The sequence below is a fragment of the Symphalangus syndactylus genome, chromosome 7 (genome assembly GCF_028878055.3).
Source record: "Symphalangus syndactylus isolate Jambi chromosome 7, NHGRI_mSymSyn1-v2.1_pri, whole genome shotgun sequence".
In the NCBI taxonomy this organism is placed as follows: domain Eukaryota; kingdom Metazoa; phylum Chordata; class Mammalia; order Primates; family Hylobatidae; genus Symphalangus; species Symphalangus syndactylus.
The window spans coordinates 4720945-4865123 of NC_072429.2; positions in this window are offsets into that span (position 1 = coordinate 4720945).

The window sequence follows — 144179 nt, forward strand, 5'->3', positions numbered from 1 at the left end:
ACTATTACCCACTTAGCGCTACGAATGTCCAGTTGCATTTTCTACAGACAGAGTGTTTCAAAACTGCTCAATCAAAAGTATGGTTTAACTCTGTTAGCTGAATGCTCAGATCAGAAAGAAGTTTCACAGAATGCTTCTGTGTAGTTTATATTTGAATATATTCCTTTTTCCACTACTATGCTCTTAGCGCTCCAAATGTCCAGTTGCATTTTCTACAGAAAGAGTGTTCAGATCTGCTCAATCAAAAGTATGGTTTAACTCTGTTAGCTGAATGCACAGATCAGAAAGAAGTTTCACCGAATGATTCTATGTAGTTTATATTTGAAGACATTCCTTTTTCCAATATTACCCTCTTAGCGCTCAGAATCTCCACTTGCATTTTCTACAAAAAGAGTGTTTCATAACTGCTCAATCAAAAATATGTTTTATCTCTGTTAACTGAATTTACAGATCAGAAATAAGTTTCACAGAATGCATATGTGTAGTTTTTATTTGAAGATATTCTTTTTCCCAATGTAGGCCTCTTAGCGCTTAGCATGTCCAATTGCAGTTTCTACAGAAAGAGTGTTTCAGAACGGCTCAATCAAAAGTAAGGTTCAACTCTGTTAGTTGAATGCACAGAACAGAAAGAATTTTCACAGAATGCTACTGTGTAGTTTATATTTGAATATATTCCTTTCTCCACTATTACCCTCTTAGCGCTCCGAATGTCCACTTGCATTTTCTACAGAAAGAGTGCTCAGAACTGCGCAATCAAAAGTATGGTTTAACTCTGTTAGCTTAATGAACATATCAGAAATAAGTTTCACACAATGCTTCTGTGTAGTTTTTATTTGAAGATATTATTTTTCCCAATATAGGCCTTTTAGCGCTCAGAATGTCCAATTGCAGTTTCTACAGAAAGAGTGTTTCAGAAAGGCTCAATCAAAAGTAAGGTTCAACTCTGTTAGTTGAATGCGCAGAACAGAAAGAAATTTCATACAATGCTTCTGTGTAGTTTATATTTGAACATATTCTTTTTTCCACTATTACCCACTTGGCGCTACGAATGTCCAGTTGCATTTTCTACAGACAGAGTGTTTCAACACTGCTCAATCAAAAGTATGTTTTAACTCTGTTAGCTGAATGCTCAGATCAGAAAGAAGTTTCACAGAATGCTTCTGTGTAGTTTATATTTGAATATATTCCTTTTTCCACTACTACTCTCTTAGCGCTCCAAATGTCCAGTTGCATTTTCTACAGAAAGAGTGTTCAGATCTGCTCAATCAAAAGTATGGTTTAACTCTGTTAGCTGAATGCACAGATCAGAAAGAAGTTTCACAGAATGATTCTGTGTAGTTTATATTTGGAGACATTCCTTTTTCCATTATTACCCTCTTAACGCTCCGAATCTCCACTTGCATTTTCTACAGAAAGAGTGTTTCAGAACGGCTCAATCAAAACTAAGGTTCAAGTCTTTTAGTTGAACAAACAGAACAGAAAGAAGTTTCACACAATTCTTCTGTGTAGTTTTTATTTGTAGACATTCTTTTTCCCAATATAGGCCTCTTAGCGCTAAGAATGTCCAATTGCAGTTTCTACAGAAAGAGTGTTTCAGAACGGCTCAATCAAAAGAATGGTTCAACTCTGTTAGTTGAATGCACAGAACAGAAAGAAGTTTCATACAATGCTTCTGTGTAGTTTATATTTGAACATATTCTTTTTTCCACTATTACCCCCGTAGCGCTACGAATGTCCAGTTGCATTTTCTACAGACAGAGTGTTTCAAAACTGCTCAATCAAAAGTATGGTTTAACTCTGTTAGCTGAATGCTCAGATCAGAAAGAAGTTTCACAGAATGCTTCTGTGTAGTTTATATTTGAATATATTCCTTTTTCCACTACTACGCTCTTAGCGCTCCAAATGTCCAGTTGCATTTTCTACAGAAAGAGTGTTCAGATCTGCTCAATCAAAAGTATGGTTTAACTCTGTTAGCTGAATGCACAGATCAGAAAGAAGTTTCACCGAATGATTCTGTGTAGTTTATATTTGAAGACATTCCTTTTTCCACTATTACCCTCTTAGCGCTCGGAATCTCCACTTGCATTTTCTACAAAAAGAGTGTTTCATAACTGCTCAATCAAAAATATGTTTTATCTCTGTTAACTGAATTTACAGATCAGAAATAAGTTTCACAGAATGCATCTGTGTAGTTTTTATTTGAAGATATTCTTTTTCCCAATGTAGGCCTCTTAGCGCTTAGCATGTCCAATTGCAGTTTCTACAGAAAGAGTGTTTCAGAACGGCTCAATCAAATGCAAGGTTCAACTCTGTTAGTTGAATGCACAGAACAGAAAGAATTTTCACAGAATGCTACTGTGTAGTTTATATTTGAATATATTCCTTTTTCCACTATTACCCTCTTAGCGCTCCGAATGTCCACTTCAATTTTCTACAGAAAGAGTGTTCAGAACTGCGCAATCAAAAGTATGGTTTAACTCTGTTAGCTTAATGAACATATCAGAAATAAGTTTCACACAATGCTTCTGTGTAGTTTTTATTTGAAGATATTATTTTTCCCAATATAGGCCTCTTCGCGCTCAGAATGTCCAATTGCAGTTTCTACAGAAAGAGTGTTTCAGAAAGGCTCAATCAAAAGTAAGGTTCAACTCTGTTAGTTGAATGCACAGAACAGAAAGAAGTTTCATAAAATGCTTCTGTGTAGTTTATATTTGAACATATTCTTTTTTCCACTATTACCCACTTAGCCCTACGAATGTCCAGTTGCATTTTCTACAGACAGAGTGTTTCAAAACTGCTCAATCAAAAGTATGGTTTACCTCTGTTAGCTGAATGCTCAGATCAGAAAGAAGTTTCACAGAATGCTTCTGTGTAGTTTATATTTGAATATATTCCTTTTTTCACTACTACTCTCTTAGCGCTCCAAATGTCCAGTTGAATTTTCTACAGAAAGAGTGTTCAGATCTGCTCAATCAAAAGTATTGTTTAACTCTGTTAGCTGAATGCACAGATCAGAAAGAAGTTTCACAGAATGATTCTGTGTAGTTTATATTTGGAGACATTCCTTTTTCCACTATTACCCTCTTAGCGCTCCGAATCTCCACTTGCATTTTTTACAGAAAGAGTGTTTCAGAACGGCTCAATCAAAACTAAGGTTCAACTCTTTTAGTTGAACAAACAGAACAGAAAGAAGTTTCACACAATTCTTCTGTGTACTTTTTACTTGTAGACATTCTTTTTCCCAATGTAGGCCTCTTAGCGCTCAGAATGTCCAATTGCAGTTTCTACAGAAAGAGTGTTTCAGAACGGCTCAATCAAAAGTAAGGTTCAACTCTGTTAGTTGAATGCACAGAACAGAAAGAAGTTTCATACAATGCTTCTGTGTAGTTCATATTTGAACATATTATTTTTTCCACTATTACCCACTTAGCGCTACGAATGTCCAGTTGCATTTTCTACAGACAGAGTGTTTCAAAACTGCTCAATCAAAAGTATGGTTTAACTCAGTTAGCTGAATGCTCAGATCAGGAAGAAGTTTCACAGAATGCTTCTGTTTAGTTTTTATTTGAAGATATTATTTTTCCCAATAGAGGCCTCTTAGCGCTTAGCATGTCCAATTGCAGTTTCTACAGAAAGAGTGTTTCAGAACGGCTCAATCAAAAGTAAGGTTCAACTCTGTTAGTTGAATGCACAGAACAGAAAGAATTTTCACAGAATGCTACTGTGTAGTTTATATTTCAATATATTCCTTTTTCCACTATTACCCTCTTAGCGCTCCGAATGTCCACTTGCATTTTCTACAGAAAGAGTGTTCAGAACTGCGCAATAAAAAGTATGGTTTAACTCTGTTAGCTTAATGAACATATCAGAAATAAGTTTCACACAATGCTTCTGTGTAGTTTTTATTTGAAGATATTATTTTTCCCAATAGAGGCCTCTTAGCGCTCAGAATGTCCAATTGCAGTTTTTACAGAAAGACTGTTTCAGAAAGGCTCAATCAAATGTAAGGTTCAACTCTGTTAGTTGAATGCACAGAACAGAAAGAAGTTTCATACAATGCTTCTGTGTAGTTTATATTTGAACATATTCTTTTTTCCACTATTACCCACTTAGCGCTACGAATGTCCAGTTGCATTTTCTACAGACAGAGTGTTTCAAAACTGCTCAATCAAAAGTATGGTTTAACTCTGTTAGCTGAATGCTCAGATCAGAAAGAAGTTTCACAGAATGCTTCTGTGTAGTTTATATTTGAATATATTCCTTTTTCCACTACTACTCTCTTAGCGCTCCAAATGTCCAGTTGCATTTTCTACAGAAAGAGTGTTCAGATCTGCTCAATCAAAAGTATGGTTTAACTCTGTTAGCTGAATGCACAGATCGGAAACAAGTTTCACAGAATGATTCTGTGTAGTTTATATTTGGAGACATTCCTTTTTCCACTATTACCCTCTTAACGCTCCGAATCTCCACTTGCATTTTCTACAGAAAGAGTGTTTCAGAACGGCTCAATCAAAACTAAGGTTCAACTCTTTTAGTTGAACAAACAGAACAGAAAGAAGTTTCACACAATTCTTCTGTGTAGTTTTTATTTGTAGACATTCTTTTTCCCAATATAGGCCTCTTAGCACTCAGAATGTCCAATTGCAGTTTCTACAGAAAGAGTGTTTCAGAACGGCTCAATCAAAAGTAAGGTTCAACTCTGTTAGTTGAATGCACAGAACAGAAAGAAGTTTCATACAATGCTTCTGTGTAGTTTATATTTGAACATATTCTTTTTTCCACTATTACCCACTTAGTGCTACGAATGTCCAGTTGCATTTTCTACAGACAGAGTGTTTCAAAACTGCTCAATCAAAAGTATGGTTTAACTCTGTTAGCTGAATGCTCAGATCAGAAAGAAGTTTCACAGAATGCTTCTGTGTAGTTTATATTTGAATATATTCCTTTTTCCACTACTACGCTCTTAGCGCTCCAAATGTCCAGTTGCATTTTCTACAGAAAGAGTGTTCAGATCTGCTCAATCAAAAGTATGGTTTAACTCTGTTAGCTGAATGCACAGATCAGAAAGAAGTTTCACTGAATGATTCTGTGTAGTTTATATTTGAAGACATTCCTTTTTCCACTATTACCCTCTTAGCTCTCCGAATCTCCACTTGTATTTTCTACAAAAAGAGTGTTTCATAACTGCTCAATCAAAAATATGTTTTATCTCTGTTAACTGAATTTACAGATCAGAAAAAGTTTCACAGAATGCATCTGTGTAGTTTTTACTTGAAGATATTCTTTTTCCCAAAGTAGGCCTCTTAGCGCTTAGCATGTCCAATTGCAGTTTCTACAGAAAGAGTGTTTCAGAACGGCTCAATCAAAAGTAAGGTTCAACTCTGTTAGTTGAATGCACAGAACAGAAAGAATTTTCACAGAATGCTACTGTGTAGTTTATATTTGAATATAGTCCTTTTTCCACTATTACCCTCTTAGCGCTCCGAATGTCCACTTGCATTTTCTACAGAAAGAGGGTTCAGCACTGCGCAATCAAAAGTATGGTTTAACTCTGTTAGCTTAATGAACATATCAGAAATAAGTTTCACACAATGCTTCTGTGTAGTTTTTATTTGAAGATATTATTTTTCCCAATAGAGGCCTCTTAGCGCTCAGAATGTCCAATTGCAGTTTCTACAGAAAGAGTGTTTCAGAAAGGCTCAATCAAAAGTAAGGTTCAACTGTGTTAGTTGAATGCACAGAACAGAAAGAAGTTTCATACAATGCTTCTGTGTAGTTTATATTTGAACATATTCTTTTTTCCACTATTACCCACTTAGCGCTACGAATGTCCAGTTGCATTTTCTACAGACAGAGTGTTTCAAAACTGCTCAATCAAAAGTATGGTTTAACTCTGATAGCTGAATGCTCAGATCAGAAAGAAGTTTCACAGAATGCTTCTGTGTAGTTTATATTTGAATATATTCCTTTTTCCACTAATACTCTCTTAGCGCTCCAAATGTCCAGTTGCATTTTCTACAGAAAGAGTGTTCAGATCTGCTCAATCAAAAGTATGGTTTAACTCTGTTAGCTGAATGCACAGATCAGAAAGAAGTTTCACAGAATGATTCTGTTTAGTTTATATTTGGAGACATTCCTTTTTCCACTATTACCCTCTTAGCGCTCCGAATCTCCACTTGCATTTTCTACAGAAAGAGTGTTTCAGAACGGCTCAATCAAAACTAAGGTTCAAATCTTTTAGTTGAACAAACAGAACAGAAAGAAGTTTCACACAATTCTTCTGTGTAGTTTTTATTTGTAGACATTCTTTTTCCCAATATAGGCCTCTTAGCGCTCAGAATGTCCAATTGCAGTTTCTACAGAAAGAGTGTTTCAGAACGGCTCAATCAAAAGTAAGGTTGAACTCTGTTAGTTGAATGCACAGAACAGAAAGAAGTTTCATACAATGCTTCTGTGTAGTTTATATTTGAACATATTCTTTTTTCCACTATTACCCACTTAGCGCTACGAATGTCCAGTTGCATTTTCTACAGACAGAGTGTTTCAAAACTGCTCAATCAAAAGTATGGTTTAACTCTGTTAGCTGAATGCTCAGATCAGAAAGAAGTTTCACAGAATGCTTCTGTGTAGTTTATATTTGAATATATTCCTTTTTCCACTACTACGCTCTTAGCGCTCCAAATGTCCAGTTGCATTTTCTACAGAAAGAGTGTTCAGATCTGCTCAATCAAAAGTATGGTTTAACTCTGTTAGCTGAATGCACAGATCAGAAAGAAGTTTCACCGAATGATTCTGTGTAGTTTATATTTGAAGACATTCCTTTTTCCACTATTAACCTCTTAGCGCACAGAATCTCCACTTGTATTTTCTACAAAAAGAGTGTTTCATAAATGCTCAATCAAAAATATGTTTTATCTCTGTTAACTGAATTTACAGATCAGAAATAATTTTCACAGAATGCATCTGTGTAGTTTTTATTTGAAGATATTCTTTTTCCCAAAGTAGGCCTCTTAGCGCTTAGCATGTCCAATTGCAGTTTCTACAGAAAGAGTGTTTCAGAACGGCTCAATCAAAAGTAAGGTTCAACTCTGTTAGTTGAATGCACAGAAGAGAAAGAATTTTCACAGAATGCTACTGTGTAGTTTATATTTGAATATAGTCCTTTTTCCACTATTACCCTCTTAGCGCTCCGAATGTCCACTTGCATTTTCTACAGAAAGAGGGTTCAGCACTGCGCAATCAAAAGTATGGTTTAACTCTGTTAGCTTAATGAACATATCAGAAATAAGTTTCACACAATGCTTCTGTGTAGTTTTTATTTGAAGATATTATTTTTCCCAATAGAGGCCTCTTTGCGCTCAGAATGTCCAATTGCAGTTTCTCCAGAAAGAGTGTTTCAGAAAGGCTCAATCAAAAGTAAGGTTCAACTCTGTTAGTTGAATGCACAGAACAGAAAGAAGTTTCATACAATGCTTCTGTGTAGTTTATATTTGAACATATTCTTTTTTCCACTATTACCCACTTAGCGCTACGAATGTCCAGTTGCATTTTCTACAGACAGAGTGTTTCAAAACTGCTCAATCAAAAGTATGGTTTAACTCTGTTAGCTGAATGCTCAGATCGGAAAGAAGTTTCACAGAATGCTTCTGGGTAGTTTATATTTGAATATATTCCTTTTTCCACTACTAATCTCTTAGCGCTCCAAATGTCCAGTTGCATTTTCTACAGAAAGAGTGTTCAGATCTGCTCAATCAAAAGTATGGTTTAACACTGTTAGCTGAATGCACAGATCAGAAAGAAGTTTCACAGTATGATTCTGTGTAGTTTATATTTGGAGACATTCCTTTTTCCACTATTACCCTCTTAGCGCTCCGAATCTCCACTTGCATTTTCTACAGAAAGAGTGTTTCAGAACGGCTCAATCAAAACTAAGGTTCAACTCTTTTAGTTGAACAAACAGAACAGAAAGAAGTTTCACACAATTCTTCTGTGTAGTTTTTATTTGTAGACATTCTTTTTCCCAATATAGGCCTCTTAGCGCTCAGAATGTCCAATTGCAGGTTCTACAGAAAGAGTGTTTCAGAACGGCTCAATCAAAAGTAAGGTTGAACTCTGTTAGTTGAATGCACAGAACAGAAAGAAGTTTCATACAATGCTTCTGTGTAGTTTATATTTGAACATATTCTTTTTTCCACTATTACCCATTTATCGCTACGAATGTCCAGTTGCATTTTCTACAGACAGAGTGTTTCAAAACTGCTCAATCAAATGTATGGTTTAACTCTGTTAGCTGAATGCTCAGATCAGAAAGAAGTTTCACAGAATGCTTCTGTGTAGTTTATATTTGAATATATTCCTTTTTCCACTAATACGCTCTTAGCGCTCCAAATGTCCAGTTGCATTTTCTACAGAAAGAGTGTTCAGATCTGCTCAATCAAAAGTATGGTTTAACTCTGTTAGCTGAATGCACAGATCAGAAAGAAGTTTCACCGAATGATTCTGTGTAGTTTATATTTGAAGACATTCCTTTTTCCACTATTACACTCTTAGCGCTCCGAATCTCCACTTGCATTTTCTACAAAAAGAGTGTTTCATAACTGCTCAATCAAAAATATGTTTTATCTCTGTTAACTGAATTTACAGATCAGAAATAAGTTTCACAGAATGCATCTGTGTAGTTTTTATTTGAAGATATTCTTTTTCGAATGTAGGCCTCTTAGCGCTTAGCATGTCCAATTGCAGTTTCTACAGAAAGAGTGTTTCAGAACGGCTCAATCAAAAGTAAGGTTCAACTCTGTTAGTTGAATGCACAGAACAGAAAGAATTTTCACAGAATGCTACTGTGTAGTTTATATTTGAATATATTCCTTTTTCCACTATTACCCTCTTAGCGCTCCGAATGTCCACTTGCATTTTCTACAGAAAGAGTGTTCAGAACTGCGCAATCAAAAGTATGGTTTAACTCTGTTAGCTTAATGAACATATCAGAAATAAGTTTCACACAATGCTTCTGTGTAGTTTTTATTTGAAGACATTATTTTTCCCAATAGAGGCCTCTTAGCGCTCAGAATGTCCAATTGCAGTTTCTACAGAAAGGGTGTTTCAGAAAGGCTCAATCAAAAGTAAGGTTCAACTCTGTTAGTTGAATGCAGAGAACAGAAAGAAGTTTCATACAATGCTTCTGTGTAGTTTATATTTGAACATATTTTTTTTCCACTATTACCCACTTAGCGCTACGAATGTCCAGTTGCATTTTCTACAGACAGAGTGTTTCAAAACTGCTCAATCAAAAGTATGGTTTAACTCTGTTAGCTGAATGCTCAGATCAGAAAGAAGTTTCACAGAATGCTTCTGTGTAGTTTATATTTGAATATATTCCTTTATCCACTACTACGCTCTTAGCGCTCCAAATGTCCAGTTGCATTTTCTACAGAAAGAGTGTTCAGATCTGCTCAATCAAAAGTATGGTTTAACTCTGTTAGCTGAATGCACAGATCAGAAAGAAGTTTCACCGAATGATTCTGTGTAGTTTATATTTGAAGACATTCCTTTTTCCACTATTACCCTCTTAGCGCTCGGAATCTCCACTTGCCTTTTCTACAAAAAGAGAGTTTCATAACTGCTCAATCAAAAATATGTTTTATCTCTGTTAACTGAATTTACAGATCAGAGATAAGTTTCACAGAATGCATCTGTGTAGTTTTTATTTGAAGAGATTCTTTTTCCCAATGTAGGCCTCTTAGCGCTTAGCATGTCCAATTGCAGTTTCTACAGAAAGAGTGTTTCAGAACGGCTAAATCAAAAGTAAGGTTCAACTGTGTTAGTTGAATGCACAGAACAGAAAGAATTTTCACAGAATGCTACTGTGTAGTTTATATTTGAATATATTCCTTTTTCCACTATTACCCTCTTAGCGCTCCGAATGTCCACTTGCATTTTCTACAGAAAGAGGTTTCAGCACTGCGCGATCAAAAGTATGGTTTAACTCTGTTAGATTAATGAACATATCAGAAATAAGTTTCACACAATGCTTCTTTGTAGTTTTTATTTGAAGATATTTTTTTTCCCTATAGAGGCCTCTTAGCGCTCAGAATGTCCAATTGCAGTTTCTACAGAAAGAGTGTTTCAGAAAGGCTCAATCAAAAGTAAGGTTCAACTCTGTTAGTTGAATGCACAGAACAGAAAGAAGTTTCATACAATGCTTCTGTGTAGTTTATATTTGAACATATTCTTTTTTCCACTATTACCCACTTAGCCCTACGAATGTCCAGTTGCATATTCTACAGACAGAGTGTTTCAAAACTGCTCAATCAAAAGTATGGTTTAACTCTGTTAGCTCAATGTTCAGATCAGAAAGAAGTTTCACAGAATGCTTCTGTGTAGTTTATATTTGAATATATTCCTTTTTCCACCACTACGCTCTTAGCGCTCCAAATGTCCAGTTGCATTTTCTACAGAAAGAATGTTCAGATCTGCTCAATCAAAAGTATGGTTTAACTCTGTTAGCTGAATGCACAGATCAGAAAGAAGTTTCACCGAATGATTCTGTGTAGTTTATATTTGAAGACATTCCTTTTTCCACTATTACCCTCTTAGCGCTCCGAATCTCCACTTGCATTTTCTACAAAAAGAGTGTTTCATAACTGCTCAATCAAAAATATGTTTTATCTCTGTTAACTGAATTTACAGATCAGAAATAAGTTTCACAGAATGCATCTGTGTAGTTTTTATTTGAAGATATTCTTTTTCCCAATGTAGGCCTCTTAGCGCTTAGCATGTCCAATTGCAGTTTCTACAGAAAGAGTGTTTCAGAACGGCTCAATCAAAAGTAAGGTTCAACTCTGTTAGTTGAATGCACAGAACAGAAAGAATTTTCACAGAATGCTACTGTGTAGTTTATATTTGAATATATTGATTTTTCCACTATTACCCTCTTAGCGCTCCGAATGTCCACTTGCATTTTCTACAGAAAGAGTGTTCAGAACTGCGCAATCAAAAGTATGGTTTAACTCTGTTAGCTTAATGAACATATCAGAAATAAGTTTCACACAATGCTTCTGTGTAGTTTTTATTTGAAGATATTATTTTTCCCAATAGAGGCCTCTTAGCACTCAGAATGTCCAATTGCAGTTTCTACAGAAAGAGTGTTTCAGAAAGGCTCAATCAAAAGTAAGCTTCAACTCTGTTAGTTGAATGCACAGAACAGAATGAAGTTTCATACAATGCTTCTGTGTAGTTTATATTTGAACATATTCTTTTTTCCAATATTACCCACTTAGCGCTACGAATGTCCAGTTGCATTTTCTACAGACAGAGTGTTTCAAAACTGCTCAATCAAAAGTATGGTTTAACTCTGTTAGCTGAATGCTCAGATCAGAAAGAAGTTTCACAGAATGCTTCTGTGTAGTTTATATTTGAATATATTCCTTTTTCCACTACTACGCTCTTAGCGCTCCAAATGTCCAGTTGCATTTTCTACAGAAAGGGTGTTCAGATCTGCTCAATCAAAAGTATGGTTTAACTCTGTTAGCTGAATGCACAGATCAGAAAGAAGTTTCACCGAATGATTCTGTGTAGTTTATATTTGAAGACATTCCTTTTTCCACTATTACCCTCTTAGCGCTCCGAATCTCCACTTGCATTTTCTACAAAAAGAGTGTTTCATAACTGCTCAATCAAAAATATGTTTTATCTCTGTTAACTGAATTTACAGATCAGAAATAAGTTTCACAGAATGCATCAGTGTAGTTTTTATTTGAAGATATTCTTTTTCCCAATGTAGGCCTCTTAGCGCTTAGCATGTCCAATTGCAGATTCTACAGAAAGAGTGTTTCAGAACGGCTCAATCAAAAGTAAGGTTCAATTCTGTTAGTTGAATGCACAGAACAGAAAGAATTTTCACAGAATGCTACTGTGTAGTTTATATTTGAATATATTCCTTTTTCCACTATTACCCTCTTAGCGCTCCGAATGTCCACTTGCATTTTCTACAGAAAGTGTGTTCAGAACTGCGCAATCAAAAGTATGGTTTAACTCTGTTAGCTTAATGAACATATCAGAAATAAGTTTCACACAATGCTTCTGTGTAGTTTTTATTTGAAGATATTATTTTTCCCAATATAGGCCTCTTAGCACTCAGAATGTCCAATTGCAGTTTCTACAGAAAGAGTGTTTCAGAAAGGCTCAATCAAAAGTAAGGTTCAACTCTGTTAATTGAATGCACAGAACAGAAAGAAGTTTCATACAATGCTTCTGTGTAGTTTATATTTGAACATATTCTTTTTTCCACTATTACCCACTTAGCGCTACGAATGTCCAGTTGCATTTTCTACAGACAGAGTGTTTCAAAACTGCTCAATCAAAAGTATGGTTTAACTCTGTTAGCTGAATGCTCAGATCAGAAAGTAGTTTCACAGAATGCTTCTTTGTAGTTTATATTTGAATATATTCCTTTTTCCACTACTACTCTCTTAGCGCTCCAAATGTCCAGTTGCATTTTCTACAGAAAGAGTGTTCAGATCTGCTCAATCAAAAGTATGGTTTTACTCTGTTAGCTGAATGCACAGATCAGAAAGAAGTTTCACAGAATGATTCTGTGTAGTTTATATTTGGAGACATTCCTTTTTCCACCATTACCCTCTTAGCGCTCCGAATCTCCACTTGCATTTTCTACAGAAAGAGTGTTTCAGAACGGCTCAATCAAAACTAAGGTTCAACTCTTTTAGTTGAACAAACAGAACAGAAAGAAGTTTCACACAATTCTTCTGTGTAGTTTTTATTTGTAGACATTCTTTTTCCCAATATAGGCCTCTTAGCGCTCAGAATGTCCAATTGCAGTTTCTACAGAAAGAGTGTTTCAGAACGGCTCAATCAAAAGTAAGGTTCAACTCTGTTAGTTGAATGCACAGAACAGAAAGAAGTTTCATACAATGCTTCTGTGTAGTTTATATTTGAACATATTCTTTTTTCCACTATTACCCACTTAGCTCTACGAATGTCCAGTTGCATTTTCTACAGACAGAGTGTTTCAAAACTGCTCAATCAAAAGTATGGTTTAACTGTGTTAGCTGAATGCTCAGATCAGAAAAAAGTTTCACAGAATGCTTCTGTGTAGTTTATATTTGAATATATTCCTTTTTCCACTACTACGCTCTTAGCGCTCCAAATGTCCAGTTGCATTTTCTACAGAAAGAGTGTTCAGATCTGCTCAATCAAAAGTATGGTTTAACTCTGTTAGCTGAATGCACAGATCAGAAAGAAGTTTCACAGAATGATTCTGTGTAGTTTATATTTGGAGACATTCCTTTTTCCACTATTACCCTCTTAGCGCTCCGAATCTCCACTTGCATTTTCTACAAAAAGAGTGTTTCATAACTGCTCAATCAAAAATATGTTTTATCTCTGTTAACTGAATTTACAGATCAGAAATAAGTTTCACAGAATGCATCTGTGTAGTTTTTATTTGAAGATATTCTTTTTCCCAATGTAGGCCTCTTAGCGCTTAGCATGTCCAATTGCAGTTTCTACAGAAAGAGTGTTTCAGAACGGCTCAATCAAAAGTAAGGTCCAACTCTGTTAGTTGAATGCACAGAACAGAAAGAATTTTCACAGAATGCTACTGTGTAGTTTATATCTGGATATATTCCTTTTTCCACTATTACCATCTTAGCGCTCCGAATGTCCACTTGCATTTTCTGCAGAAAGAGTGTTCAGAACTGCGCAATCAAAAGTATGGTTTAACTCTGTTAGCTTAATGAACATATCAGAAATAAGTTTCACACAATGCTTCTGTGTAGTTTTTATTTGAAGATATTGTTTTTCCCAATATAGGCCTCTTAGCGCTCAGAATGTCCAATTGCAGTTTCTACAGAAAGAGTGTTTCAGAAAGGCTCAATCAAAAGTAAGGTTCAACTCTGTTAATTGAATGCACAGAACAGAAAGAAGTTTCATACAATGCTTCTGTGTAGTTTATATTTGAACATATTCTTTTTTCCACTATTACCCACTTAGCGCTACGAATGTCCAGTTGCATTTTCTACAGAGAGAGTGTTTCAAAACTGCTCAATCAAAAGTATGGTTTAACTCTGTTAGCTGAATGCTCAGATCAGAAAGAAGTTTCACAGAATGCTTCTGTGTAGTTTATATTTGAATATATTCCTTTTTCCACTACTACTCTCTTAGCGCTCCAAATGTACAGTTGCATTTTCTACAGAAAGAGTGTTCAGATCTGCTCAATAAAAGTATGGTTTAACTCTGTTAGCTGAATGCACAGATCAGAAAGAAGTTTCACAGAATGATTCTGTGTAGTTTATATTTGGAGACATTCCTTTTTCCACTATTACCCTCTTAGCGCTCCGAATCTCCACTTGCATTTTCTACAGAAAGAGTGTTTCAGAACGGCTCAATCAAAACTAAGGTTCAACACTTTTAGTTGAACAAACAGAACAGAAAGAAGTTTCACACAATTCTTCTGTGTAGTTTTTATTTGTAGACATTCTTTTTCCCAATATAGGCCTCTTAGCGCTCAGAATGTCCAATTGCAGTTTCTACAGAAAGAGTGTTTCAGAACGGCTCAATCAAAAGTAAGGTTCAACTCTGTTAGTTGAATGCACAGAACAGAAAGAAATTTCATACAATGCTTCTGTGTAGTTTATATTTGAACATATTCTTTTTTCCACTATTACCCACTTAGCGCTACGAATGTCCAGTTGCATTTTCTTCAGACAGAGTGTTTCAAAACTGCTCAATCAAAAGTATGGTTTAACTCTGTTAGCTGAATGCTCAGATCAGAAAGAAGTTTCACAGAATGCTTTTGTGTAGTTTATATTTGAATATATTCCTTTTTCCACTACTACGCTCTTAGCGCTCCAAATGTCCAGTTGCATTTTCTACAGAAAGAGTGTTCAGATCTGCTCAATCAAAAGTATGGTTTAACACTGTTAGCTGAATGCACAGATCAGAAAGAAGTTTCACCGAATGATTCTGTGTAGTTTATATTTGAAGACATTCCTTTTTCCACTATTACCCTCTTAGCGCTCCGAATCTCCACTTGCATTTTCTACAAAAAGAGTGTTTCATAATTGCTCAATCAAAAATATGTTTTATCTCTGTTAACAGAATTTACAGATCAGAAATAAGTTTCACAGAATGCATCTGTGTAGTTTTTATTTGAAGATATTCTTTTTCCCAATGTAGGCCTTGTAGCGCTTAGCATGTCCAATTGCAGTTTCTACAGAAAGAGTGTTTCAGAACGGCTCAATCAAAAGTAAGGTTCAACTCTGTTAGTTGAATGCACAGAACAGAAAGAATTTTCACAGAATGCTACTGTGTAGTTTATATTTGTATATATTCCTTTTTCCACTATTACCCTCTTAGCGCTCCGAATGTCCACTTGCATTTTCTACAGAAAGAGGGTTCAGAACTGCGCAATCAAAAGTATGGTTTAACTCTGTTAGCTTAATGAACATATCAGAAATAAGTTTCACACAATGCTTCTGTGTAGTTTTTATTTGAAGATGTTATTTTTCCCAATATAGGCCTCTTAGCGCTCTGAATGTCCAATTGCAGTTTCTACAGAAAGAGTGTTTCAGAACGGCTCAATCAAAAGTAAGGTTCAACTCTGTTAGTTGAATGCACAGAACAGAAAGAAGTTTCATACAATGCTTCTGTGTAGTTTATATTTGAACATATTTTTTTTTCCACTATTACCCACTTAGCGCTACGAATGTCCAGTTGCATTTTCTACAGACAGTGTGTTTCAAAACTGCTCAATCAAAAGTATGGTTTAACTCTGTTAGCTGAATGCTCAGATCAGAAAGAAGTTTCACAGAATGCTTCTGTGTAGTTTATATTTGAATATATTCCTTTTTCCACTACTACTCTCTTAGCGCTCCAAAAGTCCAGTTGCATTTTCTACAGAAAGAGTGTTCAGATCTGCTCAATCAAAAGTATGGTTTAACTCTGTTAGCTGAATGCACAGATCAGAAAGAAGTTTCACAGAATGATTCTGTGTAGTTTATATTTGGAGACATTCCTTTTTCCACTATTACCCTCTTAGCGCTCCGAATCTCCACTTGCATTTTCTACAGAAAGAGTGTTTCAGAACGGCTCAATCAATACTAAGGTGCAACACTTTTAGTTGAACAAACAGAACAGAAAGAAGTTTCACACAATTCTTCTGTGTAGTTTTTATTTGTAGACATTCTTTTTCCCAATATAGGCCTCTTAGCGCTCAGAATGTCCAATTGCAGTTTCTACAGAAAGAGTGTTTCAGAACGGCTCAATCAAAAGTAAGGTTCAACTCTGTTAGTTGAATGCACAGAACAGAAAGGAATTTCATACAATGCTTCTGTGTAGTTTATATTTGAACATATTCTTTTTTCCACTATTACCCACTTAGAGCTACGAATGTCCAGTTGCATTTTCTACAGACAGAGTGTTTCAAAACTGCTCAATCAAAAGTATGGTTTAACTCTGTTAGCTGAATGCTCAGATCAGAAAGAAGTTTCACAGAATGCTTCTGTGTAGTTTATATTTGAATATATTCCTTTTTCCACTACTACGCTCTTAGCGCTCCAAATGTCCAGTTGCATTTTCTACAGAAAGAGTGTTCAGATCTGCTCAATCAAAAGTATGGTTTAACTCTGTTAGCTGAATGCACAGATCAGAAAGAAGTTTCACCGAATGATTCTGTGTAGTTTATATTTGAAGACATTCCTTTTTCCACTATTACCCTCTTAGCGCTCCGAATCTCCACTTGCATTTTCTACAAAAAGAGTGTTTCATAACTGCTCAATCAAAAATATGTTTTATCTCTGTTAACTGAATTTACAGATCAGAAATAAGTTTCACAGAATGCATCTGTGTAGTTTTTATTTGAAGATATTCTTTTTCCCAATGTAGGCCTCTTAGCGCTTAGCATGTCCAATTGCAGTTTCTACAGAAAGAGTGTTTCAGAACGGCTCAATCAAAAGTAAGTTTCAAATCTGTTACTTGAATGCACAGAACAGAAAGAATTTTCACAGAATGCTACTGTGTAGTTTATATTTGAATATATTCCTTTTTCCACTATTACCCTCTTAGCGCTCAGAATGTCCACTTGCATTTTCTACAGAAAGAGTGTTCAGAACTGCGCAATCAAAAGTATGGTTTAACTCTGTTAGCTTAATGAACATATCAGAAATAAGTTTCACACAATGCTTCTGTGTAGTTTTTATTTGAAGATATTATTTTTCCCAATAGAGGCCTCTTAGCGCTCTGAATGTCCAATTGCAGTTTCTACAGAAAGAGTGTTTCAGAAAGGCTCAATCAAAAGTAAGTTTCAACTCTGTTAGTTGAATGCACAGAACAGAAAGAAGTTTCATACAATGCTTCTGTGTAGTTTATATTTGAACATATTCTTTTTTCCACTATTACCCACTTAGCGCTACGAATGTCCAGTTGCATTTTCTACAGACAGAGTGTTTCAAAACTGCTCAGTCAAAATATGGTTTAACTCTGTTAGCTGAATGCTCAGATCAGAAAGAAGTTTCACAGAATGCTTCTGTGTAGTTTATATTTGAATATATTCCTTTTTCCACTATTACGCTCTTAGCGCTCAAAATGTCCAGTTGCATTTTCTACAGAAAGAGTGTTCAGATCTGCTCAATCAAAAGTATGGTTTAACTCTGTTAGCTGAATGCACAGATCAGAAAGAAGTTTCACCGAATGATTCTGTGTAGTTTATATTTGAAGAAATTCCTTTTTCCACTATTATCCTCTTAGCGCTCCGAATCTCCACTTGCATTTTCCACAAAAAGAGTGTTTCATAACTGCTCAATCAAAAATATGTTTTATCTCTGTTAACTGAATTTACAGATCAGAAATAAGTTTCACAGAATGCATCTGTGTAGTTTTTATTTGAAGATATTCTTTTTCCCAATGTAGGCCTCTTAGCGCTTAGCATGTCCAATTGCAGTTTCTACAGAAAGAGTGTTTCAGAACGGCTCAATCAAAAGTAAGGTTCAACTCTGTTAGTTGAATGCACAGAACAGAAAGAATTTTCACAGAATGCTACTGTGTAATTTATATTTGAATATATTCCTTTTTCCACTATTACCCTCTTAGCGCTCCTAATGTCCACTTGCATTTTCTACAGAAAGAGTGTTCAGAACTGCGCAATCAAAAGTATGGTTTAACTCTGTTAGCTTAATGAATATATCAGAAATAAGTTTCACACAATGCTTCTGTGTAGTTTTTATTTGAAGATATTATTTTTCCCAATAGAGGCCTCTTAGCGCTCAGAATGTCCAATTGCAGTTTCTACAGAAAGAGTGTTTCAGAAAGGCTCAATCAAAAGTAAGGTTCAACTCTGTTAGTTGAATGCACAGAACAGAAAGAAGTTTCATACAATGCTTCTGTGTAGTTTATATATGAACATATTCTTTTTTCCACTATTACCCACTTAGCGCTACGAATGTCCAGTTGCATTTTCTACAGACAGAGTGTTTCAAAACTGCTCAATCAAAAGTATGGTTTAACTCTGTTAGCTGAATGCTCAGATCAGAAAGAAGTTTCACAGAATGCTTCTGTGTAGTTAATATTTGAATATATTCCTTTTTCCACTACTACCCTCTTAGCGCTCCAAATGTCCAGTTGCATTTTCTACAGAAAGAGTGTTCAGATCTGCTCAATCAAAAGTATAGTTTAACTCTGTTAGCTGAATGCACAGATCAGAAAGAAGTTTCACAGAATGATTGTGTGTAGTTTATATTTGGAGACATTCCTTTTTCCACTATTACCTTCTTAGCGCTCCGAATCTCCACTTGCATTTTCTGCAGAAAGAGTGTTTCAGAACGGATCAATCAAAACTAAGGTTCAACTCTTTTAGTTGAACAAACAGAACAGAAAGAAGTTTCACACATTTCTTCTGTGTAGTTTTTATTTGTAGACATTCTTTTTCCCAATATATGCCTCTTAGCGCTCAGAATGTCCAATTGCATTTTCTACAGAAAGAGTGTTTCAGAACGGCTCAATCAAAAGTAAGGTTCAACTCTGTTAGTTGAATGCACAGAACAGAAAGAAGTTTCATACAATGCTTCTGTGTAGTTCATATTTGAACATATTCTTTTTTCCACTATTACCCACTTAGCGCTACGAATGTCCAGTTGCATTTTCTACAGACAGAGTGTTTCAAAACTGCTTAATCAAAAGTATGGTTTAAATCTGTTAGCTGAATGCTCAGATCAGAAAGAAGTTTCACAGAATGCTTCTGTGTCGTTTATATCTGAATATATTCCTTTTTCCACTACTACGCTCTTAGCGCTCCAAATGTCCAGTTGCATTTTCTACAGAAAGAGTGTTCAGATCTGCTCAATCAAAAGTATGGTTTAACTCTCTTAGCTGAATGCACAGATCAGAAAGAAGTTTCACCGAATGATTCTGTGTAGTTTATATTTGAAGACAATCCTTTTTCCACTATTACCCTCTTAGCGCTCCGAATCTCCACTTGCATTTTCAACAAAAAGAGTGTTTCATAACTGCTCAATCAAAAATATGTTTTATCTCTGTTAACTGAATTTACAGATCAGAAATAAGTTTCACAGAATGCATCTGTGTAGTTTTTATTTGAAGATATTCTTTTTCCCAATGTAGGCCTCTTAGCCCTTAGCATGTCCAATTGCAGTATCTACAGAAAGAGTGTTTCAGAACGGCTCAATCAAAATAAGGTTCAACTCTGTTAGTTGAATGCACAGAACAGAAAGAATTTTCACAGAATGCTACTGTGTAGTTTATATTTGAATATATTCCTTTTTCCACTATTACCCTCTTAGCGCTCCGAATGTCCACTTGCATTTTCTACAGAAAGAGTGTTCAGAACTGCGCAATCAAAAGTATGGTTTAACTCTGTTAGCTTAATGAACATATCAGAAATAAGTTTCACACAATGCTTCTGTTTAGTTTTTATTTGAAGATATTATTTTTCCCAATAGAGGCCTCTTAGCGCTCAGAATGTCCAATTGCAGTTTCTACAGAAAGAGTGTTTCAGAAAGGCTCAATCAAAAGTAAGGTTCAACTCTGTTAGTTGAATGCACAGAACAGAAAGAAGTTTCATACAATGCTTCTGTGTAGTTTATATTTGAACTTATTCTTATTTCCACTATTAGCCACTTAGCGCTACGAATGTCCAGTTGCATTTTCTACAGACAGAGTGTTTCAAAACTGCTCAATCAAAAGTATGGTTTAACTCTGTTAGCTGAATGCTCAGATCAGAAAGAAGTTTCACAGAATGCTTCTGTGTAGTTTATATTTGAATATATTCCTTTTTCCACTACTACTCTCTTAGCGCTCCAAATGTCCAGTTGCATTTTCTACAGAAAGAGGGTTCAGATCTGCTCAATCAAAAGTATGGTTTAACTCTGTTAGCTGAATGCACAGATCAGAAAGAAGTTTCACAGAATGATTCTGTGTAGTTTATATTTGGAGACATTCCTTTTTCCACTATTACCCTCTTAGCGCTCCGAATCTCCACTTGCATTTTCTGCAGAAAGAGTGTTTCAGAACGGATCAATCAAAACTAAGGTTCAACTCTTTTAGTTGAACAAACAGAACAGAAAGAAGTTTCACACATTTCTTCTGTGTAGTTTTTATTTGTAGACATTCTTTTTCCCAATAGAGGCCTCTTAGCGCTCAGAATGTCCAATTGCAGTTTCTACAGAAAGAGTGTTTCAGAACGGCTCAATCAAAAGTAAGGTTCAACTCTGTTAGTTGAATGCACAGAACAGAAAGAAGTTTCATACAATGCTTCTGTGTAGTTTATATTTGAACATATTCTTTTTTCCACTATTACCCACTTAGCACTACGAATGTCCAGTTGCATTTTCTACGGACAGAGTGTTTCAAAACTGCTCAATCAAAAGTATGGTTTAAATCTGTTAGCTGAATGCTCAGATCAGAAAGAAGTTTCACAGAATGCTTCTGTGTCGTTTATATCTGAATATATTCCTTTTTCCACTACTACGCTCTTAGCGCTCCAAATGTCCAGTTGCATTTTCTACAGAAAGAGTGTTCAGATCTGCTCAATCAAAAGTATGGTTTAACTCTGTTAGCTGAATGCACAGATCAGAAAGAAGTTTCACCGAATGATTCTGTGTAGTTTATATTTGAAGACATTCCTTTTTCCACTATTACCCACTTAGCGCTCCGAATCTCCACTTGCATTTTCTACAAAAAGAGTGTTTCATAACTGCTCAATCAAAAATATGTTTTATCTCTGTTAACTGAATTTACAGATCAGAAATAAGTTTCACAGAATGCATCTGTGTAGTTTTTATTTGAAGATATACTTTTTCCCAATGTAGGCCTCTTAGCGCTTAGCATGTCCAATTGCAGTTTCTACAGAAAGAGTGTTTCAGAACGGCTCAATCAAAAGTAAGGTTCAACTCTGTTAGTTGAATGCACAGAACAGAAAGAAGTTTCACAGAATGCTACTGTGTAGTTTATATTTGAATATATTCCTTTTTCCACTATTACCCTCTTAGCGCTCCGAATGTCCACTTGCATTTTCTACAGAAAGAGTGTTCAGAACTGCGCAATCAAAAGTATGGTTTAACTCTGTTAGCTTAATGAACATATCAGAAATAAGTTTCACACAAAGCTTCTGTGTAGTTTTTATTTGAAGATATTATTTTTCCCAATATAGGCCTCTTAGCGCTCAGAATGTCCAATTGCAGTTTCTACAGAAAGAGTGTTTCAGAAAGGCTCAATCAAAAGTAAGGTTCAACTCTGTTAGTTGAATGCACAGAACAGAAAGAAGTTTCATACAATGCTTCTGTGTAGTTTATATTTGAACATATTCTTTTTTCCACTATTAGCCACTTAGCGCTACGAATGTCCAGTTGCATTTTCTACAGACAGAGTGTTTCAAAACTGCTCAATCAAAAGTATGGTTTAACTCTGTTAGCTGAATGCTCAGATCAGAAAGAAGTTTCACAGAATGCATCTGTGTAGTTTATATTTGAATATATTCCTTTTTCCACTACTACTCTCTTAGTGCTCCAAATGTCCAGTTGCATTTTCTACAGAAAGAGTGTTCAGATCTGCTCAATCAAAAGTATGGTTTAACTCTGTTAGCTGAATGCACAGATCAGAAAGAAGTTTCACAGAATGATTCTGTGTAGTTTATATTTGAAGACATTTCTTTTTCCACTCTTACCCTCTTAGCGCTCCGAATCTCCACTTGCATTTTCTACAAAAAGAGTGTTTCATAACTGCTCAATCAAAAATATGTTTTATCTCTGTTAACTGAATTTACAGATCAGAAATATGTTTCACAGAATGCATCTGTGTAGTTTTTATTTGAAGATATTCTTTTTCCCAATGTAGGCCTCTTAGCACTTAGCATGTCCAATTGCAGTTTCTACAGAAAGAGTGTTTCAGAACGGCTCAATCAAAATAAGGTTCAACTCTGTTAGTTGAATGCACAGAACAGAAAGAATTTTCACGGAATGCTACTGTGTAGTTTATATTTGAATATATTCCTTTTTCCACTATTACCCTCTTAGCGCTCCGAATGTCCACTTGCATTTTCTACAGAAAGAGTGTTCAGAACTGCGCAATCAAAAGTATGGTTTACCTCTGTTAGCTTAATGAACATATCAGAAGTATGTTTCACACAATGCTTCTGTGTAGTTTTTATTTGAAGATATTATTTTTCCCAATATAAGCCTCTTAGCGCTCAGAATGTCCAATTGCAGTTTCTACAGAAAGAGTGTTTCAGAAAGGCTCAATCAAAAGTAAGGTTCAACTCTGTTAGTTGAATGCACAGAACAGAAAGGAGTTTCATACAATGCTTCTGTGTAGTTTATATTTGAACATATTCTTTTTTCCACTATTACCCACTTAGCGCTACGAATGTCCAGTTGCATTTTCTACAGACAGAGTGTTTCAAAACTGCTCAATCAAAAGTATGGTTTAACTCTGTTAGCTGAATGCTCAGATCAGAAAGAAGTTTCACAGAATGCTTCTGTGTAGTTTATATTTGAATATATTCCTTTTTCCACTACTACTCTCTTAGCGCTCCAAATGTCCAGTTGCATTTTCTACAGAAAGAGTGTTCAGATCTGCTCAACAAAAAGTATGGTTTAACTCTGTTAGCTGAATGCACAGATGAGAAAGAAGTTTCACAGAATGATTCTGTGTAGTTTATATTTGGAGACATCCCTTTTTCCACTATTACCCTCTTAGCGCTCCGAATCTCCACTTCCATTTTCTGCAGAAAGAGTGTTTAAGAACGGCTCAATCAAAACTAAGGTTCAACTCTTTTAGTTGAACAAACAGAACAGAAAGAAGTTTCACACAATTCTTCTGTGTAGTTTTTATTTGTAGACATTCTTTTTCCCAATATAGGCCTCTTAGCGCTCAGAATGTCCAATTGCACTTTGTACAGAAAGAGTGTTTCAGAACGGCTCAATCAAAAGTAAGATTCAACTCTGTTATTTGAATGCACAGAACAGAAAGAAGTTTCATACAATGCTTCTGTGTAGTTTATATTTGAACATATTCTTTTTTCCACTATTACCCACTTAGCGCTACGAATGTCCATTTGCATTTTCTACAGACAGAGTGTTTCAAAACTGCTCAAAGTATGGTTTAACTCTGTTAGCTGAATGCTCAGATCAGAAAGAAGTTTCACAGAATGCTTCTGTGTAGTTTATATTTGAATATATTCCTTTTTCCACTACTACGCTCTTAGCGCTCCAAATGTCCAGTTGCATTTTCTACAGAAAGAGTGTTCAGATCTGCTCAATCAAAAGTATGGTTTAACTCTGTTAGCTGAATGCACAGATCAGAAAGAAGTTTCACCGAATGATTCTGTGTAGTTTATATTTGAAGACATTCCTTTTTCCACTATTACCCTCTTAGCGCTCCGAATCTCCACTTGCATTTTCTACAAAAAGAGTGTTTCATAACTGCTCAATCAAAAATATGTTTTATCTCTGTTAACTGAATTTACAGATCAGAAATATGTTTCACAGAATGCATCTGTGTAGTTTTTATTTGAAGATATTCTTTTTCCCAATGTAGGCCTCTTAGCGCTTAGCATGTCCAATTGCAGTTTCTACAGAAAGAGTGTTTCAGAACGGCTCAATCAAAAGTAAGGTTCAACTCTGTTAGTTGAATGCACAGAACAGAAAGAATTTTCACGGAATGCTACTGTGTAGTTTATATTTGAATATATTCCTTTTTCCACTATTACCCTCTTAGCGCTCCGAATGTCCACTTGCATTTTCTACAGAAAGACTGTTCAGAACTGCGCAATCAAAAGTATGGTTTAACTCTGTTAGCTTAATGAACATATCAGAAATAAGTTTCACACAATGCTTCTGTGTAGTTTTTATTTGAAGATATTATTTTTCCCAATATAGGCCTCTTAGCGCTCAGAATGTCCAATTGCAGTTTCTACAGAAAGAGTGTTTCAGAAAGGCTCAATCAAAAGTAAGGTTCAACTCTGTTAGTTGAATGCACAGAACAGAAAGATGTTTCATACAATGCTTCTGTGTAGTTTATATTTGAACATATTCTTTTTTCCACTATTACCCACTTAGCGCTACGAATGTCCAGCTGCATTTTCTACAGACAGAGTGTTTCAAAACTGCTCAATCAAAAGTATGGTTTAACTCTGTTAGCTGAATGCTCAGATCAGAAAGAAGTTTCACAGAATGCTTCTGTGTAGTTTATATTTGAATATATTCCTTTTTCCACTACTACTCCCTTAGCGCTCCAAATGTCCAGTTGCATTTTCTACAGAAAGAGTGTTCAGATCTGCTCAATCAAGAGTATGCTTTAAATCTGTTAGCTGAATGCACAGATCAGAAAGAAGTTTCACAGAATGATTCTGTGTAGTTTATATTTGGAGACATTCCTTTTTCCACTATTACCCTCTTAGCGCTCCGAATCTCCACTTGAATTTTCTACAGAAAGAGTGTTTCAGAACGGCTCAATCAAAACTAAGTTTCAACTCTTTTAGTTGAACAAACAGAACAGAAAGAAGTTTCACACAATTCTTCTGTGTAGTTTTTATTTGTAGACATTCCTTTTCCCAATAGAGGCCTCTTAGCGCTCAGAATGTCCAATTGCAGTTTCTACAGAAAGAGTGTTTCAGAACGGCTCAATCAAAAGTAAGGTTCAACTCTGTTAGTTGAATGCACAGAACAGAAAGAAGTTTCATACAATGCTTCTGTGTAGTTTATATTTGAACATATTCTTTTTTCCACTATTACCCACTTAGCGCTACGAATGTCCAGTTGCATTTTCTACAGACAGAGTGTTTCAAAACTGCTCAATCAAAAGTATGCTTTAACTCTGTTAGCTGAATGCTCAGATCAGAAAGAAGTTTCACAGAATGCTTCTGTGTAGTTTATATTTGAGTATATTCCTTTTTCCACTACAACTCTCTTAGCCCTCCAATTGTCCAGTTGCATTTTCTACAGAAAGAGTGTTCAGATCTGCTCAATCAAAAGTATGGTTTAACTCTGTTAGCTGAATGCACAGATCAGAAAGAAGTTTCACAGAATGATTCTGTGTAGTTTATATTTGGAGACATTCCTTTTTCCACTATTACCCTCTTAGCGCTCCGAATCTCCACTTGCATTTTCTGCAGAAAGAGTGTTTCAGAACGGCTCAATCAAAACTAAGGTTGAAGTCTTTTAGTTGAACAAACAGAACAGAAAGAAGTTTCACACAATTCTTCTGTGTAGTTTTTATTTGTAGACATTCTTTTTCCCAATATATGCCTCTTAGCGCTCAGAATGTCCAATTGCAGTTTCTACAGAAAGAGTGTTTCAGAACGGCTCAATCAAAAGTAAGGTTCAACTCTGTTAGTTGAATGCACAGAACAGAAAGTAGTTTCATACAATGCTTCTGTGTAGTTTATATTTGAACATATTCTTTTTTCCACTATTACCAACTTAGCGCTACGAATGTCCAGTTGCATTTTCTACAGACAGAGTGTTTCAAAACTGCTCAATCAAAAGTATGTTTTAATTCTGTTAGCTGAATGCTCAGATCAGGAAGAAGTTTCACAGAATGCTTCTGTGTAGTTTATATTTGAGTATATTCCTTTTTCCACTACAACTCTCTTAGCCCTTCAAATGTCCAGTTGCATTTTCTACAGAAAGAGTGTTCAGATCTGCTCAATCAAAAGTATGGTTTAACTCTGTTAGCTGAATGCACAGAGCAGAAAGAAGTTTCACAGAATGATTCTGTGTAGTTTATATTTGGGACATTCCTTTTTCCACTATTACCCTCTTAGCGCTCCGAATCTCCACTTGCATTTTCTGCAGAAAGAGTGTTTCAGAACGGCTCAATCAAAACTAAGGTTGAACTCTTTTAGTTGAACAAACAGAACAGAAAGAAGTTTCACACAATTCTTCTGTGTAGTTTTTATTTGTAGACATTCTTTTTCCCAATATAGGCCTCTTAGCGCTCAGAATGTCCAATTGCAGTTTCTACAGAAAGAGTGTTTCAGAACGGCTCAATCAAAAGTAAGGTTCAACTCTGTTAGTTGAATGCACAGAACAGAAAGTAGTTTCATACAATGCTTCTGTGTAGTTTATATTTGAATATATTCTATTTTCCAATATTACCCACTTAGCGCTACGAATGTCCAGTTGCATTTTCTACAGACAGAGTATTTCAAAACTGCTCAATCAAACGTATGGTTTAACTCTGTTAGCTGAATGCTCAGATCAGAAAGAAGTTTCACAGAATGCTTCTGTGTAGTTTATATCTGAATATATTCCTTTTTCCACTACTACGCTCTTAGCGCTCCAAATGTCCAGTTGCATTTTCTACAGAAAGAGTGTTCAGATCTGCTCAATCAAAAGTATGGTTTAACTCTCTTAGCTGAATGCACAGATCAGAAAGAAGTTTCACCGAATGATTCTGTGTAGTTTATATTTGAAGACATTCCTTTTTCCACTATTACACTCTTAGCGCTCCGAATCTCCACTTGCATTTTCTACAAAAAGAGTGTTTCATAACTGCTCAATCAAAAATATGTTTTATCTCTGTTAACAGAATTTACAGATCAGAAATAAGTTTCACAGAATGCATCTGTGTATTTTTCATTTGAAGATATTCTTTTTCCCAATGTAGGCCTCTTAGCGCTTAGCATGTCCAATTGCAGTTTCTACAGAAAGAGTGTTTCAGAACGGCTCAATCAAAAGTAAGGTTCAACTCTGTTAGTTGAATGCACAGAACAGAAAGAATTTTCACAGAGTGCTACTGTGTAGTTTATATTTGAATATATTCCTTTTTCCACTATTACCCTCTTAGCGCTCCGAATGTCCACTTGCATTTTCTACAGAAAGAGTGTTCAGAACTGCGCTATCAAAAGTATGGTTTAACTCTGTTAGCTTAATGAACATATCAGAAATAAGTTTCACACAATGCTTCTGTGTAGTTTTTATTTGAAGATATTATTTTTCCCAATATAGGCCTCTTAGCGCTCAGAATGTCCAATTGCAGTTTCTACAGAAAGAGTTTTTCAGAAAGGCTCAATCAAAAGTAAGGTTCAACTCTGTTATTTGAATGCATAGAACAGAAAGAAGTTTCACACAATGCTTCTGTGTAGTTTATATTTGAAAATATTCTTTTTTCCACTATTACCCACTTAGCGCTACGAATGTCCAGCTGCATTTTCTACAGACAGAGTGTTTCAAAACTGCTCAATCAAAAGTATGGTTTAACTCTGTTAGCTGAATGCTCAGATCAGAAAGAAGTTTCACAGAATGCTTCTGTGTAGTTTATATTTGAATATATTCCTTTTTCCACTACTACTCTCTTAGCGCTCCAAATGTCCAGTTGCATTTTCTACAGAAAGTGTGTTCAGATCTGCTCAATCAAAAGTATGGTTTAACTCTGTTAGCTGAATGCACAGATCAGAAAGAAGTTTCACAGAATGATTCTGTGTAGTTTATATTTGGAGACATTCCTTTTTCCACTATTACCCTCTAAGCGCTCGGAATCTCCACTTTATTTTCTACAGAAAGAGTGTTTCAGAACGGCTCAATTAAAACTAAGGTTCAACTCTTTTAGTTGAACAAACAGAACAGAAAGAAGTTTCACACAATTCTTCTGTGTAGTTTTTATTTGTAGACATTCTTTTTCCCAATATAGGCCTCCTAGCGCTCAGAATGTCCAATTGCAGTTTCTACAGAAAGAGTGTTTCAGAACGGCTCAATCAAAATTAAGGTTCAACTCTGTTAGTTGAATGCACAGAACAGAAAGAAGTTTCATACAATGCTTCTGTGTAGTTTCTATTTGAACATATTCTTTTTTCCACTATTACCCACTTAGCGCTACGAATGTCCAGTTGCATTTTCTACAGACAGAGTGTTTCAAAACTGCTCAATCAAAAGTATGGTTTAACTCTGTTAGCTGAATGCTCAGATCAGAAAGAAGTTTCACAGAATGCTTCTGTGTAGTTTATATTTGAATATATTCCTTTTTCCACTACTACTCTCTTAGCGCTCCAAATGTCCAGTTGCATTTTCTACAGAAAGAGGGTTCAGATCTGCTCAATCAAAAGTATGGTTTAACTCTGTTAGCTGAATGCACAGATCAGAAAGAAGTTTCACAGAATGATTCTGTGTAGTTTATATTTGGAGACATTCCTTTTTCCACTATTACCCTCTTAGCGCTCCGAATCTCCACTTGCATTTTCTGCAGAAAGAGTGTTTCAGAACGGATCAATCAAAACTAAGGTTCAACTCTTTTAGTTGAACAAACAGAACAGAAAGAAGTTTCACACATTTCTTCTGTGTAGTTTTTATTTGTAGACATTCTTTTTCCCAATAGAGGCCTCTTAGCGCTCAGAATGTCCAATTGCAGTTTCTACAGAAAGAGTGTTTCAGAACGGCTCAATCAAAAGTAAGGTTCAACTCTGTTAGTTGAATGCACAGAACAGAAAGAAGTTTCATACAATGCTTCTGTGTAGTTTATATTTGAACATATTCTTTTTTCCACTATTACCCACTTAGCACTACGAATGTCCAGTTGCATTTTCTACGGACAGAGTGTTTCAAAACTGCTCAATCAAAAGTATGGTTTAAATCTGTTAGCTGAATGCTCAGATCAGAAAGAAGTTTCACAGAATGCTTCTGTGTCGTTTATATCTGAATATATTCCTTTTTCCACTACTACGCTCTTAGCGCTCCAAATGTCCAGTTGCATTTTCTACAGAAAGAGTGTTCAGATCTGCTCAATCAAAAGTATGGTTTAACTCTGTTAGCTGAATGCACAGATCAGAAAGAAGTTTCACCGAATGATTCTGTGTAGTTTATATTTGAAGACATTCCTTTTTCCACTATTACCCACTTAGCGCTCCGAATCTCCACTTGCATTTTCTACAAAAAGAGTGTTTCATAACTGCTCAATCAAAAATATGTTTTATCTCTGTTAACTGAATTTACAGATCAGAAATAAGTTTCACAGAATGCATCTGTGTAGTTTTTATTTGAAGATATACTTTTTCCCAATGTAGGCCTCTTAGCGCTTAGCATGTCCAATTGCAGTTTCTACAGAAAGAGTGTTTCAGAACGGCTCAATCAAAAGTAAGGTTCAACTCTGTTAGTTGAATGCACAGAACAGAAAGAAGTTTCACAGAATGCTACTGTGTAGTTTATATTTGAATATATTCCTTTTTCCACTATTACCCTCTTAGCGCTCCGAATGTCCACTTGCATTTTCTACAGAAAGAGTGTTCAGAACTGCGCAATCAAAAGTATGGTTTAACTCTGTTAGCTTAATGAACATATCAGAAATAAGTTTCACACAAAGCTTCTGTGTAGTTTTTATTTGAAGATATTATTTTTCCCAATATAGGCCTCTTAGCGCTCAGAATGTCCAATTGCAGTTTCTACAGAAAGAGTGTTTCAGAAAGGCTCAATCAAAAGTAAGGTTCAACTCTGTTAGTTGAATGCACAGAACAGAAAGAAGTTTCATACAATGCTTCTGTGTAGTTTATATTTGAACATATTCTTTTTTCCACTATTAGCCACTTAGCGCTACGAATGTCCAGTTGCATTTTCTACAGACAGAGTGTTTCAAAACTGCTCAATCAAAAGTATGGTTTAACTCTGTTAGCTGAATGCTCAGATCAGAAAGAAGTTTCACAGAATGCATCTGTGTAGTTTATATTTGAATATATTCCTTTTTCCACTACTACTCTCTTAGTGCTCCAAATGTCCAGTTGCATTTTCTACAGAAAGAGTGTTCAGATCTGCTCAATCAAAAGTATGGTTTAACTCTGTTAGCTGAATGCACAGATCAGAAAGAAGTTTCACAGAATGATTCTGTGTAGTTTATATTTGAAGACATTTCTTTTTCCACTCTTACCCTCTTAGCGCTCCGAATCTCCACTTGCATTTTCTACAAAAAGAGTGTTTCATAACTGCTCAATCAAAAATATGTTTTATCTCTGTTAACTGAATTTACAGATCAGAAATATGTTTCACAGAATGCATCTGTGTAGTTTTTATTTGAAGATATTCTTTTCCCAATGTAGGCCTCTTAGCACTTAGCATGTCCAATTGCAGTTTCTACAGAAAGAGTGTTTCAGAACGGCTCAATCAAAATAAGGTTCAACTCTGTTAGTTGAATGCACAGAACAGAAAGAATTTTCACGGAATGCTACTGTGTAGTTTATATTTGAATATATTCCTTTTTCCACTATTACCCTCTTAGCGCTCCGAATGTCCACTTGCATTTTCTACAGAAAGAGTGTTCAGAACTGCGCAATCAAAAGTATGGTTTACCTCTGTTAGCTTAATGAACATATCAGAAGTATGTTTCACACAATGCTTCTGTGTAGTTTTTATTTGAAGATATTATTTTTCCCAATATAAGCCTCTTAGCGCTCAGAATGTCCAATTGCAGTTTCTACAGAAAGAGTGTTTCAGAAAGGCTCAATCAAAAGTAAGGTTCAACTCTGTTAGTTGAATGCACAGAACAGAAAGGAGTTTCATACAATGCTTCTGTGTAGTTTATATTTGAACATATTCTTTTTTCCACTATTACCCACTTAGCGCTACGAATGTCCAGTTGCATTTTCTACAGACAGAGTGTTTCAAAACTGCTCAATCAAAAGTATGGTTTAACTCTGTTAGCTGAATGCTCAGATCAGAAAGAAGTTTCACAGAATGCTTCTGTGTAGTTTATATTTGAATATATTCCTTTTTCCACTACTACTCTCTTAGCGCTCAAAATGTCCAGTTGCATTTTCTACAGAAAGAGTGTTCAGATCTGCTCAACCAAAAGTATGGTTTAACTCTGTTAGCTGAATGCACAGATGAGAAAGAAGTTTCACAGAATGATTCTGTGTAGTTTATATTTGGAGACATCCCTTTTTCCACTATTACCCTCTTAGCGCTCCGAATCTCCACTTCCATTTTCTGCAGAAAGAGTGTTTAAGAACGGCTCAATCAAAACTAAGGTTCAACTCTTTTAGTTGAACAAACAGAACAGAAAGAAGTTTCACACAATTCTTCTGTGTAGTTTTTATTTGTAGACATTCTTTTTCCCAATATAGGCCTCTTAGCGCTCAGAATGTCCAATTGCACTTTGTACAGAAAGAGTGTTTCAGAACGGCTCAATCAAAAGTAAGATTCAACTCTGTTATTTGAATGCACAGAACAGAAAGAAGTTTCATACAATGCTTCTGTGTAGTTTATATTTGAACATATTCTTTTTTCCACTATTACCCACTTAGCGCTACGAATGTCCATTTGCATTTTCTACAGACAGAGTGTTTCAAAACTGCTCAAAGTATGGTTTAACTCTGTTAGCTGAATGCTCAGATCAGAAAGAAGTTTCACAGAATGCTTCTGTGTAGTTTATATTTGAATATATTCCTTTTTCCACTACTACGCTCTTAGCGCTCCAAATGTCCAGTTGCATTTTCTACAGAAAGAGTGTTCAGATCTGCTCAATCAAAAGTATGGTTTAACTCTGTTAGCTGAATGCACAGATCAGAAAGAAGTTTCACCGAATGATTCTGTGTAGTTTATATTTGAAGACATTCCTTTTTCCACTATTACCCTCTTAGCGCTCCGAATCTCCACTTGCATTTTCTACAAAAAGAGTGTTTCATAACTGCTCAATCAAAAATATGTTTTATCTCTGTTAACTGAATTTACAGATCAGAAATATGTTTCACAGAATGCATCTGTGTAGTTTTTATTTGAAGATATTCTTTTTCCCAATGTAGGCCTCTTAGCGCTTAGCATGTCCAATTGCAGTTTCTACAGAAAGAGTGTTTCAGAACGGCTCAATCAAAAGTAAGGTTCAACTCTGTTAGTTGAATGCACAGAACAGAAAGAATTTTCACGGAATGCTACTGTGTAGTTTATATTTGAATATATTCCTTTTTCCACTATTACCCTCTTAGCGCTCCGAATGTCCACTTGCATTTTCTACAGAAAGACTGTTCAGAACTGCGCAATCAAAAGTATGGTTTAACTCTGTTAGCTTAATGAACATATCAGAAATAAGTTTCACACAATGCTTCTGTGTAGTTTTTATTTGAAGATATTATTTTTCCCAATATAGGCCTCTTAGCGCTCAGAATGTCCAATTGCAGTTTCTACAGAAAGAGTGTTTCAGAAAGGCTCAATCAAAAGTAAGGTTCAACTCTGTTAGTTGAATGCACAGAACAGAAAGATGTTTCATACAATGCTTCTGTGTAGTTTATATTTGAACATATTCTTTTTTCCACTATTACCCACTTAGCGCTACGAATGTCCAGCTGCATTTTCTACAGACAGAGTGTTTCAAAACTGCTCAATCAAAAGTATGGTTTAACTCTGTTAGCTGAATGCTCAGATCAGAAAGAAGTTTCACAGAATGCTTCTGTGTAGTTTATATTTGAATATATTCCTTTTTCCACTACTACTCCCTTAGCGCTCCAAATGTCCAGTTGCATTTTCTACAGAAAGAGTGTTCAGATCTGCTCAATCAAGAGTATGCTTTAAATCTGTTAGCTGAATGCACAGATCAGAAAGAAGTTTCACAGAATGATTCTGTGTAGTTTATATTTGGAGACATTCCTTTTTCCACTATTACCCTCTTAGCGCTCCGAATCTCCACTTGAATTTTCTACAGAAAGAGTGTTTCAGAACGGCTCAATCAAAACTAAGTTTCAACTCTTTTAGTTGAACAAACAGAACAGAAAGAAGTTTCACACAATTCTTCTGTGTAGTTTTTATTTGTAGACATTCCTTTTCCCAATAGAGGCCTCTTAGCGCTCAGAATGTCCAATTGCAGTTTCTACAGAAAGAGTGTTTCAGAACGGCTCAATCAAAAGTAAGGTTCAACTCTGTTAGTTGAATGCACAGAACAGAAAGAAGTTTCATACAATGCTTCTGTGTAGTTTATATTTGAACATATTCTTTTTTCCACTATTACCCACTTAGCGCTACGAATGTCCAGTTGCATTTTCTACAGACAGAGTGTTTCAAAACTGCTCAATCAAAAGTATGCTTTAACTCTGTTAGCTGAATGCTCAGATCAGAAAGAAGTTTCACAGAATGCTTCTGTGTAGTTTATATTTGAGTATATTCCTTTTTCCACTACAACTCTCTTAGCCCTCCAATTGTCCAGTTGCATTTTCTACAGAAAGAGTGTTCAGATCTGCTCAATCAAAAGTATGGTTTAACTCTCTTAGCTGAATGCACAGATCAGAAAGAAGTTTCACAGAATGATTCTGTGTAGTTTATATTTGGAGACATTCCTTTTTCCACTATTACCCTCTTAGCGCTCCGAATCTCCACTTGCATTTTCTGCAGAAAGAGTGTTTCAGAACGGCTCAATCAAAACTAAGGTTGAAGTCTTTTAGTTGAACAAACAGAACAGAAAGAAGTTTCACACAATTCTTCTGTGTAGTTTTTATTTGTAGACATTCTTTTTCCCAATATATGCCTCTTAGCGCTCAGAATGTCCAATTGCAGTTTCTACAGAAAGAGTGTTTCAGAACGGCTCAATCAAAAGTAAGGTTCAACTCTGTTAGTTGAATGCACAGAACAGAAAGTAGTTTCATACAATGCTTCTGTGTAGTTTATATTTGAACATATTCTTTTTTCCACTATTACCAACTTAGCGCTACGAATGTCCAGTTGCATTTTCTACAGACAGAGTGTTTCAAAACTGCTCAATCAAAAGTATGTTTTAATTCTGTTAGCTGAATGCTCAGATCAGGAAGAAGTTTCACAGAATGCTTCTGTGTAGTTTATATTTGAGTATATTCCTTTTTCCACTACAACTCTCTTAGCCCTTCAAATGTCCAGTTGCATTTTCTACAGAAAGAGTGTTCAGATCTGCTCAATCAAAAGTATGGTTTAACTCTGTTAGCTGAATGCACAGAGCAGAAAGAAGTTTCACAGAATGATTCTGTGTAGTTTATATTTGGGACATTCCTTTTTCCACTATTACCCTCTTAGCGCTCCGAATCTCCACTTGCATTTTCTGCAGAAAGAGTGTTTCAGAACGGCTCAATCAAAACTAAGGTTGAACTCTTTTAGTTGAACAAACAGAACAGAAAGAAGTTTCACACAATTCTTCTGTGTAGTTTTTATTTGTAGACATTCTTTTTCCCAATATAGGCCTCTTAGCGCTCAGAATGTCCAATTGCAGTTTCTACAGAAAGAGTGTTTCAGAACGGCTCAATCAAAAGTAAGGTTCAACTCTGTTAGTTGAATGCACAGAACAGAAAGTAGTTTCATACAATGCTTCTGTGTAGTTTATATTTGAATATATTCTATTTTCCAATATTACCCACTTAGCGCTACGAATGTCCAGTTGCATTTTCTACAGACAGAGTATTTCAAAACTGCTCAATCAAACGTATGGTTTAACTCTGTTAGCTGAATGCTCAGATCAGAAAGAAGTTTCACAGAATGCTTCTGTGTAGTTTATATCTGAATATATTCCTTTTTCCACTACTACGCTCTTAGCGCTCCAAATGTCCAGTTGCATTTTCTACAGAAAGAGTGTTCAGATCTGCTCAATCAAAAGTATGGTTTAACTCTCTTAGCTGAATGCACAGATCAGAAAGAAGTTTCACCGAATGATTCTGTGTAGTTTATATTTGAAGACATTCCTTTTTCCACTATTACACTCTTAGCGCTCCGAATCTCCACTTGCATTTTCTACAAAAAGAGTGTTTCATAACTGCTCAATCAAAAATATGTTTTATCTCTGTTAACAGAATTTACAGATCAGAAATAAGTTTCACAGAATGCATCTGTGTATTTTTCATTTGAAGATATTCTTTTTCCCAATGTAGGCCTCTTAGCGCTTAGCATGTCCAATTGCAGTTTCTACAGAAAGAGTGTTTCAGAACGGCTCAATCAAAAGTAAGGTTCAACTCTGTTAGTTGAATGCACAGAACAGAAAGAATTTTCACAGAGTGCTACTGTGTAGTTTATATTTGAATATATTCCTTTTTCCACTATTACCCTCTTAGCGCTCCGAATGTCCACTTGCATTTTCTACAGAAAGAGTGTTCAGAACTGCGCTATCAAAAGTATGGTTTAACTCTGTTAGCTTAATGAACATATCAGAAATAAGTTTCACACAATGCTTCTGTGTAGTTTTTATTTGAAGATATTATTTTTCCCAATATAGGCCTCTTAGCGCTCAGAATGTCCAATTGCAGTTTCTACAGAAAGAGTTTTTCAGAAAGGCTCAATCAAAAGTAAGGTTCAACTCTGTTATTTGAATGCATAGAACAGAAAGAAGTTTCACACAATGCTTCTGTGTAGTTTATATTTGAAAATATTCTTTTTTCCACTATTACCCACTTAGCGCTACGAATGTCCAGCTGCATTTTCTACAGACAGAGTGTTTCAAAACTGCTCAATCAAAAGTATGGTTTAACTCTGTTAGCTGAATGCTCAGATCAGAAAGAAGTTTCACAGAATGCTTCTGTGTAGTTTATATTTGAATATATTCCTTTTTCCACTACTACTCTCTTAGCGCTCCAAATGTCCAGTTGCATTTTCTACAGAAAGTGTGTTCAGATCTGCTCAATCAAAAGTATGGTTTAACTCTGTTAGCTGAATGCACAGATCAGAAAGAAGTTTCACAGAATGATTCTGTGTAGTTTATATTTGGAGACATTCCTTTTTCCACTATTACCCTCTAAGCGCTCGGAATCTCCACTTTATTTTCTACAGAAAGAGTGTTTCAGAACGGCTCAATTAAAACTAAGGTTCAACTCTTTTAGTTGAACAAACAGAACAGAAAGAAGTTTCACACAATTCTTCTGTGTAGTTTTTATTTGTAGACATTCTTTTTCCCAATATAGGCCTCCTAGCGCTCAGAATGTCCAATTGCAGTTTCTACAGAAAGAGTGTTTCAGAACGGCTCAATCAAAAGTAAGGTTCAACTCTGTTAGTTGAATGCACAGAACAGAAAGAAGTTTCATACAATGCTTCTGTGTAGTTTCTATTTGAACATATTCTTTTTTCCACTATTACCCACTTAGCGCTACGAATGTCCAGTTGCATTTTCTACAGACAGAGTGTTTCAAAACTGCTCAATCAAAAGTATGGTTTAACTCTGTTAGCTGAATGCTCAGATCAGAAAAAAGTTTCACAGAATGCTTCTGTGTAGTTTATATTTGAATATATTCCTTTTTCCACTACTACGCTCTTAGCGCTCCAAATGTCCAGTTGCATTTTCTACAGAAAGAGTGTTCAGATCTGCTCAATCAAAAGTTTGGTTTAACTCTGTTAGCTGAATGCACAGATCAGAAAGAAGTTTCACCGAATGATTCTGTGTAGTTTATATTTGAAGACAGTCCTTTTTCCACTATTACCCTCTTAGCGCTCCGAATCTCCACTTGCATTTTCTACAAAAAGAGTGTTTCATAACTGCCCAATCAAAAATATGTTTTATCTCTGTTAACTGAATTTACAGATCAGAAATAAGTTTCACAGAATGCATCTGTGTAGTTTTTATTTGAAGATATTCTTTTTCCCAATGTAGGCCTCTTAGCGCTTAGCATGTCCAATTGCAGTTTCTACAGAAAGAGTGTTTCAGAACGGCTCAATCAAAAGTAAGGTTCAACTCTGTTAGTTGAATGCACAGAACAGAAAGAATTTTCACAGAATGCTACTGTGTAGTTTATATTTGAATATATTCCTTTTTCCACTATTACCCTCTTAGCGCTCCGAATGTCCACTTGCATTTTCTACAGAAAGAGTGTTCAGAACTGCTCAATCAAAAGTATGGTTTAACTCTGTTAGCTTAATGAACATATCAGAAATAAGTTTCACACAATGCTTCTGTGTAGTTTTTATTTGAAGATATTATTTTTCCCAATAGAGGCCTCTTAGCGCTCAGAATGTCCAATTGCAGTTTCTACAGAAAGAGTGTTTCAGAAAGGCTCAATCAAAAGTAAGGTTCAACTCTGTTAGTTGAATGCACAGAACAGAAAGATGTTTCATACAATGCTTCTGTGTAGTTTATATTTGAACATATTCTTTTTTCCACTATTACCCACTTAGCGCTACGAATGTCCAGCTGCATTTTCTACAGACAGAGTGTTTCAAAACTGCTCAATCAAAAGTATGGTTTAACTCTGTTAGCTGAATGCTCAGATCAGAAAGAATTTTCACAGAATGCTTCTGTGTAGTTTATATTTGAATATATTCCTTTTTCCACTACTACTCTCTTAGCGCTCCAAATATCCAGTTGCATTTTCTACAGAAAGAGTGTTCAGATCTGCTCAATCAAAAGTATGGTTTAACTCTGTTAGCTGAATGCACAGATCAGAAAGAAGTTTCACAGAATGATTCTGTGTAGTTTATATTTGGAGACATTCCTTTTTCCACTATTACCCTCTAAGCGCTCGGAATCTCCACTTGCATTTTCTACAGAAAGAGTGTTTCAGAACGGCTCAATCAAAACTAAGGTTCAACTCTTTTAGTTGAACAAACAGAACAGAAAGAAGTTTCACACAATTCTTCTGTGTAGTTTTTATTTGTAGACATTCTTTTTCCCAATATAGGCCTCCTTGCGCTCAGAATGTCCAATTGCAGTTTCTACAGAAAGAGTGTTTCAGACCGGCTCAATCAAAAGTAAGGTTCAACTCTGTTAGTTGAATGCACAGAACAGAAAGAAATTTCATACAATGCTTCTGTGTAGTTTATATTTGAACATATTCTTTTTTCCACTATTACCCACTTAGCGCTACGAATGTCCAGTTGCATTTTCTACAGACAGAGTGTTTCAAAACTGCTCAATCAAAAGTATGTTTTAACTCTGTTAGCTGAATGCTCAGATCAGGAAGAAGTTTCACAGAATGCTTCTGTGTAGTTTATATTTGAATATATTCCTTTTTCCACTACTACGCTCTTAGCGCTCCAAATGTCCAGTTGCATTTTCTACAGAAAGAGTGTTCAGATCTGCTCAATCAAAAGTATGGTTTAACTCTGTTAGCTGAATGCACAGATCAGAAAGACGTTTCACCGAATGATTCTGTGTAGTTTATATTTGAAGACATTCCTTTTTCCACTATTACCCGCTTAGCGCTCCGAATCTCCACTTGCATTTTCTACAAAAAGAGTGTTTCATAACTGCTCAATCAAAAATATGTTTTATCTCTGTTAACTGAATTTACAGATCAGAAATAAGTTTCACAGAATGCATCTGTGTAGTTTTAATTGAAGATATTCTTTTTCCCAATGTAGGCCTCTTAGCGCTTAGCATGTCCAATTGCAGTTTCTACAGAAAGAGTTTTTCAGAACGGCTCAATCAAAAGTAAGGTTCAACTCTGTTAGTTGAATGCACAGAACAGAAAGAATTTTCACAGAATGCTACTGTGTAGTTTATATTTGAATATATTCCTTTTTCCACTATTACCCTCTTAGCGCTCCGAATGACCACTTGCATTTTCTACAGAAAGAGTGTTCAGAACTGCGCAATCAAAAGTATGGTTTAACTCTGTTAGCTTAATGAACATATCAGAAATAAGTTTCACACAATGCTTCTGTGTAGTTTTTATTTGAAGATATTATTTTTCCCAATATAGGCCTCTTAGCGCTCAGAATGTCCAATTGCAGTTTCTACAGAAAGAGTGTTTCAGAAGGGCTCAATCAAAAGTAAGGTTCAACTCTGTTAGTTGAATGCACAGAACAGAAAGAAGTTTCATACAATGCTTCTGTGTAGTTTATATTTGAACATATTCTTATTTCCACTATTACCCACTTAGCGCTACGAATGTCCAGTTGCATTTTCTACAGACAGAGTGTTTCAAAACTGCTCAATCAAAAGTATGGTTTAACTCTGTTAGCTGAATGCTCAGATCAGAAAGAAGTTTCACAGAATGCTTCTGTGTAGTTTATATTTGAATATATTCCTTTTTCCACTACTAATCTCTTAGCGCTCCAAATGTCCAGTTGCATTTTCTACAGAAAGAGTGTTCAGATCTGCTCAATCAAGAGTATGCTTTAAATCTGTTAGCTGAATGCACAGATCAGAAAGAAGATTCACAGAATGATTCTGTGTAGTTTATATTTGGAGACATTCCTTTTTCCACTATTACCCTCTTAGCGCTCCGAATCTCCACTTGAATTTTCTACAGAAAGAGTGTTTCAGAACGGCTCAATCAAAACTAAGGTTCAACTCTTTTAGTTGAACAAACAGAACAGAAAGAAGTTTCACACAATTCTTCTGTGTAGTTTTTATTTGTAGACATTCCTTTTCCCAATATAGGCCTCTTAGCCTTCAGAATTTCCAATTGAAGTTTCTACAGAAAGAGTGTTTCAGAACGGCTCAATCAAAAGTAAGGTCCAACTCTGTTAGTTGAATGCACAGAACAGAAAGAAGTTTCATACAATGCTTCTGTGTAGTTTCTATTTGAACATATTCTTTTTTCCACTATTACCCACTTAGCGCTACGAATGTCCAGTTGCATTTTCTACAGACAGAGTGTTTCAAAACTGCTCAATCAAAAGTATGGTTTAACTCTGTTAGCTGAATGCTCAGATCAGAAAGAAGTTTCACAGAATGCTTCTGTGTAGTTTATATTTGGATATATTCCTTTTTCCACTACAACTCTCTTAGGGCTCCAAATGTCCAGTTGCATTTTCTACAGAAAGAGTGTTCAGATCTGCTCAATCAAAAGTATGGTTTAACTCTGTTAGCTGAATGCACAGATCAGAAAGAAGTTTCACCGAATGATTCTATGTAGTTTATATTTGAAGACATTCCTTTTTCCACTATTACCCTCTTAGCCCTCCGAATCTCCACTTGCATTTTCTACAAAAAGAGTGTTTCATAACTGCTCAATCAAAAATATGTTTTATCTCTGTTAACTGAATTTACAGATCAGAAATAAGTTTCACAGAATGCATCTGTGTAGTTTTTATTTGAAGATATTCTTTTTCCCAATGTAGGCCTCTTAGCGCTTAGCATGTCCAATTGCAGTTTCTACAGAAAGAGTGTTTCAGAACGGCTCAATCAAAAGTAAGGTTCAACTCTGTTAGTTGAATTCACAGAACAGAAAGAATTTTAACAGAATGCTACTGTGTAGTTTATATTTGAATATATTCCTTTTTCCACTATTACCCTCTTAGCGCTCCGAATGTCCACTTGCATTTTCTACAGAAAGGGTGTTCCGAACTGCGCAATCAAAAGTATGGTTTAACTCTGTTTGCTTAATGAACATATCAGAAATAAGTTTCACACAATGCTTCTGTGTAGTTTTTATTTGAAGATATTATTTTCCAATATAGTCCTCTTAGCGCTCAGAATGTCCAATTGCAGTTTCTACAGAAAGAGTGTTTCAGAAAGGCTCAATCAAAAGTAAGGTTCAACTCTGTTAGTTGAATGCACAGAACAGAAAGAAGTTTCATATAATGCTTCTGTGTAGTTTATATTTGAACATATTCTTTTTTCCACTATTACCCTCTTAGCGCTACGAATGTCCAGTTGCATTTTCTACAGACAGAGTGTTTCAAAACTGCTCAATCAAAGTATGGTTTAACTCTGTTAGCTGAATGCTCAGATCAGAAAGAAGTTTCACAGAATGCTTCTGTGTAGTTTATATTTGAATATATTCCTTTTTCCACTACTACTCTCTTAGCGCTCCAAATGTCCAGTTGCATTTTCTACACAAAGAGTGTTCAGATCTGCTCAATCAAAAGTATGGTTTAACTCTGTTAGCTGAATGCACAGATCAGAAAGAAGTTTCACAGAATGATTCTGTGTAGTTTATATTTGGAGACATTCCTTTTTCCACTATTACCCTCTTAGCGCTCCGAATCTCCACTTGCATTTTCTACAGAAAGAGTGTTTCAGAACGGCTCAATCAAAACTAAGGTTCAAATCTTTTAGTTGAACAAACAGAACAGAAAGAAGTTTCACACAATTCTTCTGTGTAGTTTTTATTTGTAGACATTCTTTTTCCCAATGTAGGCCTCTTAGCGCTCAGAATGTCCATTTGCAGTTTCTACAGAAAGAGTGTTTCAGAATGGCTCAATCAAAAGTAAGGTTCAACTCTGTTAGTTGAATGCACAGAACAGAAAGTAGTTTCATACAATGCTTCTGTGTAGTTTATATTTGAACATATTATTTTTTCCACTATTACCCACTTAGCGCTACGAATGTCCAGTTGCATTTTCTACAGACAGAGTGTTTCAAACTGCTCAATCAAATGTATGGTTTAACTCTGTTAGCTGAATGCTCAGATGAGAAAGAAGTTTCACAGAATGCTTCTGTGTAGTTTATATTTGAATATATTCCTTTTTCCACTAATACGCTCTTAGCGCTCCATATGTCCAGTTGCATTTTCTACAGAAAGAGTGTTCAGATCTGCTCAATCAAAAGTATGGTTTAACTCTGTTAGCTGAATGCACAGATCAGAAAGAAGTTTCACCGAATGATTCTGTGTAGTTTATATTTGAAGACATTCCTTTTTCCACTATTACCCACTTAGCGCTCCGAATCTCCACTTGCATTTTCTACAAAAAGAGTGTTTCATAACTGCTCAATGAAAAATATGTTTTATCTCTGTTAACTGAAATTACAGATCAGAAATATGTTTCACAGAATGCATCTGTGTAGTTTTTATTTGAAGATATTCTTTTTCCCAATGTAGGCCTCTTAGCGCTTAGCATGTCCAATTGCAGTTTCTACAGAAAGAGTGTTTCAGAACGGCTCAATCAAAAGTAAGGTTCAACTCTGTTAGTTGAATGCACAGAACAGGAAGTAGTTTCATACAATGCTTCTGTGTAGTTTATATTTAACATATTCTTTTTTCCAGTATTACGCACTTAGCGCTACGAATGTCCAGTTGCATTTTCTACAGACAGAGTGTTTCAAAACTGCTCAATCAAAAGTATGGTTTAACTCTGTTAGCTGAATGCTCAGATCAGAAAGAAGTTTCACAGAATGCTTCTGTGTAGTTTATATTTGATTATATTCCTTTTTCCACTACTACTCTCTTAGCGCTCCAAATGTCCAGTTGCATTTTCTACAGAAAGAGTGTTCAGATCTGCTCAATCAAAAGTATGGTTTAACTCTGTTAGCTGAATGCACAGATCAGAAAGAAGTTTCACAGAATGATTCTGTGTAGTTTATATTTGGAGACATTCCTTTTTCCACTATTACCCTCTTAGCGCTCCGAATCTCCACTTGCATTTTCTACAGAAAGAGTGTTTCAGAACGGCTCAATCAAAACTAAGGTTCAACTCTTTTAGTTTAAGAAACAGAACAGAAAGAAGTTTCACACAATTCTTCTGTGTAGTTTTTATTTGTAGACATTCTTTTTCCCAATATAGGCCTCTTAGCGCTCAGAATGTCCAATTGCAGTTTCTACAGAAAGAGTGTTTCAGAACGGCTCAATCAAAAGTAAGGTTCAACTCTGTTAGTGGAATGCACAGAACAGAAAGAAGTTTCATACAATGCTTCTGTGTAGTTTATATTTGAACATATTCTTTTTTCCACTATTACCCACTTAGCGCTACGAATGTCCAGTTGCATTTTCTACAGACAGAGTGTTTCAAAACTGCTCAATCAAAAGTATGGTTTAACTCTGTTAGCTGAATGCTCAGAGCAGAAAGAAGTTCCACAGAATGCTTCTGTGTAGTTTATATTTGAATATATTCCTTTTTCCACTACTACGCTCTTAGCGCTCCAAATGTCCAGTTACATTTTCTACAGAAAGAGTGTTCAGATCTGCTCAATCAAAAGTATGGTTTAACTCTGTTAGCCGAATGCACAGATCAGAAAAAGTTGCACCGAATGATTCTGTGTAGTTTATATTTGAAGACAATCCTTTTTCCACTATTACCCACTTAGCGCTCCGAATCTCCACTTGCATTTTCTACAAAAAGAGTGTTTCATAACTGCTCAAGCAAAAATATGTTTTATCTGTGTTAACTGAATTTACAGATCAGAAATAAGTTTCACAGAATGCATCTGTGTAGTTTTTATTTGAAGATATTCTTTTTCCCAATGTAGGCCTCTTAGCGCTTAGCATGTCCAATTGCAGTTTCTACAGAAAGAGTGTTTCAGAACGGCTCAATCAAAATAAGGTTCAACTCTGTTAGTTGAATGCACAGAACAGAAAGAATTTTCACAGAATGCTACTGTGTAGTTTATATTTGAATATATTCCTTTTTCCACTATTACCCTCTTAGCGCTCCGAATGTCCACTTGCATTTTCTACAGAAAGAGTGTTCAGAACTGCGCAATCAAAAGTATGGTTTAACTCTGTTAGCTTAATGAACATATCAGAAATAAGTTTCACACAATGCTTCTGTGTAGTTTTTATTTGAAGATATTATTTTTCCCAATAGAGGCCTCTTAGCGCTCAGAATGTCCAATTGCAGTTTCTACAGAAAGAGTGTTTCAGAAAGGCTCAATCAAAAGTAAGGTTCAAATCCGTTAGTTGAATGCACAGAACAGAAAGAAGTTTCATACAATGCTTCTGTGTAATTTATATTTGAACATATTCTTTTTTCCACTATTACCCACTTAGCGCTACGAATGTCCAGTTGCATTTTCTACAGACAGAGTGTTTCAAAACTGCTCAATCAATAGTATGGTTTAACTCTGTTAGCTGAATGCTCAGATCAGAAAGAAGTTTCACAGAATGCTTCTGTGTAGTTTATATTTGAATATATTCCTTTTTCCACTACTACTCTCTTAGCGCTCCAAATGTCCAGTTGCATTTTCTACAGAAAGAGTGTTCAGATCTGCTCAATCAAAAGTATGGTTTAACTCTGTTAGCTGAATGCACAGATCAGAAAGAAGTTTCACAGAATGATTCTGTGTAGTTTATATTTGGAGACATTCCTTTTTCCACTATTACCCTCTTAGCGCTCCGAAACTCCACTTGCATTTTCTACAGAAAGAGTGTTTCAGAACGGCTCAATCAAAACTAAGGTTGAAATCTTTTAGTTGAACAAACAGAACAGAAAGAAGTTTCACACAATTCTTCTGTGTAGTTTTTATTTGTAGACATTATTTTCCCAATATAGGCCTCTTAGCGCTAAGAATGTCCAATTGCAGTTTCTACAGAAAGAGTGTTTCAGAACGGCTCAATCAAAAGTAAGGTTCAACTCTGTTAGTTGAATGCACAGAACAGAAAGAAGTTTCATACAATGCTTCTGTGTAGTTTATATTTGAACATATTCTTTTTTCCACTATTACCCACTTAGCGCTACGAATGTCCAGTTGCATATTCTACAGACAGAGTGTTTCAAAACTGCTCAATCAAAAGTATGGTTTAACTCTGTTAGCTGAATGCTCAGATCAGAAAGAAGTATCGCAGAATGCTTCTGTGTAGTTTATATTTAATATATTCCTTTTTCCACTACTACGCTCTTAGCGCTCCAAATATCCAGTTGCATTTTCTACAGAAAGAGTGTTCAGATCTGCTCAATCAAAAGTATGGTTTAACTCTGTTAGCTGAATGCACAGATCAGAAAGAAGTTGCACCGAATGATTCTGTGTAGTTTATATTTGAAGACATTCCTTTTTCCACTATTACCCTCTTAGCACTCCGAATCTCCACTTGCATTTTCTACAAAAAGAGTGTTTCATAACTGCTCAAACAAAAATATGTTTTATCTCTGTTAACTGAATTTACAGATCAGAAATATGTTTCACAGAATGCATCTGTGTAGTTTTTATTTGAAGATATTCTTTTTCCCAATGTAGGCCTCTTAGCGCTTAGCATGTCCAATTGCAGTTTCTACAGAAAGAGTGTTTCAGAACAGCTCAATCAAAAGTAAGGTTCAACTCTGTTAGTTGAATGCACAGAACAGAAAGAATTTTCACAGAATGCTACTGTGTAGTTTATATTTGAATATATTCCTTTTTCCACTATTACCCTATTATCGCTCCGAATGTCCACTTGCATTTTCTACAGAAAGGGTGTTCAGAACTGCGCAATCAAAAGTATGGTTTAACTCTGTTTGCTTAATGAACATATCAGAAATAAGTTTCACACAATGCTTCTGTGTAGTTTTTATTTGAAGATATTATTTTTCCCAATATAGGCCTCTTAGCGCTCAGAATGTCCAATTGCAGTTTCTACAGAAAGAGTGTTTCAGAAAGGCTCAATCAAAATAAGGTTCAACTCTGTTAGTTGAATGCACAGAACAGAAAAAGTTTCATACAATGCTTCTGTGTAGTTTATATTTGAACATATTCTTTTTTCCACTATTACCCTCTTAGCGCTACGAATGTCCAGTTGCATTTTCTACAGACAGAGTGTTTCAAAACTGCTCAATCAAAAGTATGGTTTAACTCTGTTAGCTGAATGCTCAGATCAGAAAGTAGTTTCACAGAATGCTTCTGTGTAGTTTATATTTGAATATATTCCTTTTTCCACCACTACTCTCTTAGCGCTCCAAATGTCCAGTTGCATTTTCTACACAAAGAGTGTTCAGATCTGCTCAATCAAAAGTATGGTTTAACTCTGTTAGCTGAATGCACAGATCAGAAAGAAGTTTCACAGAATGATTCTGTGTAGTTTATATTTGGAGACATTCCTTTTTCCACTATTACCCTCTTAGCGCTCCGAATCTCCACTTGCATTTTCTACAGAAAGAGTGTTTCAGAACGGCTCAATCAAAACTAAGGTTCAACTCTTTTAGTTGAAGAAACAGAACAGAAAGAAGTTTCACAAAATTCTTCTGTGTAGTTTTTATTTGTAGACATCCTTTTTCCCAATATAGGCCTCTTAAAGCTCAGAATGTCCAATTGCAGTTTCTACAGAAAGAGTGTTTCAGAACGGCTCAATCAAAAGTAAGGTTGAACTCTGTTAGTTGAATGCACAGAACAGAAAGAAGTTTCATACAATGCTTCTGTGTAGTTTATATTTGAACATATTCTTTTTTCCACTATTACCCAGTTAGCGCTACGAATGTCCAGTTGCATTTTCTACAGACAGAGTGTTTCAAAACTGCTCAATCAAAAGTATGGTTTAACTCTGTTAGCTGAATGCTCAGAGCAGAAAGAAGTTCCACAGAATGCTTCTGTGTAGTTTATATTTGAATATATTCCTTTTTCCACTACTACGCTCTTAGCGCTCCAAATGTCCAGTTGCATTTTCTACAGAAAGAGTGTTCAGATCTGCTCAATCAAAAGTATGGTTTAATTCTGTTAGCTGAATGCACAGATCAGAAAGAAGTTGCACCGAATGATTCTGTGTAGTTTATATTTGAAGACAATCCTTTTTCCACTATTACCCAGTTAGCGCTCCGAATCTCCACTTGCATTTTCTACAAAAAGAGTGTTTCATAACTGCTCAAGCAAAAATATGTTTTATCTGTGTTAACTGAATTTACAGATCAGAAATAAGTTTCACAGAATGCATCTGTGTAGTTTTTATTTGAGGATATTCTTTTTCCCAATGTAGGCCTCTTAGCGCTTAGCATGTCCAATTGCAGTTTCTACAGAAAGAGTGTTTCAGAACGGCTCAATCAAAATAAGGTTCAACTCTGTTAGTTGAATGCACAGAACAGAAAGAATTTTCACAGAATGCTACTGTGTAGTTTATATTTGAATATATTCCTTTTTCCACTATTACCCTCTTAGCGCTCCGAATGTCCACTTGCATTTTCTACAGAAAGAGTGTTCAGAACTGCGCAATCAAAAGTATGGTTTAATTCTGTTAGCTTAATGAACATATCAGAAATAAGTTTCACACAATGCTTCTGTGTAGTTTTTATTTGAAGATATTATTTTTCCCAATAGAGGCCTCTTAGCGCTCAGAATGTCCAATTGCAGTTTCTACAGAAAGAGTGTTTCAGAAAGGCTCAATCAAAAGTAAGGTTCAAATCTGTTAGTTGAATGCACAGAACAGAAAGAAGTTTCATAGAGTGCTTCTTTGTAGTTTATATTTGAACATATTCTTTTTTCCACTATTACCCACTTAGCGCTATGAATGTCCAGTTGCATTTTCTACAGACAGAGTGTTTCAAAACTGCTCAATCAATAGTATGGTTTAACTCTGTTAGCTGAATGCTCAGATCAGAAAGATGTTTCACAGAATGCTTCTGTGTAGTTTATATTTGAATATATTCCTTTTTCCACTACTACTCTCTTAGCGCTCCAAATGTCCAGTTGCATTTTCTACAGAAAGAGTGTTCAGATCTGCTCAATCAAAAGTATGGTTTAACTCTGTTAGCTGAATGCACAGATCAGAAAGAAGTTTCACAGAATGATTCTGTGTAGTTTATATTTGGAGATATTCCTTTTTCCACTATTACCCTCTTAGCGCTCCGAAACTCCACTTGCATTTTCTACAGAAAGAGTGTTTCAGAACGGCTCAATCAAAACTAAGGTTGAAATCTTTTAGTTGAACAAACAGAACAGAAAGAAGTTTCACACAATTCTTCTGTGTAGTTTTTATTTGTAGACATCCTTTTTCCCAATATAGGCCTCTTAGAGCTAAGAATGTCCAATTGCAGTTTCTACAGAAAGAGTGTTTCAGAACGGCTCAATCAAAAGTAAGGTTCAACTCTGTTAGTTGAATGCACAGAACAGAAAGAAGTTTCATACAATGCTTCTGTGTAGTTTATATTTGAAAATATTCTTTTTTCCACTATTACCCACTTAGCGCTACGAATGTCCAGTTGCATTTTCTACAGACAGAGTGTTTCAAAACTGCTCAATCAAAAGTATGGTTTAACTCTGTTAGCTGAATGCTCAGATCAGAAAGAAGTTTCACAGAATGCTTCTGTGTAGTTTATATTTGAATATATTCCTTTTTCCACTACTACGCTCTTAGCGCTCCAAATATCCAGTTGCATTTTCTACAGAAAGAGTGTTCAGATCTGCTCAATCAAAAGTATGGTTTAACTCTGTTAGCTGAATGCACAGATCAGAAAGAAGTTGCACCGAATGATTCTGTGTAGTTTATATTTGAAGACATTCCTTTTTCCACTATTACCCTCTTAGCACTCAGAATCTCCACTTCCATTTTCTACAAAAAGAGTGTTTCATAACTGCTCAACCAAAAATATGTTTTATCTCTGTTAACTGAATTTACAGATCAGAAATATGTTTCACAGAATGCATCTGTGTAGTTTTTATTTGAAGATATTCTTTTTCCCAGTGTAGGCCTCTTAGCGCTTAGCATGTCCAATTGCAGTTTCTACAGAAAGAGTGTTTCAGAACGGCTCAATCAAAAGTAAGGTTCAACTCTGTTAGTTGAATGCACAGAACAGAAAGAATTTTCACAGAATGCTACTGTGTAGTTTATATTTGAATATATTCCTTTTTCCACTATTACCCTATTAGCGCTCCGAATGTCCACTTGAATTTTCTACAGAAAGGGTGTTCAGAACTGCGCAATCAAAAGTATGGTTTAACTCTGTTTGCTTAATGAACATATCAGAAATAAGTTTCACACAATGCTTCTGTGTAGTTTTTATTTGAAGATATTATTTTTCCCAATATAAGCCTCTTAGCGCTCAGAATGTCCAATTGCAGTTTCTACAGAAAGAGTGTTTCAGAAAGGCTCAATCAAAAGTAAGGTTCAACTCTGTTAGTTGAATGCACAGAACAGAAAGAAGTTTCATACAATGCTTCTGTGTAGTTTATATTTGAACATATTCTTTTTTCCACTATTACCCTCTTAGCGCTACGAATGTCCAGTTGCATTTTCTACAGACAGAGTGTTTCAAAACTGCTCAATCAAAAGTATGGTTTAACTCTGTTAGCTGAATGCTCAGATCAGAAACAAGTTTCACAGAATGCTTCTGTGTAGTTTATATTTGAATATATTCCTTTTTCCACTACTATTCTCTTAGCGCTCCAAATGTCCAGTTGCATTTTCTACACAAAGAGTGTTCAGATCTGCTCAATCAAAAGTATGGTTTAACTCTGTTAGCTGAGTGCACAGATCAGAAAGAAGTTTCACAGAATGATTCTGTGTAGTTTATATTTGGAGACATTCCTTTTTCCACTATTACCCTCTTAGCGCTCCGAATCTCCACTTGCATTTACTACAGAAAGAGTGTTTCAGAACGGCTCAATCAAAACTAAGGTTCAAATCTTTTAGTTGAACAAACAGAACAGAAAGAAGTTTCACACAATTCTTCTGTGTAGTTTTTATTTGTAGACATTCTTTTTCCCAATGTAGGCCTCTTAGCGCTCAGAATGTCCAATTGCAGTTTCTACAGAAAGAGTGTTTCAGAACGGCTCAATCAAAAGTAAGGTTCAACTCTGTTAGTTGAATGCACAGAACAGAAAGAAGTTTCATACAATGCTTCTGTGTAGTTTATATTTGAACATATTCTTTTTTCCACTATTACCCACTTAGCGCTACGAATGTCCAGTTGCATTTTCTACAGACAGAGTGTTTCAAAACTGCTCAATCAAAAGTATGGTTTAACTCTGTTAGCTGAATGCTCAGATCAGAAAGTAGTTTCACAGAATGCTTCTGTGTAGTTTATATTTGAGTATATTCCTTTTTCCACTACAACTCTCTTAGCCCTCCAAATGTCCAGTTGCATTTTCTACAGAAAGAGTGTTCAGATCTGCTCAATCAAAAGTATGGTTTAACTCTGTTAGCTGAATGCACAGATCAGAAAGAAGTTTCACAGAATGATTCTGTGTAGTTTATATTTGGAGACATTCCTTTTTCCACTATTACCCTCTTAGCGCTCCGAATCTCCACTTGCATTTTCTGCAGAAAGAGTGTTTCAGAACGGCTCAATCAAAACTAAGGTTGAACTCTTTTAGTTGAACAAACAGAACAGAAAGAAGTTTAACACAATTCTTCTGTGTAGTTTTTATTTGTAGACATTCTTTTTCCCAATATATGCCTCTTAGCGCTCAGAATGTCCAATTGCAGTTTCTACAGAAAGAGTGTTTCAGAACGGCTCAATCAAAAGTAAGGTTCAAATCTGTTAGTTGAATGCACAGAACAGAAAGAAGTTTCATACAATGCTTCTGTGTAGTTTATATTTGAATATATTCTATTTTCCAATATTACCCACTTAGCGCTACGAATGTCCAGTTGCATTTTCTACAGACAGAGTATTTCAAAACTGCTCAATCAAACGTATGGTTTAACTCTGTTAGCTGAATGCTCAGATCAGAAAGAAGTTTCACAGAATGCTTCTGTGTAGTTTATATCTGAATATATTCCTTTTTCCACTACTACGCTCTTAGCGCTCCAAATGTCCAGTTGCATTTTCTACAGAAAGAGTGTTCAGATCTGCTCAATCAAAAGTATGGTTTAACTCTGTTAGCTGAATGCACAGATCAGAAAGAAGTTTCACCGAATGATTCTGTGTAGTTTATATTTGGAGACATTCCTTTTTCCACTATTACCCTCTAAGCGCTCGGAATCTCCACTTGCATTTTCTACAGAAAGAGTGTTTCAGAACGGCTCAATTAAAACCAAGGTTCAACTCTTTTAGTTGAACAAACAGAACAGAAAGAAGTTTCACACAATTCTTCTGTGTAGTTTTTATTTGAAGATATTCTTTTTCCCAATGTAGGCCTCTTAGCGCTTAGCATGTCCAATTGCAGTTTCTACAGAAAGAGTGTTTCAGAACGGCTCAATCAAAAGTAAGGTTCAACTCTGTTAGTTGAATGCACAGAACAGAAAGAATTTTCACAGAATGCTACTGTGTAGTTTATATTTGAATATATTCCTTTCTCCACTATTACCCTCTTAGCGCTCCGAATGTCCACTTGCATTTTCTACAGAAAGAGTGTTCAGAACTGCGCAATCAAAAGTATGGTTTAACTCTGTTAGCTTAATGAACATATCAGAAATAAGTTTCACACAATGCTTCTGTGTAGTTTTTATTTGAAGATATTTTTTTTCCCAATAGAGGCCTCTTAGCGCTCAGAATGTCCAATTGCAGTTTCTACAGAAAGAGTGTTTCAGAAAGGCTCAATCAAAGTAAGGTTCAACTCTGTTAGTTGAATGCACAGAACAGAAAGATGTTTCATACAATGCTTCTGTGTAGTTTATATTTGAACATATTCTTTTTTCCACTATTACCCACTTAGCGCTACGAATGTCCAGCTGCATTTTCTACAGACAGAGTGTTTCAAAACTGCTCAATCAAAATATGGTTTAACTCTGTTAGCTGAATGCTCAGATCAGAAAGAAGTTTCACAGAATGCTTCTGTGTAGTTTATATTTGAATATATTCCTTTTTCCACTACTACTCTCTTAGCGCTCCAAATATCCAGTTGCATTTTCTACAGAAAGAGTGTTCAGATCTGCTCAATCAAAAGTATGGTTTAACTCTGTTAGCTGAATGCACAGATCAGAAAGAAGTTTCACAGAATGATTCTGTGTAGTTTATATTTGGAGACATTCCTTTTTCCACTATTACCCTCTAAGCGCTCGGAATCTCCACGTGCATTTTCTACAGAAAGAGTGTTTCAGAACGGCTCAATCAAAACTAAGGTTCAACTCTTTTAGTTGAACAAACAGAACAGAAAGAAGTTTCACACAATTCTTCTGTGTAGTTTTTATTTGTAGACATTCTTTTTCCCAATATAGGCCTCCTTGCGCTCAGAATGTCCAATTGCAGTTTCTACAGAAAGAGTGTTTCAGAACGGCTCAATCAAAAGTAAGGTTCAACTCTGTTAGTTGAATGCACAGAACAGAAAGAAGTTTCATACAATGCTTCTGTGTAGTTTATATTTGAACATATTCTTTTTTCCACTATTACCCACTTAGCGCTACGAATGTCCAGTTGCATTTTCTACAGACAGAGTGTTTCAAAACTGCTCAATCAAAAGTATGGTTTAACTCTGTTAGCTGAATGCTCAGATCAGAAAGAAGTTTCACAGAATGCTTCTGTGTAGTTTATATTTGAATATATTCCTTTTTCCACTAATACGCTCTTAGCGCTCCATATGTCCAGTTGCATTTTCTACAGAAAGAGTGTTCAGATCTGCTCAATCAAAAGTATGGTTTAACTCTGTTAGCTGAATGCACAGATCAGAAAGAAGTTTCACCGAATGATTCTGTGTAGTTTATATTTGAAGACATTCCTTTTTCCACTATTACCCACTTAGCGCTCCGAATCTCCACTTGCATTTTCTACAAAAAGAGTGTTTCATAACTGCTCAATGAAAAATATGTTTTATCTCTGTTAACTGAAATTACAGATCAGAAATAAGTTTCACAGAATGCATCTGTGTAGTTTTTATTTGAAGATATTCTTTTTCCCAATGTAGGCCTCTTAGCGCTTAGCATGTCCAATTGCAGTTTCTACATAAAGAGTGTTTCAGAACGGCTCAATCAAAAGTAAGGTTCAACTCTGTTAGTTGAATGCACAGAACAGGAAGTAGTTTCATACAATGCTTCTGTGTAGTTTATATTTAACATATTCTTTTTTCCAGTATTACGCACTTAGCGCTACGAATGTCCAGTTGCATTTTCTACAGACAGAGTGTTTCAAAACTGCTCAATCAAAAGTATGGTTTAACTCTGTTAGCTGAATGCTCAGATCAGAAAGAAGTTTCACAGAATGCTTCTGTGTAGTTTATATTTGATTATATTCCTTTTTCCACTACTACTCTCTTAGCGCTCCAAATGTCCAGTTGCATTTTCTACAGAAAGAGTGTTCAGATCTGCTCAATCAAAAGTATGGTTTAACTCTGTTAGCTGAATGCACAGATCAGAAAGAAGTTTCACAGAATGATTCTGTGTAGTTTATATTTGGAGACATTCCTTTTTCCACTATTACCCTCTTAGCGCTCCGAATCTCCACTTGCATTTTCTACAGAAAGAGTGTTTCAGAACGGCTCAATCAAAACTAAGGTTCAACTCTTTTAGTTTAAGAAACAGAACAGAAAGAAGTTTCACACAATTCTTCTGTGTAGTTTTTATTTGTAGACATTCTTTTTCCCAATATAGGCCTCTTAGCGCTCAGAATGTCCAATTGCAGTTTCTACAGAAAGAGTGTTTCAGAACGGCTCAATCAAAAGTAAGGTTCAACTCTGTTAGTTGAATGCACAGAACAGAAAGAAGTTTCATACAATGCTTCTGTGTAGTTTATATTTGAACATATTCTTTTTTCCACTATTACCCACTTAGCGCTACGAATGTCCAGTTGCATTTTCTACAGACAGAGTGTTTCAAAACTGCTCAATCAAAAGTATGGTTTAACTCTGTTAGCTGAATGCTCAGAGCAGAAAGAAGTTCCACAGAATGCTTCTGTGTAGTTTATATTTGAATATATTCCTTTTTCCACTACTACGCTCTTAGCGCTCCAAATGTCCAGTTGCATTTTCTACAGAAAGAGTGTTCAGATCTGCTCAATCAAAAGTATGGTTTAACTCTGTTAGCCGAATGCACAGATCAGAAAGAAGTTGCACCGAATGATTCTGTGTAGTTTATATTTGGAGACAATCCTTTTTCCACTATTACCCACTTAGCGCTCCGAATCTCCACTTGCATTTTCTACAAAAAGAGTGTTTCATAACTGCTCAAGCAAAAATATGTTTTATCTGTGTTAACTGAATTTACAGATCAGAAATAAGTTTCACAGAATGCATCTGTGTAGTTTTTATTTGAAGATATTCTTTTTCCCAATGTAGGCCTCTTAGCGCTTAGCATGTCCAATTGCAGTTTCTACAGAAAGAGTGTTTCAGAACGGCTCAATCAAAATAAGGTTCAACTCTGTTAGTTGAATGCACAGAACAGAAAGAATTTTCACAGAATGCTACTGTGTAGTTTATATTTGAATATATTCCTTTTTCCACTATTACCCTCTTAGCGCTCCGAATGTCCACTTGCATTTTCTACAGAAAGAGTGTTCAGAACTGCGCAATCAAAAGTATGGTTTAACTCTGTTAGCTTAATGAACATATCAGAAATAAGTTTCACACAATGCTTCTGTGTAGTTTTTATTTGAAGATATTATTTTTCCCAATAGAGGCCTCTTAGCGCTCAGAATGTCCAATTGCAGTTTCTACAGAAAGAGTGTTTCAGAAAGGCTCAATCAAAAGTAAGGTTCAAATCCGTTAGTTGAATGCACAGAACAGAAAGAAGTTTCATACAATGCTTCTGTGTAGTTTATATTTGAACATATTCTTTTTTCCACTATTACCCACTTAGCGCTACGAATGTCCAGTTGCATTTTCTACAGACAGAGTGTTTCAAAACTGCTCAATCAATAGTATGGTTTAACTCTGTTAGCTGAATGCTCAGATCAGAAAGAAGTTTCACAGAATGCTTCTGTGTAGTTTATATTTGAATATATTCCTTTTTCCACTACTACTCTCTTAGCGCTCCAAATGTCCAGTTGCATTTTCTACAGAAAGAGTGTTCAGATCTGCTCAATCAAAAGTATGGTTTAACTCTGTTAGCTGAATGCACAGATCAGAAAGAAGTTTCACAGAATGATTCTGTGTAGTTTATATTTGGAGACATTCCTTTTTCCACTATTACCCTCTTAGCGCTCCGAAACTCCACTTGCATTTTCTACAGAAAGAGTGTTTCAGAACGGCTCAATCAAAACTAAGGTTGAAATCTTTTAGTTGAACAAACAGAACAGAAAGAAGTTTCACACAATTCTTCTGTGTAGTTTTTATTTGTAGACATTCTTTTTCCCAATATAGGCCTCTTAGCGCTAAGAATGTCCAATTGCAGTTTCTACAGAAAGAGTGTTTCAGAACGGCTCAATCAAAAGTAAGGTTCAACTCTGTTAGTTGAATGCACAGAACAGAAAGAAGTTTCATACAATGCTTCTGTGTAGTTTATATTTGAACATATTCTTTTTTCCACTATTACCCACTTAGCGCTACGAATGTCCAGTTGCATTTTCTACAGACAGAGTGTTTCAAAACTGCTCAATCAAAAGTATGGTTTAACTCTGTTAGCTGAATGCTCAGATCAGAAAGAAGTATCACAGAATGCTTCTGTGTAGTTTATATTTAATATATTCCTTTTTCCACTACTACGCTCTTAGCGCTCCAAATATCCAGTTGCATTTTCTACAGAAAGAGTGTTCAGATCTGCTCAATCAAAAGTATGGTTTAACTCTGTTAGCTGAATGCACAGATCAGAAAGAAGTTGCACCGAATGATTCTGTGTAGTTTATATTTGAAGACATTCCTTTTTCCACTATTACCCTCTTAGCACTCCGAATCTCCACTTGCATTTTCTACAAAAAGAGTGTTTCATAACTGCTCAACCAAAAATATGTTTTATCTCTGTTAACTGAATTTACAGATCAGAAATATGTTTCACAGAATGCATCTGTGTAGTTTTTATTTGAACATATTCTTTTTCCCAATGTAGGCCTCTTAGCGCTTAGCATGTCCAATTGCAGTTTCTACAGAAAGAGTGTTTCGGAACGGCTCAATCAAAAGTAAGGTTCAACTCTGTTAGTTGAATGCACAGAACAGAAAGAATTTTCACAGAATGCTACTGTGTAGTTTATATTTGAATATATTCCTTTTTCCACTATTACCCTATTATCGCTCCGAATGTCCACTTGCATTTTCTACAGAAAGGGTGTTCAGAACTGCGCAATCAAAAGTATGGTTTAACTCTGTTTGCTTAATGAACATATCAGAAATAAGTTTCACACAATGCTTCTGTGTAGTTTTTATTTGAAGATATTATTTTTCCCAATATAGGCCTCTTAGCGCTCAGAATGTCCAATTGCAGTTTCTACAGAAAGAGTGTTTCAGAAAGGCTCAATCAAAATAAGGTTCAACTCTGTTAGTTGAATGCACAGAACTTAAAGAAATTTCATACAATGCTTCTGTGTAGTTTATATTTGAACATATTCTTTTTTCCACTATTACCCTCTTAGCGCTACGAATGTCCAGTTGCATTTTCTACAGACAGAGTGTTTCAAAACTGCTCAATCAAAAGTATGGTTTAATTCTGTTAGCTGAATGCTCAGATCAGAAAGTAGTTTCACAGAATGCTTCTGTGTAGTTTATATTTGAATATATTCCTTTTTCCACTACTACTCTCTTAGCGCTCCAAATGTCCAGTTGCATTTTCTACACAAAGAGTGTTCAGATCTGCTCAATCAAAAGTATGGTTTAACTCTGTTAGCTGAATGCACAGATCAGAAAGAAGTTTCACAGAATGATTCTGTGTAGTTTATATTTGGTGACATTCCTTTTTCCACTATTACCCTCTTAGCGCTCCGAATCTCCACTTGCATTTTCTACAGAAAGAGTGTTTCAGAACGGCTCAATCAAAACTAAGGTTCAACTCTTTTAGTTGAAGAAACAGAACAGAAAGAAGTTTCACACAATTCTTCTGTGTAGTTTTTATTTGTAGACATCCTTTTTCCCAATATAGGCCTCTTAGCGCTCAGAATGTCCAATTGCAGTATCTACAGAAAGAGTGTTTCAGAACGGCTCAATCAAAAGTAAGGTTCAACTCTGTTAATTGAATGCACAGAACAGAAAGAAGTTTCATACAATGCTTCTGTGTAGTTTCTATTTGAACATATTCTTTTTTCCACTATTTCCCACTTAGCGCTACAAATGTCCAGTTGCATTTTCTACAGACAGAGTGTTTCAAAACTGCTCAATCAAAAGTATGTTTTAACTCTGTTAGCTGAATGCTCAGATCAGGAAGAAGTTTCACAGAATGCTTCTGTGTAGTTTATATTTGAATATATTCCTTTTTACACTACTACGCTCTTAGCGCTCAAAATGTCCAGTTGCATTTTCTACAGAAAGAGTGTTCAGATCTGCTCAATCAAAAGTATGGTTTAACTCTGTTAGCTGAATGCACAGATCAGAAAGACGTTTCACCGAATGATTCTGTGTAGTTTATATTTGAAGACATTCCTTTTTCCACTATTACCCTCTTAGCGCTCCGAATCTCCACTTGCATTTTCTACAAAAAGAGTGTTTCATAACTGCTCAATCAAAAATATGTTTTATCTCTGTTAACTGAATTTACAGATCAGAAATAAGTTTCACAGAATGCATCTGTGTAGTTTTAATTGAAGATATTCTTTTTCCCAATGTAGGCCTCTTAGCGCTTAGCCTGTCCAATTGCAGTTTCTACAGAAAGAGTGTTTCAGAACGGCTCAATCAAAAGTAAGGTTCAACTCTGTTAGTTGAATGCACAGAACAGAAAGAATTTTCACAGAATGCTACTGTGTAGTTTATATTTGAATATATTCCTTTTTCCACTATTACCCTCTTAGCGCTCCGAATGACCACTTGCATTTTCTACAGAAAGAGTGTTCAGAACTGCGCAATCAAAAGTATGGTTTAACTCTGTTATCTTAATGAACATATCAGAAATAAGTTTCACACAATGCTTCTGTGTAGTTTTTATTTGAAGATATTATTTTTCCCAATATAGGCCTCTTAGCGCTCAGAATGTCCAATTGCAGTTTCTACAGAAAGAGTGTTTCAGAAGGGCTCAATCAAAAGTAAGGTTCAACTCTGTTAGTTGAATGCACAGAACAGAAAGAAGTTTCATACAATGCTTCTGTGTAGTTTATATTTGAACATATTCTTATTTCCACTATTACCCACTTAGCGCTACGAATGTCCAGTTGCATTTTCTACAGACAGAGTGTTTCAAAACTCCTCAATCAAAAGTATGGTTTAACTCTGTTAGCTGAATGCTCAGATCAGAAAGAAGTTTCACAGAATGCTTCTGTGTAGTTTATATTTGAATATATTCCTTTTTCCACTACTACTCTCTTAGCGCTCCAAATGTCCAGTTGCATTTTCTACAGAAAGAGTGTTCAGATCTGCTCAATCAAGAGTATGCTTTAAATCTGTTAGCTGAATGCACAGATCAGAAAGAAGTTTCACAGAATGAGTCTGTGTAGTTTATATTTGGAGACATTCCTTTTTCCACTATTACCCTCTTAGCGCTCCGAATCTCCACTTGCATTTTCTGCAGAAAGAGTGTTTCAGAACGGCTCAATCAAAACTAATGTTGAACTCTTTTAGTTGAACAAACAGAACAGAAAGAAGTTTCACACAATTCTTCTGTGTAGTTTTTATTTGTAGAGATTCTTTTTCCCAATATATGCCTCTTAGCGCTCAGAATGTCCAATTGCAGTTTCTACAGAAAGAGTGTTTCAGAACGGCTCAATCAAAAGTAAGGTTCAACTCTGTTAGTTGAATGCACAGAACAGAAAGAAGTTTCATACAATGCTTCTGTGTAGTTTATATTTGAACATATTCTTTTTTCCACTATTACCCACTTAGCGCTACGAATGTCCAGTTGCATTTTCTACAGACAGAGTGTTTCAAAACTGCTCAATCAAAAGTATGTTTTAACTCTGTTAGCTGAATGCTCAGATCAGGAAGAAGTTTCACAGAATGCTTCTGTGTAGTTTATATTTGAATATATTCCTTTTTACACTACTACGCTCTTAGCGCTCCAAATGTCCAGTTGCATTTTCTACAGAAAGAGTGTTCAGATCTGCTCAATCAAAAGTATGGTTTAACTCTGTTAGCTGAATGCACAGATCAGAAAGACGTTTCACCAAATGATTCTGTGTAGTTAGTTTATATTTGAAGACATTCCTTTTTCCACTATTACCCTCTTAGCGCTCCGAATCTCCACTTGCATTTCCTACAAAAAGAGTGTTTCATAACTGCTCAATCAAAAATATGTTTTATCTCTGTTAACTGAATTTACAGATCAGAAATAAGTTTCACAGAATGCATCTGTGTAGTTTTAATTGAAGATATTCTTTTTCCCAATGTAGGCCTCTTAGCGCTTAGCCTGTCCAATTGCAGTTTCTACAGAAAGAGTGTTTCAGAACGGCTCAATCAAAAGTAAGGTTCAACTCTGTTAGTTGAATGCACAGAACAGAAAGAATTTTCACAGAATGCTACTGTGTAGTTTATATTTGAATATATTCCTTTTTCCACTATTACCCTCTTAGCGCTCCGAATGACCACTTGCATTTTCTACAGAAAGAGTGTTCAGAACTGCGCAATCAAAAGTATGGTTTAACTCTGTTAGCTTAATGAACATATCAGAAATAAGTTTCACACAATGCTTCTGTGTAGTTTTTATTTGAAGATATTATTTTTCCCAATATAGGCCTCTTAGCGCTCAGAATGTCCAATTGCAGTTTCTACAGAAAGAGTGTTTCAGAAGGGCTCAATCAAAAGTAAGGTTCAACTCTGTTAGTTGAATGCACAGAACAGAAAGAAGTTTCATACAATGCTTCTGTGTAGTTTATATTTGAACATATTCTTATTTCCACTATTACCCACTTAGCGCTACGAATGTCCAGTTGCATTTTCTACAGACAGAGTGTTTCAAAACTGCTCAATCAAAAGTATGGTTTAACTCTGTTAGCTGAATGCTCAGATCAGAAAGAAGTTTCACAGAATGCTTCTGTGTAGTTTATATTTGAATATATTCCTTTTTCCACTACTACTCTCTTAGCGCTCCAAATGTCCAGTTGCATTTTCTACAGAAAGAGTGTTCAGATCTGCTCAATCAAGAGTATGCTTTAAATCTGTTAGCTGAATGCACAGATCAGAAAGAAGTTTCACAGAATGATTCTGTGTAGTTTATATTTGGAGACATTCCTTTTTCCACTATTACCCTCTTAGCGCTCCGAATCTCCACTTGAATTTTCTACAGAAAGAGTGTTTCAGAACGGCTCAATCAAAACTAAGGTTCAACTCTTTTAGTTGAACAAACAGAACAGAAAGAAGTTTCACACAATTCTTCTGTGTAGTTTTTATTTTTAGACATTCCTTTTCCCAATATAGGCCTCTTAGCGCTCAGAATTTCCAATTGAAGTTTCTACAGAAAGAGTGTTTCAGAACGGCTCAATCAAAAGTAAGGTTCAACTCTGTTAGTTGAATGCACAGAACAGAAAGAAGTTTCATACAATGCTTCTGTGTAGTTTCTATTTGAACATATTCTTTTTTCCACTATTAGCCACTTAGCGCTACGAATGTCCAGTTGCATTTTCTACAGACAGAGTGTTTCAAAATTGCTCAATCAAAAGTATGGTTTAACTCTGTTAGCTGAATGCTCAGATCGGAAAGAAGTTTCACAGAATGCTTCTGTGTAGTTTATATTTGAGTATATTCCTTTTTCCACTACTACTCTCTTAGCCCTCCAAATGTCCAGTTGCATTTTCTACAGAAAGAGTGTTCAGATCTGCTCAATCAAAAGTATGGTTTAACTCTGTTAGCTGAATGCACAGATCAGAAAGAAGTTTCACAGAATGAGTCTGTGTAGTTTATATTTGGAGACATTCCTTTTTCCACTATTACCCTCTTAGCGCTCCGAATCTCCACTTGCATTTTCTGCAGAAAGCGTGTTTCAGAACGGCTCAATCAAAACTAATGTTGAACTCTTTTAGTTGAACAAACAGAACAGAAAGAAGTTTCACACAATTCTTCTGTGTAGTTTTTATTTGTAGAGATTCTTTTTCCCAATATATGCCTCTTAGCGCTCAGAATGTCCAATTGCAGTTTCTACAGAAAGAGTGTTTCAGAACGGCTCAATCAAAAGTAAGGTTCAACTCTGTTAGTTGAATGCACAGAACAGAAAGAAGTTTCATACAATGCTTCTGTGTAGTTTATATTTGAATATATTCTATTTTCCAATATTACCCACTTAGCGCTACGAATGTCCAGTTGCATTATCTACAGACAGAGTGTTTCAAAACTGCTCAATCAAACGTATGGTTTAACTCTGTTAGCTGAATGCTCAGATCAGAAAGAAGTTTCACAGAATGCTTCTGTGTAGTTTATATCTGAATATATTCCTTTTTCCACTACTACGCTCTTAGCGCTCCAAATGTCCAGTTGCATTTTGTACAGAAAGAGTGTTCAGATCTGCTCAATCAAAAGTATGGTTTAACTCTGTTAGCTGAATGCACAGATCAGAAAGAAGTTTCACCGAATGATTCTGTGTAGTTTATATTTGAAGACATTCCTTTTTCCACTATTACCCTCTTAGCGCTCCGAATCTCCACTTGCATTTTCTACAAAAAGAGTGTTTCATAACTGCTCAATCAAAAATATGTTTTATCTCTGTTAACTGAATTTACAGATCAGAAATAAGTTTCACAGAATGCATCTGTGTAGTTTTTATTTGAAGATATTCTTTTTCCCAATGTAGGCCTCTTAGCGCTTAGCATGTCCAATTGCAGTTTCTACAGAAAGAGTGTTTCAGAACGGCTCAATTAAAAGTAAGGTTCAACTCTGTTAGTTGAATGCACAGAACAGAAAGTATTTTCACAGAATGCTACTGTGTAGTTTATATTTGAATATATTCCTTTTTCCACTAGTACCCTATTAGCGCTCCGAATGTCCACTTGCATTTTCTACAGAAAGGGTGTTCAGAACTTCGCAATCAAAAGTATGGTTTAACTCTGTTAGCTTAATTAAAATATCAGAAATAAGTTTCACACAATGCTTCTGTGTAGTTTTTATTTGAAGATATTATTTTTCCCAATATAGGCCTCTTAGCGCTCAGAATGTCCAATTGCAGTTTCTACAGAAAGAGAGTTTCAGAAAGGCTCAATCAAAAGTAAGGTTCAACTCTGTTAGTTGAATGCACAGAACAGAAAGAAGTTTCATACAATGCTTCTGTGTAGTTTATATTTGATCATATTCTTTTTTCCACTATTACCCTCTTAGCGCTACGAATGTACAGTTGAATTTTCTACAGAGTGTTTCAAAACTGCTCAATCAAAAGTATGGTTTAACTCTGTTAGCTGAATGCTCAGATCAGAAAGAAGTTTCACAGAATGCTTCTGTGTAGTTTATATTTGAATATATTCCTTTTTCCACTAATACGCTCTTAGCGCTCCATATGTCCAGTTGCATTTTCTACAGAAAGAGTGTTCAGATCTGCTCAATCAAAAGTATGGTTTAACTCTGTTAGCTGAATGCACAGATCAGAAATAAGTTTCACCGAATGATTCTGTGTAGTTTATATTTGAAGACATTCCTTTTTCCACTATTACCCACTTAGCGCTCCGAATCTCCACTTGCATTTTCTACAAAAAGAGTGTTTCATAACTGCTCAATGAAAAATATGTTTTATCTCTGTTAACTGAATTTACAGATCAGAAATAAGTTTCACAGAATGCATCTGTGTAGTTTTTATTTGAAGATATTCTTTTTCCCAATGTAGGCCTCTTAGCGCTTAGCATGTCCAATTGCAGTTTCTACAGAAAGAGTGTTTCAGAACGGCTCAATCAAAAGTAAGGTTCAACTCTGTTAGTTGAATGCACAGAACAGGAAGTAGTTTCATACAATGATTCTGTGTAGTTTATATTTAACATATTCTTTTTTCCAGTATTACGCACTTAGCGCTACGAATGTCCAGTTGCATTTTCTACAGACAGAGTGTTTCAAAACTGCTCAATCAAAAGTATGGTTTAACTCTGTTAGCTGAATGCTCAGAGCAGAAAGAAGTTCCACAGAATGCTTCTGTGTAGTTTATATTTGAATATATTCCTTTTTCCACTACTACGCTCTTAGCGCTCCAAATGTCCAGTTGCATTTTCTACAGAAAGTGTGTTCAGATCTGCTCAATCAAAAGTATGGTTTCACTCTGTTAGCTGAATGCACAGATCAGAAAGAAGTTGCACCGAATGATTCTGTGTAGTTTATATTTGAAGACAATCCTTTTTCCACTATTACCCAGTTAGCGCTCCGAATCTCCACTTGCATTTTCTACAAAAAGAGTGTTTCATAACTGCTCAAGCAAAAATATGTTTTATCTGTGTTAACTGAATTTACAGATCAGAAATAAGTTTCACAGAATGCATCTGTGTAGTTTTTATTTGAAGATATTCTTTTTCCCAATGTAGGCCTCTTAGCGCTTAGCATGTCCAATTGCAGTTTCTACAGAAAGAGTGTTTCAGAACGGCTCAATCAAAATAAGGTTCAACTCTGTTAGTTGAATGCACAGAACAGAAAGAATTTTCACAGAATGCTACTCTGTAGTTTATATTTGAATATATTCCTTTTTCCACTATTACCCTCTTAGCGCTCCGAATGTCCACTTGCATTTTCTACAGAAAGAGTGTTCAGAACTGCGCAATCAAAAGTATGGTTTAACTCTGTTAGCTTAATGAACATATCAGAAATAAGTTTCACACAATGCTTCTGTGTAGTTTTTATTTGAAGATATTATTTTTCCCAATAGAGGCCTCTTAGCGCTCAGAATGTCCAATTGCAGTTTGTACAGAAAGAGTGTTTCAGAAAGGCTCAATCAAAAGTAAGGTTCAAATCTGTTAGTTGAATGCACAGAACAGAAAGAAGTTTCATACAATGCTTCTGTGTAGTTTATATTTGAACATATTCTTTTTTCCACTATTACCCACTTAGCGCTACGAATGTCCAGTTGCATTTTCTGCAGACAGAGTGTTTCAAAACTGCTCAATCAATAGTATGGTTTAACTCTGTTAGCTGAATGCTCAGATCAGAAAGAATTTTCACGGAATGCTTCTGTGTAGTTTATATTTGAATATATTCCTTTTTCCACTACTACTCTCTTAGCGCTCCAAATGTCCAGTTGCATTTTCTACAGAAAGAGTGTTCTGATCTGCTCAATCAAAAGTATGGTTTAACTCTGTTAGCTGAATGCACAGATCAGAAAGAAGTTTCACAGAATGATTCTGTGTAGTTTATATTTGGAGACATTCCTTTTTCCACTATTACCCTCTTAGCGCTCCGAATCTCCACTTGCATTTTCTACAGAAAGAGTGTTTCAGAACGGCTCAATCAAAACTAAGGTTGAAATCTTTTAGTTGAACAAACAGAACAGAAAGATGTTTCACACAATTCTATGTGTAGTTTTTATTTGTAGAGATTCTTTTTCCCAATATATGCCTCTTAGCGCTAAGAATGTCCAATTGCAGTTTCTACAGAAAGAGTGTTTCAGAACGGCTCAATCAAAAGTAAGGTTCAACTCTGTTAGTTGAATGCACAGAACAGAAAGAAGTTTCATACAATGCTTCTGTGTAGTTTATATTTGAACATATTCTTTTTTCCACTATTACCCACTTAGCGCTACGAATGTCCAGTTGCATTTTCTACAGACAGAGTGTTTCAAAACTGCTCAATCAAAAGTATGGTTTAACTCTGTTAGCTGAATGCTCAGATCAGAAAGAAGTTTCACAGAATGCTTCTGTGTAGTTTATATTTGAATATATTCCTTTTTCCACTACTACGCTCTTAGCGCTCCAAATATCCAGTTGCATTTTCTACAGAAAGAGTGTTCAGATCTTCTCAATCAAAAGTATGGTTTAACTCTGTTAGCTGAATGCACAGATCAGAAAGAAGTTTCACCGAATGATTCTGTGTAGTTTATATTTGAAGACATTCCTTTTTCCACTATTACCATCTTAGCACTCCGAATCTCCACTTGCATTTTCTACAAAAAGAGTGTTTCATAACTGCTCAACCAAAAATAAGTTTTATCTCTGTTAACTGAATTTACAGATCAGAAATATGTTTCACAGAATGCATCTGTGTAGTTTTTATTTGAAGATATTCTTTTTCCCAATGTAGGTCTCTTAGCGCTTAGCATATCCAATTGCAGTTTCTACAGAAAGAGTGTTTCAGAACGGCTCAATCAAAAGTAAGGTTCAACTCTGTTAGTTGAATGCACAGAACAGAAAGAGTTTTCACAGAATGCTACTGTGTAGTTTATATTTGAATATATTCCTTTTTCCACTATTACCCTATTAGCGCTCCGAATGTCCACTTGCATTTTCTACAGAAAGGGTGTTCAGAACTGCGCAATCAAAAGTACGGTTTAACTCTGTTTGCTTAATGAACATATCAGAAATAAGTTTCACACAATGCTTCTGTGTAGTTTTTATTTGAAGATATTATTTTTCCCAATATAGGCCTCTTAGCGCTCAGAATGTCCAATTGCAGTTTCTACAGAAAGAGTGTTTCAGAAAGGCTCAATCAAAAGTAAGGTTCAACTCTGTTAGTTGAATGCACAGAACAGAAAGAAGTTTCATACAATGCTTCTGTGTAGTTTATATTTGAACATATTCTTTTTTCCACTATTACCCTCTTAGCGCTACGAATGTCCAGTTGCATTTTCTACAGACAGAGTGTTTCAAAACTGCTCAATCAAAAGTATGGTTTAACTCTGTTAGCTGAATGCTCAGATCAGAGAGAATTTTCACAGAATGCTTCTGTGTAGTTTATATTTGAATATATTCCTTTTTCCACTACTACTCTCTTAGCGCTCCAAATGTCCAGTTGCATTTTCTACACAAAGAGTGTTCAGATCTGCTCAATCAAAAGTATGGTTTAACTCTGTTAGCTGAATGCACAGATCAGAAAGAAGTTTCACAGAATGATTCTGTGTAGTTTATATTTGGAGACATTCCTTTTTCCACTATTACCCTCTTAGCGCTCCGAATCTCCACTTGCATTTTCTACAGAAAGAGTGTTTCAGAACGGATCAATCAAAACTAAGGTTCAAATCTTTTAGTTGAACAAACAGAACAGAAAGAAGTTTCACACAATTCTTCTGTGTAGTTTTTATTTGTAGACATTCTTTTTCCCAATGTAGGCCTCTTAGCGCTCAGAATGTCCAATTGCAGTTTCTACAGAAAGAGTGTTTCAGAAAGGCTCAATCAAAAGTAAGGTTCAACTCTGTTAGTTGAATGCACAGAACAGAAAGAAGTTTCATACAATGCTTCTGTGTAGTTTATATTTGAACATATTCTTTTTTCCACTATTACCCACTTAGCGCTACGAATGTCCAGTTGCATTTTCTACAGACAGAGTGTTTCAAAACTGCTCAATCAAAAGTATGGTTTAACTCTGTTAGCTGAATGCTCAGATCAGAAAGAAGTTTCACAGAATGCTTCTGTGTAGTTTATATTTGAATATATTCCTTTTTCCACTAATACGCTCTTAGCGCTCCATATGTCCAGTTGCATTTTCTACAGAAAGAGTGTTCAGATCTGCTCAATCAAAAGTATGGTTTAACTCTGTTAGCTGAATGCACAGATCAGAAAGAAGTTTCACCGAATGATTCTGTGTAGTTTATATTTGAAGACATTCCTTTTTCCACTATTTCCCACTTAGCGCTCCGAATCTCCACTTGCATTTTCTACAAAAAGAGTGTTTCATAACTGCTCAATGAAAAATATGTTTTATCTCTGTTAACTGAATTTACAGATCAGAAATAAGTTTCACAGAATGCATCTGTGTAGTTTTTATTTGAAGATATTGTTTTTCCCAATGTAGGCCTCTTAGCGCTTAGCATGTCCAATTGCAGTTTCTACAGAAAGAGTGTTTCAGAACGGCTCAATCAAAAGTAAGGTTCAACTCTGTTAGTTGAATGCACAGAACAGGAAGTAGTTTCATACAATGCTTCTGTGTAGTTTATTTTTAACATATTCTTTTTTCCAGTATTACGCACTTAGCGCTACGAATGTCCAGTTGCATTTTCTACAGACAGAGTGTTTCAAAACTGCTCAATCAAAAGTATGGTTTAACTCTGTTAGCTGCATGCTCAGATCAGAAAGAAGTTTCACAGAATGCTTCTGTGTAGTTTATATTTGATTATATTCCTTTTTCCACTACTACTCTCTTAGCGCTCCAAATGTCCAGTTTCATTTTCTACAGAAAGAGTGTTCAGATCTGCTCAATCAAAAGTATGGTTTAACTCTGTTAGCTGAATGCACAGATCAGAAAGAAGTTCACAGAATGATTCTGTGTAGTTTATATTTGGAGACATTCCTTTTTCCACTATTACCCTCTTAGCGCTCCGAATCTCCACTTGCATTTTCTACAGAAAGAGTGTTTCAGAACGGCTCAATCAAAACTAAGGTTCAACTCATTTAGTTGAAGAAACAGAACAGAAAGAAATTTCACACAATTCTTCTGTGTAGTTTTTATTTGTAGACATTCTTTTTCCCAATATAGGCCTCTTAGCGCTCAGAATGTCCAATTGCAGTTTCTACAGAAAGAGTGTTTCAGAACGGCTCAATCAAAAGTAAGGTTCAACTCTGTTAGTTGAATGCACAGAACAGAAAGAAGTTTCATACAATGCTTCTGTGTAGTTTATATTTGAACATATTCTTTTTTCCACTATTACCCACTTAGCGCTACGAATGTCCAGTTGCATTTTCTACAGACAGAGTGTTTCAAAACTGCTCAATCAAAAGTATGGTTTAACTCTGTTAGCTGAATGCTCAGAGCAGAAAGAAGTTCCACAGAATGCTTCTGTTTAGTTTATATTTGAATATATTCCTTTTTCCACTACTACGCTCTTAGCGCTCCAAATGTCCAGTTGCATTTTCTACAGAAAGAGTGTTCAGATCTGCTCAATCAAAAGTATGGTTTAACTCTGTTAGCTGAATGCACAGATCAGAAAGAAGTTGCACCGAATGATTCTGTGTAGTTTATATTTGAAGACAATTCTTTTTACACTATTACCCACTTAGCGCTCCGAATCTCCACTTGCATTTTCTACAAAAAGAGTGTTTCATAACTGCTCAAGCAAAAATATGTTTTATCTCTGTTAACTGAATTTACAGATCAGAAATAAGTTTCACAGAATGCATCTGTGTAGTTTTTATTTGAAGATATTCTTTTTCCCAATGTAGGCCTCTTAGCGCTTAGCATGTCCAATTGCAGTTTCTAAGGAAAGAGTGTTTCAGAACGGCTCCATCAAAATAAGGTTCAACTCTGTTAGTTGAATGCACAGAACAGAAAGAAGTTTCATACAATGCTTCTGTGTAGTTTATATTTGAATATATTCTTTTTTCCACTATTACCCACTTAGCGCTACGAATGTCCAGTTGCATTTTCTACAGACAGAGTGTTTCAAAACTGCTCAATCAATAGTATGGTTTAACTCTGTTAGCTGAATGCTCAGATCAGAAAGAAGTTTCACAGAATGCTTCTGTGTAGTTTATATTTGATTATATTCCTTTTTCCACTACTACTCTCTTAGCGCTCCAAATGTCCAGTTGCATTTCCTACAGAAAGAGTGCTCAGATCTGCTCAATCAAAAGTATGGTTTAACTCTGTTAGCTGAATGCACAGAACAGAAAGAAGTTTCACAGAATGATTCTGTGTAGTTTATATTTGGAGACATTACTTTTTCCACTATTACCCTCTTAGCGCTCCGAATCTCCACTTGCGTTTTCTACAGAAAGAGTGTTTCAGAACGGCTCAATCAAAACTAAGGTTGAAATCTTTTAGTTGAACAAACAGAACAGAAAGGAGTTTCACACAATTCTTCTGTGTAGTTTTTATTTGTAGACATTCTTTTTCCCAATATAGGCCTCTTAGCGCTAAGAATGTCCAATTGCAGTTTCTACAGAAAGAGTGTTTCAGAACGGCTCAATCAAAAGTAAGGTTCAACTCTGTTAGTTGAATGCACAGAACAGAAAGAAGTTTCATACAATGCTTCTGTGTAGTTTATATTTGAACATATTATTTTTTCCACTATTACCCACTTAGCGCTACGAATGTCCAGTTGCATTTTCTACAGACAGAGTGTTTCAAAACTGCTCAATCAAAAGTATGGTTTAACTCTGTTAGCTGAATGCTCAGATCAGAAAGAAGTTTCACAGAATGCTTCTGTATAGTTTATATTTGAATATATTCCTTTTTCCACTACTACGCTCTTAGCGCTCCAAATATCCAGTTGCATTTTCTACAGAAAGAGTGTTCAGATCTGCTCAATCAAAAGTATGGTTTAACTCTGTTAGCTGAATGCACAGATCAGAAAGAAGTTTCACCGAATGATTCTGTGTAGTTTATATTTGAAGACATTCCTTTTTCCACTATTACCCTCTTAGCACTCCGAATCTCCACTTGCATTTTCTACAAAAAGAGTGTTTCATAACTGCTCAACCAAAAATATGTTTTATCTCTGTTAACTGAATTTACAGATCAGAAATATGTTTCACAGAATGCATCTGTGTAGTTTTTATTTGAAGATATTCTTTTTCCCAATGTAGGCCTCTTAGCGCTTAGCATGTCCAATTGCAGTTTCTACAGAAAGAGTGTTTCAGAACGGCTCAATCAAAAGTAAGGTTCAACTCTGTTAGTTGAATGCACAGAACAGAAAGAATTTTCACAGAATGCTACTGTGTAGATTATATTTGAATATATTCCTTTTTCGACTATTACCCTATTAGCGCTCCGAATGTCCACTTGCATTTTCTACAGAAAGGGTGTTCAGAACTGCGCAAACAAAAGTATGGTTTAACTCTGTTTGCTTAATGAACATATCAGAAATAAGTTTCACACAATGCTTCTGTGTAGTTTTTATTTGAAGATATTATTTTTCCCAATATAGGCCTCTTAGCGCTCAGAATGTCCAATTGCAGTTTCTACAGAAAGAGTGTTTCAGAAAGGCTCAATCAAATTAAGGTTCAACTCTGTTAGTTGAATGCACAGAACAGAAAGATGTTTCATACAATGCTTCTGTGTAGTTTATATTTGAACATATTCTTTTTTCCACTATTACCCTCTTAGCGCTACGAATGTCCAGTTGCATTTTCTACAGACAGAGTGTTTCAAAACTGCTCAATCAAAAGTATGGTTTAACTCTGTTAGCTGAATGCTCAGATCAGAAAGAAGTTTCACAGAATGCTTCTGTGTAGTTTATATTTGAATATATTCCTTTTTCCACTACTACTCTCTTAGCGCTCCAAATGTCCAGTTGCATTTTCTACAGAAAGAGTGTTCAGATCTGCTCAATCAAAAGTATGGTTTAACTCTGTTAGCTGAATGCACAGATCAGAAAGAAGTTTCAAAGAATGATTCTGTGTAGTTTATATTTGGAGACATTCCTTTTTCCACTATTACCCTCTTAGCGCTCCGAATCTCCACTTGCATTTTCTACAGAAAGAGTGTTTCAGAACCTCTCAATCAAAAGTAAGGTTCAAATCTTTTAGTTGAACAAACAGAACAGAAAGAAGTTTCACACAATTCTTCTGTGTAGTTTTTATTTGTAGACATTCTTTTTCCCAATGTAGGCCTCTTAGCGCTCAGAATGTCCAATTGCAGTTTCTACAGAAAGAGTGTTTCAGAACGGCTCAATCAAAAGTAAGGTTCAACTCTGTTAGTTGAATGCACAGAACAGAAAGAAGTTTCATACAATGCTTCTGTGTAGTTTATATTTGAACATATTCTTTTTTCCACTATTACCCACTTAGCGCTACGAATGTCCAGTTGCATTTTCTACAGACAGAGTGTTTCAAAACTGCTCAATCAAAAGTATGGTTTAACTCTGTTAGCTGAATGCTCAGATCAGAAAGAAGTTTCACAGAATGCTTCTGTGTATTTTATATTTGAATATATTCCTTTTTCCACTAATACGCTCTTAGCGCTCCATATGTCCAGTTGCATTTTCTACAGAAAGAGTGTTCAGATCTGCTCAATCAAAAGTATGGTTTAACTCTGTTAGCTGAAGGCACAGATCAGAAAGAAGTTTCACCGAATGATTCTGTGTAGTTTATATTTGAAGACATTCCTTTTTCCACTATTACCCACTTAGCGCTCCGAATCTCCACTTGCATTTTCTACAAAAAGAGTGTTTCATAACTGCTCAATGAAAAATATGTTTTATCTCTGTTAACTGAATTTACAGATCAGAAATAAGTTTCACAGAATGCATCTGTGTAGTTTTTATTTGAAGATATTCTTTTTCCCAATGTAGGCCTCTTAGCGCTTAGCATGTCCAATTGCAGTTTCTACAGAAAGAGTGTTTCAGAACGGCTCAATCAAAAGTAAGGTTCAACTCTGTTAGTTGAATGCACAGAACAGGAAGTAGTTTCATACAATGCTTCTGTGTAGTTTATATTTAACATATTCTTTTTTCCAGTATTACGCACTTAGCGCTACGAATGTCCAGTTGCATTTTCTACAGACAGAGTGTTTCAAAACTGCTCAATCAAAAGTATGGTTTAACTCTGTTAGCTGAATGCTCAGATCAGAAAGAAGTTTCACAGAATGCTTCTGTGTAGTTTATATTTGATTATATTCCTTTTTCCACTACTACTCTCTTAGCGCTCCAAATGTCCAGTTGCATTTTCTACAGAAAGAGTGTTCAGATCTGCTCAATCAAAAGTATGGTTTAACTCTGTTAGCTGAATGCACAGATCAGAAAGAAGTTTCACAGAATGATTCTGTGTAGTTTATATTTGGAGACATTCCTTTTTCCACTATTACCCTCTTAGCGCTCCGAATCTCCACTTGCATTTTCTACAGAAAGAGTGTTTCAGAACGGCTCAATCAAAACTAAGGTTCAACTCTTTTAGTTGAAGAAACAGAACAGAAAGAAGTTTCACACAATTCTTCTGTGTAGTTTTTATTTGTAGACATTCTTTTTCCCAATATAGGCCTCTTAGCGCTCAGAATGTCCAATTGCAGTTTCTACAGAAAGAGTGTTTCAGAACGGCTCAATCAAAAGTAAGGTTCAACTCTGTTAGTTGAATGCACAGAACAGAAAGAAGTTTCATACAATGCTTCTGTGTAGTTTATATTTGAACATATTCTTTTTTCCACTATTACCCACTTAGCGCTACGAATGTCCAGTTGCATTTTCTACAGACAGAGTGTTTCAAAACTGCTCAATCAAAAGTATGGTTTAACTCTGTTAGCTAAATGCTCAGAGCGGAAAGAAGTTCCACAGAATGCTTCTGTGTAGTTTATATTTGAATATATTCCTTTTTCCACTACTACGCTCTTAGCGCTCCAAATGTCCAGTTGCATTTTCTACAGAAAGAGTGTTCAGATCTGCTCAATCAAAAGTATGGTTTAACTCTGTTAGCTGAATGCACAGATCAGAAAGAAGTTGCACCGAATGATTCTGTGTAGTTTATATTTGAAGACAATCCTTTTTCCACTATTACCCACTTAGCGCTCCGAATCTCCACTTGCATTTTCTACAAAAAGAGTGTTTCATAACTGCTCAAGCAAAAATATGTTTTATCTCTGTTAACTGAATTTACAGATCAGAAATAAGTTTCACAGAATGCATCTGTGTAGTTTTTATTTGAAGATATTCTTTTTCCCAATGTAGGCCTCTTAGCGCTTAGCATGTCCAACTGCAGTTTCTACAGAAAGAGTGTTTCAGAACGGCTCAATCAAAATAAGGTTCAACTCTGTTAGTTGAATGCACAGAACAGAAAGAATTTTCACAGAATGCTACTGTGTAGTTTACATTTGAATATATTCCCTTTTCCACTATTACCCTCTTAGCGCTCCGAATGTCCACTTGCATTTTCTACAGAAAGAGTGTTCAGAACTGCGCAATCAAAAGTATGGTTTAACTCTGTTAGCTTAATGAACATATCAGAAATAAGTTTCACACAATGCTTCTGTGTAGTTTTTATTTGAAGATATTATTTTTCCCAATAGAGGCCTCTTAGCGCTCAGAATGTCCAATTGCAGTTTCTACAGAAAGAGTGTTTCAGAAAGGCTCAATCAAAAGTAAGGTTCAAATCTGTTAGTTGAATGCACAGAACAGAAAGTAGTTTCACACAATGCTTCTGTGTAGTTTATATTTGAACATATTCTTTTTTCCACTATTACCCACTTAGCGCTACGAATGTCCAGTTGCATTTTCTACAGACAGAGTGTTTCAAAACTGCTCAATCAAAAGTATGGTTTAACTCTGTTAGCTGAATGCTCAGATCAGAAAGAAGTTTCACAGAATGCTTCTGTGTAGTTTATGTTTGAATATATTCCTTTTTCCACTACTAATCTCTTAGCGCTCCCAATGTCCAGTTGCATTTTCTACAGAAAGATTGTTCAGATCTGCTCAATCAAAAGTATGGTTTAACTCTGTTAGCTGAATGCACAGATCAGAAAGAAGTTTCACAGAATGATTCTGTGTAGTTTATATTTGGAGACATTCCTTTTTCCACTATTACCCTCTTAGCGCTCCGAATCTCCACTTGCATTTTCTACAGAAAGAGTGTTTCAGAACGGCTCAATCAAAACTAAGGTTGAACTCTTTTAGTTGAACAAACAGAACAGAAAGAAGTTTCACACAATTCTTCTGTGTAGTTTTTATTTGTAGACATTCTTTTTCCCAATATAGGCCTCTTAGCGCTAAGAATGTCCAATTGCAGTTTCTACAGAAAGAGTGTTTCAGAACGGCTCAATCAAAAGTAAGGTTCAACTCTGTTAGTTGAATGCACAGAACAGAAAGTAGTTTCATACAATGCTGCTGTGTAGTTTATATTTGAACATATTCTTTTTTCCACTATTACCCACTTAGTGCTACGAATGTCCAGTTGCATTTTCTACAGACAGAGTGTTTCAAAACTGCTCAATCAAAAGTATGGTTTAACTCTGTTAGCTGAATGCTCAGATCAGAAAGAAGTTTCACAGAATGCTTCTGTGTAGTTTATATTTGAATATATTCCTTTTTCCACTACTACTCTCTTAGCGCTCCAAATGTCCAGTTGCATTTTCTACAGAAAGAGTGTTCAGATCTGCTCAATCAAAAGTATGGTTTAAATCTGTTAGCTGAATGCACAGATCAGAAAGAAGTTTCACAGAATGATTCTGTGTAGTTTATATTTGGAGACATTCCTTTTTCCACTATTACCCTCTTAGCACTCCGAATCTCCACTTGCATTTTCTACAAAAAGAGTGTTTCATAACTGCTCAATCAAAAATATGTTTTATCTCTGTTAACTGAATTTACAGATCAGAAATATGTTTCACAGAATGCATCTGTGTAGTTTTTATTTGAAGATATTCTTTTTCCCAATGTAGGCCTCTTATCGCTTAGCATGTCCAATTGCAGTTTCTACAGAAAGAGTGTTTCAGAACGGCTCAATCAAAAGTAAGGTTCAGCTCTGTTAGTTGAATGCACAGAACAGAAAGAATTTTCACAGAATGCTACTGTGTAGTTTATATTTGCATATATTCCTTTTTCCACTATTACCCTCTTAGCGCTCCGAATGTCCACTTGCATTTTCTACAGAAAGAGTGTTCAGAACTGCGCAATCAAAAGTATGGTTTAACTCTGTTAGCTTAATGAACATATCAGAAATAAGTTTCACACAATGCTTCTGTGTAGTTTTTATTTGAAGATATTATTTTTCCCAATGGGGGACTCTTAGCGCTCAGAATGTCCAATTGCAGTTTCTACAGAAAGAGTGTTTCAGAAAGGCTCAATCAAATGTAAGGTTCAACTCTGTTAGTTGAATGCACAGAACAGAAAGAAGTTTCATACAATTCTTCTGTGTTGTTTATATTTGAACATATTCTTTTTTCCACTATTACCCACTTAGCGCTACGAATGTCCAGTTGCATTTTCTACAGACAGAGTGTTTCAAAACTGCTCAATCAAAAGTATGGTTTAACTCTGTTAGCTGAATGCTCAGATCAGAAAGAAGTTTCACAGAATGCTTCTGTGTAGTTTATATTTGAATATATTCCTTTTTCCACTACTACTCTCTTAGCGCCCCAAATGTCCAGTTGCATTTTCTACAGAAAGAGTGTTCAGATCTGCTCAACCAAAAGTATGGTTTAAATCTGTTAGCTGAATGCACAGATCAGAAAGAAGTTTCACCGAATGATTCTGTGTAGTTTATATTTGGAGACATTCCTTTTTCCACTATTACCCTCTTAGCGCTCCGAATCTCCACTTGCATTTTCTACAGAAAGAGTGTTTCAGAACGGCTCAATCAAAACTAAGGTTCAACTCTTTTAGTTGAACAAACAGAACAGAAAGAAGTTTCACACAATTCTTCTGTGTAGTTTTTATTTGTAGACATTCTTTTTCCCAATATAGGCCTCTTAGCGCTCAGAATGTCCAATTGCAGTTTCTACAGAAAGAGTGTTTCAGAACGGCTGAATCAAAAGTAAGGTTCAAGTCTGTTATTTGAATGCGCAGAACAGAAAGAAGTTTCATACAATGCTTCTGTGTAGTTTATATTTGAACATATTCTTTTTTCCACTATTACCCACTTAGCGCTACGAATGTCCAGTTGCATTTTCTACAGACAGATTGTTTCAAAACTGCTCAATAAAAAGTATGGTTTAACTCTGTTAGCTGAATGCTCAGATCAGAAAGAAGTTTCACAGAATGCTTCTGTGTAGTTTATATTTGAATATATTACTTTTTCCACTACTACGCTCCTAGCGCTCCAAATGTCCAGTTGCATTTTCTACAGAAAGAGTGTTCAGATCTGCTCAATCAAAAGTATGGTTTAACTCTGTTAGCTGAATGCACAGATCAGAAAGAAGTTTCACCGAATGATTCTGTGTAGTTTATATTTGAAGACATTATTTTTCCACTATTACCCAATTAGCGCTCCGAATCTCCACTTGCATTTTCTACAAAAAGAGTGTTTCATAACTGCCCAATCAAAAATATGTTTTATCTCTGTTAACTGAATTTACACATCAGAAATAAGTTTCACAGAATGCATCTGTGTAGTTTTTATTTGAAGATATTCTTTTTCCCAATGTAGGCCTCTTAGCGCTTAGAATGTCCAATTGCAGTTTCTACAGAAAGAGTGTTTCAGAACGGCTCAATCAAAAGTAAGGTTCAACTCTGTCTGTTGAATGCACAGAACAGAAAGAATTTTCACAGAATGCTACTGTGTAGTTTGTATTTGAATATATTCCTTTTTCCACTATTACCCTCTTAGCGCTCCGAATGTCCACTTGCATTTTCTACAGAAAGAGTGTTCAGAACTGCGCAATCAAAAGTATGGTTTAACTCTGTTAGCTGAATGCTCAGATCAGAAAGAAGTTTCACAGAATGCTTCTGTGTAGTTTATATTTGAATATATCCCTTTTTCCATTACTACTCCCTTAGCGCTCCAAATGTCCAGTTGCATTTTCTACAGAAAGAGTGTTCAGATCTGCTCAATCAAAAGTATGGTTTAACTCTGTTAGCTGAATGCACAGATCAGAAAGAAGTTTCACAGAATGATTCTGTGTAGTTTATATTTGGAGACATTCCTTTTTCCACTATTACCCTCTTAGCGCTCCGAATCTCCACTTGCATTTTCTACAGAAAGAGTGTTTCAGAACGGCTCAATCGAAACTAAGGTTCAACTCTTCTAGTTGAACAAACAGAACAGCAAGAAGTTTCACACAATTCTTCTGTGTAGTTTTTATTTGTAGACATTCTTTTTCCCAATATAGGCCTCTTAGCGCTCAGAATGTCCAATTGCAGTTTCTACAGAAAGAGTGTTTCAGAACGGCTCAATCAAAAGTAAGGTTCAACTCTGTTAGTTGAATGCACAGAACAGAAAGAAGTTTCATACAATGCTTCTGTGTAGTTTATATTTGAACATATTCTTTTTTCCACTATTACCCACTTAGCGCTACGAATGTCCAGTTGCATTTTCTACAGACAGAGTGTTTTTAAACTGCTCAATCAAAAATATGGTTTAACTCTGTTAGCTGAATGCTCAGATCAGAAAGAATTTTCACAGAATGCTTCTGTGTAGTTTATATTTGAATATATTCCTTTTTCCACTACTACGCTCTTAGCGCTCCAAATGTCCAGTTGCATTTTCTACAGAAAGAGTGTTCAGATCTGCTCAATCAAAAGTATGGTTTAACTCTGTTAGCTGAATGCACAGATCAGAAAGAAGTTTCACCGAATGATTCTGTGTAGTTTATATTTGAAGACATTCCTTTTTCCACTATTACCTTCTTAGTGCTCCGAATCTCCTCTTGCATTTTCTACAAAAAGAGTGTTTCATAACTGCTCAATCAAAAATATGTTTTATCTCTGTTAACTGAATTTACATATCAGAAATAAGTTTCACAGAATGCATCTGTGTAGTTTTTATTTGAAGATATTCTTTTTCCCAATGTAGGCCTCTTAGCGCTTAGCATGTCCAATTGCAGTTTGTACAGAAAGAGTGTTTCAGAACGGCTCAATCAAAAGTAACGTTCAACTCTGTTAGTTGAATGCACAGAACAGAAAGAATTTTCACAGAATGCTACTGTGTAGTTTATATTTGAATATATTCCTTTTTCCACTATTACCCTCTTAGCGCTCCGAATGTCCACTTGCATTTTCTACAGAAAGAGTGTTCAGAACTGCGCAATCAAAAGTATGGTTTAACTCTGTTAGCTTAATGAACATATCAGAAATAAGTTTCACACAATGCTTCTGTGTAGTTTTTATTTGAAGATATTATTTTTCCCAATATAGGCCTCTAAGCGCTCAGAATGTCCAATTGCAGTTTCTACAGAAAGAGTGTTTCAGAAAGGCTCAATCAAAAGTAAGGTTCAACTCTGTTAGTTGAATGCACAGAACAGAAAGGAGTTTCATACAATGCTTCTGTGAAGTTTATATTTGAACATATTCTTTTTTCCACTGTTACCCACTTAGCGCTACGAATGTACAGTTGCATTTTCTACAGACAGAGTGTTTCAAAACTGCTCAATCAAAAGTATGGTTTAACTCTGTTAGCTGAATGCTCAGATCAGAAAGAAGTTTCACAGAATGCTTCTGTGTAGTTTATATATGAATATATCCCTTTTTCCACTACTACTCCCTTAGCGCTCCAAATGTCCAGTTGCATTTTCTACAGAAAGAGTGTTCAGATCTGCTCAATCAAAAGTATGGTTTAACTCTGTTAGCTGAATGCACAGATCAGAAAGAAGTTTCACAGAATGATTCTGTGTAGTTTATATTTGAAGACATTACTTTTTCCACTATTACCCTCTTAGCGCTCCGAATCTCCACTTGCATTTTCTACAGAAAGAGTGTTTCAGAACGGCTCAATCAAAACTAAGGTTCAACTCTTTTAGTTGAACAAACAGAACAGAAAGAAGTTTCACACAATTCTTCTGTGTAGTTTTTATTTGTAGACATTCTTTTTCCCAATATAGGCCTCTTAGCGCTCAGAATGTCCAATTGCAGTTTCTACAGAAAGAGTGTTTCAGAACGGCTCAATCAAAAGTAAGGTTCAACTCTGTTAGTTGAATGCACAGAACAGAAAGAAGTTTCATACAATGCTTCTGTGTAGTTTATATTTGAACATATTCTTTTTTCCACTATTACCCACTTAGCGCTACGAATGTCCAGTTGCATTTTCTACAGACAGAGTGTTTCAAAACTGCTCAATCAAAAGTATGGTTTAACTCTGTTAGCTGAATGCTCAGATCAGAAAGAAGTTTCACAGAATGCTTCTGTGTAGTTTATATTTGAATATATTCCTTTTTCCACTACTACGCTTTTAGCGCTCCAAATGTCCAGTTGCATTTTCTACAGAAAGAGTGTTCAGATCTGCTCAATCAAAAGTATGGTTTAACTCTGTTAGCTGAATGCACAGATCAGTAATAAGTTTCACCGAATGATTCTGTGTAGTTTATATTTGAAGACATTCCTTTTTCCACTATTACCCTCTTAGCGCTCCGAATCTCCACTTGCATTTTCTACAAAAAGAGTGTTTCATAACTGCTCAATCAAAAATATGTTTTATCTCTGTTAACTGAATTTACAGATCAGAAATAAGTTTCACAGAATGCATCTGTGTAGTTTTTATTTGAAGATATTCTTTTTCCCAATGTAGGCCTCTTAGCGCTTAGCATGTCCAATTGCAGTTTCTCCAGAAAGAGTGTTTCAGAACGGCTCAATCAAAAGTAAGGTTCAACTCTCTGAGTTGAATGCACAGAACAGAAAGAATTTTCACAGAATGCTACTGTGTAGTTTATATTTGAATATATTCCTTTTTCCACTATTACCCTCTTAGCGCTCCGAATGTCCACTTGCATTTTCTACAGAAAGAGTGTTCAGAACTGCGCAATCAAAAGTATGGTTTAACTCTGTTAGCTTAATGAACATATCAGAAATAAGTTTCACACAATGCTTCTGTGTAGTTTTTATTTGAAGATATTATTTTTCCCAATAGAGGCCTCTTAGCGCTCAGAATGTCCAACTGCAGTTTCTAAAGAAAGAGTGTTTCAGAAAGGCTCAATCAAAAGTAAGGTTCAACTCTGTTAGTTGAATGCACAGAACAGAAAGTAGTTTCATACAATGCTTCTGTGTAGTTTATATTTGAACATATTCTTTTTTCCACTATTACCCACTTAGCGCTACGAATGTCCAGTTGCATTTTCTACAGACAGAGTGTTTCAAAACTGCTCAATCAAAAGTATGGTTTAACTCTGTTAGCTGAATGCTCAGATCAGAAAGAAGTTTCACAGAATGCTTCTGTGTAGTTTATATTTGAATATATTCCTTTTTCCACTACTAATCTCTTAGCGCTCCAAATGTCCAGTTGCATTCTCTACAGAAAGAGTGTTCAGATCTGCTCAATCAAAATTATGGTTTAAATCTGTTAGCTGAATGCACAGATCAGAAAGAAGTTTCACAGAATGATTCTGTGTAGTTTATATTTGGAGACATTCCTTTTTCCACTATTACCCTCTTAGCGCTCCGAATCTCCACTTGCATTTTCTACAGAAAGAGTGTTTCAGAACGGCTCAATCAAAACTAAGGTTCAACTCTTTTAGTTGAACAAACAGAACAGAAAGTAGTTTCACACAATTCTTCTGTGTAGTTTTTATTTGTAGACATTCTTTTTCCCAATATAGGCCTCTTAGCGCTCAGAATGTCCAATTGCAGTTTCTACAGAAAGAGTGTTTCAGAACGGCTCAATCAAAAGTAAGGTTCAACTCTGTTAGTTGAATGCACAGAACAGAAAGAAGTTTCATACAATGCTTCTGTGTAGTTTATATTTGAACATATTCTTTTTTCCACTATTACCCACTTAGCGCTACGAATGTCCAGTTGCATTTTCTACAGACAGAGTGTTTCAAAACTGCTCAATCAAAAGTATGGTTTAACTCTGTTAGCTGAATGCTCAGATCAGAAAGAAGTTTCACAGAATGCTTCTGTGTAGTTTATATTTGAATATATTCCTTTTTCCACAACTACTCTCTTAGCGCTCCAAATGTCTAGTTGCATTTTCTACAGAAAGAGTGTTCAGATCTGCTCAATCAATAGTATGGTTTAACACTGTTAGCTGAATGCACAGATCAGAAATAAGTTTCACCGAATGATTCTGTGTAGTTTATATTTGAAGACATTCCTTTTTCCACTATTACCCTCTTAGCGCTCCGAATCTCCACTTGCATTTTCTACAAAAAGAGTGTTTCATAACTGCTCAATCAAAAATATGTTTTATCTCTGTTAACTGAATTTACAGATCAGAAATAAGTTTCACAGAATGCATCTGTGTAGTTTTTATTTGAAGATATTCTTTTTCCCAATGTAGGCCTCTTAGCGCTTAGCATGTCCAATTGCAGTTTCTCCAGAAAGAGTGTTTCAGAACGGCTCAATCAAAAGTAAGGTTCAACTCAGTTAGTTGAATGCACAGAACAGAAAGAATTTTCACAGAATGCTACTGTGTAGTTTATATTTGTATATATTCCTTTTTCCACTATTACCCTCTTAGCGCTCCGAATGTCCACTTGCATTTTCTACAGAAAGAGTGTTCAGAACTGCGCAATCAAAAGTATGGTTTAACTCTGTTAGCTTAAGGAACATATCAGAAATGAGTTTCACACAATGCTTCTGTGTAGTTTTTATTTGAAGATATTATTTTTCCCAATATAGGCCTCTTAGCGCTCAGAATGTCCAATTGCAGTTTCTACAGAAAGAGTGTTTCAGAAAGGCTCAATCAAAAGTAAGGTTCAACTCTGTTAGTTGAATGCACAGAACAGAAAGAAGTTTCATACAATGCTTCTGTGTAGTTTATATTTGAACATATTCTTTTTTCCACTATTACCCACTTAGCGCTACGAATGTCCAGTTGCATTTTCTACAGACAGAGTGTTTCTAAACTGCTCAATCAAAAGTATGGTTTAACTCTGTTAGCTGAATGCTCAGATCAGAAAGAAGTTTCACAGAATGCTTCTGTGTAGTTTATATTTGAATATATTCCTTTTTCCACTACTATGCTCTTAGCGCTCCAAATGTCCAGTTGCATTCTCTACAGAAAGAGTGTTCAGATCTGCTCAATCAAAAGTATGGTTTAACTCTGTTAGCTGAATGCACAGATCAGAAAGAAGTTTCACCGAATGATTCTGTGTAGTTTATATTTGAAGACATTCCTTTTTCCACTATTACCCTCTTAGCGCTCCGAATCTCCACTTGCATTTTCTACAAAAAGAGTGTTTCATAACTGCTCAATCAAAAATATGTTTTATCTCTGTTAACTGAATTTACAGATCAGAAATAAGTTTCACAGAATGCATCTGTGTAGTTTTTATTTGAAGATATTCTTTTTCCCAATGTAGGCCTCTTAGCGCTTAGCATGTCCAATTGCAGTTTCTCCAGAAAGAGTGTTTCAGAACGGCTCAATCAAAAGTAAGGTTCAACTCTCTGAGTTGAATGCACAGAACAGAAAGAATTTTCACAGAATGCTACTGTGTAGTTTATATTTGAATATATTCCTTTTTCCACTATTACCCTCTTAGCGCTCCGAATGTCCACTTGCATTTTCTACAGAAAGAGTGTTCAGAACTGCGCAATCAAAAGTATGGTTTAACTCTGTTAGCTTAATGAACATATCAGAAATAAGTTTCACACAATGCTTCTGTGTAGTTTTTATTTGAAGATATTATTTTTCCCAATAGAGGCCTCTTAGCGCTCAGAATGTCCAATTGCAGTTTCTACAGAAAGAGTGTTTCAGAAAGGCTCAATCAAAAGTAAGGTTCAACTCTGTTAGTTGAATGCACAGAACAGAAAGAAGTTTCATACAATGCTTCTGTGTAGTTTATATTTGAACATATTCTTTTTTCCACTATTACCCACTTAGCGCTACGAATGTCCAGTTGCATTTTCTACAGACAGAGTGTTTCAAAACTGCTCAATCAAAAGTATGGTTTAACTCTGTTAGCTGAATGCTCAGATCAGAAAGTAGTTTCACAGAATGCTTCTGTGTAGTTTATATTTGAATATATTCCTTTTTCCACTACTACTCTCTTAGCGCTCCAAATGTCCAGTTGCATTTTCTACAGAAAGAGTGTTCAGATCTGCTCAATCAAAAGTATGGTTTAACTCTGTTAGCTGAATGCACAGATCAGAAAGAAGTTTCACAGAATGATTCTGTGTAGTTTATATTTGAAGACATTCCTTTTTCCACTATTACCCTCTTAGCGCTCCGAATCTCCAATTGCATTTTCTACAGAAAGAGTGTTTCAGAACGGCTCAATCGAAACTAAGGTTCAACTCTTCTAGTTGAACAAACAGAACAGCAAGAAGTTTCACACAATTCTTCTGTGTAGTTTTTATTTGTAGACATTCTTTTTCCCAATATAGGCCTCTTAGCCCTCAGAATGTCCAATTGCAGTTTCTACAGAAAGAGTGTTTCAGAACGGCTCAATCAAAAGTAAGGTTCAACTCTGTTAGTTGAATGCACAGAACAGAAAGAAGTTTCATACAATGCTTCTGTGTAGTTTATATTTGAACATATTCTTTTTTCCACTATTACCCACTTAGCGCTACGAATGTCCAGTTGCATTTTCTACAGACAGAGTGTTTTTAAACTGCTCAATCAAAAGTATGGTTTAACTCTGTTAGCTGAATGCTCAGATCAGAAAGAAGTTTCACAGTTTGCTTCTGTGTAGTTTATATTTGAATATATTCCTTTTTCCACTACTACGCTCTTAGCGCTCCAAATGTCCAGTTGCATTTTCTACAGAAAGAGTGTTCAGATCTGCTCAATCAAAAGTATGGTTTAACTCTGTTAGCTGAATGCACAGATCAGAAAGAAATTTCACCGAATGATTCTGTGTAGTTTATATTTGAAGACATTACTTTTTCCACTATTACCCTCTTAGCGCTCCGAATCTCCTCTTGCATTTTCTACAAAAAGAGTGTTTCATAACTGCTCAATCAAAAATATGTTTTATCTCTGTTAACTGAATTTACATATCAGAAATAAGTTTCACAGAATGCATCTGTGTAGTTTTTATTGGAAGATATTTTTTTTCCCAATGTAGGCCTCTTAGCGCTTAGCATGTCCAATTGCAGTTTCTCCAGAAAGAGTGTTTCAGAACGGCTCAATCAAAAGTAAGGTTCAACTCTGTTAGTTGAATGCACAGAACAGAAAGAAGTTTCATACAATGCTTCTGTGTAGTTTATATTTGAACATATTCTCTTTTCCACTATTACCCACTTAGCGCTACGAATGTCCAGTTGCATTTTCTACAGACAGAGTGTTTCAAAACTGCTCAATCAAAAGTATGGTTTAACTCTGTTAGCTGAATGCTCAGATCAGAAAGAAGTTTCACAGAATGATTCTGTGTAGTTTATATTTGAAGACATTCCTTTTTCCACTATTACCCTCTTAGCGCTCCGAATCTCCACTTGCATTTTCTACAGAAAGAGTGTTTCAGAACGGCTCAATCGAAACTAAGGTTCAACTCTTCTAGTTGAACGAACAGAACAGCAAGAAGTTTCACACAATTCTTCTGTGTAGTTTTTATTTGTAGACATTCTTTTTCCCAATATAGGCCTCTTAGCGCTCAGAATGTCCAATTGCAGTTTCTACAGAAAGAGTGTTTCAGAACGGCTCAATCAAAAGTAAGGTTCAACTCTGTTAGTTGAATGCACAGAACAGAAAGAAGTTTCATACAATGCTTCTGTGTAGTTTATATTTGAACATATTCTTTTTTCCACTATTACCCACTTAGCGCTACGAATGTCCAGTTGCATTTTCTACAGACAGAGTGTTTCAAAACTGCTCAATCAAAAGTATGGTTTAACTCTGTTAGCTGAATGCTCAGATCAGAAAGAAGTTTCACAGAATGCTTCTGTGTAGTTTATATTTGAATATATTCCTTTTTCCACAACTACTCTCTTAGCGCTCCAAATGTCTAGTTGCATTTTCTACAGAAAGAGTGTTCAGATCTGCTCAATCAATAGTATGGTTTAACTCTGTTAGCTGAATGCACAGATCAGAAAGAAGTTTCACCGAATGATTCTGTGTAGTTTATATTTGAAGACATTCCTTTTTCCACTATTACCCTCTTAGCGCTCCGAATCTCCACTTGCATTTTCTACAAAAAGAGTGTTTCATAACTGCTCAATCAAAAATATGTTTTATCTCTGTTAACTGAATTTACAGATCAGAAATAAGTTTCACAGAATGCATCTGTGTAGTTTTTATTTGAAGATATACTTTTTCCCAATGTAGGCCTCTTAGCGCTTAGCATGTCCAATTGCAGTTTCTCCAGAAAGAGTGTTTCAGAACGGCTCAATCAAAAGTAAGGTTCAACTCAGTTAGTTGAATGCACAGAACAGAAAGAATTTTCACAGAATGCTACTGTGTAGTTTATATTTGTATATATTCCTTTTTCCACTATTACCCTCTTAGCGCTCCGAATGTCCACTTGCATTTTCTACAGAAAGAGTGTTCAGAACTGCGCAATCAAAAGTATGGTTTAACTCTGTTAGCTTAAGGAACATATCAGAAATAAGTTTCACACAATGCTTCTGTGTAGTTTTTATTTGAAGATATTATTTTTCCCAATATAGGCCTCTTAGCGCTCAGAATGTCCAATTGCAGTTTCTACAGAAAGAGTGTTTCAGAAAGGCTCAATCAAAAGTAAGGTTCAACTCTGTTAGTTGAATGCACAGAACAGAAAGAAGTTTCATACAATGCTTCTGTGTAGTTTATATTTGAACATATTCTTTTTTCCACTATTACCCACTTAGCGCTACGAATGTCCAGTTGCATTTTCTACAGACAGAGTGTTTCTAAACTGCTCAATCAAAAGTATGGTTTAACTCTGTTAGCTGAATGCTCAGATCAGAAAGAAGTTTCACAGAATGCTTCTGTGTAGTTTATATTTGAATATATTCCTTTTTCCACTACTATGCTCTTAGCGCTCCAAATGTCCAGTTGCATTCTCTACAGAAAGAGTGTTCAGATCTGCTCAATCAAAAGTATGGTTTAACTCTGTTAGCTGAATGCACAGATCAGAAAGAAGTTTCACCGAATGGTTCTGTGTAGTTTATATTTGAAGACATTCCTTTTTCCACTATTACCCTCTTAGCGCTCCGAATCTCCACTTGCATTTTCTACAAAAAGAGTGTTTCATAACTGCTCAATCAAAAATATGTTTTATCTCTGTTAACTGAATTTACAGATCAGAAATAAGTTTCACAGAATGCATCTGTGTAGTTTTTATTTGAAGATATTCTTTTTCCCAATGTAGGCCTCTTAGCGCTTAGCATGTCCAATTGCAGTTTCTCCAGAAAGAGTGTTTCAGAACGGCTCAATCAAAAGTAAGGTTCAACTCTCTGAGTTGAATGCACAGAACAGAAAGAATTTTCACAGAATGCTACTGTGTAGTTTATATTTGAATATATTCCTTTTTCCACTATTACCCTCTTAGCGCTCCGAATGTCCACTTGCATTTTCTACAGAAAGAGTGTTCAGAACTGCGCAATCAAAAGTATGGTTTAACTCTGTTAGCTTAATGAACATATCAGAAATAAGTTTCACACAATGCTTCTGTGTAGTTTTTATTTGAAGATATTATTTTTCCCAATAGAGGCCTCTTAGCGCTCAGAATGTCCAATTGCAGTTTCTACAGAAAGAGTGTTTCAGAAAGGCTCAATCAAAAGTAAGGTTCAACTCTGTTAGTTGAATGCACAGAACAGAAAGAAGTTTCATACAATGCTTCTGTGTAGTTTATATTTGAACATATTCTTTTTTCCACTATTACCCACTTAGCGCTACGAATGTCCAGTTGCATTTTCTACAGACAGAGTGTTTCAAAACTGCTCAATCAAAAGTATGGTTTAACTCTGTTAGCTGAATGCTCAGATCAGAAAGAAGTTTCACAGAATGCTTCTGTGTAGTTTATATTTGAATATATTCCTTTTTCCACAACTACTCTTTTAGCGCTCCAAATGTCTAGTTGCATTTTCTACAGAAAGAGTGTTCAGATCTGCTCAATCAATAGTATGGTTTAACTCTGTTAGCTGAATGCACAGATCAGAAATAAGTTTCACCGAATGATTCTGTGTAGTTTATATTTGAAGACATTCCTTTTTCCACTATTACCCTCTTAGCGCTCCGAATCTCCACTTGCATTTTCTACAAAAAGAGTGTTTCATAACTGCTCAATCAAAAATATGTTTTATCTCTGTTAACTGAATTTACAGATCAGAAATAAGTTTCACAGAATGCATCTGTGTAGTTTTTATTTGAAGATATTCTTTTTCCCAATGTAGGCCTCTTAGCGCTTAGCATGTCCAATTGCAGTTTCTCCAGAAAGAGTGTTTCAGAACGGCTCAATCAAAAGTAAGGTTCAACTCAGTTAGTTGAATGCACAGAACAGAAAGAATTTTCACAGAATGCTACTGTGTAGTTTATATTTGTATATATTCCTTTTTCCACTATTACCCTCTTAGCGCTCCGAATGTCCACTTGCATTTTCTACAGAAAGAGTGTTCAGAACTGCGCAATCAAAAGTATGGTTTAACTCTGTTAGCTTAAGGAACATATCAGAAATAAGTTTCACACAATGCTTCTGTGTAGTTTTTATTTGAAGATATTATTTTTCCCAATATAGGCCTCTTAGCGCTCAGAATGTCCAATTGCAGTTTCTACAGAAAGAGTGTTTCAGAAAGGCTCAATCAAAAGTAAGGTTCAACTCTGTTAGTTGAATGCACAGAATAGAAAGAAGTTTCATACAATGCTTCTGTGTAGTTTATATTTGAACATATTCTTTTTTCCACTATTACCCACTTAGCGCTACGAATGTCCAGTTGCATTTTCTACAGACAGAGTGTTTCTAAACTGCTCAATCAAAAGTATGGTTTAACTCTGTTAGCTGAATGCTCAGATCAGAAAGAAGTTTCACAGAATGCTTCTGTGTAGTTTATATTTGAATATATTCCTTTTTCCACTACTATGCTCTTAGCGCTCCAAATGTCCAGTTGCATTCTCTACAGAAAGAGTGTTCAGATCTGCTCAATCAAAAGTATGGTTTAACTCTGTTAGCTGAATGCACAGATCAGAAAGAAGTTTCACCGAATGATTCTGTGTAGTTTATATTTGAAGACATTCCTTTTTCCACTATTACCCTCTTAGCGCTCCGAATCTCCACTTGCATTTTCTACAAAAAGAGTGTTTCATAACTGCTCAATCAAAAATATGTTTTATCTCTGTTAACTGAATTTACAGATCAGAAATAAGTTTCACAGAATGCATCTGTGTAGTTTTTATTTGAAGATATTCTTTTTCCCAATGTAGGCCTCTTAGCGCTTAGCATGTCCAATTGCAGTTTCTCCAGAAAGAGTGTTTCAGAACGGCTCAATCAAAAGTAAGGTTCAACTCAGTTAGTTGAATGCACAGAACAGAAAGAATTTTCACAGAATGCTACTGTGTAGTTTATATTTGTATATATTCCTTTTTCCACTATTACCCTCTTAGCGCTCCGAATGTCCACTTGCATTTTCTACAGAAAGAGTGTTCAGAACTGCGCAATCAAAAGTATGGTTTAACTCTGTTAGCTTAAGGAACATATCAGAAATAAGTTTCACACAATGCTTCTGTGTAGTTTTTATTTGAAGATATTATTTTTCCCAATATAGGCCTCTTAGCGCTCAGAATGTCCAATTGCAGTTTCTACAGAAAGAGTGTTTCAGAAAGGCTCAATCAAAAGTAAGGTTCAACTCTGTTAGTTGAATGCACAGAACAGAAAGAAGTTTCATACAATGCTTCTGTGTAGTTTATATTTGAACATATTCTTTTTTCCACTATTACCCACTTAGCGCTACGAATGTCCAGTTGCATTTTCTACAGACAGAGTGTTTCTAAACTGCTCAATCAAAAGTATGGTTTAACTCTGTTAGCTGAATGCTCAGATCAGAAAGAAGTTTCACAGAATGCTTCTGTGTGGTTTATATTTGAATATATTCCTTTTTCCACTACTATGCTCTTAGCGCTCCAAATGTCCAGTTGCATTCTCTACAGAAAGAGTGTTCAGATCTGCTCAATCAAAAGTATGGTTTAACTCTGTTAGCTGAATGCACAGATCAGAAAGAAGTTTCACCGAATGATTCTGTGTAGTTTATATTTGAAGACATTCCTTTTTCCACTATTACCCTCTTAGCGCTCCGAATCTCCACTTGCATTTTCTACAAAAAGAGTGTTTCATAACTGCTCAATCAAAAATATGTTTTATCTCTGTTAACTGAATTTACAGATCAGAAATAAGTTTCACAGAATGCATCTGTGTAGTTTTTATTTGAAGATATTCTTTTTCCCAATGTAGGCCTCTTAGCGCTTAGCATGTCCAATTGCAGTTTCTCCAGAAAGAGTGTTTCAGAACGGCTCAATCAAAAGTAAGGTTCAACTCTCTGAGTTGAATGCACAGAACAGAAAGAATTTTCACAGAATGCTACTGTGTAGTTTATATTTGAATATATTCCTTTTTCCACTATTACCCTCTTAGCGCTCCGAATGTCCACTTGCATTTTCTACAGAAAGAGTGTTCAGAACTGCGCAATCAAAAGTATGGTTTAACTCTGTTAGCTTAATGAACATATCAGAAATAAGTTTCACACAATGCTTCTGTGTAGTTTTTATTTGAAGATATTATTTTTCCCAATAGAGGCCTCTTAGCGCTCAGAATGTCCAATTGCAGTTTCTACAGAAAGAGTGTTTCAGAAAGGCTCAATCAAAAGTAAGGTTCAACTCTGTTAGTTGAATGCACGGAACAGAAAGAAGTTTCATACAATGCTTCTGTGTAGTTTATATTTGAACATATTCTTTTTTCCACTATTATCCACTTAGCGCTACGAATGTCCAGTTGCATTTTCTACAGACAGAGTGTTTCAAAACTGCTCAATCAAAAGTATGGTTTAACTCTGTTAGCTGAATGCTCAGATCAGAAAGAAGTTTCACAGAATGCTTCTGTGTAGTTTATATTTGAATATATTCCTTTTTCCACTACTAATCTCTTAGCGCTCCAAATGTCCAGTTGCATTCTCTACAGAAAGAGTGTTCAGATCTGCTCAATCAAAAGTATGGTTTAAATCTGTTAGCTGAATGCACAGATCAGAAAGAAGTTTCACAGAATGATTCTGTGTAGTTTATATTTGGAGACATTCCTTTTTCCACTATTACCCTCTTAGCGCTCCGAATCTCCACTTGCATTTTCTACAGAAAGAGTGTTTCAGAACGGCTCAATCAAAACTAAGGTTCCACTCTTTTAGTTGAACAAACAGAACAGAAAGAAGTTTCACACAATTCTTCTGTGTAGTTTTTATTTGTAGACATTCTTTTTCCCAATATAGGCCTCTTAGCGCTCAGAATGTCCAATTGCAGTTTCTACAGAAAGAGTGTTTCAGAACGGCTCAATCAAAAGTAAGGTTCAACTCTGTTAGTTGAATGCACAGAACAGAAAGAAGTTTCATACAATGCTTCTGTGTAGTTTATATTTGAACATATTCTTTTTTCCACTATTACCCACTTAGCGCTACGAATGTCCAGTTGCATTTTCTACAGACAGAGTGTTTCAAAACTGCTCAATCAAAAGTATGGTTTAACTCTGTTAGCTGAATGCTCAGATCAGAAAGAAGTTTCACAGAATGCTTCTGTGTAGTTTATATTTGAATATATTCCTTTTTCCACAACTACTCTCTTAGCGCTCCAAATGTCTAGTTGCATTTTCTACAGAAAGAGTGTTCAGATCTGCTCAATCAATAGTATGGTTTAACTCTGTTAGCTGAATGCACAGATCAGAAATAAGTTTCACCGAATGATTCTGTGTAGTTTATATTTGAAGACATTCCTTTTTCCACTATTACCCTCTTAGCGCTCCGAATCTCCACTTGCATTTTCTACAAAAAGAGTGTTTCATAACTGCTCAATCAAAAATATGTTTTATCTCTGTTAACTGAATTTACAGATCAGAAATAAGTTTCACAGAATGCATCTGTGTAGTTTTTATTTGAAGATATTCTTTTTCCCAATGTAGGCCTCTTAGCGCTTAGCATGTCCAATTGCAGTTTCTCCAGAAAGAGTGTTTCAGAACGGCTCAATCAAAAGTAAGGTTCAACTCAGTTAGTTGAATGCACAGAACAGAAAGAATTTTCACAGAATGCTACTGTGTAGTTTATATTTGTATATATTCCTTTTTCCACTATTACCCTCTTAGCGCTCCGAATGTCCACTTGCATTTTCTACAGAAAGAGTGTTCAGAACTGCGCAATCAAAAGTATGGTTGAACTCTGTTAGCTTAAGGAACATATCAGAAATAAGTTTCACACAATGCTTCTGTGTAGTTTTTATTTGAAGATATTATTTTTCCCAATATAGGCCTCTTAGCGCTCAGAATGTCCAATTGCAGTTTCTACAGAAAGAGTGTTTCAGAAAGGCTCAATCAAAAGTAAGGTTCAACTCTGTTAGTTGAATGCACAGAACAGAAAGAAGTTTCATACAATGCTTCTGTGTAGTTTATATTTGAACATATTCTTTTTTCCACTATTACCCACTTAGCGCTACGAATGTCCAGTTGCATTTTCTACAGACAGAGTGTTTCTAAACTGCTCAATCAAAAGTATGGTTTAACTCTGTTAGCTGAATGCTCAGATCAGAAAGAAGTTTCACAGAATGCTTCTGTGTAGTTTATATTTGAATATATTCCTTTTTCCACTACTATGCTCTTAGCGCTCCAAATGTCCAGTTGCATTCTCTACAGAAAGAGTGTTCAGATCTGCTCAATCAAAAGTATGGTTTAACTCTGTTAGCTGAATGCACAGATCAGAAAGAAGTTTCACCGAATGATTCTGTGTAGTTTATATTTGAAGACATTCCTTTTTACACTATTACCCTCTTAGCGCTCCGAATCTCCACTTGCATTTTCTACAAAAAGAGTGTTTCATAACTGCTCAATCAAAAATATGTTTTATCTCTGTTAACTGAATTTACAGATCAGAAATAAGTTTCACAGAATGCATCTGTGTAGTTTTTATTTGAAGATATTCTTTTTCCCAATGTAGGCCTCTTAGCGCTTAGCATGTCCAATTGCAGTTTCTCCAGAAAGAGTGTTTCAGAACGGCTCAATCAAAAGTAAGGTTCAACTCTCTGAGTTGAATGCACAGAACAGAAAGAATTTTCACAGAATGCTACTGTGTAGTTTATATTTGAATATATTCCTTTTTCCACTATTACCCTCTTAGCGCTCCGAATGTCCACTTGCATTTTATACAGAAAGAGTGTTCAGAACTGCGCAATCAAAAGTATGGTTTAACTCTGTTAGCTTAATGAACATATCAGAAATAAGTTTCACACAATGCTTCTGTGTAGTTTTTATTTGAAGATATTATTTTTCCCAATAGAGGCCTCTTAGCGCTCAGAATGTCCAATTGCAGTTTCTACAGAAAGAGTGTTTCAGAAAGGCTCAATCAAAAGTAAGGTTCAACTCTGTTAGTTGAATGCACAGAACAGAAAGAAGTTTCATACAATGCTTCTGTGTAGTTTATATTTGAACATATTCTTTTTTCCACTATTACCCACTTAGCGCTACGAATGTCCAGTTGCATTTTCTACAGACAGAGTGTTTCAAAACTGCTCAATCAAAAGTATGGTTTAACTCTGTTAGCTGAATGCTCAGATCAGAAAGAAGTTTCACAGAATGCTTCTGTGTAGTTTATATTTGAATATATTCCTTTTTCCACTACTAATCCCTTAGCGCTCCAAATGTTCAGTTGCATTTTCTACAGAAAGAGTGTTCAGATCTGCTCAATCAAAAGTATGGTTTAACTCTGTTAGCTGAATGCACAGATCAGAAAGAAGTTTCACAGAATGATTCTGTGTAGTTTATATTTGAAGACATTCCTTTTTCCACTATTACCCTCTTAGCGCTCCGAATCTCCACTTGCATTTTCTACAGAAAGAGTGTTTGAGAACGGCTCAATCAAAACTAAGGTTCAACTCTTTTAGTTGAACAAACAGAACAGAAAGAAGTTTCACACAATTCTTCTGTGTAGTTTTTATTTGTAGACATTCTTTTTCCCAATATAGGCCTCTTAGCGCTCAGAATGTCCAATTGCAGTTTCTACAGAAAGAGTGTTTCAGAACGGCTCAATCAAATGTAAGGTTCAACTCTATTAGTTGAATGCACAGAACAGAAAGAAGTTTCATACAATGCTTCTGTGTAGTTTATATTTGAACATATTCTTTTTTCCACTATTACCCACTTAGCGCTACGAATGTCCAGTTGCATTTTCTACAGACAGAGTGTTTCAAAACTGCTCAATCAAAAGTATGGTTTAACTCTGTTAGCTGAATGCTCAGATCAGAAAGAAGTTTCACAGAATGCTTCTGTGTAGTTTATATTTGAATATATTCCTTTTTCCACTACTACGCTTTTAGCGCTCCAAATGTCCAGTTGCATTTTCTACAGAAAGAGTGTTCAGATCTGCTCAATCAAAAGTATGGTTTAACTCTGTTAGCTGAATGCACAGATCAGAAAGAAGTTTCACCGAATGATTCTGTGTAGTTTATATTTGAAGACATTCCTTTTTCCACTATTACCCTCTTGGCGCTCCGAATCTCCACTTGCATTTTCTACAGAAAGAGTGTTTCAGAACGGCTCAATCGAAACTAAGGTTCAACTCTTCTAGTTGAACAAACAGAACAGCAAGAAGTTTCACACAATTCTTCTGTGTAGTTTTTATTTGTAGACATTCTTTTTCCCAATACAGGCCTCTTAGCGCTCAGAATGTCCAATTGCAGTTTCTACAGAAAGAGTGTTTCAGAACGGCTCAATCAAAAGTAAGGTTCAACTCTGTTAGTTGAATGCACAGAACAGAAAGTAGTTTCATACAATGCTTCTGTGTAGTTTATATTTGAACATATTCTTTTTTCCACTATTACCCACTTAGCGCTACGAATGTCCAGTTGCATTTTCTACAGACAGAGTGTTTTTAAACTGCTCAATCAATGTATGGTTTAACTCTGTTAGCTGAATGCTCAGATCAGAAAGAAGTTTCACAGTTTGCTTCTGTGTAGTTTATATTTGAATATATTCCTTTTTCCACTACTACGCTCTTAGCGCTCCGAATCTCCACTTGCATTTTCTACAGAAAGAGTGTTTCAGAACGGCTTAATCAAAACTACGGTTCAACTGTTTTAGTTGAACAAACAGAACAGAAAGAAGTTTCACAAAATTCTTCTGTGTAGTTTTTATTTGTAGACATTCTTTTTCCCAATATAGGCCTCTTAGCGCTCAGAATGTCCAATTGCAGTTTCTACAGAAAGAGTGTTTCAGAACGGCTCAATCAAAAGTAAGGTTCAACTCAGTTAGTTGAATGCACAGAACAGAAAGAAGTTTCATACAATGCTTCTGTGTAGTTTATATTTGAACATATTCTTTTTTCCACTATTACCCTCTTAGCGCTCCGAATGTCCACTTGCATTTTCTACAGAAAGAGTGTTCAGAACTGAGCAATCAAAAGTATGGTTTAACTCTGTTAGCTTAATGAACATATCAGAAATAAGTTTCACACAATGCTTCTGTGTAGTTTTTATTTGAAGATATTATTTTTCCCAATATAGGCCTCTTAGCGCTCATTATGTCCAATTGCAGTTTCTACAGAAAGAGTGTTTCAGAAAGGCTCAATCAAAAGTAAGGTTCAACTCTGTTAGTTGAATGCACAGAACAGAAAGAACTTTCATACAATGCTTCTGTGTAGTTTATATTTGAACATATTCTTTTTTCCACTGTTACCCACTTAGCGCTACGAATGTCCAGTTGCATTTTCTACAGACAGAGTGTTTCAAAACTGCTCAATCAAAAGTATGGTTTAACTCTGTTAGCTGAATGCTCAGATCAGAAAGAAGTTTCACAGAATGCTTCTGTGTAGTTTATATTTGAATATATTCCTTTTTCCACTACTACTCTCTTAGCGCTCCAAATGTCCAGTTGCATTTTCTACAGAAACAGTGTTCAGATCTGCTCAATCAAAAGTATGGTTTAACTCTGTTAGCTGAATGCACAGATCAGAAAGAAGTTTCACAGAATGATTCTGTGTAGTTTATATTTGGAGACATTCCTTTTTCCACTATTACCCTCTTAGCGCTCCGAATCTCCACTTGCATTTTCTACAGAAAGAGTGTTTCAGAACGGCTCAATCAAAACTAAGGTTCAACTCTTTTAGTTGAACAAACAGAACAGAAAGAAGTTTCACACAATTCTTCTGTGTAGTTTTTATTTGTAGACATTCTTTTTCCCAGTATAGGCCTCTTAGCGCTCAGAATGTCCAATTGCAGTTTCTACAGAAAGAGTGTTTCTGAAAGGCTCAATCTAAAGTAAGGTTCAACTCTGTTAGTTGAATGAACAGAACAGAAAGAAGTTTCATACAATGCTTCTGTGTAGTTTATATTTGAACATATTCTTTTTTCCACTATTACCCACTTAGCGCTACGAATGTCCAGTTGCATTTTCTACATACAGAGTGTTTCAAAACTGCTCAATCAAAAGTATGGTTTAACTCTGTTAGCTGAATGCTCAGATCAGAAAGTAGTTTCACAGAATGCTTCTGTGTAGTTTATATTTGAATATATTCCTTTTTCCACTACTACTCTCTTAGCGCTCCAAATGTCCAGTTCCATTTTCTACAGAAAGAGTGTTCAGATCTGCTCAATCAAAAGTATGGTTTAACTCTGTTAGCTGAATGCACAGATCAGAAAGAAGTTTCACAGAATGATTCTGTGTAGTTTATATTTGGAGACATTCCTTTTTCCACTATTACCCTCTTAGCGCTCCGAATCTCCACTTGCATTTTCTACAGAAAGGGTGTTTCAGAACGGCTCAATCAAAACTAAGGTTCAACTCTTTTAGTTGAACAAACAGAACAGAAAGGAGTTTCACACAATTCTTCTGTGTAGTTTTTATTTGTAGACATTCTTTTCCCAATATAGGCCTCTTAGCGCTCAGAATGTCCAATTGCAGTTTCTACAGAAAGAGTGTTTCAGAACGGCTCAATCAAATGTAAGGTTCAACTCTGTTAGTTGAATGCATAGAACAGAAAGAAGTTTCATACAATGCTTCTGTGTAGTTTATATTTGAACATATTCTTTTTTCCTCTATTACCCACTTAGCGCTACGAATGTCCAGTTGCATTTTCTACAGACAGAGTGTTTCAAAACTGCTCAATCAAAAGAATGGTTTAACTCTGTTAGCTGAATGCTCAGATCAGAAAGAAGTTTCACAGAATGCTTCTGTGTAGTTTATATTTGAATATATTCCTTTTTCCACTACTACGCTCTTAGCGCTCCAAATGTCCAGTTGCATTTTCTACAGAAAGATTGTTCAGATCTGCTCAATCAAAAGTATGGTTTAACTCTGTTAGCTGAATGCACAGATCAGAAAGAAGTTTCACCGAATGATTCTGTGTAGTTTATATTTGAAGACATTCTTTTTTCCACTATTTCCCCCTTAGCGCTCCGAATCTCCAGTTGCATTTTCTACAAAAACAGTGTTTCATAACTGCTCAATCAAAAATATGTTTTATCTCTGTTAACTGAATTTACAGATCAGAAATAAGTTTCACAGAATGCATCTGTGTAGTTTTTATTTGAAGGTATTATTTTTCCCAATATAGGCCTCTTAGCGCTTAGCATGTCCAATTGCAGTTTCTACAGAAAGAGTGTTTCAGAACGGCTCAATCAAAAGTAAGGTTCAACTCTGTTAGTTGAATGCACAGAACAGAAAGAATTTTCACAGAATGCTACTGTGTAGTTTATATTTGAATATATTTCTTTTTCCACTATTACCCTCTTAGCGCTCCGAATGTCCACTTGCATTTTCTACAGAAAGAGTGTTCAGAACTGCGCAATCAAAAGTATGGTTTATCTCTGTTAGCTTAATGAACATATCAGAAATAAGTTTCACACAATGCTTCTGCGTAGTTTTTATTTGAAGATATTATTTTTCCCAATATAGGCCTCTTAGCGCTCAGAATGTCCAATTGCAGTTTCTACAGAAAGAGTGTTTCAGAAAGGCTCAATCAAAAGTAAGGTTCAACTCTGTTAGTTGAATGCACAGAACAGAAAGAAGTTTCATACAATGCTTCTGTGTAGTTTATATTTGAACATATTCTTTTTTCCACTATTACCCACTTAGCGCTACGAATGTCCAGTTGCATTTTCTACAGACAGAGTGTTTCAAAACTGCTCAATCAAAAGTATGGTTTAACTCTGTTAGCTGAATGCTCAGATCAGAAAGAAGTTTCACAGAATGCTTCTGTGTAGTTTATATTTGAATATATTCCTTTTTCCACTACTACTCTCTTAGCGCTCCAAATGTCCAGTTGCATTTTCTACAGAAAGAGTGTTCAGATCTGCTCAATCAAAAGTATGGTTTAACTCTGTTAGCTGAATGCACAGATCAGAAAGAAGTTTCACAGAATGATTCTGTGTAGTTTATATTTGGAGACATTCCTTTTTCCACTATTACCCTCTTAGCGCTCCGAATCTCCACTTGCATTTTCTACAGAAAGAGTTTTTCAGAACGGCTCAATCAAAACTAAGGTTCAACTCTTTTAGTTGAACAAACAGAACAGAAAGAAGTTTCACACAATTCTTCTGTGTAGTTTTTATTTGTAGACATTCTTTTTCCCAATATAGGCCTCTTAGCGCTCAGAATGTCCAATTGCAGTTTCTACAGAAAGAGTGTTTCAGAACGGCTCAATCAAAAGTAAGGTTCAACTCTGTTAGTTGAATGCACAGAACAGAAAGAAGTTTCATACAATGCTTCTGTGTAGTTTATATTTGAACATATTCTTTTTTCCACTATTACCCACTTAGCGCTACGAATGTCCAGTTGCATTTTCTACAGACAGAGTGTTTCAAAACTGCTCAATCAAAAGAATGGTTTAACACTGTTAGCTGAATGCTCAGATCAGAAAGAAGTTTCACAGAATGCTTCTGTGTAGTTTATATTTGAATATATTCCTTTTTCCACTACTACGCTCTTAGCGCTCCAAGTGTCCAGTTGCATTTTCTACAGAAAGAGTGTTCAGATCTGCTCAATCAAAAGTATGGTTTAACTCTGTTAGCTGAATGCACAGATCAGAAAGAAGTTTCACCGAATGATTCTGTGTAGTTTATATTTGAAGACATTCCTTTTTCCACTATTACCCCCTTAGCGCTCCGAATCTCCACTTGCATTTTCTACAAAAACAGTGTTTCATAACTGCTCAATCAAAAATATGTTTTATCTCTGTTAACTGAATTTACAGATCAGAAATAAGTTTCACAGAATGCATCTGCGTAGTTTTTATTGGAAGATATTCTTTTTCCCAATATAGGCCTCTTAGCGCTTAGCATGTCCAATTGCAGTTTCTACAGAAAGAGTGTTTCAGAACGGCTCAATCAAAAGTAAGGTTCAACTCTGTTAGTTGAATGCACAGAACAGAAAGAATTTTCACAGAATGCTACTGTGTAGTTTATATTTGAATATATTTCTTTTTCCACTATTACCCTCTTAGCGCTCCGAATGTCCACTTGCATTTTCTACAGAAAGAGTGTTCAGAACTGAGCAATCAAAAGTATGGTTTATCTCTGTTAGCTTAATGAACATATCAGAAATAAGTTTCACAAAATGCTCATTGAAAGTTTGCTTTTGAATAAACAAAATGTCCAGTAGACTGATTCTACCCCATTCGTTTTTACTATTTTTGTCAAAGGAAATTTCCACCTAATTTTTGTTTATCTTGAAAACAACAGCTAGAAACTGCCAATTCAATTTCTAGAAACATTGAGACAGGAAAAACAAAACAAAACAAAAGAAAAAAACCCAAAAAACCTTGGCCACAGTGGTCTCTCACACATATTAAGTAGAATAATGAAGTGATTGAAGAGATTGTAATGGATGCTCCAATTGCCAATTCATGTATAAAATGTTAAATTATTGAATTTGGAAAATGGTTATGGAAAATAAAGTCTCTTCACATTAAAAAAAAAAAAAAAAAAAAAAAAAAAAAAAAAAAAAAAAAAAAAAAAGAAGTTTCACAGAATGATTCTGTGTAGTTTATATTTGGAGACATTCCTTTTTCCACTATTACCCTCTTAGCGCTCCGAAACTCCACTTGCATTTTCTAGAGAAAGACTGTTTCAGAACGGCTCAATCAAAACTAAGGTTCAACTCTTTTAGTTGAACAAACACAACAGAAAGAAGTTTCACACATTTCTTCTGTGTAGTTTTTATTTGTAGACATTCTTTTTCCCAATATAGGCCTCTTAGCGCTCAGAATGTCCAATTGCAGTTTCTACAGAAAGAGTGTTTCAGAACGGCTCAATCAAAAGTAAGGTTGAACTCTGTTAGTTGAATGCAGAGAACAGAAAGAAGTTTCATACAATGCTTCTGTGTAGTTTATATTTGAACATATTCTTTTTTCCACTATTACCCACTTAGCGCTACGAATGTCCAGTTGCATTTTCTTCAGACAGAGTGTTTCAAAACTGCTCAATCAAAAGAATGGTTTAACACTGTTAGCTGAATGCTCAGATCAGAAAGAAGTTTCACAGAATGCTTCTGTGTAGTTTATATTTGAATATATTCCTTTTTCCACTACTACGCTCTTAGCGCTCCAAGTGTCCAGTTGCATTTTCTACAGAAAGAGTGTTCAGATCTGCTCAATCAAAAGTATGGTTTAACTCTGTTAGCTGAATGCACAGATCAGAAAGAAGTTTCACAGAATGATTCTGTGTAGTTTATATTTGGAGACATTCCTTTTTCCACTATTACCCTCTTAGCGCTCCGAATCTCCACTTGCATTTTCTACAGAAAGGGTGTTTCAGAACGGCTCAATCAAAACTAAGGTTCAACTCTTTTAGTTGAACAAACAGAACAGAAAGGAGTTTCACACAATTCTTCTGTGTAGTTTTTATTTGTAGACATTCTTTTTCCCAATATAGGCCTCTTAGCGCTCAGAATGTCCAATTGCAGTTTCTACAGAAAGAGTGTTTCAGAACGGCTCAATCAAATGTAAGGTTCAACTCTGTTAGTTGAATGCATAGAACAGAAAGAAGTTTCATACAATGCTTCTGTGTAGTTTATATTTGAACATATTCTTTTTTCCTCTATTACCCACTTAGCGCTACGAATGTCCAGTTGCATTTTCTACAGACAGAGTGTTTCAAAACTGCTCAATCAAAAGAATGGTTTAACTCTGTTAGCTGAATGCTCAGATCAGAAAGAAGTTTCACAGAATGCTTCTGTGTAGTTTATATTTGAATATATTCCTTTTTCCACTACTACGCTCTTAGCGCTCCAAATGTCCAGTTGCATTTTCTACAGAAAGATTGTTCAGATCTGCTCAATCAAAAGTATGGTTTAACTCTGTTAGCTGAATGCACAGATCAGAAAGAAGTTTCACCGAATGATTCTGTGTAGTTTATATTTGAAGACATTCTTTTTTCCACTATTTCCCCCTTAGCGCTCCGAATCTCCAGTTGCATTTTCTACAAAAACAGTGTTTCATAACTGCTCAATCAAAAATATGTTTTATCTCTGTTAACTGAATTTACAGATCAGAAATAAGTTTCACAGAATGCATCTGTGTAGTTTTTATTTGAAGGTATTATTTTTCCCAATATAGGCCTCTTAGCGCTTAGCATGTCCAATTGCAGTTTCTACAGAAAGAGTGTTTCAGAACGGCTCAATCAAAAGTAAGGTTCAACTCTGTTAGTTGAATGCACAGAACAGAAAGAATTTTCACAGAATGCTACTGTGTAGTTTATATTTGAATATATTTCTTTTTCCACTATTACCCTCTTAGCGCTCCGAATGTCCACTTGCATTTTCTACAGAAAGAGTGTTCAGAACTGCGCAATCAAAAGTATGGTTTATCTCTGTTAGCTTAATGAACATATCAGAAATAAGTTTCACACAATGCTTCTGCGTAGTTTTTATTTGAAGATATTATTTTTCCCAATATAGGCCTCTTAGCGCTCAGAATGTCCAATTGCAGTTTCTACAGAAAGAGTGTTTCAGAAAGGCTCAATCAAAAGTAAGGTTCAACTCTGTTAGTTGAATGCACAGAACAGAAAGAAGTTTCATACAATGCTTCTGTGTAGTTTATATTTGAACATATTCTTTTTTCCACTATTACCCACTTAGCGCTACGAATGTCCAGTTGCATTTTCTACAGACAGAGTGTTTCAAAACTGCTCAATCAAAAGTATGGTTTAACTCTGTTAGCTGAATGCTCAGATCAGAAAGAAGTTTCACAGAATGCTTCTGTGTAGTTTATATTTGAATATATTCCTTTTTCCACTACTACTCTCTTAGCGCTCCAAATGTCCAGTTGCATTTTCTACAGAAAGAGTGTTCAGATCTGCTCAATCAAAAGTATGGTTTAACTCTGTTAGCTGAATGCACAGATCAGAAAGAAGTTTCACAGAATGATTCTGTGTAGTTTATATTTGGAGACATTCCTTTTTCCACTATTACCCTCTTAGCGCTCCGAATCTCCACTTGCATTTTCTACAGAAAGAGTTTTTCAGAACGGCTCAATCAAAACTAAGGTTCAACTCTTTTAGTTGAACAAACAGAACAGAAAGAAGTTTCACACAATTCTTCTGTGTAGTTTTTATTTGTAGACATTCTTTTTCCCAATATAGGCCTCTTAGCGCTCAGAATGTCCAATTGCAGTTTCTACAGAAAGAGTGTTTCAGAACGGCTCAATCAAAAGTAAGGTTCAACTCTGTTAGTTGAATGCACAGAACAGAAAGAAGTTTCATACAATGCTTCTGTGTAGTTTATATTTGAACATATTCTTTTTTCCACTATTACCCACTTAGCGCTACGAATGTCCAGTTGCATTTTCTACAGACAGAGTGTTTCAAAACTGCTCAATCAAAAGAATGGTTTAACACTGTTAGCTGAATGCTCAGATCAGAAAGAAGTTTCACAGAATGCTTCTGTGTAGTTTATATTTGAATATATTCCTTTTTCCACTACTACGCTCTTAGCGCTCCAAGTGTCCAGTTGCATTTTCTACAGAAAGAGTGTTCAGATCTGCTCAATCAAAAGTATGGTTTAACTCTGTTAGCTGAATGCACAGATCAGAAAGAAGTTTCACCGAATGATTCTGTGTAGTTTATATTTGAAGACATTCCTTTTTCCACTATTACCCCCTTAGCGCTCCGAATCTCCACTTGCATTTTCTACAAAAACAGTGTTTCATAACTGCTCAATCAAAAATATGTTTTATCTCTGTTAACTGAATTTACAGATCAGAAATAAGTTTCACAGAATGCATCTGCGTAGTTTTTATTGGAAGATATTCTTTTTCCCAATATAGGCCTCTTAGCGCTTAGCATGTCCAATTGCAGTTTCTACAGAAAGAGTGTTTCAGAACGGCTCAATCAAAAGTAAGGTTCAACTCTGTTAGTTGAATGCACAGAACAGAAAGAATTTTCACAGAATGCTACTGTGTAGTTTATATTTGAATATATTTCTTTTTCCACTATTACCCTCTTAGCGCTCCGAATGTCCACTTGCATTTTCTACAGAAAGAGTGTTCAGAACTGAGCAATCAAAAGTATGGTTTATCTCTGTTAGCTTAATGAACATATCAGAAATACGTTTCACAAAATGCTTCTGTGTAGTTTTTATTTGAAGATATTATTTTTCCCAATATAGGCCTCTTAGCGCTCAGAATGTCCAATTGCAGTTTCTACAGAAAGAGTGTTTCAGAAAGGCTCAATCTAAAGTAAGGTTCAACTCTGTTAGTTGAATGCACAGAACAGAAAGCAGTTTCATACAATGCTTCTGTGTAGTTTATATTTGAACATATTCTTTTTTCCACTATTACCCACTTAGCGCTACGAATGTCCAGTTGCATTTTCTACAGACAGAGGGTTTCAAAACTGCTCAATCAAAAGTATGGTTTAACTCTGTTAGCTGAATGCTCAGATCAGAAAGTTGTTTCACAGAATGCTTCTGTGTAGTTTATATTTGAATATATTCCTTTTTCCACTACTACTCTCTTAGCGCTCCAAATGTCCAGTTGCATTTTCTACAGAAAGAGTGTTCAGATCTGCTCAATCAAAAGTATGGTTTAACTCTGTTAGCTGAATGCACAGATCAGAAAGAAGTTTCACAGAATGATTCTGTGTAGTTTATATTTGGAGACATTCCTTTTTCCACTATTACCCTCTTAGCGCTCCGAATCTCCACTTGCATTTTCTACAGAAAGAGTGTTTCAGAACGGCTCAATCAAAACTAAGGTTCAACTCTTTTAGTTGAACAAACAGAACAGAAAGAAGTTTCACACAATTCTTCTGTGTAGTTTTTATTTGTAGACATTTTTTTCCCAATATACGCCTCTTAGCGCTCAGAATGTCCAATGGCAGTTTCTACAGAAAGAGTGTTTCAGAACGGCTCAATCAAAAGTAAGGTTCAACTCTGTTAGTTGAATGCACAGAACAGAAAGAAGTTTCATACAATGCTTCTGTGTAGTTTATATTTGAACATATTCTTTTTTCCACTATTACCCACTTAGCGCTACGAATGTCCAGTTGCATTTTCTACAGACAGAGTGTTTCAAAACTGCTCAATCAAAAGAATGGTTTAACTCTGTTAGCTGAATGCTCAGATCAGAAAGAAGTTTCACAGAATGCTTCTGTGTAGTTTATATTTCAATATATTCCTTTTTCCACTACTACGCTCTTAGCGCTCCAAATGTCCAGTTGCATTTTCTACAGAAAGAGTGTTCAGATCTGCTCAATCAAAAGTATGGTTTAACTCTGTTAGCTGAATGCACAGATCAGAAAGAAGTTTCACCGAATGATTCTGTGTAGTTTATATTTGAAGACATTCCTTTTTCCACTATTACCCCCTTAGCGCTCCGAATCTCCACTTGCATTTTCTACAAAAACAGTGTTTCATAACTGCTCAATCAAAAATATGTTTTATCTCTGTTAACTGAATTTACAGATCAGAAATAAGTTTCACAGAATGCATCTGTGTAGTTTTTATTTGAAGATATTCTTTTTCCCAATATAGGCCTCTTAGCGCTTAGCATGTCCAATTGCAGTTTCTACAGAAAGAGTGTTTCAGAACGGCTCAATCAAAAGTAAGGTTCAACTCTGTTAGTTGAATGCACAGAACAGAAAGAATTTTCACAGAATGCTACTGTGTAGTTTATATTTGAATATATTTCTTTTTCCACTATTACCCTCTTAGCGCTCCGAATGTCCACTTGCATTTTCTACAGAAAGAGTGTTCAGAACTGAGCAATCAAAAGTATGGTTTATCTCTGTTAGCTTAATGAACATATCAGAAATAAGTTTCACAAAATGCTCATTGAAAGTTTGCTTTTGAATAAACAAAATGTCCAGTAGACTGATTCTACCCCATTCGTTTTTACTATTTTTGTCAAAGGAAATTTCCACCTAATTTTTGTTTATCTTGAAAACAACAGCTAGAAACTGCCAATTCAATTTCTAGAAACATTGAGACAGGAAAAACAAAACAAAACAAAATAAAAAAACCCAAAAAACCTTGGCCACAGGGGTCTCTCACACATATTAAGTAGAATAATGAAGTGATTGAAGAGATTGTAATGGATGCTCCAATTGCCAATTCATGTATAAAATGTTAAATTATTGAATTTGGAAAATGGTTATGGAAAATAAAGTCTCTTCACATTAAAAAAAAAAAAAAAAAAAAAAAAAAAAAAAAAAAAAAAGAAGTTTCACAGAATGATTCTGTGTAGTTTATATTTGGAGACATTCCTTTTTCCACTATTACCCTCTTAGCGCTCCGAAACTCCACTTGCATTTTCTAGAGAAAGACTGTTTCAGAACGGCTCAATCAAAACTAAGGTTCAACTCTTTTAGTTGAACAAACACAACAGAAAGAAGTTTCACACATTTCTTCTGTGTAGTTTTTATTTGTAGACATTCTTTTTCCCAATATAGGCCTCTTAGCGCTCAGAATGTCCAATTGCAGTTTCTACAGAAAGAGTGTTTCAGAACGGCTCAATCAAAAGTAAGGTTCAACTCAGTTAGTTGAATGCACAGAACAGAAAGAAGTTTCATACAATGCTTCTGTGTAGTTTATATTTGAACATAATCTTTTTTCCACTATTACCCTCTTAGCGCTCCGAATGTCCACTTGCATTTTCTACAGAAAGAGTGTTCAGAACTGAGCAATCAAAAGTATGGTTTAACTCTGTTAGCTTAATGAACATATCAGAAATAAGTTTCACACAATGCTTCTGTGTAGTTTTTATTTGAAGATATTATTTTTCCCAATATAGGCCTCTTAGCGCTCATTATGTCCAATTGCAGTTTCTACAGAAAGAGTTTTTCAGAAAGGCTCAATCAAAAGTAAGGTTCAACTCTGTTAGTTGAATGCACAGAACAGAAAGAACTTTCATACAATGCTTCTGTGTAGTTTATATTTGAACATATTATTTTTTCCACTGTTACCCACTTAGCGCTACGAATGTCCAGTTGCATTTTCTACAGACAGAGTGTTTCAAAACTGCTCAATCAAAAGTATGGTTTAACTCTGTTAGCTGAATGCTCAGATCAGAAAGAAGTTTCACAGAATGCTTCTGTGTAGTTTATATTTGAATATATTCCTTTTTCCACTACTACTCTCTTAGCGCTCCAAATGTCCAGTTGCATTTTCTACAGAAAGAGTGTTCAGATCTGCTCAATCAAAAGTATGGTTTAATTCTGTTAGCTGAATGCACAGATCAGAAAGAAGTTTCACAGAATGATTCTGTGTAGTTTATATTTGGAGACATTCCTTTTTCCACTATTACCCTCTTAGCGCTCCGAATCTCCACTTGCATTTTCTACAGAAAGAGTGTTTCAGAACGGCTCAATCAAAACTAAGTTTCAACTCTTTTAGTTGAAGAAACAGAACAGAAAGAAGTTTCACACAATTCTTCTGTGTAGTTTTTATTTGTAGACATTCTTTTTCCCAGTATAGGCCTCTTAGCGCTCAGAATGTCCAATTGCAGTTTCTACAGAAAGAGTGTTTCTGAAAGGCTCAATCTAAAGTAAGGTTCAACTCTGTTAGTTGAATGAACAGAACAGAAAGAAGTTTCATACAATGCTTCTGTGTAGTTTATATTTGAACATATTCTTTTTTCCACTATTACCCACTTAGCGCTACGAATGTCCAATTGCATTTTCTACAAACAGAGTGTTTCAAAACTGCTCAATCAAAAGTATGGTTTAACTCTGTTAGCTGAATGCTCAGATCAGAAAGTAGTTTCACAGAATGCTTCTGTGTAGTTTATATTTGAATATATTCCTTTTTCCACTACTACTCTCTTAGCGCTCCAAATGTCCAGTTGCATTTTCTACAGAAAGAGTGTTCAGATCTGCTCAATCAAAAGTATGGTTTAAATCTGTTAGCTGAATGCACAGATCAGAAAGAAGTTTCACAGAATGATTCTGTGTAGTTTATATTTGGAGACATTCCTTTTTCCACTATTACCCTCTTAGCGCTCCGAATCTCCACTTGCATTTTCTACAGAAAGGGTGTTTCAGAACGGCTCAATCAAAACTAAGGTTCAACTCTTTTAGTTGAACAAACAGAACAGAAAGGAGTTTCACACAATTCTTCTGTGTAGTTTTTATTTGTAGACATTCTTTTTCCCAATATAGGCCTCTTAGCGCTCAGAATGTCCAATTGCAGTTTCTACAGAAAGAGTGTTTCAGAACGGCTCAATCAAATGTAAGGTTCAACTCTGTTAGTTGAATGCATAGAACAGAAAGAAGTTTCATACAATGCTTCTGTGTAGTTTATATTTGAACATATTCTTTTTTCCACTATTACCCACTTAGCGCTACGAATGTCCAGTTGCATTTTCTACAGACAGAGTGTTTCAAAACTGCTCAATCAAAAGAATGGTTTAACTCTGTTAGCTGAATGCTCAGATCAGAAAGAAGTTTCACAGAATGCTTCTGTGTAGTTTATATTTGAATATATTCCTTTTTCCACTACTACGCTCTTAGCTCTCCAAATGTCCAGTTGCATTTTCTACAGAAAGATTGTTCAGATCTGCTCAATCAAAAGTATGGTTTAACTCTGTTAGCTGAATGCACAGATCAGAAAGAAGTTTCACCGAATGATTCTGTGTAGTTTATATTTGAAGACATTCCTTTTTCCACTATTTCCCCCTTAGCGCTCCGAATCTCCACTTGCATTTTCTACAAAAACAGTGTTTCATAACTGCTCAATCAAAAATATGTTTTATCTCTGTTAACTGAATTTACAGATCAGAAATAAGTTTCACAGAATGCATCTGTGTAGTTTTTATTTGAAGGTATTATTTTTCCCAATATAGGCCTCTTAGCGCTTAGCATGTCCAATTGCAGTTTCTACAGAAAGAGTGTTTCAGAACGGCTCAATCAAAAGTAAGGTTCAACTCTGTTAGTTGAATGCACAGAACAGAAAGAATTTTCACAGAATGCTACTGTGTAGTTTATATTTGAATATATTTCTTTTTCCACTATTACCCTCTTAGCGCTCCGAATGTCCACTTGCATTTTCTACAGAAAGAGTGTTCAGATCTGCGCAATCAAAAGTATGGTTTATCTCTGTTAGCTTAATGAACATATCAGAAATAAGTTTCACACAATGCTTCTGCGTAGTTTTTATTTGAAGATATTATTTTTCCCAATATAGGCCTCTTAGCGCTCAGAATGTCCAATTGCTGTTTCTACAGAAAGAGTGTTTCAGAAAGGCTCAATCAAAAGTAAGGTTCAACTCTGTTAGTTGAATGCACAGAACAGAAAGAAGTTTCATACAATGCTTCTGTGTAGTTTATATTTGAACATATTCTTTTTTCCACTATTACCCACTTAGCGCTACGAATGTCCAGTTGCATTTTCTACAGACAGAGTGTTTCAAAACTGCTCAATCAAAAGTATGGTTTAACTCTGTTAGCTGAATGCTCAGATCAGAAAGAAGTTTCACAGAATGCTTCTGTGTAGTTTATATTTGAATATATTCCTTTTTCCACTACTACTCTCTTAGCGCTCCAAATGTCCAGTTGCATTTTCTACAGAAAGAGTGTTCAGATCTGCTCAATCAAAAGTACGGTTTAACTCTGTTAGCTGAATGCACAGATCAGAAAGATGTTTCACAGAATGATTCTGTGTAGTTTATATTTGGAGACATTCCTTTTTCCACTATTACCCTCTTAGCGCTCCGAATCTCCACTTGCATTTTCTACAGAAAGAGTGTTTCAGAACGGCTCAATCAAAACTAAGGTTCAACTCTTTTAGTTGAACAAACAGAACAGAAAGAAGTTTCACACAATTCTTCTGTGTAGTTTTTATTTGTAGACATTCTTTTTCCCAATATAGGCCTCTTAGCGCTCAGAATGTCCAATTGCAGTTTCTACAGAAAGAGTGTTTCAGAACGGCTCAATCAAAAGTAAGGTTCAACTCTGTTAGTTGAATGCACAGAACAGAAAGAAGTTTCATACAATGCTTCTGTGTAGTTTATATTTGAACATATTCTTTTTTCCACTATTACCCACTTAGCGCTACGAATGTCCAGTTGCATTTTCTACAGACAGAGTGTTTCAAAACTGCTCAATCAAAAGAATGGTTTAACACTGTTAGCTGAATGCTCAGATCAGAAAGAAGTTTCACAGAATGCTTCTGTGTAGTTTATATTTGAATATATTCCTTTTTCCACTACTACGCTCTTAGCGCTCCAAGTGTCCAGTTGCATTTTCTACAGAAAGAGTGTTCAGATCTGCTCAATCAAAAGTATGGTTTAACTCTGTTAGCTGAATGCACAGATCAGAAAGAAGTTTCACCGAATGATTCTGTGTAGTTTATATTTGAAGACATTCCTTTTTCCACTATTACCCCCTTAGCGCTCCGAATCTCCACTTGCATTTTCTACAAAAACAGTGTTTCATAACTGCTCAATCAAAAATATGTTTTATCTCTGTTAACTGAATTTACAGATCAGAAATAAGTTTCACAGAATGCATCTGCGTAGTTTTTATTTGAAGATATTCTTTTTCCCAATATAGGCCTCTTAGCGCTTAGCATGTCCAATTGCAGTTTCTACAGAAAGAGTGTTTCAGAACGGCTCAATCAAAAGTAAGGTTCAACTCTGTTAGTTGAATGCACAGAACAGAAAGAATTTTCACAGAATGCTACTGTGTAGTTTATATTTGAATATATTTCTTTTTCCACTATTACCCTCTTAGCGCTCCGAATGTCCACTTGCATTTTCTACAGAAAGAGTGTTCAGAACTGAGCAATCAAAAGTATGGTTTATCTCTGTTAGCTTAATGAACATATCAGAAATAAGTTTCACAAAATGCTTCTGTGTAGTTTTTATTTGTAGACATTCTTTTTCCCAATATAGGCCTCTTAGCGCTCAGAATGTCCATTTGCAGTTTCTACAGAAAGAGTGTTTCAGAACGGCTCAATCAAAAGTAAGGTTCAACTCTGTTAGTTGAATGCACAGAACAGAAAGAAGTTTCATACAATGCTTCTGTGTAGTTTATATTTGAACATATTCTTTTTTCCACTATTACCCACTTAGCGCTACGAATGTCCAGTTGCATTTTCTACAGACAGAGTGTTTCAAAACTGCTCAATCAAAAGAATGGTTTAACACTGTTAGCTGAATGCTCAGATCAGAAAGAAGTTTCACAGAATGCTTCTGTGTAGTTTATATTTGAATATATTCCTTTTTCCACTACTACGCTCTTAGCGCTCCAAGTGTCCAGTTGCATTTTCTACAGAAAGAGTGTTCAGATCTGCTCAATCAAAAGTATGGTTTAACTCTGTTAGCTGAATGCACAGATCAGAAAGAAGTTTCACCGAATGATTCTGTGTAGTTTATATTTGAAGACATTCCTTTTTCCACTATTACCCCCTTAGCGCTCCGAATCTCCACTTGCATTTTCTACAAAAACAGTGTTTCATAACTGCTCAATCAAAAATATGTTTTATCTCTGTTAACTGAATTTACAGATCAGAAATAAGTTTCACAGAATGCATCTGCGTAGTTTTTATTTGAAGATATTCTTTTTCCCAATATAGGCCTCTTAGTGCTTAGCATGTCCAATTGCAGTTTCTACAGAAAGAGTGTTTCAGAACGGCTCAATCAAAAGTAAGGTTCAACTCTGTTAGTTGAATGCACAGAACAGAAAGAATTTTCACAGAATGCTACTGTGTAGTTTATATTTGAATATATTTCTTTTTCCACTATTACCCTCTTAGCGCTCCGAATGTCCACTTGCATTTTCTACAGAAAGAGTGTTCAGAACTGAGCAATCAAAAGTATGGTTTATCTCTGTTAGCTTAATGAACATATCAGAAATAAGTTTCACAAAATGCTTCTGTGTAGTTTTTATTTGAAGATATTATTTTTCCCAATATAGGCCTCTTAGCGCTCAGAATGTCCAATTGCAGTTTCTACAGAAAGAGTGTTTCAGAAAGCTCAATCTAAAGTAAGGTTCAACTCTGTTAGTTGAATGCACAGAACAGAAAGCAGTTTCATACAATGCTTCTGTGTAGTTTATATTTGAACATATTCTTTTTTCCACTATTACCCACTTAGCGCTACGAATGTCCAGTTGCATTTTCTACAGACAGAGTGTTTCAAAACTGCTCAATCAAAAGTATGGTTTAACTCTGTTAGCTGAATGCTCAGATCAGAAAGTTGTTTCACAGAATGCTTCTGTGTAGTTTATATTTGAATATATTCCTTTTTCCACTACTACTCTCTTAGCGCTCCAAAGGTCCAGTTGCATTTTCTACAGAAAGAGTGTTCAGATCTGCTCAATCAAAAGTATGGTTTAACTCTGTTAGCTGAATGCACAGATCAGAAAGAAGTTTCACAGAATGATTCTGTGTAGTTTATATTTGGAGACATTCCTTTTTCCACTATTACCCTCTTAGCGCTCCGAATCTCCACTTGCATTTTCTACAGAAAGAGTGTTTCAGAACGGCTCAATCAAAACTAAGGTTCAACTCTTTTAGTTGAACAAACAGAACAGAAAGAAGTTTCACAAAATTCTTCTGTGTAGTTTTTATTTGTAGACATTCTTTTTCCCAATATACGCCTCTTAGCGCTCAGAATGTCCAATGGCAGTTTCTACAGAAAGAGTGTTTCAGAACGGCTCAATCAAAAGTAAGGTTCAACTCTGTTAGTTGAATGCACAGAACAGAAAGAAGTTTCATACAATGCTTCTGTGTAGTTTATATTTGAACATATTCTTTTTTCCACTATTACCCACTTAGCGCTACGAATGTCCAGTTGCATTTTCTACAGACAGAGTGTTTCAAAACTGCTCAATCAAAAGAATGGTTTAACTCTGTTAGCTGAATGCTCAGATCAGAAAGAAGTTTCACAGAATGCTTCTGTGTAGTTTATATTTCAATATATTCCTTTTTCCACTACTACGCTCTTAGCGCTCCAAATGTCCAGTTGCATTTTCTACAGAAAGAGTGTTCAGATCTGCTCAATCAAAAGTATGGTTTAACTCTGTTAGCTGAATGCACAGATCAGAAAGAAGTTTCACCGAATGATTCTGTGTAGTTTATATTTGAAGACATTCCTTTTTCCACTATTACCCCCTTAGCGCTCCGAATCTCCACTTGCATTTTCTACAAAAACAGTGTTTCATAACTGCTCAATCAAAAATATGTTTTATCTCTGTTAACTGAATTTACAGATCAGAAATAAGTTTCACAGAATGCATCTGTGTAGTTTTTATTTGAAGATATTCTTTTTCCCAATATAGGCCTCTTAGCGCTTAGCATGTCCAATTGCAGTTTCTACAGAAAGAGTGTTTCAGAACGGCTCAATCAAAAGTAAGGTTCAACTCTGTTAGTTGAATGCACAGAACAGAAAGAATTTTCACAGAATGCTACTGTGTAGTTTATATTTGAATATATTTCTTTTTCCACTATTACCCTCTTAGCGCTCCGAATGTCCACTTGCATTTTCTACAGAAAGAGTGTTCAGAACTGAGCAATCAAAAGTATGGTTTATCTCTGTTAGCTTAATGAACATATCAGAAATAGGTTTCACAAAATGCTCATTGAAAGTTTGCTTTTGAATAAACAAAATGTCCTGTAGACTGATTCTACCCCATTCGTTTTTACTATTTTTGTCAAAGGAAATTTCCACCTAATTTTTGTTTATCTTGAAAACAACAGCTAGAAACTGCCAATTCAATTTCTAGAAACATTGAGACAGGAAAAACAAAACAAAACAAAATAAAAAAACCCAAAATACCTTGGCCACAGGGGTCTCTCACACATATTAAGTAGAATAATGAAGTGATTGAAGAGATTGTAATGGATGCTCCAATTGCCAATTCATGTATAAAATGTTAAATTATTGAATTTGGAAAATGGTTATGGAAAATAAAGTCTCTTCACATTAAAAAAAAAAAAAAAAAAAAAAAAAAAAAAAAAGAAGTTTCACAGAATGATTCTGTGTAGTTTATATTTGGAGACATTCCTTTTTCCACTATTACCCTCTTAGCGCTCCGAAACTCCACTTGCATTTTCTAGAGAAAGAGTGTTTCAGAACGGCTCAATCAAAACTAAGGTTCAACTCTTTTAGTTGAACAAACACAACAGAAAGAAGTTTCACACATTTCTTCTGTGTAGTTTTTATTTGTAGACATTCTTTTTCCCAATATAGGCCTCTTAGCGCTCAGAATGTCCAATTGCAGTTTCTACAGAAAGTGATTCAGAACGGCTCAATCAAAAGTAAGGTTGAACTCTGTTATTTGAATGCAGAGAACAGAAAGAAGTTTCATACAAGGCTTCTGTGTAGTTTATATTTGAACATATTCTTTTTTCCACTATTACCCACTTAGCGCTACGAATGTCCAGTTGCATTTTCTACAGACAGAGTGTTTCAAAACTGCTCAATCAAAAGAATGGTTTAACACTGTTAGCTGAATGCTCAGATCAGAAAGAAGTTTCACAGAATGCTTCTGTGTAGTTTATATTTGAATATATTCCTTTTTCCACTACTACGCTCTTAGCGCTCCAAGTGTCCAGTTGCATTTTCTACAGAAAGAGTGTTCAGATCTGCTCAATCAAAAGTATGGTTTAACTCTGTTAGCTGAATGCACAGATCAGAAAGAAGTTTCACAGAATGATTCTGTGTAGTTTATATTTGAAGACATTCCTTTTTCCACTATTACCCTCTTAGCGCTCCGAATCTCCACTTGCATTTTCTACAGAAAGAGTGTTTCAGAACGGCTTAATCAAAACTAAGGTTCAACTGTTTTAGTTGAACAAACAGAACAGAAAGAAGTTTCACAAAATTCTTCTGTGTAGTTTTTATTTGTAGACATTCTTTTTCCCAATATAGGCCTCTTAGCGCTCAGAATGTCCAATTGCAGTTTCTACAGAAAGAGTGTTTCAGAACGGCTCAATCAAAAGTAAGGTTCAACTCAGTTAGTTGAATGCACAGAACAGAAAGAAGTTTCATACAATGCTTCTGTGTAGTTTATATTTGAACATATTCTTTTTTCCAATATTACCCTCTTAGCGCTCCGAATGTCCACTTGCATTTTCTACAGAAAGAGTGTTCAGAACTGAGCAATCAAAAGTATGGTTTAACTCTGTTAGCTTAATGAACATATCAGAAATAAGTTTCACACAATGCTTCTGTGTAGTTTTTATTTGAAGATATTATTTTTCCCAATATAGGCCTCTTAGCGCTCATTATGTCCAATTGCAGTTTCTACAGAAAGAGTTTTTCAGAAAGGCTCAATCAAAAGTAAGGTTCAACTCTGTTAGTTGAATGCACAGAACAGAAAGAACTTTCATACAATGCTTCTGTGTAGTTTATATTTGAACATATTCTTTTTTCCACTGTTACCCACTTAGCGCTACGAATGTCCAGTTGCATTTTCTACAGACAGAGTGTTTCAAAACTGCTCAATCAAAAGTATGGTTTAACTCTGTTAGCTGAATGCTCAGATCAGAAAGAAGTTTCACAGAATGCTTCTGTGTAGTTTATATTTGAATATATTCCTTTTTCCACTACTACTCTCTTAGCGCTCCAAATGTCCAGTTGCATTTTCTACAGAAAGAGTGTTCAGATCTGCTCAATCAAAAGTATGGTTTAATTCTGTTAGCTGAATGCACAGATCAGAAAGAAGTTTCACAGAATGATTCTGTGTAGTTTATATTTGGAGACATTCCTTTTTCCACTATTACCCTCTTAGCGCTCCGAATCTCCACTTGCATTTTCTACAGAAAGAGTGTTTCAGAACGGCTCAATCAAAACTAAGTTTCAACTCTTTTAGTTGAAGAAACAGAACAGAAAGAAGTTTCACACAATTCTTCTGTGTAGTTTTTATTTGTAGACATTCATTTTCCCAGTATAGGCCTCTTAGCGCTCAGAATGTCCAATTGCAGTTTCTACAGAAAGAGTGTTTCTGAAAGGCTCAATCTAAAGTAAGGTTCAACTCTGTTAGTTGAATGAACAGAACAGAAAGAAGTTTCATACAATGCTTCTGTGTAGTTTATATTTGAACATATTCTTTTTTCCACTATTACCCACTTAGCGCTACGAATGTCCAATTGCATTTTCTACATACAGAGTGTTTCAAAACTGCTCAATCAAAAGTATGGTTTAACTCTGTTAGCTGAATGCTCAGATCAGAAAGTAGTTTCACAGAATGCTTCTGTGTAGTTTATATTTGAATATATTCCTTTTTCCACTACTACTCTCTTAGCGCTCCAAATGTCCAGTTGCATTTTCTACAGAAAGAGTGTTCAGATCTACTCAATCAAAAGTATGGTTTAAATCTGTTAGCTGAATGCACAGATCAGAAAGAAGTTTCACAGAATGATTCTGTGTAGTTTATATTTGGAGACATTCCTTTTTCCACTATTACCCTCTTAGCGCTCCGAATCTCCACTTGCATTTTCTACAGAAAGGGTGTTTCAGAACGGCTCAATCAAAACTAAGGTTCAACTCTTTTAGTTGAACAAACAGAACAGAAAGGAGTTTCACACAATTCTTCTGTGTAGTTTTTATTTGTAGACATTCTTTTTCCCAATATAGGCCTCTTAGCGCTCAGAATGTCCAATTGCAGTTTCTACAGAAAGAGTGTTTCAGAACGGCTCAATCAAATGTAAGGTTCAACTCTGTTAGTTGAATGCATAGAACAGAAAGAAGTTTCATACAATGCTTCTGTGTAGTTTATATTTGAACATATTCTTTTTTCCACTATTACCCACTTAGCGCTACGAATGTCCAGTTGCATTTTCTACAGACAGAGTGTTTCAAAACTGCTCAATCAAAAGAATGGTTTAACTCTGTTAGCTGAATGCTCAGATCAGAAAGAAGTTTCACAGAATGCTTCTGTGTAGTTTATATTTGAATATATTCCTTTTTCCACTACTACGCTCTTAGCTCTCCAAATGTCCAGTTGCATTTTCTACAGAAAGATTGTTCAGATCTGCTCAATCAAAAGTATGGTTTAACTCTGTTAGCTGAATGCACAGATCAGAAAGAAGTTTCACCGAATGATTCTGTGTAGTTTATATTTGAAGACATTCCTTTTTCCACTATTTCCCCCTTAGCGCTCCGAATCTCCACTTGCATTTTCTACAAAAACAGTGTTTCATAACTGCTCAATCAAAAATATGTTTTATCTCTGTTAACTGAATTTACAGATCAGAAATAAGTTTCACAGAATGCATCTGTGTAGTTTTCATTTGAAGGTATTATTTTTCCCAATATAGGCCTCTTAGCGCTTAGCATGTCCAATTGCAGTTTCTACAGAAAGAGTGTTTCAGAACGGCTCAATCAAAAGTAAGGTTCAACTCTGTTAGTTGAATGCACAGAACAGAAAGTATTTTCACAGAATGCTACTGTGTAGTTTATATTTGAATATATTTCTTTTTCCACTATTACCCTCTTAGCGCTCCGAATGTCCACTTGCATTTTCTACAGAAAGAGTGTTCAGATCTGCGCAATCAAAAGTATGGTTTATCTCTGTTAGCTTAATGAACATATCAGAAATAAGTTTCACACAATGCTTCTGCGTAGTTTTTATTTGAAGATATTATTTTTCCCAATATAGGCCTCTTAGCGCTCAGAATGTCCAATTGCTGTTTCTACAGAAAGAGTGTTTCAGAAAGGCTCAATCAAAAGTAAGGTTCAACTCTGTTAGTTGAATGCACAGAACAGAAAGAAGTTTCATACAATGCTTCTGTGTAGTTTATATTTGAACATATTCTTTTTTCCACTATTACCCACTTAGCGCTACGAATGTCCAGTTGCATTTTCTACAGACAGAGTGTTTCAAAACTGCTCAATCAAAAGTATGGTTTAACTCTGTTAGCTGAATGCTCAGATCAGAAAGAAGTTTCACAGAATGCTTCTGTGTAGTTTATATTTGAATATATTCCTTTTTCCACTACTACTCTCTTAGCGCTCCAAATGTCCAGTTGCATTTTCTACAGAAAGAGTGTTCAGATCTGCTCAATCAAAAGTACGGTTTAACTCTGTTAGCTGAATGCACAGATCAGAAAGATGTTTCACAGAATGATTCTGTGTAGTTTATATTTGGAGACATTCCTTTTTCCACTATTACCCTCTTAGCGCTCCGAATCTCCACTTGCATTTTCTACAGAAAGAGTGTTTCAGAACGGCTCAATCAAAACTAAGGTTCAACTCTTTTAGTTGAACAAACAGAACAGAAAGAAGTTTCACACAATTCTTCTGTGTAGTTTTTATTTGTAGACATTCTTTTTCCCAATATAGGCCTCTTAGCGCTCAGAATGTCCAATTGCAGTTTCTACAGAAAGAGTGTTTCAGAACGGCTCAATCAAAAGTAAGGTTCAACTCTGTTAGTTGAATGCACAGAACAGAAAGAAGTTTCATACAATGCTTCTGTGTAGTTTATATTTGAACATATTCTTTTTTCCACTATTACCCACTTAGCGCTACGAATATCCAGTTGCATTTTCTACAGACAGAGTGTTTCAAAACTGCTCAATCAAAAGAATGGTTTAACACTGTTAGCTGAATGCTCAGATCAGAAAGAAGTTTCACAGAATGCTTCTGTGTAGTTTATATTTGAATATATTCCTTTTTCCACTACTACGCTCTTAGCGCTCCAAGTGTCCAGTTGCATTTTCTACAGAAAGAGTGTTCAGATCTGCTCAATCAAAAGTATGGTTTAACTCTGTTAGCTGAATGCACAGATCAGAAAGAAGTTTCACCGAATGATTCTGTGTAGTTTATATTTGAAGACATTCCTTTTTCCACTATTACCCCCTTAGCGCTCCGAATCTCCACTTGCATTTTCTACAAAAACAGTGTTTCATAACTGCTCAATCAAAAATATGTTTTATCTCTGTTAACTGAATTTACAGATCAGAAATAAGTTTCACAGAATGCATCTGCGTAGTTTTTATTTGAAGATATTCTTTTTCCCAATATAGGCCTCTTAGCGCTTAGCATGTCCAATTGCAGTTTCTACAGAAAGAGTGTTTCAGAACGGCTCAATCAAAAGTAAGGTTCAACTCTGTTAGTTGAATGCACAGAACAGAAAGAATTTTCACAGAATGCTACTGTGTAGTTTATATTTGAATATATTTCTTTTTCCACTATTACCCTCTTAGCGCTCCGAATGTCCACTTGCATTTTCTACAGAAAGAGTGTTCAGAACTGAGCAATCAAAAGTATGGTTTATCTCTGTTAGCTTAATGAACATATCAGAAATAAGTTTCACAAAATGCTTCTGTGTAGTTTTTATTTGTAGACATTCTTTTTCCCAATATAGGCCTCTTAGCGCTCAGAATGTCCAATTGCAGTTTCTACAGAAAGAGTGTTTCAGAACGGCTCAATCAAAAGTAAGGTTCAACTCTGTTAGTTGAATGCACAGAACAGAAAGAAGTTTCATACAATGCTTCTGTGTAGTTTATATTTGAACATATTCTTTTTTCCACTATTACCCACTTAGCGCTACGAATGTCCAGTTGCATTTTCTACAGACAGAGTGTTTCAAAACTGCTCAATCAAAAGAATGGTTTAACACTGTTAGCTGAATGCTCAGATCAGAAAGAAGTTTCACAGAATGCTTCTGTGTAGTTTATATTTGAATATATTCCTTTTTCCACTGCTACGCTCTTAGCGCTCCAAGTGTCCAGTTGCATTTTCTACAGAAAGAGTGTTCAGATCTGCTCAATCAAAAGTATGGTTTAACTCTGTTAGCTGAATGCACAGATCAGAAAGAAGTTTCACCGAATGATTCTGTGTAGTTTATATTTGAAGACATTCCTTTTTCCACTATTACCCCCTTAGCGCTCCGAATCTCCACTTGCATTTTCTACAAAAACAGTGTTTCATAACTGCTCAATCAAAAATATGTTTTATCTCTGTTAACTGAATTTACAGATCAGAAATAAGTTTCACAGAATGCATCTGCGTAGTTTTTATTTGAAGATATTCTTTTTCCCAATATAGGCCTCTTAGTGCTTAGCATGTCCAATTGCAGTTTCTACAGAAAGAGTGTTTCAGAACGGCTCAATCAAAAGTAAGGTTCAACTCTGTTAGTTGAATGCACAGAACAGAAAGAATTTTCACAGAATGCTACTGTGTAGTTTATATTTGAATATATTTCTTTTTCCACTATTACCCTCTTAGCGCTCCGAATGTCCACTTGCATTTTCTACAGAAAGAGTGTTCAGAACTGAGCAATCAAAAGTATGGTTTATCTCTGTTAGCTTAATGAACATATCAGAAATAAGTTTCACAAAATGCTTCTGTGTAGTTTTTATTTGAAGATATTTTTTTTCCCAATATAGGCCTCTTAGCGCTCAGAATGTCCAATTGCAGTTTCTACAGAAAGAGTGTTTCAGAAAGCTCAATCTAAAGTAAGGTTCAACTCTGTTAGTTGAATGCACAGAACAGAAAGCAGTTTCATACAATGCTTCTGTGTAGTTTATATTTGAACATATTCTTTTTTCCACTATTACCCACTTAGCGCTACGAATGTCCAGTTGCATTTTCTACAGACAGAGTGTTTCAAAACTGCTCAATCAAAAGTATGGTTTAACTCTGTTAGCTGAATGCTCAGATCAGAAAGTTGTTTCACAGAATGCTTCTGTGTAGTTTATATTTGAATATATTCCTTTTTCCACTACTACTCTCTTAGCGCTCCAAAGGTCCAGTTGCATTTTCTACAGAAAGAGTGTTCAGATCTGCTCAATCAAAAGTATGGTTTAACTCTGTTAGCTGAATGCACAGATCAGAAAGAAGTTTCACAGAATGATTCTGTGTAGTTTATATTTGGAGACATTCCTTTTTCCACTATTACCCTCTTAGCGCTCCGAATCTCCACTTGCATTTTCTACAGAAAGAGTGTTTCAGAACGGCTCAATCAAAACTAAGGTTCAACTCTTTTAGTTGAACAAACAGAACAGAAAGAAGTTTCACAAAATTCTTCTGTGTAGTTTTTATTTGTAGACATTCTTTTTCCCAATATACGCCTCTTAGCGCTCAGAATGTCCAATGGCAGTTTCTACAGAAAGAGTGTTTCAGAACGGCTCAATCAAAAGTAAGGTTCAACTCTGTTAGTTGAATGCACAGAACAGAAAGAAGTTTCATACAATGCTTCTGTGTAGTTTATATTTGAACATATTCTTTTTTCCACTATTACCCACTTAGCGCTACGAATGTCCAGTTGCATTTTCTACAGACAGAGTGTTTCAAAACTGCTCAATCAAAAGAATGGTTTAACTCTGTTAGCTGAATGCTCAGATCAGAAAGAAGTTTCACAGAATGCTTCTGTGTAGTTTATATTTCAATATATTCCTTTTTCCACTACTACGCTCTTAGCGCTCCAAATGTCCAGTTGCATTTTCTACAGAAAGAGTGTTCAGATCTGCTCAATCAAAAGTATGGTTTAACTCTGTTAGCTGAATGCACAGATCAGAAAGAAGTTTCACCGAATGATTCTGTGTAGTTTATATTTGAAGACATTCCTTTTTCCACTATTACCCCCTTAGCGCTCCGAATCTCCACTTGCATTTTCTACAAAAACAGTGTTTCATAACTGCTCAATCAAAAATATGTTTTATCTCTGTTAACTGAATTTACAGATCAGAAATAAGTTTCACAGAATGCATCTGTGTAGTTTTTATTTGAAGATATTCTTTTTCCCAATATAGGCCTCTTAGCGCTTAGCATGTCCAATTGCAGTTTCTACAGAAAGAGTGTTTCAGAACGGCTCAATCAAAAGTAAGGTTCAACTCTGTTAGTTGAATGCACAGAACAGAAAGAATTTTCACAGAATGCTACTGTGTAGTTTATATTTGAATATATTTCTTTTTCCACTATTACCCTCTTAGCGCTCCGAATGTCCACTTGCATTTTCTACAGAAAGAGTGTTCAGAACTGAGCAATCAAAAGTATGGTTTATCTCTGTTAGCTTAATGAACATATCAGAAATAGGTTTCACAAAATGCTCATTGAAAGTTTGCTTTTGAATAAACAAAATGTCCTGTAGACTGATTCTACCCCATTCGTTTTTACTATTTTTGTCAAAGGAAATTTCCACCTAATTTTTGTTTATCTTGAAAACAACAGCTAGAAACTGCCAATTCAATTTCTAGAAACATTGAGACAGGAAAAACAAAACAAAACAAAATAAAAAAACCCAAAAAACCTTGGCCACAGGGGTCTCTCACACATATTAAGTAGAATAATGAAGTGATTGAAGAGATTGTAATGGATGCTCCAATTGCCAATTCATGTATAAAATGTTAAATTATTGAATTTGGAAAATGGTTATGGAAAATAAAGTCTCTTCACATTAAAAAAAAAAAAAAAAAAAAAAAAAAAAAAAAAAAAAAGAAGTTTCACAGAATGATTCTGTGTAGTTTATATTTGGAGACATTCCTTTTTCCACTATTACCCTCTTAGCGCTCCGAAACTCCACTTGCATTTTCTAGAGAAAGAGTGTTTCAGAACGGCTCAATCAAAACTAAGGTTCAACTCTTTTAGTTGAACAAACACAACAGAAAGAAGTTTCACACATTTCTTCTGTGTAGTTTTTATTTGTAGACATTCTTTTTCCCAATATAGGCCTCTTAGCGCTCAGAATGTCCAATTGCAGTTTCTACAGAAAGTGATTCAGAACGGCTCAATCAAAAGTAAGGTTGAACTCTGTTAGTTGAATGCAGAGAACAGAAAGAAGTTTCATACAAGGCTTCTGTGTAGTTTATATTTGAACATATTCTTTTTTCCACTATTACCCACTTAGCGCTACGAATGTCCAGTTGCATTTTCTACAGACAGAGTGTTTCAAAACTGCTCAATCAAAAGAATGGTTTAACACTGTTAGCTGAATGCTCAGATCAGAAAGAAGTTTCACAGAATGCTTCTGTGTAGTTTATATTTGAATATATTCCTTTTTCCACTACTACGCTCTTAGCGCTCCAAGTGTCCAGTTGCATTTTCTACAGAAAGAGTGTTCAGATCTGCTCAATCAAAAGTATGGTTTAACTCTGTTAGCTGAATGCACAGATCAGAAAGAAGTTTCACCGAATGATTCTGTGTAGTTTATATTTGAAGACATTCCTTTTTCCACTATTACCCACTTAGCGCTCCGAATCTCCACTTGCATTTTCTACAAAAAGAGTGTTTCATAACTGCTCAATCAAAAATATGTTTTATCTCTGTTAACTGAATTTACAGATCAGAAATAAGTTTCACAGAATGCATCTGTGTAGTTTTTATTTGAAGATATTCTTTTTCCCAATGTAGGCCTCTTAGCGCTTAGCATGTCCAATTGCAGTTTCTACAGAAAGAGTGTTTCAGAACGGCTCAATCAAAAGTAAGGTTCAACTCTGTTAGTTGAATGCACAGAACAGAAAGAATTTTCACAGAATGCTACTGTGTAGTTTATATTTGAATATATTCCTTTTTCCACTATTACCCTCTTAGCGCTCCGAATGTCCACTTGCATTTTCTACAGAAAGAGTGTTCAGAACTGAGCAATCAAAAGTATGGTTTAACTCTGTTAGCTTAATGAACATATCAGAAATAAGTTTCACACAATGCTTCTGTGTAGTTTTTATTTGAAGATATTATTTTTCCCAATATAGGCCTCTTAGCGCTCATGATGTCCAATTGCAGTTTCTACAGAAAGAGTGTTTCAGAAAGGCTCAATCAAAAGTAAGGTTCAACTCTGTTAGTTGAATGCACAGAACAGAAAGAACTTTCATACAATGCTTCTGTGTAGTTTATATTTGAACATATTCTTTTTTCCACTGTTACCCACTTAGCGCTACGAATGTCCAGTTGCATTTTCTACAGACAGAGTGTTTCAAAACTGCTCAATCAAAAGTATGGTTTAACTCTGTTAGCTGAATGCTCAGATCAGAAAGAAGTTTCACATAATGCTTCTGTGTAGTTTATATTTGAATATATTCCTTTTTCCACTACTACTCTCTTAGCGCTCCAAATGTCCAGTTGCATTTTCTACAGAAAGAGTGTTCAGATCTGCTCAATCAAAAGTATGGTTTAACTCTGTTAGCTGAATGCACAGATCAGAAATAAGTTTCACAGAATGATTCTGTGTAGTTTATATTTGGAGACATTCCTTTTTCCACTATTACCCTCTTAGCGCTCCGAATCTCCACTTGCATTTTCTACAGAAAGAGTGTTTCAGAACGGCTCAATCAAAACTAAGGTTCAACTCTTTTAGTTGAACAAACAGAACAGAAAGAAGTTTCACACAATTCTTCTGTGTAGTTTTTATTTGTAGACATTCTTTTTCCCAGTATAGGCCTCTTAGCGCTCAGAATGTCCAATTGCAGTTTCTACAGAAAGAGTGTTTCTGAAAGGCTCAATCAAAAGTAAGGTTCAACTCTGTTAGTTGAATGAACAGAACAGAAAGAAGTTTCATACAATGCTTCTGTGTAGTTTATATTTGAACATATTCTTTTTTCCACTATTACCCACTTAGCGCTACGAATGTCCAGTTGCATTTTCTACATACAGAGTGTTTCAAAACTGCTCAATCAAAAGTATGGTTTAACTCTGTTAGCTGAATGCTCAGATCAGAAAGAAGTTTCAGAGAATGCTTCTGTGTAGTTTATATTTGAATATATTTCTTTTTCCACTACTACGCTCTTAGCGCTCCAAATGTCCAGTTGCATTTTCTACAGAAAGAGTGTTCAGATCTGCTCAATCAAAAGTATGGTTTAACTCTGTTAGCTGAATGCACAGATCAGAAAGATGTTTCACCGAATGATTCTGTGTAGTTTGTATTTGAAGACATTCCTTTTTCCACTATTACCCCCTTAGCGCTCCGAATCTCCACTTGCATTTTCTACAAAAAGAGTGTTTCATAACTGCTCAATCAAAAATATGTTTTATCTCTGTTAACTGAATTTACAGATCAGAAATAAGTTTCACAGAATGCATCTGTGTAGTTTTTATTTGAAGATATTCTTTTTCCCAATATAGGCCTCTTAGCGCTTAGCATGTCCAATTGCAGTTTCTACAGAAAGAGTGTTTCAGAACGGCTCAATCAAATGTAAGGTTCAACTCTGTTAGTTGAATGCACAGAACAGAAAGAATTTTCACAGAATGCTACTGTGTAGTTTATATTTGAATATATTTCTTTTTCCACTATTACCCTCTTAGCGCTCGGAATGTCCACTTGCATTTTCTACAGAAAGAGTGTTCAGAACTGCGCAATCAAAAGTATGGTTTAACTCTGTTAGCTTAATGAACATATCAGAAATAAGTTTCACACAATGCTTCTGTGTAGTTTTTATTTGAAGATATTATTTTTCCCAATAGAGTCCTCTTAGCGCTCAGAATGTCCAATTGCAGTTTCTACAGAAAGAGTGTTTCAGAAAGGCTCAATCAAAAGTAAGGTTCAACTCTGTTAGTTGAATGCACAGAACAGAAAGGAGTTTCATACAATGCTTCTGTGTAGTTTATATTTGAACATATTCTTTTTTCCACTATTACCCACTTAGCGCTACGAATGTCCAGTTGCATTTTCTACAGACAGAGTGTTTCAAAACTGCTCAATCAAAAGTATGGTTTAACTCTGTTAGCTGAATGCTCAGATCAGAAAGAAGTTTCACAGAATGCTTCTGTGTAGTTTATATTTGAATATATTCCTTTTTCCACTACTAATCTCTTAGCACTCCAAATGTCCAGTTGCATTTTCTACAGAAAGAGTGTTCAGATCTGGTCAATCAAAAGTATGGTTTAACTCTGTTAGCTGAATGCACAGATCAGAAGGAAGTTTCACAGAATGATTCTGTGTAGTTTATATTTGGAGACATTCCTTTTTCCACTATTACCCTCTTAGCGCTCCGAATCTCCACTTGCATTTTCTACAGAAAGAGTGTTTCAGAACGGCTCAATCAAAACTAAGGTTCAACTCTTTTAGTTGAACAAACAGAACAGAAAGAAGTTTCACACAATTCTTCTGTGTAGTTTTTATTTGTAGACATTCTTTTTCCCAATATAGGCCTCTTAGCGCTCAGAATGTCCAATTGCAGTTTCTACAGAAAGAGTGTTTCAGAACGGTTCAATCAAAAATAAGGTTCAACTCTGTTTGTTGAATGCACAGAACAGAAAGAAGTTTCATACAATGCTTCTGTGTAGTTTATATTTGAACATATTCTTTTTTCCACTATTACCCACTTAGCGCTACGAATGTCCAGTTGCATTTTCTACAGACAGAGTGTTTCAAAACTGCTCAATCAAAAGTATGGTTTAACTCTGTTAGCTGAATGCTCAGATCAGAAAGAAGTTTCACAGAATGCTTCTGTGTAGTTTATATTTGAATATATTCCTTTTTCCACTACTACTCTCTTAGCGCTCCAAATGTCCAGTTGCATTTTCTACAGAAAGAGTGTTCAGATCTGCTCAATCAAAAGTATGGTTTAACTCTGTTAGCTGAATGCACAGATCAGAAAGAAGTTTCACCGAATGATTCTGTGTAGTTTATATTTGAAGACATTCCTTTTTCCACTATTACCCTTTTAGCGCTCCGAATCTCCACTTGCATTTTCTACAAAAAGCGTGTTTCATAACTGCTCAATCAAAAATATGTTTTATCTCTGTTAACTGAATTTACAGATCAGAAATAAGTTTCACAGAATGCATCTGTGTAGTTTTTATTTGAAGATATTCTTTTTCCCAATGTGGGCCTCTTAGCGCTTAGCATGTCCAATTGCAGTTTCTACAGAAAGAGTGTTTCAGAACGGCTCAATCAAAAGTAAGGTTCAACTCTGTTAGTTGAATGCACAGAACAGAAAGAATTTTCACAGAATGCTACTGTGTAGTTTATATTTGAATATATTCCTTTTTCCACTATTACCCTCTTAGCGCTCCGAATGTCCACTTGCATTTTCTACAGAAAGAGTGTTCAGAACTGCGCAATCAAAAGTATGGTTTAACTCTGTTAGCTTAATGAACATATCAGAAATAAGTTTCACACAATGCTTCTGTGTAGTTTTTATTTGAAGATATTATTTTTCCCAATATAGGCCTCTTAGCGCTCAGAATGTCCAATTGCAGTTTCTACAGAAAGAGTGTTTCAGAAAGGCTCAATCAACAGTAAGGTTCAACTCTGTTAGTTGAATGCACAGAACAGAAAGAAGTTTCATACAATGCTTCTGTGTAGTTTATATTTGAACATATTCTTTTTTCCACTATTACCCACTTAGCGCTACGAATGTCCAGTTGCATTTTCTACAGACAGAGTGTTTCAAAACTGCTCAATCAAAAGTATGGTTTAACTCTGTTAGCTGAATGCTCAGATCAGAAAGAAGTTTCACAGAATGCTTCTGTGTAGTTTATATTTGAATATATTCCTTTTTCCACTACTACTCTCTTAGCGCTCCAAATGTCCAGTTGCATTTTCTACAGAAAGAGTGTTCAGATCTGCTCAATCAAAAGTATGGTTTAACTCTGTTAGCTGAACGCACAGATCAGAAGGAAGTTTCACAGAATGATTCAGTGTAGTTTATATTTGAAGACATTCCTTTTTCCACTATTAGCCTCTTAGCGCTCCGAATCTCCACTTGCATTTTCTACAGAAAGAGTGTTTCAGAACGGCTCAATCAAAACTAAGGTTCAACTCTTTTAGTTGAACAAACAGAACAGAAAGAAGTTTCACACAATTCTTCTGTGTAGTTTTTATTTGTAGACATTCTTTTTCCCAGTATAGGCCTCTTAGCGCTCAGAATGTCCAATTGCAGTTTCTACAGAAAGAGTGTTTCTGAAAGGCTCAATCAAAAGTAAGGTTCAACTCTGTTAGTTGAATGCACAGAACAGAAAGAAGTTTCATACAATGCTTCTGTGTAGTTTATATTTGAACATATTCTTTTTTCCACTATTACCCACTTAGCGCTACGAATGTCCAGTTGCATTTTCTACATACAGAGTGTTTCAAAACTGCTCAATCAAAAGTATGGTTTAACTCTGTTAGCTGAATGCTCAGATCAGAAAGAAGTTTCAGAGAATGCTTCTGTGTAGTTTATATTTGAATATATTTCTTTTTCCACTACTACGCTCTTAGCGCTCCAAATGTCCAGTTGCATTTTCTACAGAAAGAGTGTTCAGATCTGCTCAATCAAAAGTATGGTTTAACTCTGTTAGCTGAATGCACAGATCAGAAAGATGTTTCACCGAATGATTCTGTGTAGTTTGTATTTGAAGACATTCCTTTTTCCACTATTACCCCCTTAGCGCTCCGAATCTCCACTTGCATTTTCTACAAAAAGAGTGTTTCATAACTGCTCAATCAAAAATATGTTTTATCTCTGTTAACTGAATTTACAGATCAGAAATAAGTTTCACAGAATGCATCTGTGTAGTTTTTATTTGAAGATATTCTTTTTCCCAATATAGGCCTCTTAGCGCTTAGCATGTCCAATTGCAGTTTCTACAGAAAGAGTGTTTCAGAACGGCTCAATCAAATGTAAGGTTCAACTCTGTTAGTTGAATGCACAGAACAGAAAGAATTTTCACAGAATGCTACTGTGTAGTTTATATTTGAATATATTTCTTTTTCCACTATTACCCTCTTAGCGCTCGGAATGTCCACTTGCATTTTCTACAGAAAGAGTGTTCAGAACTGCGCAATCAAAAGTATGGTTTAACTCTGTTAGCTTAATGAACATATCAGTAATAAGTTTCACACAATGCTTCTGTGTAGTTTTTATTTGAAGATATTATTTTTCCCAATATAGGCCTCTTAGCGCTCAGAATGTCCAATTGCAGTTTCTACAGAAAGAGTGTTTCAGAAAGGCTCAATCAAAAGTAAGGTTCAACTCTGTTAGTTGAATGCACAGAACAGAAAGAAATTTCATACAATGCTTCTGTGTAGTTTATATTTGAACATATTCTTTTTTCCACTATTACCCACTTAGCGCTACGAATGTCCAGTTGCATTTTCTACAGACAGAGTGTTCAGATCTGCTCAATCAAAAGTATGTTTTAACTCTGTTAGCTGAATGCACAGATCAGAAATAAGTTTCACAGAATGATTCTGTGTAGTTTATATTTGGAGACATTCCTTTTTCCACTATTACCCTCTTAGCGCTCCGAATCTCCACTTGCATTTTCTAGAGAAAGAGTGTTTCAGAACGGCTCAATCAAAACTAAGGTTCAACTCTTTTAGTTGAACAAACAGAACAGAAAGAAGTTTCACACAATTCTTCTGTGTAGTTTTTATTTGTAGACATTCTTTTTCCCAATATAGGCCTCTTAGCGCTCAGAATGTCCAATTGCAGTTTCTACAGAAAGAGTGTTTCAGAACGGTTCAATCAAAAGTAAGGTTCATCTCTGTTAGTTGAATGCACAGAACAGAAAGAAGTTTCATACAATGCTTCTGTGTAGTTTATATTTGAACATATTCTTTTTTCCACTATTACCCACTTAGCGCTACGAATGTCCAGTTGCATTTTCTACAGACAGAGTGTTTCAAAACTGCTCAATCAAAAGTATGGTTTAACTCTGTTAGCTGAATGCTCAGATCAGAAAGAAGTTTCACAGAATGCTTCTGTGTAGTTTATATTTGAATATATTCCTTTTTCCACTACTACTCTCTTAGCGCTCCAAATGTCCAGTTGCATTTTCTACAGAAAGAGTGTTCAGATCTGCTCAATCAAAAGTATGGTTTAACTCTGTTAGCTGAATGCACAGATCAGAAAGAAGTTTCACCGAATGATTCTGTGTAGTTTATATTTGAAGACATTCCTTTTTCCACTATTACCCTCTTAGCGCTCCGAATCTCCACTTCCATTTTCTACAAAAAGAGTGTTTCATAACTGCTCAATCAAAAATATGTTTTATCTCTGTTAACTGAATTTACAGATCAGAAATAAGTTTCACAGAATGCATCTGTGTAGTTTTTATTTGAAGATATTCTTTTTCCCAATGTGGGCCTTTTAGCGCTTAGCATGTCCAATTGCAGTTTCTACAGAAAGAGTGTTTCAGAACGGCTCAATCAAAAGTAAGGTTCAACTCTGTTAGTTGAATGCACAGAACAGAAAGAATTTTCACAGAATGCTACTGTGTAGTTTATATTTGAATATATTCCTTTTTCCACTATTACCTTCTTAGCGCTCCGAATGTCCACTTGCATTTTCTACAGAAAGAGTGTTCAGAACTGCGCAATCAAAAGAATGGTTTAACTCTGTTAGCTTAATGAACATATCAGTAATAAGTTTCACACAATACTTCTGTGTAGTTTTTATTTGAAGATATTATTTTTCACAATATAGGCCTCTTAGCGCTCAGAATGTCCAATTGCAGTTTCTACAGAAAGAGTGTTTCAGAAAGGCTCAATCAAAAGTAAGGTTCAACTCTGTTAGTTGAATGCACAGAACAGAAAGAAGTTTCATACAATGCTTCTGTGTAGTTTATATTTGAACATATTCTTTTTTCCACTATTACCCACTTAGCGCTACGAATGTCCAGTTGCATTTTCTACAGACAGAGTGTTTCAAAACTGCTCAATCAAAAGTATGGTTTAACTCTGTTAGCTGAATGCTCAGATCAGAAAGAAGTTTCACAGAATGCTTCTGTGTAGTTTATATTTGAATATATTCCTTTTTCCACTACTACTCTCTTAGCGCTCCAAATGTCCAGTTGCATTTTCTACAGAAAGACTGTTCAGATCTGCTCAATCAAAAGTATGTTTTAACTCTGTTAGCTGAATGCACAGATCAGAAATAAGTTTCACAGAATGATTCTGTGTAGTTTATATTTGGAGACATTCCTTTTTCCACTATTACCCTCTTAGCGCTCCGAATCTCCACTTGCATTTTCTACAGAAAGAGTGTTTCAGAACGGCTCAATCAAAACTAAGGTTCAACTCTTTTAGTTGAACAAACAGAACAGAAAGAAGTTTCACACAATTCTTCTGTGTAGTTTTTATTTGTAGACATTCTTTTTCCCAATATAGGCCTCTTAGCGCTCAGAATGTCCAATTGCAGTTTCTACAGAAAGAGTGTTTCAGAACGGTTCAATCAAAAATAAGGTTCAACTCTGTTTGTTGAATGCACAGAACAGAAAGAAGTTTCATACAATGCTTCTGTGTAGTTTATATTTGAACATATTCTTTTTTCCACTATTACCCACTTAGCGCTACGAATGTCCAGTTGCATTTTCTACAGACAGAGTGTTTCAAAACTGCTCAATCAAAAGTATGGTTTAACTCTGTTAGCTGAATGCTCAGATCAGAAAGAAGTTTCACAGAATGCTTCTGTGTAGTTTATATTTGAATATATTCCTTTTTCCACTACTACGCTCTTAGCGCTCCAAATGTCCAGTTGCATTTTCTACAGAAAGAGTGTTCAGATCTGCTCAATCAAAAGTATGTTTTAACTCTGTTAGCTGAATGCACAGATCAGAAATAAGTTTCACAGAATGATTCTGTGTAGTTCATATTTGGAGACATTCCTTTTTCCACTATTACCCTCTTAGCGCTCCGAATCTCCACTTGCATTTTCTACAGAAAGAGTGTTTCAGAACGGCTCAATCAAAACTAAGGTTCAACTCTTTTAGTTGAACAAACAGAACAGAAAGAAGTTTCACACAATTCTTCTGTGTAGTTTTTATTTGTAGACATTCTTTTTCCCAATATAGGCCTCTTAGCGCTCAGAATGTCCAATTGCAGTTTCTACAGAAAGAGTGTTTCAGAACGGTTCAATCAAAAGTAAGGTTCATCTCTGTTAGTTGAATGCACAGAACAGAAAGAAGTTTCATACAATGCTTCTGTGTAGTTTATATTTGAACATATTCTTTTTTCCACTATTACCCACTTAGCGCTACGAATGTCCAGTTGCATTTTCTACAGACAGAGTGTTTCAAAACTGCTCAATCAAAAGTATGGTTTAACTCTGTTAGCTGAATGCTCAGATCAGAAAGAAGTTTCACAGAATGCTTCTGTGTAGTTTATATTTGAATATATTCCTTTTTCCACTACTACTCTCTTAGCGCTCCAAATGTCCAGTTGCATTTTCTACAGAAAGAGTGTTCAGATCTGCTCAATCAAAAGTATGGTTTAACTCTGTTAGCTGAATGCACAGATCAGAAAGAAGTTTCACCGAATGATTCTGTGTAGTTTATATTTGAAGACATTCCTTTTTCCACTATTACCCTCTTAGCGCTCCGAATCTCCACTTCCATTTTCTACAAAAAGAGTGTTTCATAACTGCTCAATCAAAAATATGTTTTATCTCTGTTAACTGAATTTACAGATCAGAAATAAGTTTCACAGAATGCATCTGTGTAGTTTTTATTTGAAGATATTCTTTTTCCCAATGTGGGCCTTTTAGCGCTTAGCATGTCCAATTGCATTTTCTACAGAAAGAGTGTTTCAGAACGGCTCAATCAAAAGTAAGGTTCAACTCTGTTAGTTGAATGCACAGAACAGAAAGAATTTTCACAGAATGCTACTGTGTAGTTTATATTTGAATATATTCCTTTTTCCACTATTACCTTCTTAGCGCTCCGAATGTCCACTTGCATTTTCTACAGAAAGAGTGTTCAGAACTGCGCAATCAAAAGAATGGTTTAACTCTGTTAGCTTAATGAACATATCAGTAATAAGTTTCACACAATACTTCTGTGTAGTTTTTATTTGAAGATATTATTTTTCACAATATAGGCCTCTTAGCGCTCAGAATGTCCAATTGCAGTTTCTACAGAAAGAGTGTTTCAGAAAGGCTCAATCAAAAGTAAGGTTCAACTCTGTTAGTTGAATGCACAGAACAGAAAGAAGTTTCATACAATGCTTCTGTGTAGTTTATATTTGAACATATTCTTTTTTCCACTATTACCCACTTAGCGCTACGAATGTCCAGTTGCATTTTCTACAGACAGAGTGTTTCAAAACTGCTCAATCAAAAGTATGGTTTAACTCTGTTAGCTGAATGCTCAGATCAGAAAGAAGTTTCACAGAATGCTTCTGTGTAGTTTATATTTGAATATATTCCTTTTTCCACTACTACTCTCTTAGCGCTCCAAATGTCCAGTTGCATTTTCTACAGAAAGACTGTTCAGATCTGCTCAATCAAAAGTATGTTTTAACTCTGTTAGCTGAATGCACAGATCAGAAATAAGTTTCACAGAATGATTCTGTGTAGTTTATATTTGGAGACATTCCTTTTTCCACTATTACCCTCTTAGCGCTCCGAATCTCCACTTGCATTTTCTACAGAAAGAGTGTTTCAGAACGGCTCAATCAAAACTAAGGTTCAACTCTTTTAGTTGAACAAACAGAACAGAAAGAAGTTTCACACAATTCTTCTGTGTAGTTTTTATTTGTAGACATTCTTTTTCCCAATATAGGCCTCTTAGCGCTCAGAATGTCCAATTGCAGTTTCTACAGAAAGAGTGTTTCAGAACGGTTCAATCAAAAATAAGGTTCAACTCTGTTTGTTGAATGCACAGAACAGAAAGAAGTTTCATACAATGCTTCTGTGTAGTTTATATTTGAACATATTCTTTTTTCCACTATTACCCACTTACCGCTACGAATGTCCAGTTGCATTTTCTACAGACAGAGTGTTTCAAAACTGCTCAATCAAAAGTATGGTTTAACTCTGTTAGCTGAATGCTCAGATCAGAAAGAAGTTTCACAGAATGCTTCTGTGTAGTTTATATTTGAATATATTCCTTTTTCCACTACTACGCTCTTAGCGCTCCAAATGTCCAGTTGCATTTTCTACAGAAAGAGTGTTCAGATCTGCTCAATCAAAAGTATGGTTTAACTCTTTTAGCTGAATGCACAGATCAGAAAGAAGTTTCACCGAATGATTCTGTGTAGTTTATATTTGAAGACATTCCTTTTTCCACTATTACCCTTTTAGCGCTCCGAATCTCCACTTGCATTTTCTACAAAAAGCGTGTTTCATAACTGCTCAATCAAAAATATGTTTTATCTCTGTTAACTGAATTTACAGATCAGAAATAAGTTTCACAGAATGCATCTGTGTAGTTTTTATTTGAAGATATTCTTTTTCCCAATGTGGGCCTCTTAGCGCTTAGCATGTCCAATTGCAGTTTCTACAGAAAGAGTGTTTCAGAACGGCTCAATCAAAAGTAAGGTTCAACTCTGTTAGTTGAATGCACAGAACAGAAAGAATTTTCACAGAATGCTACTGTGTAGTTTATATTTGAATATATTCCTTTTTCCACTATTACCCTCTTAGCGCTCCGAATGTCCACTTGCATTTTCTACAGAAAGAGTGTTCAGAACTGCGCAATCAAAAGTATGGTTTAACTCTGTTAGCTTAATGAACATATCAGAAATAAGTTTCACACAATGCTTCTGTGTAGTTTTTATTTGAAGATATTATTTTTCCCAATATAGGCCTCTTAGCGCTCAGAATGTCCAATTGCAGTTTCTACAGAAAGAGTGTTTCAGAAAGGCTCAATCAAAAGTAAGGTTCAACTCTGTTAGTTGAATGCACAGAACAGAAAGAAGTTTCATACAATGCTTCTGTGTAGTTTATATTTGAACATATTCTTTTTTCCACTATTACCCACTTAGCGCTACGAATGTCCAGTTGCATTTTCTACAGACAGAGTGTTTCAAAACTGCTCAATCAAAAGTATGGTTTAACTCTGTTAGCTGAATGCTCAGATCAGAAAGAAGTTTCACAGAATGCTTCTGTGTAGTTTATATTTGAATATATTCCTTTTTCCACTACTACTCTCTTAGCGCTCCAAATGTCCAGTTGCATTTTCTACAGAAAGAGTGTTCAGATCTGCTCAATCAAAAGTATGGTTTAACTCTGTTAGCTGAACGCACAGATCAGAAGGAAGTTTCACAGAATGATTCTGTGTAGTTTATATTTGAAGACATTCCTTTTTCCACTATTAGCCTCTTAGCGCTCCGAATCTCCACTTGCATTTTCTACAGAAAGAGTGTTTCAGAACGGCTCAATCAAAACTAAGGTTCAACTCTTTTAGTTGAACAAACAGAACAGAAAGAAGTTTCACACAATTCTTCTGTGTAGTTTTTATTTGTAGACATTCTTTTTCCCAATATAGGCCTCTTAGCGCTCAGAATGTCCAATTGCAGTTTCTACAGAAAGAGTGTTTCAGAACGGCTCAATCAAAAGTAAGGTTCAACTCTGTTAGTTGAATGCACAGAACAGAAAGAAGTTTCATACAATGCTTCTGTGTAGTTTATATTTGAACATATTCTTTTTTCCACTATTACCCACTTAGTGCTACGAATATCCAGTTTCATTTTCTACAGACAGAGTGTTTCAAAACTGCTCAATCAAAAGTATGGTTTAACTCTGTTAGCTGAATGCTCAGATTAGAAAGAAGTTTCACAGAATGCTTCTGTGTAGTTTATATTTGAATATATTCCTTTTTCCACTACTACGCTCTTAGCGCTCCAAATGTCCAGTTGCATTTTCTACAGAAAGAGTGTTCAGATCTGCTCAATCAAAAGTATGGTTTAACTCTGTTAGCTGAATGCACAGATCAGAAAGAAGTTTCACCGAATGATCTGTGTAGTTGATATCTGAAGACATTCCTTTTTCCACTATTACCCTCTTAGCTCTCCGAATCTCCACTTGCATTTTCTACAAAAAGAGTGTTTCATAACTGCTCAATCAAAAATATGTTTTATCTCTGTTAACTGAATTTACAGATCAGAAATAAGTTTCACAGAATGCGTCTGTGTAGTTTTTATTTGAAGATATTCTTTTTCCCAATATAGGCCTCTTAGCGCTTAGCATGTCCAATTGCAGTTTCTACAGAAAGAGTGTTTCAGAACGGCTCAATCAAAAGTAAGGTTCAACTCTGTTAGTTGAATGCACAGAACAGAAAGAATTTTCACAGAATGCTACTGTGTAGTTTATATTTGAATATATTCCTTTTTCCACTATTATCCTCTTAGCGCTCCGAATGTCCACTTGCATTTTCTACAGAAAGAGTATTCAGAACTGCGCAATCAAAAGTATGGTTTAACTCTGTTAGCTTAATGAACATATCAGTAATAAGTTTCACACAATGCTTCTGTGTAGTTTTTATTTGAAGATATTATTTTTCCCAATATAGGCCTCTTAGCGCTCAGAATGTCCAATTGCAGTTTCTACAGAAAGAGTGTTTCAGAAAGGCTCAATCAAAAGTAAGGTTCAACTCTGTTAGTTGAATGCACAGAACAGAAAGAAATTTCATACAATGCTTCTGTGTAGTTTATATTTGAACATATTCTTTTTTCCACTATTACCCACTTAGCGCTACGAATGTCCAGTTGCATTTTCTACAGACAGAGTGTTCAGATCTGCTCAATCAAAAGTATGTTTTAACTCTGTTAGCTGAATGCACAGATCAGAAATAAGTTTCACAGAATGATTCTGTGTAGTTTATATTTGGAGACATTCCTTTTTCCACTATTACCCTCTTAGCGCTCCGAATCTCCACTTGCATTTTCTAGAGAAAGAGTGTTTCAGAACGGCTCAATCAAAACTAAGGTTCAACTCTTTTAGTTGAACAAACAGAACAGAAAGAAGTTTCACACAATTCTTCTGTGTAGTTTTTATTTGTAGACATTCTTTTTCCCAATATAGGCCTCTTAGCGCTCAGAATGTCCAATTGCAGTTTCTACAGAAAGAGTGTTTCAGAACGGTTCAATCAAAAGTAAGGTTCATCTCTGTTAGTTGAATGCACAGAACAGAAAGAAGTTTCATACAATGCTTCTGTGTAGTTTATATTTGAACATATTCTTTTTTCCACTATTACCCACTTAGCGCTACGAATGTCCAGTTGCATTTTCTACAGACAGAGTGTTTCAAAACTGCTCAATCAAAAGTATGGTTTAACTCTGTTAGCTGAATGCTCAGATCAGAAAGAAGTTTCACAGAATGCTTCTGTGTAGTTTATATTTGAATATATTCCTTTTTCCACTACTACTCTCTTAGCGCTCCAAATGTCCAGTTGCATTTTCTACAGAAAGAGTGTTCAGATCTGCTCAATCAAAAGTATGGTTTAACTCTGTTAGCTGAATGCACAGATCAGAAAGAAGTTTCACCGAATGATTCTGTGTAGTTTATATTTGAAGACATTCCTTTTTCCACTATTACCCTCTTAGCGCTCCGAATCTCCACTTCCATTTTCTACAAAAAGAGTGTTTCATAACTGCTCAATCAAAAATATGTTTTATCTCTGTTAACTGAATTTACAGATCAGAAATAAGTTTCACAGAATGCATCTGTGTAGTTTTTATTTGAAGATATTCTTTTTCCCAATGTGGGCCTTTTAGCGCTTAGCATGTCCAATTGCAGTTTCTACAGAAAGAGTGTTTCAGAACGGCTCAATCAAAAGTAAGGTTCAACTCTGTTAGTTGAATGCACAGAACAGAAAGAATTTTCACAGAATGCTACTGTGTAGTTTATATTTGAATATATTCCTTTTTCCACTATTACCTTCTTAGCGCTCCGAATGTCCACTTGCATTTTCTACAGAAAGAGTGTTCAGAACTGCGCCATCAAAAGAATGGTTTAACTCTGTTAGCTTAATGAACATATCAGTAATAAGTTTCACACAATACTTCTGTGTAGTTTTTATTTGAAGATATTTTTTTTCACAATATAGGCCTCTTAGCGCTCAGAATGTCCAATTGCAGTTTCTACAGAAAGAGTGTTTCAGAAAGGCTCAATCAAAAGTAAGGTTCAACTCTGTTAGTTGAATGCACAGAACAGAAAGAAGTTTCATACAATGCTTCTGTGTAGTTTATATTTGAACATATTCTTTTTTCCACTGTTACCCACTTAGCGCTACGAATGTCCAGTTGCATTTTCTACAGACAGAGTGTTTCAAAACTGCTCAATCAAAAGTATGGTTTAACTCTGTTAGCTGAATGCTCAGATCAGAAAGAAGTTTCACAGAATGCTTCTGTGTAGTTTATATTTGAATATATTCCTTTTTCCACTACTACTCTCTTAGCGCTCCAAATGTCCAGTTGCATTTTCTACAGAAAGACTGTTCAGATCTGCTCAATCAAAAGTATGTTTTAACTCTGTTAGCTGAATGCACAGATCAGAAATAAGTTTCACAGAATGATTCTGTGTAGTTTATATTTGGAGACATTCCTTTTTCCACTATTACCCTCTTAGCGCTCCGAATCTCCACTTGCATTTTCTACAGAAAGAGTGTTTCAGAACGGCTCAATCAAAACTAAGGTTCAACTCTTTTAGTTGAACAAACAGAACAGAAAGAAGTTTCACACAATTCTTCTGTGTAGTTTTTATTTGTAGACATTCTTTTTCCCAATATAGGCCTCTTAGCGCTCAGAATGTCCAATTGCAGTTTCTACAGAAAGAGTGTTTCAGAACGGTTCAATCAAAAATAAGGTTCAACTCTGTTTGTTGAATGCACAGAACAGAAAGAAGTTTCATACAATGCTTCTGTGTAGTTTATATTTGAACATATTCTTTTTTCCACTATTACCCACTTAGCGCTACGAATGTCCAGTTGCATTTTCTACAGACAGAGTGTTTCAAAACTGCTCAATCAAAAGTATGGTTTAACTCTGTTAGCTGAATGCTCAGATCAGAAAGAAGTTTCACAGAATGCTTCTGTGTAGTTTATATTTGAATATATTCCTTTTTCCACTACTACGCTCTTAGCGCTCCAAATGTCCAGTTGCATTTTCTACAGAAAGAGTGTTCAGATCTGCTCAATCAAAAGTATGTTTTAACTCTGTTAGCTGAATGCACAGATCAGAAATAAGTTTCACAGAATGATTCTGTGTAGTTTATATTTGGAGACATTCCTTTTTCCACTATTACCCTCTTAGCGCTCCGAATCTCCACTTGCATTTTCTACAGAAAGAGTGTTTCAGAACGGCTCAATCAAAACTAAGGTTCAACTCTTTTAGTTGAACAAACAGAACAGAAAGAAGTTTCACACAATTCTTCTGTGTAGTTTTTATTTGTAGACATTCTTTTTCCCAATATAGGCCTCTTAGCGCTCAGAATGTCCAATTGCAGTTTCTACAGAAAGAGTGTTTCAGAACGGTTCAATCAAAAGTAAGGTTCATCTCTGTTAGTTGAATGCACAGAACAGAAAGAAGTTTCATACAATGCTTCTGTGTAGTTTATATTTGAACATATTCTTTTTTCCACTATTACCCACTTAGCGCTACGAATGTCCAGTTGCATTTTCTACAGACAGAGTGTTTCAAAACTGCTCAATCAAAAGTATGGTTTAACTCTGTTAGCTGAATGCTCAGATCAGAAAGAAGTTTCACAGAATGCTTCTGTGTAGTTTATATTTGAATATATTCCTTTTTCCACTACTACTCTCTTAGCGCTCCAAATGTCCAGTTGCATTTTCTACAGAAAGAGTGTTCAGATCTGCTCAATCAAAAGTATGGTTTAACTCTGTTAGCTGAATGCACAGATCAGAAAGAAGTTTCACCGAATGATTCTGTGTAGTTTATATTTGAAGACATTCCTTTTTCCACTATTACCCTCTTAGCGCTCCGAATCTCCACTTCCATTTTCTACAAAAAGAGTGTTTCATAACTGCTCAATCAAAAATATGTTTTATCTCTGTTAACTGAATTTACAGATCAGAAATAAGTTTCACAGAATGCATCTGTGTAGTTTTTATTGGAAGATATTCTTTTTCTCAATGTGGGCCTTTTAGCGCTTAGCATGTCCAATTGCAGTTTCTACAGAAAGAGTGTTTCAGAACGGCTCAATCAAAAGTAAGGTTCAACTCTGTTAGTTGAATGCACAGAACAGAAAGAATTTTCACAGAATGCTACTGTGTAGTTTATATTTGAATATATTCCTTTTTCCACTATTACCTTCTTAGCGCTCCGAATGTCCACTTGCATTTTCTACAGAAAGAGTGTTCAGAACTGCGCAATCAAAAGAATGGTTTAACTCTGTTAGCTTAATGAACATATCAGTAATAAGTTTCACACAATACTTCTGTGTAGTTTTTATTTGAAGATATTATTTTTCACAATATAGGCCTCTTAGCGCTCAGAATGTCCAATTGCAGTTTCTACAGAAAGAGTGTTTCAGAAAGGCTCAATCAAAAGTAAGGTTCAACTCTGTTAGTTGAATGCACAGAACAGAAAGAAGTTTCATACAATGCTTCTGTGTAGTTTATATTTGAACATATTCTTTTTTCCACTATTACCCACTTAGCGCTACGAATGTCCAGTTGCATTTTCTACAGACAGAGTGTTTCAAAACTGCTCAATCAAAAGTATGGTTTAACTCTGTTAGCTGAATGCTCAGATCAGAAAGAAGTTTCACAGAATGCTTCTGTGTAGTTTATATTTGAATATATTCCTTTTTCCACTACTACTCTCTTAGCGCTCCAAATGTCCAGTTGCATTTTCTACAGAAAGACTGTTCAGATCTGCTCAATCAAAAGTATGTTTTAACTCTGTTAGCTGAATGCACAGATCAGAAATAAGTTTCACAGAATGATTCTGTGTAGTTTATATTTGGAGACATTCCTTTTTCCACTATTACCCTCTTAGCGCTCCGAATCTCCACTTGCATTTTCTACAGAAAGAGTGTTTCAGAACGGCTCAATCAAAACTAAGGTTCAACTCTTTTAGTTGAACAAACAGAACAGAAAGAAGTTTCACACAATTCTTCTGTGTAGTTTTTATTTGTAGACATTCTTTTTCCCAATATAGGCCTCTTAGCGCTCAGAATGTCCTATTGCAGTTTCTACAGAAAGAGTGTTTCAGAACGGTTCAATCAAAAATAAGGTTCAACTCTGTTTGTTGAATGCACAGAACAGAAAGAAGTTTCATACAATGCTTCTGTGTAGTTTATATTTGAACATATTCTTTTTTCCACTATTACCCACTTAGCGCTACGAATGTCAGTTGCATTTTCTACAGACAGAGTGTTTCAAAACTGCTCAATCAAAAGTATGGTTTAACTCTGTTAGCTGAATGCTCAGATCAGAAAGAAGTTTCACAGAATGCTTCTGTGTAGTTTATATTTGAATATATTCCTTTTTCCACTACTACGCTCTTAGCGCTCCAAATGTCCAGTTGCATTTTCTACAGAAAGAGTGTTCAGATCTGCTCAATCAAAAGTATGGTTTAACTCTGTTAGCTGAATGCACAGATCAGAAAGAAGTTTCACCGAATAATTCTGTGTAGTTTATATTTGAAGACATTCCTTTTTCCACTATTACCCTTTTAGCGCTCCGAATCTCCACTTGCATTTTCTACAAAAAGCGTGTTTCATAACTGCTCAATCAAAAATATGTTTTATCTCTGTTAACTGAATTTACAGATCAGAAATAAGTTTCACAGAATGCATCTGTGTAGTTTTTATTTGAAGATATTCTTTTTCCCAATGTGGGCCTCTTAGCGCTTAGCATGTCCAATTGCAGTTTCTACAGAAAGAGTGTTTCAGAACGGCTCAATCAAAAGTAAGTTTCAACTCTGTTAGTTGAATGCACAGAACAGAAAGAATTTTCACAGAATGCTACTGTGTAGTTTATATTTGAATATATTCCTTTTTCCACTATTACCCTCTTAGCGCTCCGAATGTCCACTTGCATTTTCTACAGAAAGAGTGTTCAGAACTGCGCAATCAAAAGTATGGTTTAACTCTGTTAGCTTAATGAACATATCAGAAATAAGTTTCACACAATGCTTCTGTGTAGTTTTTATTTGAAGATATTATTTTTCCCAATATAGGCCTCTTAGCGCTCAGAATGTCCAATTGCAGTTTCTACAGAAAGAGTGTTTCAGAAAGGCTCAATCAAAAGTAAGGTTCAACTCTGTTAGTTGAATGCACAGAACAGAAAGAAGTTTCATACAATGCTTCTGTGTAGTTTATATTTGAACATATTCTTTTTTCCACTATTACCCACTTAGCGCTACGAATGTCCAGTTGCATTTTCTACAGACAGAGTGTTTCAAAACTGCTCAATCAAAAGTATGGTTTAACTCTGTTAGCTGAATGCTCAGATCAGAAAGAAGTTTCACAGAATGCTTCTGTGTAGTTTATATTTGAATATATTCCTTTTTCCACTACTACTCTCTTAGCGCTCCAAATGTCCAGTTGCATTTTCTACAGAAAGAGTGTTCAGATCTGCTCAATCAAAAGTATGGTTTAACTCTGTTAGCTGAACGCACAGATCAGAAGGAAGTTTCACAGAATGATTCTGTGTAGTTTATATTTGAAGACATTCCTTTTTCCACTATTAGCCTCTTAGCGCTCCGAATCTCCACTTGCATTTTCTACAGAAAGAGTGTTTCAGAACGGCTCAATCAAAACTAAAGTTCAACTCTTTTAGTTGAACAAACAGAACAGAAAGAAGTTTCACACAATTCTTCTGTGTAGTTTTTATTTGTAGACATTCTTTTTCCCAATATAGGCCTCTTAGCGCTCAGAATGTCCAATTGCAGTTTCTACAGAAAGAGTGTTTCAGAACGGCTCAATCAAAAGTAAGGTTCAACTCTGTTAGTTGAATGCACAGAACAGAAAGAAGTTTCATACAATGCTTCTGTGTAGTTTATATTTGAACATATTCTTTTTTCCACTATTACCCACTTAGTGCTACGAATATCCAGTTTCATTTTCTACAGACAGAGTGTTTCAAAACTGCTCAATCAAAAGTATGGTTTAACTCTGTTAGCTGAATGCTCAGATTAGAAAGAAGTTTCACAGAATGCTTCTGTGTAGTTTATATTTGAATATATTCCTTTTTCCACTACTACGCTCTTAGCGCTCCAAATGTCCAGTTCCATTTTATACAGAAAGAGTGTTCAGATCTGCTCAATCAAAAGTATGGTTTAACTCTGTTAGCTGAATGCACAGATCAGAAAGAAGTTTCACCGAATGATCTGTGTAGTTGATATTTGAAGACATTCCTTTTTCCACTATTACCCTCTTAGCTCTCCGAATCTCCACTTGCATTTTCTACAAAAAGAGTGTTTCATAACTGCTCAATCAAAAATATGTTTTATCTCTGTTAACTGAATTTACAGATCAGAAATAAGTTTCACAGAAGGCGTCTGTGTAGTTTTTATTTGAAGATATTATTTTCCCAATATAGGCCTCTTAGCGCTTAGCATGTCCAATTGCAGTTTCTACAGAAAGAGTGTTTCAGAACGGCTCAATCAAAAGTAAGGTTCAACTCTGTTAGTTGAATGTGCAGAACAGAAAGAATTTTCACAGAATGCTACTGTGTAGTTTATATTTGAATATATTCCTTTTTCCACTATTACCCTCTTAGCGCTCCGAATGTCCACTTGCATTTTCTACAGAAAGAGTGTTCAGAACTGCGCAATCAAAAGTATGGTTTAACTCTGTTAGCTTAATGAACATATCAGTAATAAGTTTCACACAATGCTTCTGTGTAGTTTTTATTTGAAGATATTATTTTTCCCAATATAGGCCTCTTAGCGCTCAGAATGTCCAATTGCAGTTTCTACAGAAAGAGTGTTTCAGAAAGGCTCAATCAAAAGTAAGGTTCAACTCTGTTAGTTGAATGCACAGAACAGAAAGAAATTTCATACAATGCTTCTGTGTAGTTTATATTTGAACATATTCTTTTTTCCACTATTACCCACTTAGCGCTACGAATGTCCAGTTGCATTTTCTACAGACAGAGTGTTTCAAAACTGCTCAATCAAAAGTATGGTTTAACTCTGTTAGCTGAATGCTCAGATCAGAAAGAAGTTTCACAGAATGCTTCTGTGTAGTTTATATTTGAATATATTCCTTTTTCCACTACTACTCTCTTAGCGCTACAAATGTCCAGTTGCATTTTCTACAGAAAGAGTGTTCAGATCTGCTCAATCAAAAGTATGTTTTAACTCTGTTAGCTGAATGCACAGATCAGAAAGAAGTTTCACAGAATGATTCTGTGTAGTTTATATTTGGAGACATTCCTTTTTCCACTATTACCCTCTTAGCGCTCCGAATCTCCACTTGCATTTTCTACAGAAAGAGTGTTTCAGAACGGCTCAATCAAAACTAAGGTTCAACTCTTTTAGTTGAACAAACAGAACAGAAAGAAGTTTCACACAATTCTTCTGTGTAGTTTTTATTTGTAGACATTCTTTTTCCCAATATAGGCCTCTTAGCGCTCAGAATGTCCAATTGCAGTTTCTACAGAAAGAGTGTTTCAGAACGGTTCAATCAAAAGTAAGGTTCATCTCTGTTAGTTGAATGCACAGAACAGAAAGAAGTTTCATACAATGCTTCTGTGTAGTTTATATTTGAACATATTCTTTTTTCCACTATTACCCACTTAGCGCTACGAATGTCCAGTTGCATTTTCTACAGACAGAGTGTTTCAAAACTGCTCAATCAAAAGTATGGTTTAACTCTGTTAGCTGAATGCTCAGATCAGAAAGAAGTTTCACAGTATGCTTCTGTGTAGTTTATATTTGAATATATTCCTTTTTCCACTACTACGCTCTTAGCGCTCCAAATGTCCAGTTGCATTTTCTACAGAAAGAGTGTTCAGATCTGCTCAATCAAAAATATGGTTTAACTCTGTTAGCTGAATGCACAGATCAGAAAGAAGTTTCACCGAATGATTCTGTGTAGTTTATATTTGAAGACATTACTTTTTCCACTATTACCCCCTTAGCGCTCCGAATCTAAACTTGCATTTTCTACAAAAAGAGTGTTTCATAACTGCTCAATCAAAAATATGTTTTACCTCTGTTAACTGAATTTACAGATCAGAAATAAGTTTCACAGAATGCATCTGTGTAGTTTTTATTTGAAGATATTCTTTTTCCCAATGTAGGCCTCTTAGCGCTTAGCATGTCCAATTGCAGTTTCTACAGAAAGAGTGTTTCAGAACGGCTCAGTCAAAAGTAAGGTTCAACTCTGTTAGTTGAATGCACAGAACAGAAAGAATTTTCACAGAATGATTCTGTGTAGTTTATATTTGGAGACATTCCTTTTTCCACTATTACGCTCTTAGCGCTCCGAATCTCCACTTGCATTTTCTACAGAAAGAGTGTTTCAGAACGGCTCAATCAAAACTAAGGTTCAACTCTTTTAGTTGAACAAACAGAACAGAAAGAAGTTTAACACAATTCTTCTGTGTAGTTTTTATTTTTAGACATTCTTTTTCCCAATATAGGCCTCCTAGCGCTCAGAATGTCCAATTGCAGTTTCTACAGAAAGAGTGTTTCAGAACGGCTCAATCAAAAGTAAGGTTCAACTCTGTTAGTTGAATGCACAGAACAGAAAGAAGTTTCATACAATGCTTCTGTGTAGTTTATATTTGAACATATTCTTTTTTCCACTATTACCCACTTAGCGCTACGAATGTCCAGTTGCATTTTCTACAGACAGTGTGTTTCAATACTGCTCAATCAAAAGTATGGTTTAACTCTGTTAGCTGAATGCTCAGATCAGAAAGAAGTTTCACAGAATGGTTCTGTGTAGTTTATATTTGAATATATTCCTTTTTCCACTACTACGCTCTTAGCGCTCCAAATGTCCAGTTGCATTTTCTACAGAAAGAGTGTTCAGATCTGCTCAATCAAAAGTATGGTTTAACACTGTTAGCTGAATGCACAGATCAGAAAGAAGTTTCACCGAATGATTCTGTGTAGTTTATAATTGAAGACATTCCTTTTTCCACTATTACCCTCTTAGCGCTCCGAATCTCCACTTGCATTTTCTACAAAAAGAGTGTTTCATAACTGCTCAATCAAAAATATGTTTTATCTCTGTTAACTGAATTTACAGATCAGAAATAAGTTTCACAGAATGCATCTGTGTAGTTTTTATTTGAAGATATTCTTTTTCCCAATGTAGGCCTCTTAGCGCTTAGCATGTCCAATTGCAGTTTCTACAGAAAGAGTGTTTCAGAACGGCTCAATCAAAAGTAAGGTTGAACTCTGTTAGTTGAATGCACAGAACAGAAAGAATTTTCACAGAATGCTACTGTGTAGTTTATATTTGAATATATTCCTTTTTCCACTATTACCCTCTTAGCGCTCCGAATGTCCACTTGCATTTTCTACAGAAAGAGTGTTCAGAACTGCGCAATCAAAAGTATGGTTTAACTCTGTTAGCTTAATGAACATATCAGGAATAAGTTTCACACAATGCTTCTGTGTAGTTTTTATTTGAAGATATTATTTTTCCCAATAGAGGCCTCTTAGCGCTCAGAATGTCCAATTGCAATTTCTACAGAAAGAGTGTTTCAGAAAGGCTCAATCAAAAGTAAGGTTC